Below are 117,083 nucleotides of genomic sequence, written 5' to 3'. Positions count from 1 at the left end.
AGGGCATACTCAAGAGATATTATAGAGATGAAGTTTGCAGGCCTTAGCAACAGATTGGATATAAGGGGTGAGAGATGGTGAGGGGTCAAGGATGTCTCCTAGGTTGGAAGCCTGAAGGACTAGGAGGATGATGTTGCCTCCTACCGTAATTAAGAAGGTAGGAGGGAAGCAGAACAGTTTAAGAGGAAAGATACTGAGTTCTGTTTTGGACATGTTAAATTTCAGACATCTACAGGATATCCAATTCAAGATATCTGAAAGGCAGTTGAAGACACAAGACTGGAGGTCAGCAGAGTTTGGGGTGGGAAAGCTAGATTTTAGGATTATCAGCATTAATTAAATTAATTGAGTCCATGAGAGCTGATGAGATCATAGTATAGAGGGAGAAGAGAAGAGGGTCTAGGATAGAACCCTAAGGGACCCCTATGGTTAGAGGTTGTGATCTGGAGGAGGATCCAGGAAAGAATACTGAGAAGGAGTAGTTAGATTGGTAAATGAAGAATCAGGAGAGAATGGTATCTGAAAACCTAGAGAATAGACTATCAAGGAGAGGGAGATCACCAGTGACAAAGGCTGTGGAGTAGTGAAGGAGACTAAGAATTGAGAAAAGGCCATTGAATTTTGCACATAAAAGATCATTGCTAGTTTTAGAGAGGGCAGTTTCAGTGGAATGATAAATTTGGAAGCCAGAATGTAAGGGATTAAGAAGATAGTGAGAGGAGAGGAAGCAGAGACATTTATAGTAGAGGGCCTTTTTGAAGGCCCTCTACTAGTGCTACAATGCCATACTCTACTGTAGCTACAAAATACAGAAGAGATAAAGACAGTAGTGACAGTGAAAGGGTCAAGGGAGAGTTTTTGAGGATGGGGAGAACAGGGAGAGATTAAAAATAAATGATAGAGCAGGGATGGCAGGGCAATCTGTTGGAGGACATGGAATGGAATGGCATTGCTAGAACAGGTAAAGGGTTAGTTAATCTTATTAGGGAGTAAAGCCACATAATCCTGTGAGAAGAGTGAAGGAAGAGATAGTGGCAGAAGGAATCTGAGGGATCACAGATGAGAAAGAGGGATGTCAGCTGAGAAGGTGGTGGAAGGGAGTGCCATGAGAGGTTTGAGGAGAGATGAAAAAGTTGAGAAGACCTGCCAAGGAGAGTAGGATAGTGAGTTGATAGGAGCCATGATAGGATTGCCTAGCAGCAGAGAAGGCCCAGTTGAGGTTGTATAACTTCATGACTGATTCAGAACAGTTGAATGATTTCCTCCACCTTCATTCTGCAGCACATGTGGAGGAGGTAAGGCAGTTCTTTGTGTGAATATTCCAAGGCAGAGACTTGGGTAGGACATAATCAGCAATATAAGAGGTCTAGAGATTCAAGAGTGGAAGACAGTATAGAGTTGAATTGGTTTAATAAGGGGTTAAGATGAGAGGTGGGGAAGAGAGTGGCTAGTTTAGGGGTGATGGTCCAGAAGAGAATTGAGGAGTTGAAGGACTGGAGGTAATGGTTTGGGAAAAGAGTAGAATTCTGTAATAAAAGGCAGTGGGAGAGGTGAAAAGAGGGAGAGGTGGTTGCATAAGAGGATTTTGGAATTGTTAAACTTGGAAGTGGTACATTGGTGACTGATGTCAAGATCAAGCATATGGCCATGCTTGTTTGTGTCTGAGGTGTGGTAGGTAGAGTGTGAAGTGAGTAGGTTGAGGAACTGAGTAGTTAGGGTGATGGAGGGAGAGTCAATATTTATGTTAAAGTCCTTTAGTAAGGCACGGGTTGAAGAGGAAAGAATAATTGTTAGCCATGTACCAACCTGACTGAGGAGGGTAGGAGAAGCTTTTCTTAAGCACCTATAAAGGGCCAGGCATTGCTCTAGGAGTAGGGGATGTAGAAAATGAAAAAGCCCATGTCCTGAAGAAACTTTAGTTATATTGGCAGAAAAAGCCAAGGTTGACACTAATTCTTTTAAAGAATAAAAAAATATGTACCTAGGGACCAGGTACACTGCAGGGTGAAGCCTGCTTGGCGATATCTCCACTACTACTAAGTCCTAACCTGTATCTTATCTCCTGTGTTAGGAATAAGTGTAAGAGACAATTTTAATCATGATGATTTAGTCTGAATTCCTATTTGTGCTGAAGGATTTCACTACTTGCTTCACTTTATAAATGGAAGATTTCCTTTGAGGCAGTTCTTTCTCCCTTCACAGAAAGTGAGTGATCACATGTGCCCAAATCTAGTACAGATAGGGTTTGGAAAGAGCTGGAATGGAATGGAAGGATTTGGATGTGGGCTGACAGACTTAAACTGTAATAATTGAATTGAGTACAAGATGTTGATTTTTTCTTGAAATTATCAACAACCTGATACATCTGTCTTGGACAAGAGATGTCAGTGAATGACCTTGATGTCTTTGAAGACAATTTACTATTCAATGAGCATTTTTTTAAATCTACTATGTTCCAGAATTTGTCCTAGGTGCTGGGGATACTAGGACAAAAATTAAAGACCCTTGCCCTGATAGAATTTGAACTTGCATTCTAATACCACACACACACACACGATATTATACTACATTGCATGATCTATCTATCTGATTTGTATATACAAAACATCAATAAAAAGCACGTGATGGGTGAAGGTTTTTAATAAGCAGGGAGGGAACTCAAAAGGCCTCATATATAGAAAGAAGTGGCATGTTATCTGAACTTTGAAGGAAAAGAGGGATTCTGAGCTGCAGAGTTGAGGAGGTAATCCATTCCAGGCATAGGAAATAGCCTGTACAAAGGCATTGAGGTGGGAAATAAAGTGTTATGGGTGAAAAACAACAAGAAGACAAATTTGATTGGACTACTGAATGCATGAAAGAGAATCCTACAAGAAAAGGCTACAAAGGTGGATTGTAGCCAGGTTATGAATGGCATTCAATGCAAAGAGAGGAGTGTTTGATCCCTAAGGTGCTGCAGAGCAGAGCCTCGCTGGAGTTGTTCATTAGACATGCGACTGACCTGAGCAGACATGGAATCTAGGATGATTTGTAAAGGTGAGTGGAGGAGGGATTGAAGAGGGGAGACACATGAGGCAGGGAGATCAGCTGGGAGCCTATTGCAATTGACCAGTTGAGAAAAGCTGAGGTTGTGTCAGTCAGTCAGTCAACAAGCACTTCCTATATGCCAAGGACTGTGCTGAGCATGGGGAATATAAATACAAGCAGAAAGAAAATTGGTCCCTGTCCTCCAAATGTTTACCTTCTAATGGGAGAAGACAGCACATAAAAAGGAAATTTAAAAGATATAAAGGTTGGGGGGAGGCTGGGTTGGGTTGGGTTGTCATAGGAGAGGAAGCTGAAGAGGAATCATCCATAGCTGACCTCAGTGCCTCCTTCAAAGTAGGTTCTGGGAGGACCCATTCAATCAGAAGGGGAGACTGCAGAGAGGAAGGGTACTTCCCAGGTAGGCATTCCAGGGCTGGAGTGAAACTTCAGGATGAAGGGTGAAGGCCAGTAGAGGAAATCCAGAGTGAAGAGAAGACGGGGCAGAGAGACAGTGAGGAGCGATAGATAGATAGATAGATAGATAGATAGATAGATAGATAGATAGATAGATAGTCAACGATCAACAAACATTCATCAAAGTACCAACTATGCTCCAGGCACTGGTTAAGTGCTTGGGATACAAAGTAAGGTAAAAGTCCCTGCTCTCAAGTACCTTACAGTCTAATTCCAGAAATAATGTACAAAAAACTATTTACAAGAAAACTTGATGATAATGAAGAGAGTAAAAGGCAATAACATGTAGGTGGATCGGGAATGGTTCTTAGCAGAAGATGGGATTTTAACTGGGACTTGAAGGAAGCCAGGAAAGCTGGAAGGTGGAGAAGAGGAGGGAGAGAGTTCTAGGCATAAGGGACAGCAAGTGAAAATGCCTGGAGTTGGGAGATGGAGTGTGTAGTCCAAAGACATCAAGGAGGCCAGTTTTACTGGATCAAGGTGGAGAGAGAGAGAGAGAGAGAGAGAGAGAGAGAGATTTATAAATTGCTTACTAAGTGTCAGGAGCTGCAAGCCAGCAAGCCAGTTCTTGCCTTCAATAAGCTTACATTCTTGTGAGAGAAGAGATCACATAAATAGTAGTTGGAAGAGGTGAGGAAGATATGGTTTAGAGTTGATAGCCCTCACCCCATTTAGAATAATGAAAAGGTGCATAAAATATATGGGGATAAATCTAAGACCACAACATTACCATATAGATTCAATTACAAAATTGCCCTTAAAGAAATTTTTAAAATGTCTGTAATAACTGGAAGGTTATTTGGTGCTTATGGCTAGGCAATGCCAATCCAATTAAAAAGATGATACTCCCAGAGTTAATTCACAAATTTGAAGCTACAGCAATTATATGAACAATCGGCTACTTTATAGATCTCTTTAAAAATGGCAAAAGAAATTTGGAGTCACAAAATATCTGGAATATCAAGAAAAATAATGCTAAAGGTTTCGAAGGAAGGAGGAATTCCATGTTTGGAACTCAAATTCTATCATAAAGCAGCAGTCATCATGTGTTTGGAATTAGTTTAAAATAGAGTCAATGGAACAGATCAAACAAGGGAGAGTTAGCAACAATAGATTTTCATATCCCATTTTGATAAACCTGAAAACATAAATTACTTAGGAATAAAATCACAATTTTATTAAAAAAAATCTTCCAGGATAACTACAACACAAGTAAAATTTAACAAAAAGGTAGACTGAGATATGTTCTCTCTGAGCAAGACAACATTTGTTAATAGTGATGTGTATAGCTGTCAATAAATGTGTCAATGACTTACCTCAGTCTATGTCAAAATGAAGATACAATTAATTTTTATAAGCATAGAACAAGGAACAGAACAGAAATCATATCATTGGTTACTGAACTGGCAATATCATGGGGTCAAGGGATCATGTTTGGTTACATAAAAGAAAGTGGGTTTACACACTCCTGGGATGAACAACACCTCTCTCTGTCACTGAGGAGAAGGGTTTTTTTTTGTTGTTGTTGTTTTTGAAAAATTTTTTAACTAGATTTTTTATTTTTAGTTTACACCACTTAGTTTTACATGTTCTTGAGTTTCAAATTTTCTTCCCTTCCCTCCCCTCCCTCCTCCCCCCCAAGGCAGCATGCACTCCGATATAGATTCTACATAGACTTTTGCATTAAACTTACTTACACAATAGTCAAGTTGCAAAGCATTATGACCAATAGAATGAATCATGAGATATAAGAAACAAAACCAAAAAAAAGAGAGCAAATAGATTGCCTCAATCTGCATTCAGACTCCATAGTTCTTTCTCTGGATATAGTTCGCTTTTTCCATCATGAGTCCTTTGGAGCTGTCTTTGAGCCTTGTATTGCAGAGGAGAGCAAAGTCTATCAAAGTTAGACATCACAGAATCAATATGTCTGTGGCTGTGTATAATGTTCTCCTGATTCTGCTCCTCTCACTCAGCATCAGATCATGTAGGTCTTTTCAGGTTATTATGAAGTCTGTATCTTCCCCATTTCTTATAGCACAATAGTATTTCATTACATTCCTATACCATAACATGTTCAGCCATTCCCCAATTGAGGGGCATCCCCTTAATTTCCACTTTTTTTGCCACCATGAAAAGAACAGCTATAAATATTTTTGTACATACAGGTCCCTTTCCCACTTGTGTGATCTCTTTGGGATATAGCCCTAGGAGTGGTATCACGGGGTTGAAGGGTATGCACATTTTTATAGCCCTTTGGGCAGAGTTCCAAGTTGCTCTCCAGAATGGCTGGATCTGTTTACAACTCGACCAACAATGCATTAATGTTCCAATTTCCCCACATCCTCTCCAGCATTTATCATTTTCCTGTTTTGTTATTTTAGCCAATCTGACAGGAGAGATGTGGTATCTAAGAGTTGTTTTGATTTGCATTTCTCTAATCAATAGTGATTTAGAGCATTTTTCATATGCCTATAGTTATCTTTAATTTCTTCCTCTGAAAACTGCCTGTTCATATCCTTTGACCATTTCTCAATTGGGAAATGACTTGTATTGCTATGAATTGGGCTCAGTTCCCTGTATATTTTAGATATGAGGCCTTTATCAGAGATATTGGTTGTAAAGATTTTCTCCCAATTTTCTACTTCCCTCCTAATCTTTGTTGCATTGCCTTTGTTTATACAAAAACTTTTCAGTTTAGCATAATCAAAATTATCCATTTTGCATTTTGTAATGTTCTCTATCTCTTGTTGGGTCATGAATTCTTTCCTTTCCCACAGATCTGATAGGTAAACTATTCCTTGCTCTCCCAAATTGCTTATAGTATCAGCCTTTATTCCTAAATCATGAACCCATTTTGACTTTATTTTGGAATATGGTGTAAGATATTGGTCTATGCCCCATTTCTGCCATACTAATTTCCAGTTTTCCCAGCAGTTTTTGTGAAATAGAGAATTTTTAGCCCAGAAGCTGGATTCTTTGGTTTTATCAAAGAGTAGACAGCTATAGTCATTGACTACTGCGTCTTGTGTCCCTAACATATTCCACTGATCTACCACTCTGTTTCTTAGCCTGTACCAGATACTTCTGAGGACTGTTGCTTTATAGTACAGTTTAATATCTGGTATGGCTAGGCTGCCTTCCACAGCATTTCTTTTCATTAGTTCCCATGATATTCTGGACCTCTTGTTCTTCCAGATGAATTTTGTTATTATTTTATCTGGCTCTGTAAAATAATTTTTGATAGATCGATTGGTATGGCACTGAATAAGTGAATTAATTTAGGTAAAATTGTCATTTTTATTACATTAGCTTGGCCTAAACATGAGCAACTGATGTTATTCCATTTAATTAGATCTGACTTTATTTGTGTGAGAAGTGCTTCATAATTGTGTTCATATAGGCCCTGGGTTTGTCTTGGCAGGTAAACTCCCAAATATTTTATAGTGTCTACAGTAACTTTAAATGGAATTTCTCTTTCTATCTCTTGCTGTTGGGCTTTGTCAGTAATATACAAGAATGCCGAGGATTTATGTGGGTTTATTTTATATCCTGCAACTTGCTAAAGATGTTTATTATTTCAAGTAGTTTTTCACTTGAATCTCTAGAATTCTCTAAGTAAATCATCATAACATCTGCAAAAAGTGATAATTTAGTTTCTTCTTTGCCTATTCTAATTTGTTCAACTTCTTTTTCTTCTCTTAATGCTAAAGATAACATTTCTAGTACCAAATTGAATAGTAGGGGTGATAATGGACATCCTTGTTTCACCCCTGATCTTATTGGGAATGCATCTAGCTTGTCCCCATTACATATAATGCTTGGGGATGGTTTTAGGTAGATGCTATTCATAATTTTAAGGAAGACTCCATTTATTCCTATGCTTTCTAATGTCTTTAATAGGAATGGGTGTTGTATTTTGTCAAAAGCTTTTTCTGCATCTATGGAGACATTCATATGGTTTCTGTTAGTCTTGTCATTTATATGATCAATTATGCTGATAGTTTTCCTAATACTGAACCAGCCTTGCATTCCTGGAATAAATCCTTCCTGGTCATAGTATATTATTCTCCTAATAAGTTGCTGCAATCTTTTTGCTAATATTTAATTTAAATTTTTTGCATCAATATTCATTAGGGAAATTGGTCTATAATTTTCTTTCTCTGTTTTGACTCTACCTGGTTTGGGTATTGGTACTATATTTGTGTCATAAAAAGAATTTGGTAGGACTCCTTCTTCACCTATTTTCCCAAATAGTCTATAAAGTAAGGGAATTAATTGTTCTTTAAATGTTTGGTAGAATTCACATGTAAAACCATCTGGTCCTGGAGACTTTTTCTGAGGGAGTTCATCGATGGTTTGCTCAATTTCCTTTTCTGAGATGGGGTTATTTAGGTATTTTACTTCCTGTTCTGTTAACCTGGGCAATTTATATTTTTGTAAATATTCATCCATTTCCCTGAGGTTATCAAATTTATGGGCATAAAATTGGGCAAAGTAATTCCTAATTATTGTTTTAATTTCCTCTTCATTGGAGGTGAATTCACCCTTTTCATTTTTGATACTGATAATTTGGTTTTCTTCTTTCTTCTTTTTAATCAAATTGACCAAGGGTTTATGAATTTTATTGGTTTTTTTCATAAAACCAGGTCTTAGTTTTATTTATTAATTTAATAGTTTTCTTGATTTCAATTTTATTAATCTCTCCTTTGATTTTCAGTATTTCTAATCTGGTATTTAATTGGGGATTTTCAATTTGTTCTTTTTCTAGTTTTTTCAGTTGCATGCCCATTTCACTTATCTCCTTTTTATCTATTTTATTCACATAAGCATTTAAAGATATAAAACTGCCCCTAAGAACTGCTTTTGCTACATCCCATAAGTTTTGGTATGTTGTCTCATTATTGCCATTCTCTTGAATGAAGTTATTAATTGTTTCTATGATTTGTTCTTTGGCCCACTCATTCTTTAGGATTAGATTATTTAGTTTCGAATTAATTTTTAGTTCATCTTTCCATGGTCCTTTATTACAAATAATTTTTATTGCGTCATGATCTGAGAAGGATGCATTGACAATTGCTGTCTTTCTACACTGGATTGTGAGGTTTTATGCCCTAGTAAATGGTCAGTTTTTGAGTATGTGTCAGGTACCACTGAGAAAAAATGTATATTACTTTTTTATCTCCATTCAGTTTCCTCCAGAGATCTGTTATATCTGCCTTTTCTAAAATTCTATTCACTTCCTTAACTTTTTTCTTATTTATTTTGATGTTAGATTTATCAAGTTCAGAGAGGGGGAGGTTGAGGTCTCCCTCTAGTATGGTTTTGCTGTCTATTTCTTCCTCTAACTCCCTTAACTCCTCCTCTAAGAATTTGCATGCTATACCACTTGGTGTATATATGTTAAGTAATGATATTGCTTCATTGTCTATGGTGCATTTGAGCAGGATATAGTGTCCTTCCTTATCTCTTTTAATTAGATCTATCTTTGCTTTTAATTTGTCTGAGATTAGGGTTGCTACTCCTGCTTTTTTTTACTTTACCTGAAGCACAATATATTCTACTCCACCCTTTTCCTTTTACCCTGTGTGTATCCCATTTTTTCAAATGTATTTCTTGTAAACAACATATTGTCGTATTGTGGTTTTTAATCCATTCTGCTATCTGCCTCCATTTTATGAGAGAGTTCATCCCATTCACATTCACAGTTATGATTACAAGCTGTGTCTTTTTGTCCATCCTGTTTCCCCCCATTTATGCTTTTATTTCTCCCTCCCCCCTTCAGCTCCTCAAAACAGTTTTGCTTTTGCCCTCTGCCTACCTCAACTTACCCTTCCTCTTTATTTTCCTCCCTTATCTTACCCTTTTCCCATTGCTACTTCTTCCCTCCCTTCTGACCAGTCCCCCCTTTTCTTTCCTCTGATTTCTATACTTTTCAGAGTATTTTATTCTCTTGAACCAAATCCAATGAGAGTAAAGCTCATATACTGCTCTTCTCCTTCCTGTCCTTCCCTCTACTACAATGTGTTTTTATGCCTCTTCATTTGATGTAATTTACCCTTTTCTACTACCTCCTTACCTCTTCTCCCAGAACCCTCCCTTTACATCTCTTAATTATGTTTTTTTATCATTTTATCAGTTATTTTATACTGACATTCACAGTCTATGTTTATCCCTTTCAGTTGTCATAATACTATACTATTCTCAAGATTGACATATATACATTTAACATATATAAAATTATATAATCCTATATAAAGATGTAAACAATTTACCCTTATTGATTAACAAGGTTCGTAAGAGTTTTTTCTGCCTGTTTACCTTTTTGAGTCTCTCTTGAGTTTTGTATTTGAAGATTAAATTTTCCATTGAGTTCTAGCCTTTTCATCAGGAAGGTCTGGAAATCCCTTATTTCATTGAATGTCCATCTCTTTGCCTGGAAAATTATGCTCAGTTTTGCTGGGTAGTTGATCCTTGGTTGTAGTCTAAGCTCCTTTGCTTTTCAGAATATTTTTGGTGAAGTTATGGGCCCAGTGGCATCTCAAGGTCTTTTTTTCTGGTTCCAAACCTGATTTTCAATGCAGAAGATATTCACAGTGTCAATATACATTTTATTGAAATAAATTCTACTTATTATATTACGTTTGGATGTTGGGGTTTTTTTGGCCATTTTGAAAAAAAAAATTTCATATTAGTCCTTTTGTATAAAAAGACTCAAAAAAGAAAAAAAACTAAAGAGAGTGAAAAATAGCATACTTCAGTATGTATTCAACCAATGTCAGTTCTTTTTCTGGAGACAAATAGTATGCTTCATCATTAGTCCTTTGGAATTGTCTTAGATCATTGTACTGCTGAGAATAGTTGTCATTCACAATTCTTCATTGTACAATATTGCTGTTACTATGTACAGCATTCTCCTGGTTCTGTTCACTTCAATATGTGTCAATTTATGAAAGTCTTTCCATATTTTTTCTGAAATCATCTTACTTGTCATTTCTTATAGCATAATAATATTCCATTACAGTCACATACCACAGCTTATTCAGGCATTCTCCTATCTCTCCCTAGACATTCCTGCAACTGACCCAAAAAATAAAACTTGAAATGCATCCCCTGAGTGTTTTGTGGTTTTCTAAGACCCTTCACAGATCTTCCTATAGGGACCTATTGCACCTCTGATATTAGAGCCCTGGGCCTAAAGCATGGGTGGGGAACCTGCAGCCTTGAGACCACATATGTCCTTCTAGGTCCCTGGGTGTGGCCTTTTGACATAGTCCAAGTTTTACAGAACAAATCCTTTTATTAAGGGGATTTGTTCTGTGAAGTTTGGATTCAGTCAAAGGGCCACACTTGAGGACCTAGAAGGCCACATGTGGCCTCGAGGATACAGGTTCCCCACCCCTGAAGAGAAAAAGAGCTGCATTCCAGTCTTCCCTTAGACACCCAACTAGTTTTGGGACCCTGGGCCATCCCTGGAACTTTCTAGGGCTCACTGTCCTCTGCTCTAAAAGGAAGAATGAAGACAGCCACTAGCTCAGCTGGTTGTAGTAAGGACCAAATGAGTTCACAATGCAAAATGCTTTGGCAGCCTTAGAGCAAATGCAACCTATTAGGCATGTCATGAGGCTTGGTCCATCCCTAAAATTCACTGGGCTACAAGGCCACTATCCATTCCAAACTTCCACAGCTGTGACATCCCTCTATTTCAATACCCCTTGGACTCTGACAGTCTCTTCTCCTGGGCACTTAAAATCCTGGATAAAATCTGTTCTCAGGCCTGGTATAAGGTCCCACCCTCTTGTGACTGGCTATGATTTGGAAACTTTGGAGTCTATGTATTTTCTTCTCAATTGACTGTTCATGTTCTTTTTTGTTCTTAATAGTGCTTTTTTCAATTAAATGTAAAGATAGTTTTCAATATTCATTTTTTAATTTTGAATTTCAAATTTTTCTCCCAACTTCCCCTTCCCCAAGGCAGCAAGAAATCTGATAAAGGTTATACATGTACAATGATGTTAAACTTATATCTGTGTTAGTCATGTTGTTAAAGAGGAGTCAGAATGAAAGGGGAAAACCACGAGAAAGAAAAAAACAAAAAAGTAAAGATAGTATGCTTCTATCTACATTCAGACTACATAGCTCTTTCACTGGATGTGGATAAAATTTTCCATCATAAGTCTTTTGTAATTGTATTAGATCACTGTACTGCTGAGAAGAGCTAAGACTTTCAGAGTTGAGCATCACACAATGATGCTGTTACTCTCTACAATGTTCTCCTGGTTCAACTCACTTCATTCACCATCAGTTCACATAAGTCTTTCCAGGTTTTTCTGAAATCTGCCTGCACTTAATTTCTCATAGCACAATAGTATTCCATTACATTCCTATACCACGAATTGTTCAGCCATTCCCCAACTGATAAGCATCCTCTCAAATTCCAATTCTTTGTCACCACAGAAAGAACTGCTATAAATATTTTTGTACATGTGGGTCCATTCCCATCTTTTATGATCTCTTTGGGATACAGACCTAGAAGCGGTATTGCTGGATCAAAGGGTATGCACATTTTATAGCCCCTTGGGAATAGTTCCAAATTGCTCTCCAGAATAGTTGGATCAGTTCACAACTCCACCAGCAATGCATTAGTGTTCCAATTTTCCCACATCTTCTCCAGTATTTAGCATTTTCGTTTTCTCTCACATTAACCAACTGATAGGTGTAAGGTGGTGCCTCAGAGTTGTTTTGATTTGCATTCCCCTAATCAATGGTGATTTAGAGCATTTTTTCATATAACTATAAATAGCTTTGATTTTTTTTTGAATTCTGTATTTTATTATTTGATATTTTTTTAGTTTTCAGCATTGATTTCCACAAGATTTTGAGATACAAATTTTCTCCCCATTTCTACCCTCTCCCCACCACTCCAAGATGGAATATATTCTGATTGTGCCATTCCCCAGTCAGCCCTCCCTTCTATGACCACACTCCCCCTCCCCCCCATCCCTTTTCCCCTTACTTTCTTGTAGGGCAAGATAGATTTATATGCCCCATTGCCTGTATATCTTATTTCCTAGTTGCATGCAAAAACAACTTTTTTGAGCATCTGCTTTTAAAACTTTAAGTTCCAAATTCTCTCCCCTCTTCCCCCCCCCCCAACTCTCCCTAAGAAGGCAAGCAATTCAACCTAGGCCACACGTGTATCATTATGCAGAACACTCCCATAAATAGTCATGTTATGAAAGACTAACTATATTTCCCTCCCTCCTATCCTGTCCCCCTTTATCCAATTTTCTCCTTTGACCCTGTCCCTTTTCAAAAGTGTTTGCTTTCGATTACTTCTTCCCCCATCTGCCCTCCCTTCTATCATCCCCCCTTTTTATCCCCCTCCACCTACTTTCCTGTGGGGTAAGATACCCAATTGAGTGTGTATGCTGTCTATGTATATGTATATTCCCTTCAACTACCCTAATACTGAGAAAGGTCTCGTGAATTACACACATCATCTTTCCATGTAGGAATGTAAACAAAACAGTTCAACTTTAGTAAATCCCTTATGATTTCTCTTTTGTGTTTACCTTTTCATGCTTCCCTTGATTCTTGTATTTGAAAGTCAAATTTTCTATTCAGCTCTGGTCTTTTTACTGAGAAAGCTTGAAAGTCCTCTATTTTATTGAAAATCCATAATTTGCCTTGGAGCATTATACTCAGTTTTGCTGGGTAGGTGATTCTTGGTTTTAATCCTAATTCCTTTGACCTCTGGAATATCATATTCCAAGCCCTTAGATCACTTAATGTGGAAGCTGCTAGATCTTGTGTTATCCTGACTATGTTTCCACAATATTCAAATTGTTTCTTTCTGGCTGCTTGCAGTATTTTCTCCTTGACCTGGGAGCTCTGGAATTGGGCAACAATATTCCCAGGAGTTTTCTTTTTGAGATCTTTTTCAAGAGGCGATCAGTGGATTCTTTCAATTTCTATTTTACCCTCTGGTTCTAGAATATCAGGGCAGTTCTCCTTGATAATTTCTTGAAAGATGATGTCTAGGCTCTTTTTTTTGATCATGGCTTTCAGGTAGTCCAATAATTTTTACCTTATCTTTCCTGGATCCATTCTCCAGGTCAGTGGTTTTTGCAATGAGATATTTCACATTGTCTTCCATTTTGTCATTCCTTTGGTTCTGTTTTATAATTTCTTGATATCTCATAAAGTCACTAGCTTCCACTTGTTCCAATCTAATTTTTAAGGTGGTATTTTCTTCAGAAGTCTTTTGGACCTCCTTTTCCATTTGACTAATTCTGCCTTTCAAGGCATTCTTCTCCTCATTGGCTTTTGGGAGCTCTTTTGCCATTTGAGTTAGTCTATTTTTAAGGTGTTATTTTCTTCAGTATTTTGGGGTCTCCTTTAGCAAGTCACTGACTTGTTTTTCATGATTTTATTCCATCACTCTCATTTCTCTTCCCAATTTTTCCTCTACTTCTCTTACTTGCTTTTCCAAATCCTTTTTGAGCTCTTCCATGGCCTGAGCCCAATTCATATTTTTCTTGGAGGCTTTTGATGTAGGCTCTTTGACTTTGTTGACTTCTTCTGGCTGCATAGTTTGATCTTCTTTGTCACCAAAAAAAAAAGATTCCAAAGTCTGAGTCTGAATCTGACTCCATTTTCACTGCCTGTTCATGTTCTCAGCCATCTACTTGGCCTTTGAGTTTTTCATCGGGGTGTGACTGCTTGCATAGTATAGAGTACTTTGTCCCAAGCTTTAGGGGCTGTGCTGTTGTTTTCAGAGCTACTTCTACATAGCAAACTATGCCACTGCAGCGCTCCTCCTCCCCCAAGAACCACCCACCCGTACCGTGACCCAGATCCAAGCAAGCTCTGCACTCCTGCTCTGATCTGCCACTTAATTCCTCCCACTGGCTGGAAGCAACTGGAGCTGGAGCTCTGGAAGCAGCCCCAGAACTGCACCACTTCCGTGCCCCCAGGGCTGGGGCCGGCTGTGCACTCCTTTCACTCCAATCCAGCAGTTTTTCCCACTAACCTGCTCTGTTGTCTTTGGCATTTGTGGGTTGAGAAGTCTGGTAACTGCCACAGCTCAATGATTCAGGGCCCTACTGACTGTTCTGCCTCTCTCCCGGTCTGATTGCTCCTGGCATGGTCCATGCTGGGCTGTGCTCTGCTCCACTCCCAGCTCTGTGCTATAGACCTTTCCCAGCCATCATCCAGGCTTTCCTGGGCTGGAGCCCTGCTTCCCTCTGCTATTTCATGGGTTATGCAGCTCTAGAATTTGTTCATAGTCATTTTTTACAGATGTTTGGAGGGACCTGGGGGAGAGTTTAAGCAAGTACCTGCATTCCAGCCACCCTCTTGGCTCCATGCTTATAGTTTTGATTTCTTCATCTGCAAACTGCTTGTTCATATCCTTTTACCATTTATCAACTGGGGAATGACTTGTACTCTTACAAATTTGACTCAGTTCTCTACATATTTGAGAAATGAGGCCTTTATCAGAAACACTAGCTGTACAAATAGTTTCCCAGATTTCTGGTTTCCTTCTAATCTTGGTTGCATTGGTTTTGTTTGTGCAAAAACTTTTTAATTTAATGTAATCAAAATAATCCATTTTGCATTTCATGATATTCTCTGTCTCTTTTGTTCCCAAATTCTTCTGTTCTCCATAGATCTGACAGGTACACTATTCCTTATTCTCCTAATTTGCTTATGGTATCACCCTTTATGTCTAAATCGTGTACTCCTTTTAACCTTATCTTAGTATAGGGTGTGAGATGTTGGTCTATCTCTAGTTTCTGCCATACTATTTTCTAGTTTTCCTAGCAGCTTTTTGTCAAACAGTGAATTCTTATCCCAGAAGCTGGAGTCCTTGGGTTTATCAGACAATAGATTACTACAGCCATTTACTACTACGTCTTGTGTACCTAACCTATCCCACTGATCAACAACTCTATTTTTTAGCCAGTACAAAATAGTTTTGATGATTGCCTACTTTATAATATAGTTGTAGATCAGTTATGGCTAGGCCACCTGCCTTTGCATTCTTTTTCATTAATTTACTTGGTATTCTTGACCTTTTGTTCTTCCATATGAGTTTTGTTAGTTTTTCTAGTTCTACAAAATAATTTTGGCAGTTTGGTATGGCACTGAATAAGTAAATTAATTTGGGTAGAATTGTCATCTTTATTATATTAGCTCAGCCTACCCATGAGCAACTGATATTTTTCAAATTGTTCAGATCTGATTTTATTTGGGTGAAAAGTGTTTTGTAATTGTATTCATATAATTCCTGGGTCTGTCTTGGCAGGAAGACTCCCCAATGTTTTATATTGTCTACAGTTATTTTAAATGAAATTTCTCTTTCTATCTCTTGCTGCTGGACTTTGTTGGTATTATATTGAAATGCTGATGGTTTGTGTGGGTTTATTTTATATCCTGAGAATTAACTGTTTATATGTCTTAGCAATGCAGTGGCTTACAAAGAGAAATGGCCGCCTTTTTCAAATCCTCTACAATTAACCCTTTAATGTTTTGAATAAAATAAATGTGAGGGAGGGGAGAAAAAGGCCCACTCTTCTGGGGGCACTTGGAACTGAGGTTGCTGCAGGGGTTTGGGGGAAAAGGTTCCTGGGGCTACAGCGGAGAGACTTAGGGAGAGCCTGCAGCTGCCACTGGGGCTGTAGAGGTGTCTGTTGGTACATAAGTGGCAGAGGAGGTGGCAGAGAATGAGTCAGTTGAAGAGGCTGATGCTGTTAACCTATTGGAGCATCTTTAACTGTGCTTGGGGTTGCCAAGGATGCTGCCAAGGCTGCGCATGGGGCTGCTGGGAGCTGTCAACTGACCATTTGGCACAGGTTCAAGCTCCAGGGCTGGGTGGGGAGGTGCTCAGAGCTTCAGGGTTGGTCAGAGCATTCACTGGCGCTGTGTTATTCTTGCTCCCTCTTAGTTAACAACGTACCTTGGACTTGACTTGTTTGTGCCACACCATCACCTGGACACATGGGCCCTTGTGTATCTTGGGCCTGTTGAAGGTCAGCACAGGCTCCCCTCCTAGCACAGGGGTAGGTTTGTGACCGGCGTACTTAGTTGCTTGCCACAGGCTGTTGGTTGGCGAGCAGCACCCGGGGTGCCTCCTTCACTGGGAGCTGCTACTTCCCATGCTCTTCCCAGTAGTGTGGTGGGGTTTGGCAAGGCACCTGCCTTTTGTGTAGGTGTGTGGTGGGGAAGAGGGCAGGGTGAAGTTGTCCCCTAAAAGCTTTGTTTTCTTGACACTTTATAGTCCAAAAACTTCATAATTTATGAAAAAGTATACACACACATATAAATACACAGACACACGCATTTTTTTTTCCCATAAAGGTAATATAATGGTGTAGAGAGTTATATTTTCCCCTTATCAAAATTAGGTAAGGTGATAAAGTTTCTTTCTAGTTATGTATTTATGATACTGCTCAATATTCCATAAGGTTTTATTTTTGGCCCATGTATATATATTATGCTGAAACTGTAATTTTCTTGGGACATGTGGTATCTTTGGTGTTAATCTATTTTTGATAAATGTTATGTGTTTATTGGATCCTTTGCCTCTGCACATCTTGTATTTGCCCTAAACGTATTAGAAAGCAGCTGAGTTCTATCTGCCAACTATAGTCTTTTTGGTATAAGGTACTTGAGTGACAGAAAGTGTAATGTTGTATACCCAGGACAGTTACTCTGAATGGCTCCCACACTGTTAAAAAATTGGTTTTTGTTCATTGTTTTAATGTTAAGAAAATAATTCTGTTAAAATTTCCCCCTGCTGTGAAACGGAAACTCAGTTTCAATGTTTCTCTACAAAAGTCTGGAGAACATTTCTGGAAACATCAGTACTCTGGATTAAAATCTTTTTGCAAAAGCAACAAGTCATTCACACAGTTACCTGAAGTTTTACAAAGTTCAAATTGTAATGTGCATCATCCATTGAAGTTATCTTACTATTCACTGTATAAATCTGTTGAGATGAGACACATTTTACTTTTCTGGGGGATAAAAGTAAGTATTTTCATTCTCATCAGCTAAAGAAAATGGAGAGGGGGAGATGATACCATCTCTCAGGGCCATAAGGGAATCAACAGCATTTCATGACCAAAACACAATGATTAATAAAGGTTTCAAGCTCTCTGTTCTCCTAAACCTCAAAGTTCCCTTACATAAAGGTCCCATCTTGACTCAGGAATTCTAGTACGTTCCTAGTTTGAATTCTCCCTTAAGTAGGAGTGTAATAAGAAAGTATCTGCAGGAGATGTTCAATTCACATGCTTCAGGATTGGTTCTCAGGTGCAGCTCTAGGAGCTCTGGGGTGAGGGTCTCAGCTCATTGTTGGTATAGACCTGGAACATGGGATCCAGTGGGAACTGAAACTCAGAGGGGTTGGTGGTTTGTCTGGTTACTAGGGGACTAATTGTTGTTTTGTTGCTATTGTTGAGTTGTGTGTATTCTATGTGACCCCATAGACTTTGTCCTTGGTGTTTTCTTGGCAAAGATAGTGGAGTGGTTTGGCTTTTCCTTTTCCAGCGTGTACCCATTTGACAGATAAAGAACTGAGGCAAATAAGGGTTAAATGAGTTGCCCAGGTCAGGCAGCTAGCAAGCTACAAAAAGAACAAATTAAAAATCCCCAATTAAGTGGATCAAAATCTTTCTGAGAGAATGAAGGTTGACCACAAGTAAGATTTAATTAGAGACAATGTGTCTTAGTTGGTAGAGCTCAATGTGAGGCAGGAAGATGGGTTCTAATGCTGCCTCTAACAGACTGGCTCCATATCCTTGGAAAAGTTGCTTAACCTCTTTGTGCCCTAGGCAACTCTCAAAGAGTTTAAGTGGCAGAGGAGAGGCTGACTCACATTTCTAAAATGGCTCCCTTTGATCTCTAAGATGAAGTCACAGGTTTCAACCAGAAAGGATGAGGTTTTAAAAGACAAGGCCATAGAGTTGATGGTAATTTTAAAAAATGTATTCATTGTTCTTATAACGATTTATAGTCTGTGCCTCTCACTTCACACACCCCGATCTAATTCAGGAAATAAAAATGAAATTATTTTTAAAGAAAGTAATTGTTTACTAAACAAATTCCCCCACTGGCCACATCTGAAATTGTATGTCTTTCTCTGCATTGTAATTTGGTCACCTCTCTCATAGGAGGAGGAGTGTTCTATCCTCTCTTGGTTTGCTGGCTTCTCATGACATTAATCAGTTTTAAAGTCTTGTGAAATAGTTATTTTTCTCTAGAATACTGTTCTCCCTAAGTAAATTATTTTCTTAGTTCTTCTGTTTACTTTGTTCCACATCAATCCTTAGATCCTTTCTAAGGTTCCTCAGAAATTGTTCATTTGATCATTTCTTAGGGCAAAATAACACTCAATGACCTTCATATCCCCCACTTTGTTTAGCTCTTCCCCAATAGGAGGATACCCCTGTAGGTTCCAATTCTGGTTACTATGAAAAGAGTTGCCATTAATGTTGTTGTACATATAGATCCTTTCCCTCATTCTTCGGTCTCCTGGGGGTATAGACCCAGTGGTGGTACGGGGGCGGGGGTCATCAAAGGGCAGGCACAAGTTAGTAATTTGAGGGGTATAAATTAAAATTGCTTTCCAGAATGGCTGGACCAATTCACAGCATTACCCACAGTACACTAGTGCCCCTGTTTTCCCACAGCCCCTCCAGCATTTGTCATTTTCCCCTTGTGTCATCTTTGCCAGTCTGATGTATATGAGGTGGGACCTCACAGTTGCTTTCATCTTTTCATATAGGGCTGTTGATAGCTTGGGGTTTTTTTTCTTTCAAAGCTACCTGTTCATCTGTTTGACTACTTATCTATTAGGAAACGGCTGCTGGTTGTACAAACCGGAATCAGTTCCTTATTTATGTTAGATGTGAGACCTTTTTCAGAAAACTTCCTGCAAAGTTGTTTTTTTTTTCTCCTTAGTTAACTGTTCCCTTCTACTTTTACCAATATTAGGTAAAATGTGCCAAATCATTTTTAATTTTATGTAACCATGATTATCCATTTTATGCTATTTATTGTTTGATTAATCATGAACTCTTCTCTCCATAGATATGAAAAGTAAGTTATTCATAACTCCTGGGGTTTTTTGCTTGTTTGTTTTTGGTTATGATCTGACCTTTTATTTCAGGGTCGTTTATCCATTTGGAGCTAACGTCAGTATACTATGTGAGGTGTGCACCTAAGTCCAATTTCTAACAAATTTTTGCCTAGTTTTCTCAACACTTTTTGGCAAATACTCTTCCCCCTGTACCTGTGGTCAATATTATGCCACTGTGATTGTTTTCGGTTGCATATTGTATCTCTAATAACTGTTTGACTGACTGGCCTCTCAATTTCTTCACCAGCACCAAGTCAGTTTAATGATTACCACTTTGTAGTACTTCAGATCTGGTACTGATAGACCCTCTTCTTGGCTACTTTGTTTTCATTACACTTCAGCTTCTTAACCTTTTGTTCTTCCGTATGAAAGTGGTTATCATTTTCCTAGCTCTGTAAAATATTCCTTTGGTAGTTTGGTACAGCCCTGAATAAGTAAATTAGTTTAGGTGATATTGTCAATTTTGTTTTTTTTACTGAACCTACTCATAAGCAATTACTGTTACTCCATTATGCTGCAATATTTTAAAATATATTTAAGATATTTTGAAAAATATTGCTATGTGGGATATCTCCTATGGAGATGGAAAGAAAAGAGATATTGGGAGAAATTTTTGTCATTAAGAAAAAGATATTCATGTAATTATATTTTTAAAAATGTTGGGCCCTATGCAGAGGCTAGATTGGTATTACTCACTGCAGTTCAGAAGTCTTGAGCCCAAGTGACCCACTAGCATTAACTTCCTCTGCAGCAAAGATTACAGGGGTGGTGAACCACAATGACTGGGCAAATTTATAAAATTATTTTAAGTGACAGTTGAATTGAGCAGGGGAATGTTGCAAAATGACTGATTTTTTAAAAAAAATTCTCAAGGATAAAGGAAAGAAATATTATGCTGTCGTTGAAATAATGATGGATGTGGACATGAGGTCTGAAGAAACATGGGTTCAAATCCCATCTCTGACACTTATCAGCTTGGAAACCAGGGGTATGTCACTGGACTTCTCTGAGCCTCAGTTTCCTCAGCTTAAAATAGAGATAATAATACACCCAGGGAGGTTGTGAGAGTCAGGTGAGTTATGCATGAGTAGCCCAGACCTGAAGCTGTTAGCCCAGCCCTCACTTACACTAGGGCAGGGCAGTTGCCAGGGGGTATCTGATTATATCTACCCTTCAGTGTACTAGACATAAACCTAAGGTCTTGGGGCACTGTCATGACTCATGAGCTTCCACTAGTGTGTTTTCCCCATGAACATCAGTTGATATCATTTACCCAACCTGACTTTCTTAATGTTCAGAAATGTGTAGTTAATGCAGTCATAGAATTGGCACAAAACTAACTCCAATCCCCAGAGTCACTTTCTAATCCACACCAAGTCCAGGAGAAAGTGGGCTCAAGAGTAGAGAACCCAGGTAACAAAGGGTTAACAACCAGTTCCTTGAAGTCCTTTTGCTGGATCCTCAAGATATTCTCCTTACTTAGGGTGGAGCTTTTCTGCTGGGTTCCTTGTAAAGCCTTCCTCTGCTTGTCCTCATGATGTGGAATCTGCCCTCTCCTCCTGATTGTTAATCCTGAAAGTTGGTTAAAGGAGGCAAACAAGCAAGGTGGTAGAAAAATCCATATTGTTTATTATTTTCCCTTAAAGCATGGTGGAGCTAGCTTACTTGTATGTACAAGGAGTCAGAGCATAAGTTCTGACTCTGAACAAAGAAATGAGAAAACTTATATACGTTATTTTTAGCAGACTCAGCAAGCCTGTGTTACCTTACTTTTATGATCCCCATGTATGTTTAACCATGATACAAGAAGAGGATTTTCCTTAATGGAATGGACAATAGCCAGGTTAGTTGACAAAGTGTCAACTGGAATTACAACCCAGGATCTCTGTGTTTAATTTGCCATTAACATTCCATAACATAGTATACGTCCATAAAATAGTAAGATAAGAAAAAGTCACATAATTCAAGATAGTTCCTCGGAGCTAAAGGTCTTATCCTTAATGGCCATGGGCTGAGTAAGGAATGCTCCATCTGGGCTTGTTGACATAAGATAGAGGCATTCTGAGTTTACTCAGAGAATAAAGAGACTGTTAGGACCAGGCTTTTCTTCTGGTTAATCAGTTCAGACTCTGAGTCTTATTGAAATTACAAAAATGATATAAAATGGTATAAAATGTTCCATATGATGCAGACACTCACTGGGACACTGCTAGGATATTGAGGAAAAGTCCAAATCCTCTGGCCCTATAGAGTTCCCAAGGTCCTATTTTGCTTAAGATGAGGAGGGAGAGGAGAGGAGACTGAGAAGATGTGCATCCTTAGCCCTTCCCCAAGTGATTCCTGCTAAAGGACTTGGCTGGAGGCTTCTACCAATGAACTTCTAGAAACTAAAATGCCCTAATTGCAGACTAGCTCTGAGTTTCTCAAACTTGCCTGAGACTTGACCACATTCCTCAACCAATCTGCACGGACTTCCTGTCACACTTAGTAAAAATTCCAGAGATGCTGCCCAGGTCTAGTTCTCATCAAGTTCACATTTCTGGATTTCTTATTCAATTTCCATGAACTCTTACCTGATGGAGGTAAGACTGTGGTAAGAAGGGAATGTAGAGGGTGGAGAAATTGATGGACTGACTTAATCCACACCTAATGTTACACATGGAGGGCTGCTTTCCTAGCCTTAAAGTGCTGGGTGATATCAGCTGGTATCCCAGAGTTGTAAGGGTTGGGAATCACCTGGCTCAGACAGACTTAGAAGGGAGGTAGGACATTTATCCTTAGACCATTTTACAGTTCAGAAGCTGGAGAGATGAAGTGACTTCTGAGGTGTGCTGGTAAACGTCTATCCACTGGCTCTTGGGATGGTGGGGGGGGGGACTATCAAACATGTTTAAGATTCTTCTTTGTTAATATTTCTACACCACTCTCTTAGGTCTAGACAATCAACAAAACAATAAAGGTAGCCCAGAATTTGAGCATTTCCTTGGAGTACTTGGGTGGCAGAGAAGCATGTAAGTGTGCGGTATGGATTTACGAATCCAAGAATTAAAACAGAGGCATCTCAAGGTGAAAGTAGAAAGGAAAATTTATTACGATCCCGTGGGAAAGGGCAACTCCAGGCACCTCTCAGTGTCAGAGCGTGCTGGACACAGAGAATTGGGGTGTTTATATAGGTCCCTAACCACAGTTCCCCCTTCCAACCTCCTTCCTCTCAGCTTGCAGATGTAAGCTTTGAGGGTACAATCTGGATGCGATAAATCTATCCCAGGGACAATGGCAAAGAACAAAGTTTTATTTGACAAGCAGGTGACAGACATAACCTTCCCATCATTCTTATCCCATTCTTCCATCAATCTGAAGTGATAAATCTATCTTAATGACAATGACAATGAACAAATGGTTTGGTTATCTGTGACAGGCAAAAGCCAGTTGTTGGTTACCTCATCTTCACATCTATGGCAAACTAGCCTTTCCCACCACCCTTGCTTCTGCAATAGATGCCTCCCATCACCCTTACATCTGTGACGGATATCCCCAGCACCCTTCCACCTTGTCTTCCATCATTCTTATACCTAACTGGTCTTGCATGTCTACATTGCACCTGGCTTTCCAGCTTTTCTTCCATTCTTCTCCCAAGCCAGGGGTCCCTTATCCTGGGGTCAATACACAGGAGGTGAGCATCCTGTGTTCTATCCTTACTCTCAGAGGATTTTATGGTTGCTGACTTATTCACCTCAACCCTTCTTTCTTTCAGGCCTCTCACCCTTAGGTAAATACACAGGATGTGTGCATCCTGTGTCCTATTCTTATCCTCGGGGGCCTTATGGTCACTAGCTTAGCTTATAGAAAGGAAAACATCTAAGTAGAGAAATGGCTTTACAGAAAGGAAAATATCTAAGTAGAGAAATGGGACTCACTATTCCACTTATTTCTATTTATTTGTCCTTTTTATGAGAGGTCTTCACTCGTTCCACACATAAGGATCACAGGGAAGAGGTTCTAAACTTTGATATCTTCCCAGGGAAGATGGCAAGGTGATGGCCTGCTTGTCTGCCTGGAGAGGAAAGGAAGCATGGCTTGGCATGGGGCTGGCTAAACACGGAGGGCTGGGTGACTTTGTGCTTATAAGTGAAATACTTATCACTTGAGTGACTTAACCCTTCCCCCATGGCCATCCCCAAACCCACTCCCTTTCCAGGTAGGTCGTTTCCCTTCTCTGGGCCTCTTTTCCTCCGACTGCGCAATGGGCTTCATAATACTTGCATTTTCCACTTTGGAATTAGGGTAAGAGTTCTTACAGGGCTCTTCTGAAGATCAAAAGGGGCATGTGAAAGGTCCTTTGTAATCCTTAAAGCACATAGTGATTTGTAGATTATTCCTTAATCTTAAAGATTCTCTTAGGAAATTCAAGCATATATTTGGCCTAGAGGCAGACTTATGGGCACCTAGCTAAGAGGTGATCATTGAGTCCTTGAATGAAATGCTGGATTCCATGTTTGCACCTTCTCCTGATTCAATTCTTTTAACCACAGCTGGTTTATGTATATTCTTTTTCATACTGTTCTCATTCTCTCTCTCTCTCTCTCTTTCTCTCTCTCTCTCTCTCTCTCTCTCTCTCTCTCTCTCTCTCTCTCTCTCTCTCTCTCCCTTTCCCCCTCTCCCTTTCCCCCTCTCCCTCTCCCTCTCCCCCCCCCCACATACACATATGTAAACATATGGATGTATGAGATTTGAGATATGTTTGTTATCTCCCATTAGACTGTAGTATCTAGGGATTTAGGTCTGTGCCCAGTTAGCTGCTCAGAGCAAAGAAAGAAGCCCCCTCCTCCTCTTGGCTGAAAGATTGTCATTGTACCAGCCTAATAAAGAGCTAGCTTCAGGGCCAGCAACTCAGGATAAGATTTCCTTGGTAACAGACAAGTCACCATGACAACCAGAGATAGGGCCCCACTGATACAGCTTTCAACAACACAATTCTTCCTCTGCAGGGCCTCACTCCTGAAGGGTGGGGCTGCAGCCTACAGCCCATATTGGGATCCTATCCTCCTCCAAAGACTTTATCAGCATTCCCCTGTCCTCCATTTCCACGGGACAAAGAAAAGAGAATTAGGATATGGTGAAACTGGGATGAATTGACACAGGAGGAGCACATTAATCCTTAAAGCACTCCTCCTCCACCAGCCTCCACATTCCCAGGAGGGAGGGATGTACCATCTGACCTGTGGCTTCCTGACTAAGGCCTATATTGACTTTTTCCTGCTGTAAAGACTTTGTGACATCTCTCTTCAATTAGCAGTAGGCATAGCTTCTGCACAGTCACTTCAGAAGGAAGAGGGTGGGAGGTGGGGATTGAAAGCATGTTATTTTCTGTGTGGGTCCAGTTGTAGGTTACAGAGCTCCAGATTGCAGAGACTCTGCTCAGGTTATACTCTAACCTTTCTCACTCTGAGCCTTCAGTGACCATAAAATGTGGTAGATATTAATTAAACCAAGACTTAGAAGGAACATGGTACTAATGAAGTACCTGGGGAGGAGGCCATGCTTGTTGCCTCCCCATCCTAGTGCTTATGACAGTGCCTGGTACCTAGTAGGTGTTTAATAAATGTTTATTGATTCAAGTCTAAAACCAGAGGTTTTTCCTCTGTGTAACAGTTAATGAGTGGAATTTGCAGGAAGAGAGGAGGAAAAGCATAGCTTGGTATGTGGCTGGCTAGAAAGAGTGGTCTAAATGAATTTGCGCTCACTCACCAAGGAGGGCACTTGGCAGTGATGTTTAGAGAGAAAGATTCCAAAACTGCAAAGACTAAGTCCCCAACAGCATGGTTTCTGGAGTTCAGGAGGGTAATGTCTGAGACAGGTGTGGAATGAAGCATTTATTAACTGTGTGACCTAACCTTAGCCCTATGGTTATCCTGAAACCAACATTCTTTCCAGGCAGGACATTTCCCTTCCCGTGCCTCTATTCCTTCATCTGGGCAATGAGCATCATAATACTTGTATTCTCTACCAAGAAATTTGGGTGAAAACCCTCCCGGTGCCTTGTGAAGATTGAATGTGGCATGTGAAAGGAGAATTGTAATCCTGAAAGCTCTTGTGATCTGCAGAACATTCCTTAACATTCAGAGAGTCTCTTGGAAAATTCAAGATTTTAGCAAGATTTCAGGACCATGGACAGACTTATGTGCACCTGGTTAGGAGGTGATCACTGAGTCTTGGAATGTAATGAGGGATGGCATGATTCTTCTTCCTCCTGGCTCAGTTCTTGTAGCCACAGCTGGTGAATATGTCTTCTTATACAGATTGTTCTGCAGCTAGCTTCTATATGAAACTATGTCTGGCTCAGCTTGTTTCCTACCCTCAATCTCTCTGCTCTCTGTGTCTGTTTCTCTCTGTCTTTCTCTCTCTGTCTCTGTTTCTCTCGTTCTCTGTCTCTCCATTTATGTATGTATGTATGTACGTATGTGTGTGTGTGTATATATGTATGTATGAATGTAGGAGTTTGTGGATATGTTCATTATCTCCTGTTATATTGTACTACCTCTGTGCTCATTTGGCTATTCAGAGCAAAGAGGGGAAGAACCCCCTTTCTCCTCTTTCCTGAGAGATCATCATAAGACAGGCCTAATGAAAAACTAACATGAGGGCCAGCAACTCAAGATACCAGATTTCCTTGGTAACAGACGAGTCACCAGGGCAACCAGTGATGAGCTCCAGCTAATACTGCTCTCATGGACACTTAGTTCTTCCTCTGAGGGGCCTCACAGCCTGAAGGGTGGGGCTGTTGCATAGAGCCCATATTGGGACATTATCCTCTTAGAAAGTCTTTGCCAGCATTCCCCCTCTCCCTTTCTGAAAAATTAAAGAGAATTCAGATATGGTCAAGTTGGGATGATTTCATGCAGGGGAAGGACATTAATCCTTAAATAATTCCCTCAACACTCCTCTCCCACCAGCCTCCATGTTCCCAGGTTTTACTCTAGAACCTCACTCCTCTGGGCTGACAATGACCAGGAAATATGGTAGGTGCTAATTCATCCAAGACACAGAAGAAAAGCAGGACTAAGCAAAAAATTGGGCAGGAGACCATGCTTGCTGCTTCCCAATTTCAATGCTCAGGACAGTGTCTGGCCCATAGTAGGTGCTTAAAAATGTTTATTGATTGATCGAAATCCAAAAGCAGAAATCTTTCCCCTTTATCACAGTGAATGAGTGGAATGAGATAGAGAGATCTAGTGATGTAGGTAAATGTAATTTCTGTGCCCCTCAAGTCATACTTCCCAGGCAGACACCTATTGTGCCAACATCAACAGTCAACCTTGTGGACCAACTTCACTGTTTCCTAAATCAGGACCCCTCTAGTGTCAAGGCATTTAGTATCTCAGAAAGTTAATAGATCACCAGCTGATTCTGATTTCTACCAACGTGTGGGAATGAATATGGGAACATCCCAGTGCAGGAGGAAGTCCTGGGATCTGTCTGAGCCTAGGGTTGTGAGGATGGGCTGCACTGACCACCTCTCCTTGCCATCCCAGCTTCCTGGCTCAGGCTAGTGGTATCTATTTTTGTAATGGATCCTCAGGGATGGAAATCCCAGAATCAAGAAATATATCTATTGAATGTTGTAATGAGGGATTGTTTTATCCACTGTATCTATATCTCCAGAGCCTAGAACAGTGCCTGGACTGAGGCAGGTGATAGATATGCCCTTGTTGACTGATTAGTTTGGATTGGAAAATATTACTCCAGTAGTTAGCATCCTAACTACCCTAAAGAGGTTGAGCCTTCTGGCCACTAGATAGCAGTGTGGCCTGGCCCAACAGAAACTGCTTAAGCTCCCAGGGGAGGCATGCCTAAATCCACTTTTGAAGGATGGAGTTCCATCTATGAATCACTTTCTTTTCTTTTCTTTTTTTCTATAGCCATGTTGATTTTTTAAAAAGCAAGAAAAATAAAATGAAAACATACTTCCATCTACACTCAGAGTTTTTTAGTTCTCTCTGGATGTGGAGAGCATTTCTCATCATGGGTGCTTTGAAATTGTCTTCTTCATTGTCTTGATTAGAAGTCACAACAAATCATCATTACAATATTGCTGTTACTATGTATGTTGTTCTCCTGGTTATGGAACCGTCCCACATGTTATTTTTTTTCTTCTTTTTAAAATTAATTTATTTATTTTTAGTTTTCAACATTCACTTTTATAAGATTTTTAGTTCTAAATTTTCTCCCCCTCCCCAAGACAGCATGCAATCTGATATAAGCTATTCATGCACAATCATATTAAACATATTTCCACATTAGTCATATTGTAAAGAAGAATTGGAACCAAAGGGAAAATTCATAGAAAAAAAGAGAGAAAACAGTGTGCTTCGATCTGCATTCAGACTCCATAGTTCTTTCTCTGGACATGAATAGCATTTTCCGTCATGAGTCTTTTGGAATTGTCTTAGATCATCGCATTGCTGAGAAGAGCTAAGTCTGTCCAAGTTGGTCATTGCTCCATGATGCTGTTACTGTTTACAGCCACGTATCATTTCTTATATATACACAATAGTATGCCATTACAATTATATACCACAACTTGTTCAGCCATCCCCTGAATTACCAATTCTTTGCCATCACAAAAAGAACTACTATAAATATTTTTGTACATATAGGTCTTTTCCCTTTTTCTTTGATCTCTTTGGGATGCAGACTTACATGAAGTAAAGTAAGCAGAACCAGGAGAACATAGTACACAGTAACAACAACATTGTACAATTTTCATCTATGATGGACTTAACTCTTCTCAGCAATACAGTGATCCAAGACGATTTCAAAAGTTTCACAGTGGAAAATTCTATGTACCTCCAAAGAAAGAACTGATGGAATCTGAATGCAGATAAAAGTCTAGTATTTTCAATTTTTTCTTGTTTTTTTCCCTTTTGTTGTTTCTTCTTTCATAGCCTGACTAGGATGGAAATATATTTTACATGGTTGCACATATATAACCTGTATCAAATTATTTTCTGTCTTAGGGAGGGGAGAGGGGAAAAAGGAAAGAATAAAATTTGGAAATCAAAATGTTATTTAAAAAACTGACTACGAAAAATTGTCTTTACATGTAATTAGAAAAAATAAAATACTATTAAAATAATATTTATATAAAATCAAGATAGACTTTATATAAATCTACCTCTTTATGTAACTATATATTTTGCTTGTTTTTGTTAATCATGTGGCTTTGTAATTTTTCTTAATATTGAACCAGATCAGCATTCCTAGTATAAAAGCGATCTGGTCACGGTAAATACTTTACAATATGCTCTGGTAGCTTCCTTGCCAATATTTTATTCAGCATTTTTATATTGATATTCATCAGAGAGAATGGCCTACTATATTCTTTCTTGGACTTTTCTTGCCCTGGTTTTCTGTACTTAAAGTCATATTTTTCTCACAGGAGTTTCTCTATTTTAAGAGATAATTTATGTTAAAAAATTGTATAATAATTTATGTGAAACTGAACTTAATTGTCCTTTTAAAATTTGCAAAAATTCACTTATAAACCCATTTCCTCCTTGGGTTCCTTCTGTACCTCCCCCAACCTTTGCAAATTCATTAATGGTTTGTTCAACTTCTTTTTTTTCTGTTAATTTGGGTACTTTATGTTTTGTAAATATTCATGCATTTATCAGTATTATTGGCATCAAATTGGGCAAAAGAGTTTCTATTTACTCTTTCCTTTCTTTCATCTGCCTCAGGTCTCTCTCCAATCCAATCCATCCTCCATTCAGTCACCAAAGTGATTATCCTAAAGCACAGGTCTGACTATACCACCACAGCCTTCCCTCCCCACCCATGCCCACACACACTCAGGAAGTCCAGTGACTCCCTATTGCCTTCAGGATCAAACACAAAATCCTCTCTTTGGCATTCAATGCCCTTCCTAATCTAGTCCCCTCCCACCTTCTCAGTCTCTTTACACTTACACATTTAATACTTTACACAGTCTCTTCCAAATACTCTTTTATCTAGTGACACTGGCTTCCTGGCTGTTCCCCCACCAAGACCCTCCATCTCTGACTCTGGGCATTTTCTCTGACCGTCCTCCCTGCCTGGAATGCTCTCCCCCTGCCCCCATTTCTGTTTCTTGGCTTCTCTGTCTTCCTTCAAGTCCCAGCTAAAATCCCATCTTTTACAGGAAGCTTTTCCCAACCCTTTGGAATTCTAATACCTTCCCTCTGTTCATTATTTCCTATTTATCCTGTAGGCAGCTCATTTGTACATATTTCTTTGCTTATTATCTCCTTTATTATGCTCCTTGAGGTCAGGGACTGTCTTTTGCCTCTTTTTCTATCCGAAATTATTAGCACAGTAACTGACACATAGTAGGCACTTATTAAATGTTAATTGACTGACTGATCTTCATCCCTTTTTTTTTCATTAAAAAAAAATCCTGGCAGTTTGGTTGTCCTTTAAAAAGCAATCAATAGCTGTTTGTTTTACTCAAATTTTATTCATTTCTTCTTTTATTTTCAGGATTTTTCTTTATGTGCAGTTGTGTTTTTTTCTCTATTTCTTTTACAGGTTTTTTTTTTTTCAGTTTTCTCTTTTAGTCATGAATATATTTGGAAAGATGAATTGTACATAAGGATTTCTTTGCCTGAATCCTGGGAGCTTCAGTATGTTGTCATTATATGAGTTTATTTGATATTTGATCTCTTCTTTTTCTGATTTATTCTATGTCCTTTCTCATTTCCAGCTCTGGCCCAGTGCCTAATACGTAGTAGAAGCTCACCAAATAGTGATTGACTGCATGACTAATTCGTTCTGCTGAGGCGGCACCCCCCCCCACCCGCCCAGTCTCACGACCTGCTTTCCATTGGCTGAATCAAGCCCCGCCTCCAGACGTGACATCACAGGTCTCCTCCTTTCTGCGGTTTTCACCTGGGCTGGGGTCTGTGGAAAGGGGCTGCCTGAAGCATCAGCTCCTTCCCATTCCCGTCCCCCGTTCCCGGGACTGCTTGATCGATCCCCCGTGGAAGTCCCCTGTGTGTGGGAGGTAAGTAAGACCCCGCGGCGCGTCCCTTTTACTCCCTCCCTTCCCTCCCCAGAACCCCCAGTGGGATGTAGATGTGTGAGCCCCCCACCCCCACCCCATGCCCCGCACCCCTAGACCTCGGTCCAGGGCCTTTTGGACGTCACCTATGGATGGATCCGGAGCTGGATGTGTCCAGGCTTCTGTCTGCCCGTGGGGAGGGATGGAGGTCCCCTGGGAACGCATCGGGTAATTTCCCACCGCTGCTCCACCTTGCCTGCCCCACCCCCACCCTCACCCCCCCCACACAACCCTCGCATCCTTTCTGTGGTGCGCAGTCAGAAGATGGGAACGGTGGGTGGTGGAGGGGAAAGAAGGGACAATCTACGAAATGCCTTTTATTTTGTGCCTTTTCATTTTCAGTCATTTTATTCATTCATTCATTATTATTCTGGACTCAACAAACGCCCTATCAAATAAACATTTCTATGTACATCATGCAACAGAAAAAGAGGATTATCCATGCACCTGTTGATTTCTGCCATTTATAGCTTAGTTTTTAAAAAATATATATATAAGAAATTCAATCTGTATTTTTCAAAGCTGCCGATTCTTCTTTCTGGCCTTCCTTCTGCTCTTCTCAGTTCAGTATTTTTTTTTACTTTGCCTTAGTGACTGTCTTTTGTTGTTGTGGTCGTTTTTCCTCTTCCCTGCCTCTGTCTCCTCTACCTCCCACACCCCACCTTATTTAAAAAAAAAAAAAGAAAAAAGAAAAGAAAAAATAGCCTTTGTAAAAAAATATGCGTATTCAAGCAAGATAAATGTCCACTTTGGCTGTGTCTGAAAATGTGTCTTATTCTGCATCTATATTCCTTAACCTGTCAGTGGGTCTCATGCGTCATCGTCAGTCTTCTAGGATCTTAATTGGTCATTGCATTGATCAGAGTTCTGAAGCCTTTCCAAAGGCAAAACCCACCTCTTTTAGGCTTGAAGAGCTAATATAGCTCTGTGAGGCCAACCTGGCATGGACCCCCCCCAACTTAAATATTTAAAAATGCATAAAAGTATGGTTCCTATATACGACATCTAACCAATTTAATTGGGCTGGGAAGAATAATTCTTTTTTTTAGTTTTTTTAAATTTATTTTTACAAGCATTTATTATAATTTCCTCCCAGTGGTGAGCCCCACCCCACCCCCACTACAACAAGGAAAATGATAAAACTCTCACAATAAATATGCATCTTCTAGCAAAACCAGTTCCTATCTTGACCATGTCCAAATACGCAGGTGTCATTCTGGATTTTCAGTGCACCACCTCTCTAGCAGGAGGTGGGTATCATGATTCACCTACAGTCCTGTGGACTGCATTAATTAGGGCTGTAAAACCTTTTAAATTTTTTTTTCCTCAAATGTTGTCATTGTGTAAGTTGTTCTAGTTGTGCTCACTTCAGTCTGCACCAGATCTTAAGAATTCTTCCCAATTTTCTCTGACACTGTCCATTTCTTATGGCACAAGAAAATATTATCCTGCCATTACATTCATAGACCACAATTATTATTAATTATAATTATATATCTACATATATAATTATAATTAATTCATAGACACCCCCTTAGTTTCCAGCTTTGGGGCTACTTCAAAAAGCCCTCCCATAAATACTTTTCTTTGTATGGGTCCTTTTCCTTTGCTCCCCATGTGGTCTAAGCCCAGTGGTGGTACAGTTGGGCCACAATTTAGTAACTGTGGGGGCACAATTATCACTTGTTTCCCAGTGTGTCTGGACCCATTTGCATCTCTACTAGCAATGCTTTCTGGTTGCCTATTTTCCTGCAGCCTCTGCAACATTCATCATTTTGTTCATTAATAGTCAATAGACATTTATTAAGCACCTACTATGTGCCATCCACTGCGCTAAGCACTAGGGATACAAATACCAAAAAGAAAGACAGTTCCTATCTCAAGGAATTTACAATTTGGGAGGAAGATAACACATACAAAAGAAAGCTGGGAAGTGTGTGTGTGTGTGTGTGTGTGTGTGTGTGTGTGTGTGTGTGTGTGTGTGTGGCTTCATTTTTCATCCTTGCCACCCAGGCTGATGGGTGGGAGGTGAAACCTCACAGTTGCTTTAATTCACATTTCTATAATTATTAGTAACTTAAAACATTTTATCCTGTGATTGTTAAGTGCTAGAATTTCTTCCTTTGAAGCCTACCTCTTCATAGCCTTTAGCCATTATCTATTAGTGAATGGCTCTTAGTCTTAGTCTGATAAATTTGAATCTATTCCATACACACACACATGCTAATATATACACACATATACATATGTATGTACACACATATATACATATATATTATATTGCCTTGAATAGATAAAATTGCTACAAATCATTCCCCATTAACCTATTTCCTTTCTAATTTTAGTAGTACAATATTTGTGCAAAAGCTTTTTTCAATTCTATACAACTAAAATTTTTCATTTTATTTTCTGTGATTGTCTGTATACCTTGTTTGCTCACAACCTCTTCCCTTATCTGTAGATGTGAAAGGTAATTTTTTCCCTCACTTCTCTAATTTCTCCTTAGCCTATAATGTATGCTATTGGCCATAGTGGATGACACCTCAACCTCTCTTTTTAAAATGCTACACTTCCACAGAGAAATTATTTGTCTGACAAGCTGTCCTGCTGCTGTGATAGCCTCATGTGGGAGCAGTTAGATGATATCACTAGAAAACTCCAACTGTTCTGCAGTTTCACAGGCATGAGTGGCCCCTCAATACATGATGTGCCCTGGCTATATATGTTTCCTATGTTTCTATTTAGGCAAGTGTCCTGGACACGTGTTCCATATGGGTGCCTCTCCTTGTATGTACCATGCGTGTGCCCACTCTTACAATGAAGTTGTGTATGTATGTATATCCTGCAGGTTAAAAATGTTTTATTGCTACTTTTTGAACTATGCCATTTTATTAAATGTCTTTTCTTTTGACTAAAATAACTAACTAAATAAATACAAAGTAAAATAAAATGAAATAAAATGCTAAACAATATGAACGATGTTGCCACATGGACAGGACTGTATTTTAGTGGGACAAAATGCATGTAATTACTGATAGAAAAAAAAAGAAGGTACGCCCCATTCGGTTCCAGGATTAAAAATCTCAGGATTCCTGTAATGACAGAGGAGGATACTTACCCACCTCAGAATCCCTAAGGGGTTCCACATCCTAAATTGATCCCATGATGCTATACTCACTGTAGCATCAGATTTGTACCTAGTGGACAGGGTGAATCTAGCACCCTGGTAGAAATTAGGTGAAGTGAATACCTTTATTTCACCTTGTGTCTCTTTTTGTTTTAAGAATGATGTAGTCCCTAAGAATACTCTCAACCTCTTGAATAGAACAATTGAAAAGAATGGGAAAAGATAATTATGCTTCCCTCAAACAGCCAGTCTGCCTGATGGATAATTGGTAATATACAGAAATCCTGAATATTTATCTTGGTTTGTTTTATATTATGCTACGCTACTGACGTTGGTCATTTTTTATTAGTTTCTTAGTAGATTTCTTAAGTAAACCATCATATCATCCAGATAAAGTGATTTTTTTTTCTTTGCCAATGCAATATTTCTTCAAAATTTGTAATGTCTTATTTCTATGCCTTGAGTTTGTAGAAAAGTACTGAATAGCAATGGTAATAATAAACATTTTTGTCTCACCCCCTTCTCATTGGAAAGGCTTCTAGCTAATCCCCATTAAAGATGTTGCTTGCTCTAAGTTTTAGATATACTTCTTATCATTTTCAGGAAATCTCCAGTTATTTCTATGCTTTTCAGTTTTTTGAAACAGGAATTGGTATTTTATTTTATCAAAATCTTTTTGTACATCTATTGAAATAATCATATGGTCTTTGTGAGTTTTGTTAATAATATGGTCAATTATGTTTATAGTTTTCCTAATATTAAACTAGAAATGCATTCCTGGCATAAATGCAGCCTGACCCTAGTATAATATTACTGTAGCCTCCTTGCTAATATTTTATTGAATTTTTTCTTATCAATAATCATTATTGAAATTGGTCAATAGTTTTCTTTCCCCTTTTGACTCTCTGTATTTAGTTACCAAGTTTTTGTCATAGAAGGGATTTCATAGGATCCCATCTTCGCCAAATTTTTTTTCAATTTATGTAGTATTGTAATTAATTGCTGTTTAAATGTTTGGGAAAATTCATTTTTGGGGTTTTTTTGGTGAATTAAAAATAATTTTAACATTCATTTTTTATTTTCAGTTCCAAATACTCCCTTCCTCCATCCTCTTTCCTACTTATTGAGAAGGCAAGCTATAGGAGTATGTCCATTATACATAACATATTTCCATATTAGTCATATTGCAAAATAAAAAGCAAGAAAAATAAAGAAAATTTTTAAAAATATGCTTTAATCTGTACTCAGAGTTGATCAGTTCTCTCTCTGGAAATGATTAAAAGTGATTTAGGGCATTTTTTTCATATGCCTATTGATAGCTTTGATTTCTTCTGAATACTACTTGTTCCTATCAGTTGTAGCAAGGTTTGTATTTTTATCAGTTTCACTCAGTTTCCTTATCGATTGATTTCACAGGTAAATTTTCCCATGCTCCCCTAATTTATCTAAATCCTTTACCCATTTTGATCTTATCATGGTATACAGTATGAGATGTTGGTCTCAGCCTAGTTTCTGCCAAATTGCCTTCCAATTTTCCCAGCACTTTTTGTCAGATGCCGAGTTTTTGCCCCCAAAGCTTAGATCTTTGGGTTGCTCAAACACTAGATTACTGTGGTCATTTACTACTATGTTTTGTTTACCTAATCTATCCTGCTGATCTACCACTCTATTTCTTAGCTAGTCCTAGATTGTTTTGATGATTCCTGCTTCGTAACATAGTTTGAAATCTGGTACATCTAGGCAGCCTCCCTTCCCATTTTTAATTGTTTTCTTTGATATTCTTGACCTCTTGTTCTTCCAGATGAATTTTGTTATTATTTTGTCTACTTCCATAAATTATTCTTTGGTGGTTTTACTGGTATGGCACTGAATAACTAAATTTAGGCAGAATTGTCATTTTTATCATATTGGCTTTGGATATCCACGGACAATTAATATTTTTCCAGTTGTTTAGATCTGTCTTTATTTATGTGAAAAGTGCTTTGTAGTTGTGTTCATATAGTTCCTGGGTTTGTCTTGCAGATAGACTTCCAAGTATTTTGTATTGAATTGTTATTTTAAATGGAAGTTCTCTTTCTAGCTCTTTCTGCTGTTTTATACGTGGAGGGGTGTTAAATATTGAAATGCTGATGATTTATTTGGGTTTATTTTATATTCTAAAACCTTGCTAAAGTTGTTCATAGTTTCAACTAGTTTTTGATTTGATTCTCTAGGGTTCTCTAAGTATACTATTATATCTTCTAAAAATAATTTTTGTTTTTTTATTGCCTACTATTAAATTTATTTTTCTTGTCTTATTGCTATAGCTAGCATTTCTAGTATAATATTTGATCATATTGGTGATAATGGATATCCTTGCTTCACCCCGATCTTATTGGGGAGTGTTCTACTTTTTTCTCTGTTAGAGATAATGCTTGCTCTAAGTTTTTGATAAATAATAAATTTTTAAAAAGGTTCCACATATTTCTATATTTTATAGTGCTTTTAAATAAGAATGAGTGTTGCATTTTGTCAAAAGCTGTTTCTGTATCTATTGATATAATCATATAATTTTTCTTATTGATGTGGTTATGCTTATAGTTTTCCCAATTTTAAATCAGCCCTACATTCCTGGTATAAATAACACCTCAGCTTAGTGTTTGATCTTTGTGATATATTACTGTAATCTCATTGCTAACATTTTGTTTAAAATTTTTTGCATCAGTAATCATTATGGAAATTAGTCTACAATCTTATTTCTCTGTTTTTGCTCCCCTTGGTTTAGGTATCATAGAAGAAATATAGTAGGATTCCTTTATTTTGTCAAATAGATAAATATTTGGTAGAATTCACTTGTAAATCCATTTGGCCCTGGAGATTTTTCTTAGGGAGCTAATTTGTTGTTTGTTCTATTTCTTTTTCTAAGTTATGGTTATTCAAGGGTTCTATTTCTTCTGTAAATCTAGGCACTTTATATTTTTTATAAATTTTCATCTATTTCACTTAGATTGTCAGTTTTCTTGGCATATAATTAGGCAAAACAGCTCCTAATACTTGCTTTAGTCTTCATTGGTGGTACAGTCACCATTTTCATTTTTGATACTGGTAATTTGGTTTTCTTTTATTTTTAATTAAATTAACCAATGCTTTATTAATTTTATAGTTTTTACATAAAATCATCTTTTAGTTTTATTTATTGGTTCAATGGTTTTTTTTACTTTCAATATTATTAATCTCACATTTGATTTTCAGGATTTTTATTTTGCTGTTTAATCAGAGAGAGTTCGGGTTTTTTTTGTTTTTGTTTTTGTTTTTTTAGTTGCATGCCCAATTCACTGATCTGCTCTTTTTCTCGTTTATTGATGTGTTTAGAGATATAAAATTTCCCCTAAGCACTGCTTTGGCTGCATGTCACAAATTTTGATGTGTTGTCTGATTGTTATCATTATCTTCTCCCTTCCCCCTCTCCCTCCCATGCAACTTTGCAAGGTATTTATTGGGCCAGAGAAAGCATATTGTAATCCGCAAACCTTTACACTATTTGTCTGCCAACCTCTTATCTCTTTCTTCCACAATGGTGACATTGATGCAAAATAAAGGAAAAAAGGACAAAAATAATGAGTACAACTAATCAACATATTGAAAAAGTTTGAAAATATATACAGTTTGTAACACCTGTGGACCTCCCTACTCTGCTAAAGGTTGGGTTATACGTAAATTCTAATACCTCAACACATTTGTTCTTTTATGTATGTATATACATATATATATATATATATATATATATATATATATATATATATATATATACATACACACACACACACATACACACACACACACACACACACACACACACACACACACATATATACATATACACACATATATATGCATGTGTGGTTGATCTTTTCATTTTCATTGTTGAAATCTTTGTGTATTGCTTTCTTCACTCTCCTTACTTGACTCTGCATTAGTTCATATAGATCTTTCCATAGTTCTCTGTATTCATGTTCATCCTTTCTTATAGCACAGTAATATTCCATTATATTCATGTGCCACAATTTACTTAGCCATTCTCTAAGTATCTAAAAATAACTCATGTGCAGGGAAACTCTTTTTCTGATCTTATTTCAATAAAATTTATTTCAATACAACTAATTTTCTGAATTTTCATCCAGGTATCTTTTCATTGGCATGTTTATCGTGACCTAGGTGCCTCAATAATGTTGGCATAACATTGGCAGAATAATCAATTTAAGTCTGGTTCCATTATCTGCACATGGTCTTGGCAGGAGGTAAGGAAGTATACAAGACTACCCCCTGAAACTGTGCTATGTTACAATTTAGCCTCCTTAGGAGAGTGCTGTGTTAGAATTTAACCCTCCATTACCCTTACAATCCCTCTTTTGATATTATTTTATAGTATGACACATTTAGAGAATTTAGATCTTTTCAAGAACTGTATTGGCTTATGATTGTACAGTTCTCAGTTCTCTTTATGTAACTAATATGTGTGGAGCAGCACTGTAACTAGAAAAGGTAATAAAATATGATAGAATGAATCAGAAACTTTAGAGCAATATTTACTTTCAGGAAATATCTCTTAAAATAAACCTTTTACTAACTCCCCAGTGTATTTCAGATACTGGATAGCATTAAGGCTTTAGGTAAACACTTGTGTGCAACATTCAGTTAATGTTCATTTAAAGCACAGGTTTCTAATTCTGTTGTGCTTAGTTTAGCTTTTTCCTTCATAATAGCTAACATAATAATAGGTAACATTTATATAGCACTTAGCATATGCCAAGTATGAGGAAGGGAGAGAAGGAAGAAAAGGGAGAAGGAGAAAAAGGGAGAGGAAGAGAAAAGGAAAGAAAGAAAAACAGACAGATTGGAGAAAGACAGAGAGGGGGAGGAGGGAGGGAGAGAAAGAGAGGGAAATGCAGAAGTATGGAGAGGAGGGGGGTGTGGACAGAAAAGGGGGACAAAGAAGGGGAAAGAGAGAAAGATGGAGCTGGAAAGAGAAAGCTAGAGACCTAAAGATGGAGAGAGAAAGAGAAGAAGGAGACATAGAAAAAATTGGAAAAATAAGAGAGAGAGGTGGAAAAGATAGGGGGTAGAGAAGGGTGGAGAGCAAGGTAGAGAGAGAAGTAAGGGAGGAGAGGGAGAGAGAGAGATGGATGGAGGAAGAGGGAAAGAGAAAGAGAATGGGAAGAAAGATTGATCAAATGATGGAGAGGGAGAGGGAGAGGATGAAAATGGAGTGAAATAGAGGAAGAGAGGAGAGAGAGAAAAGTATGTAAAGGGAATAAGATAATAAGATATGGGGAGAGAGGGAGAGGGAGTGAGAGGGAAATGCAGAAGGATGGAGAGGAAGGGGGTGTGGACAGAAAAGGGGAACAAAGAAGGGGAAAGAGAGAAAGATGGAGCTGGAAAGAGAAAGCTAGAGACCTAAAGATGGAGAGAGAAAGAGAAGAGAGGAACATAGAGAAAAATGGAAAAATACAAGAGAGAGATAGAAAAGATAGGGAGTAGAGAGGACTGGAGAGTAAGATAGAGAGAAGGAAGGGAGGAGATGAAGAAAGAGAGAGATGGATGGAGGAAGAGGGAAAGAGAAAGAGAGTGGGGAGAAAGATTGATAAAATGATGGAGAGGGACAAAATGGAAGGAAATAGGGGAAGAAAGGAGAGAGAGAAAATTATGTAAAGGGAATAAGATATGGGGGGAGAGAGGAAGGGGGGGGAGAGAGAGAGGAGAAGATAGGGAAACAGACAGAGGGACAGGGAAAAGGAGAGAGAAAGAAAGAGATGGCAGGGGAGGAGGAAACCAGAGAGATAGAAGAGAAAAACAGAGATGCAGAATGATAGAGAGCTAGAGCCAGACATTGAAAAGGATGGAGAGGCCACAATTAGAATCACACAAGACCTAGGAGTGGCAACACTAAAAGACCTCAGGTCTTGGAACACTATATATCAAAGAACAAAAGAACTGGGCTTTCAGCTGAAAATATCATATCCAGCAATGCTAAGCATAACCCTGAATGAAAAAATGATTAATTAATAAACTGTCAGACTTTGAGGACTTTGTTTTAAAAAAAAACTGAACCTAATAGAAGATTTGACATACAAGAGCCAAGAGAAATATAAGGTACGTACCAAAGACTAATTACAAGGGACTCAATAAGGACAGACTGTTTACCTTTTACGTATGTAAAATGTAAAACATATATCTAAGATTGTGATTAGCAATTGGGTGCTTCATAAGAAAGATTGTGGTAGACCTGAGTATGATATGACTTTAAAAAGTAAAACCATTTAGGTACAGCTAAAAAGAGTAATTATTTTATATGAATGAGGTACCCAATGCAAGGGAATTAGAGGGGGAGGAGGGCTGTTAGTTCTGGAAACCTACTTTCATTGGGAATGGGTTCAAGAGGGAACAATACCTACATATCTAGAAGAGTATAAAAGTCTTCTAAATTCAGGAAGAAATAAAATGTTAAAGGGATAGGGAGGGCAAAGCGGATAGGGGAAGGATCTGTAGAGGGGAAGGTGAGGGAATATGTCAAAGGAGGTTATAGAAGGGTGTTTAGGTTTAAGGGAATGGGAGGATAAGGGAGTGATCCTTGGAGGGGGACTAGGTTAATAATAGGAGGGCAAGGTAGAGGGTAGAAGTAAAGTAGAGGAGTTAGGACGGATTAATGGCAATGGCAGGACAAAGGAGGGATCCTTGGGAGGATAAGGGAGGGATCTTTAGAGGGGAGGGTGAGGGAATATGTCAAAGGAGGTTAGAGGGTGTTTAGGTTTAAGGGAATGGGAGGATAAGGGAGTGATCCTTGGAGGGGGACTAGGTTAATAATAGGAGGGCAAGGTAGAAGGTAGAAGTAAAGTAGAGGAGTTAGGACAGATAGTGTTGACCTAGAAGTTTGGTTAAAAGAGGCAACAGGCTAGATGGCATATATAAATTCATATTGCTTATTCCCTTAAAGCTAGCAGATATGTACATGGAGTCAGAACTTTAACTCTGATTGTCTGATAAAAAGAATGAGAAATCTTAAATACATTTTAGAATAATCCCAACTCAGGATGTCTATGTCACTCATAATTTATGATCTCCATATGTGTTTAACCAGAGCATGAGAAAGGAATTTTATTAATTGAATAGATTGTAAATACAATAAAATAAGAGAGTTGACAAAGTGTCAATTGAAATTACAATCCAGGATATTTGTGTTTCCTTTACTATCAACATGACATAACATAGTATATGTCAATAAAATATTAAGATAAGAAAAGTCCCATTATTGAAGGTGGTGGATGGTCAAGGCGTCTTGTCTTTGGTAGTCATTAACAGAAGAATGCTCTGGTCAGCTTCATCTGGCCTTGTAGTGTTGACACAGGAAGGGGCATTTTGAGTTCACTCAAAGAGCAAGGCATGTCTATAATGCCAGAGCATTGCAAAGCATTATGGTAGATTAAGCTCAGAGTGGCCTCCTCTGATTGGCCAATCCAGGTTTTAGGCCTTTCTCAGGTCTTGGGGGTTCAAAATGGTTTGGGGAGAGGTCTACAATAGGAAACAGATATGCACAAAGATCAGAAGTAGAATTTGTTAGGGAAAGTGTATGTCTATATATGTATATGTGTATGTATGAAGGAATACATAAGTATATGTGTATCTATAAAGACAGGTATTGAGGGAGATAGAGAATGAGGATGAAAGAGAGGAAGGAGAGAGAGGGCAAGGGATGGAGGGGGCAGAGAGAGACAGAGAGAAGGATGGAGAGAGAGGAAGATGGAGAGACAGAGAGAAAGATTGGGATAGAGTGAAAGTAATAGAAAGGACAAGAAAGAGAGAAGAGAAAGAGAGAAGGATGGAGAGGGAGAGAGGAGAGAGAGACAGGATGGAAATGGAGGTAGGGAGGGAAAGATATAACAAGAGAAAAAGAGGGAGAAGGAGAGAGAGTAACAGAAAGAAAAGAATGCAGGGAAAGAGCTAGGAGGAGGAGAGAGAAGAGAGATATAGAAAAAAATCAATCTCCCAATTATGAAAAGCTCACAAAAGAAGATACAGTTCTTAAAAGATATTTATACACCCTCTTCCTGAGGGTGGCAATAAACTCTGATTGGTTAACAATTAATGACAGAGAATGAATAGTACGATGAGAAATGAACCTATCATAATGGGGGGGGGATCTAACTTTGGTCAAGTCATTTACTTCCAAATCACCCCTAGCCCCAAGAAAATCTAGACAAAGGTTCTGTATTCCCCACCAAAAGCTGATGAGAACACAATGGGCAAGGAGTTTGACCTTAGATTAAATTCCTTCTAGGATTGAGTGGGGTAGCAATGCCTAGATTGAGGAGACTGTGAGTCCTATCCGCTACCATCAGTCCTGTCCTTCAGAGGTTGAGCCTTGAAATGAGGACTTTAGAAAAAGAAGAAAACTCTGGATCTCCCCAAATCATTGGTTACTAATAATCATTTCTCTCTCCTCTTATATCATTCTCTCTTTGCATTTCCCTCCTTGCCAGAATTCGTAACACAAAGGTGAGATTTTATCTTTTGAAAGCTTTGAAACTTTCAGCACAAAAGTTCATATTCTTTTCCTGCCTGTTCCTAAGACAATGTGGCTTTAAATTTTCCTGCAAGTGTCTAGAAAAGATAGTAGGTGAATCACAAAACCGTTGTGAAATTCTTTGTCATACATAGTAAGATGCCCCATAAGTAAAGTCAAAGAAGAATTTGATTCTTCAGCCAAGAAAAGCGGATAGATCCAGATAGATCAATTGCTGAAAAGAAATGTGGTCAGAGGTGCAGAAGTCCTAATAGTAGCAGGATTAGCAACAGCTGGAGTCCTTTTATTTACATTTTTAAATCTTTGACAAAGTGATAAACAAGTTGACTTTTTTTTATCAATTTTCCTTTTCTTACACATAAGATAAGGATATTACATGGGAGCTGTTCTTTTTTGATAACAATTTCTCTAAATCTCCTATTACTGGCTATATTCCTTTAATTTGAGCTTTGAACAAAGGATTTTGCTTCATTCATGGCTATGACTTATCTTTGTAATAACTGATTATAACTGGTTCATTTCCCTTTGTTAAGCCAGCATCATTACTAGAGTGGACTCACAATACAGAATCAATTAATTTCTTTTTATTCATGATGCTTTTCCAGGGTGGGGTGAAACTCTGCTTTCCTATATCCCCGTCCCAAACTAGAAGGCACATAGTGACCAAATCAGGTGAATTTTCTGTGGGAGTTCTAAAAACCCTTTCTGGGTGAAGAATATGATAATCGACAATTTATATACCAGATCTCTTCCCAAAAGATTAACTCAAAATAAGCATGATTTTCAATTGAATGTATGGTTCAGGGAGAGTGAGAGAGCTTTTTATTGTCTCTCCTCTTCTCTTTTCTTGATAGTTTTTTTTTCCATTTATTGGAGGCATAATACCCATCGCAAAGATACCAATAATCCATTTGCTTTGGATGCAGGGTTTCTAAAAATCCCCTTAGATAAACCGGTTTGCATTCTTCAAATGAACCCTCCTTTGGCCGCTGCAGATCTAGCCTTTCTCAAGCATAAACATTCCAGACATGACTGAGAGATATTAGCCCCTTGAAAGTGGGAGAGATCTCCCACATTTCTCCACCATTTGATCCAGTGCAGACCCAGGTGGGATCTCTTTAGAGTTCACACTGACCTTTTTTTCCAATATACAATACTTAGTTTCTAGTTTCTTCACAGCTTTATACTGACTGAGGCACTGGTCAGTATGCAGAGTCCCAGCAGGGAGACTTTTTAGAAAGTTAGAGTCTCTTACCTGCTAGAAGATGACTACAAATACCTACAGGGAGTTTGCCCAGTGCTCCTCCAGTGTCCTAGGATCCTGCCAACTACGCCAAATCTTTAAGCTGAAATGACCTATTTGGAAACAATCCTTGAAATAATAGAATTGATTGAAAAGAGGAAAATAGGAGCATCCAGAGTAAATGCATCTAGGCAGAAACTGAGAAGCTACAAGTGAAATCCACACCACTCTTTTTTATACGCATAACATAGTAGTAACTTCTATAGTTGTTTAAAAATACCTCAGGCGTAGTACACTTGTTTCTCAGAAGTTATTTTAATACAATTATTTTTCAGAATTTATTTCAATACAACTATTTTTCAAAACTGTCATCCCTTTATTTCTTCATTGGTAAGTTTATCATGACCTAGGAGCATTGATAGCATAGGCATAAAATTTCAGAATAATCTGTTCCAGGTTGGTACCAGTATGTGGACCTGTTCTTGGCAGAAGGTAGGGAATTATGGAAGACTACTTCATAAAATTATGCTACGTTACAATTTAACTTCTGGAGGATGGTGTTTTTTAACCCTCTGATGCTTATATTTGCTACTTTTCTAAAACTATTGTCTTCACTAGTGTCTACTGATTCCCTAAGACAGAGATGGGGAACCTTTGGCCTCGAGGCCACATGTGGTCCTCTAGGTCCTCGAGGGTGGCTCTTTGAATCCATTTGGAGGAAACTCCAAACATTTGAGGACCTAGAGGGCCACATGTACCCTGGAGGCCAAAGGTTCCCCACCCCTGCCCTAAGATGTGCCAATATACCATCATACCATCAGCAGAAGGATAGTTTGATCTCCTCTTTTTACATGTCTTTACCTTTTATTTTTTTCTCCTCTTATTGTTTTTTAACCTTTCTAGAACTATGTATCAAATAATAATGGGGAAAATGAGCATCCTTACTACCTTCCAGTCATTACAGCAAAGCTTATAGTGTATCCCCATTGTATGTGATATTTCCTTTTAACTTTAGATAGATACTTTTTAGGACATTAAAAAAATCCCTCTAACCCTATACATTGTATGGTATTAAATATCAATGGGTGTTGTAGTTTGTCAAAGACTTTGTCTGAAACTATCGAGGTAATCATTTGGTTTTGGATGTTTTTGTTTTTAATGTGATTATGTTGTGTTTTTTTTTCTAATGTTGAACCATCGTTGTTTTGCTGAAATAAAGCCAATTTGGTCATAATGAATGATTTCTTGGACTCATTGCTGTAGTTTGACAGGATTTTATTTAAAATTTTTGAATCAATATTCATTAATGAAATTGGTCTGTAGATGGCATGTGTTTTATTCTTCTCTGATTTATATACTGGGACCATATTTTTCTCATAAAAGGATTCTGGTGTAGGGTGCTTGCTTTCTCAATTTGTGAGAATAATTTGCTTAGTTTGGGTTCTAATTGTTCTTTGAAAGTTTGTGAGAATTCTCCTGTGAATCACTAAGGACCAAGGAGTTGTTTTACCACAACCACCCTTTGGTAATTCCTTTATAGCTAGCTTTATTTCAGAGATTTGATTATTTCAGATCTCTATTTGATCTTCTGATAGTTGAGTATTAAATACTTTTAAAGTATTCCTCTGTTTCTTTTTTCTTCTATTTTGTTATTCTGTAACTGTGCATGATAGGTTTTGATAATCTTTTAATTTCTTCTGATTTTGTTGTGATTTCCCCTGACTCTATCCTAATTTTTTGATTTGATGCATAAAAGTTAATTGATAAATGTAATGGTTTATTGATTTTTAATTAAATTTGTTTAATTTTATTAGCCTTTTCCAAGAACCAGTTTTTAGTTTCATTCATCATTTCTAAAGTTTTTTGGTTTACACTTTGTCTATTTCTCTTTCTGTTTTTAATATCTACTTATTTTGCTTCTTTTAGGTTTATTTGTTGGATTTTTAATTTTTTAAATGCATACTTGGTTTATTAACCCTCTCTTTTTCTATTTTGTGAAGTTATATATAGGGATTTTTTTCCTACCAGGACTGCTTTAGATGCATACTACAAATTTTCATATGTTGTTTTTAACATTATTATCTTTCACAGATTTGTTTCTACGATTTCTCCATCAGCGCTTGTTTAGAATTTCATGATTAAGTTTCCATTTGGCCCCCTGCTTTTGTTTCTACTTTCCTAAAGCAGTGACTATCTTTATTCCATATGGTCTGTCAATGATATATTCACTATTTCTGCATTTTTACATTTGTTTGCAATATCTCTATTCCCTGAGACATGGTCAGTTTTTATTAAAATTCCATATGGTCCTGAGAAATGTTTCAATTCTTTTGCAGTCTCATTTAAAAGATGTTATAGGTCTTTCTGCTCTGGTTTCCCCAGCAATTTGTTTAGCTCCTTATTTTATGTTTTGTTGATCTTTCTGTTAGACTCATAGAAAACTGGGAGAGCAACATTCAAGTATTCTGTCTCTGGTGTGATACTGTCTGTGTTTTCTCATAGCTCAGTTAGTTATGAATTTGGATGCTAAGGCAATTAAGCATATAACTGTATTATTTATTTTGATTTGGTGCCTACGGCTCCTTTAAGCAAAATATAGTTTCCTTGTTCATCCCTTTTTATTTTTGAATGTTTTTGTATTGACTGACAGCATGGTTGATAATCCTGTGTTTTTTGATTTATTTGATGCATAATAGATTAGTTTCCCATGACCCCATTTTTATTCTGTGTATGTCTTTTTTTAAAAAAAAAAAACATTGTTTCTTATTAGGCATAGAATGCAGAGGTTTGTTATCAAATCTATCATTCTTAAGTTATGATTTCCCCCTTCTACTGTAAACACAATATAATATCTCTTCAACTATTTTAACTTAAAATTTTTGAAAGACTAAAAACTACTTTTAAAGCCTTCCTTTAAAGGAGATTCAGAATTTTCAGCTCTTTCTATCTTGCCAGTTGCTGAGGTTTTTTTGGACTCCATCAACATCCCTATTGCCCCCAGGATAAACTCATCAGAGAGAGAGGAGAGAGTATTTGGAACTCAAAAATTAAAAAAAAAAACAAATGGTTGAAATTGTTTTTATGAGGAATTGGAAGGTAAAATAAAATATTATTTTAAAAAATACAAAAAAGATGGGAGGGGGTTAGATCAGGCCTGAACAAACTTCAGCACACCAAAGGATTTTGGACAGCCTGTGGAAAAATAAGAAAACATAGGTCTCCTGAAATCTTTTGGTATGCCGGCGAGTCCATAGGCTGCCACAGGTTGTATAGGCCTGGGTTAGACTATAAAAATTGCAATTAGTTTCACTCCAGTAACATCATGCTTCTTCCAGGATAAAATCAGGACCAGAAATCTCAGACCCCTGCAGATTTCATCAGCTTAGGTACTCAACAAATTTTAACCGCCCTAAGTTGCCTCTTTCTTTCTCAATTACTAATCAAAATTGAAGCAAAACAAACAAAAATAGAACTTCTTTCAAAGCCTCCATTCTTAGAGGGCTCAGAATTTCCAACTCTCTATGTCCTACTATGTATTTGCTCTGCTTGGTTTAGACTCAAGGAACATCTTGCTTCCTCAAAGATGAGGAAAATTAATATTATGATGTATTGTTTAATAACAATTACTACTATGTAATCCATCCTAGTCCCCATTTTGTCAAGCCCTCTGTCTCAAAAGAAACTTTTTCTCAGTCTGAACTTCAGGTGTAGCTGAATAATTGCTCCTGGGGCACTTGTTTCCTAACCTGGGACCTTGGCTTTTATTCACAGATAAACAAGAACCATCTTGAGCTGGGCCCCTCCTGGGGGGAAGAGAACAAATCTGGCGGTGGTGGACCATGATTTGGATGTTTCTGATTTTCTAGCCAAGATTACTAGAGGCATTTGATGCCCATCAAGCAATTATCATTCCTTAATTGCCAGAGAGAGGCATGATCAGCCACACCTGAAGGCCAACCCACTTTCCCCAGTTGCAGACTAGTTCTGTTAGCTGAGGATTACTCCAGTCTCCCACTGAAGAAGTAATAGCTAGGAGCTGAGATGACTCTTTACCCACTTCCTTATTAAAATGTTTACCATTCTGAATTGTCTTACCTTTGCCAGGGAAGGTCCAAATGATGTACTGTTAGGCCAATTGGAAGGAAAAAAAAGACCCTGTGGGCCCTCACTTGGGGTCTTTGGTCATTGAGAGAGGCCATTGACCCAATTTATTGGTTACTGCTAGCCTAACTAATAAATTGATCATGCTCTAGTCCTTGGCCTTTTGGCTGAGATGGCCAATGTAAGTAACAGTTTATGCCTTGCTGTTAATAAAATGTTAACTTGCTCTGGAGAAAACTATCTCAGCATGCCTTCGTTGAAATTTTCCTCACTATAGTTTTGCAGGCTTATCTGGGGTTTGGGAGTGAAGGCCTAGTCTCCCAATCTTCTTGGCAGAATCCCTTCCTTCTTTGGGCCCTTATGGAATTTTCCACAAAGGGAGAGTTTTCTGCTAAAGAATTGTCTCTGTGAACTGACTTTTTACCTGAAAGCCCAAGATCTTCTCCAGGCAAGGAGGTAAAAGTCCCATTGGGAATAATATTGTATTAAAAATTTCAACTTTGTGTGTACATTGGGAAATAATTAGCAATAAGACCTGGGTATATTCCCTGTGGACAATCCTTTGAAGGGAATGCTGTTCCCTTCAAGTTAACATCTTCCCAAATAGGATGAGGAAGATAATCTATCATGCCCTTGAAGGAATTTTGTAATTTGGGTTTTATCTACCTCCATCCCCCAAATCGGGGGTAATCAAAAGGTGCCCACCATTTTTGTCATTCTTACAAGCCTGAAGGATTGAGAAAAGTCCTATTATTCTACCCAAAATGTGGTATCACATTTTACCATCAGTGTCCTTCAAAGCTTGGAGAATTGAAGGGGCCTATTGAAATATTATCCTCTGGCCCCCTACCTGGGTTGGGGAATAACTACAAGGAAAACAAACTAATTTCTATCCTACTACTGGTATAAAAGAAATTATTCTTTATTTGTGTTATGAGTGTACATGTATGAGTGAGTATAAAGCAAGCTGCTTTTACCTCCTGATCTGATTGGCCTGAGGGATGTGGTAATAGCAGCATGCTTATTTTTGTTCTCATCAGGGGCATTCAGTGACACCACCTCTTGAATATATATATATGTGGGTGTACATATATATATACACATATATATATACATATATATATATACATATACATATATATAATGAGAGAGAGAGAGAGAGAGAGAGAGATGATCTCTATGTTTTAGCCCTGATATTCCACTCTATTAGCTTACAAAATGGGTCTCCAGACAAAGTACTGAACTCATTGGCAGACACACCTACACTTGGCAAGTATGACACGGTGAACCCAGTTGTAGAAAGCAAGGTTCAATGGGGAGTTCTGTGTCCTCCCAGGAGGTTTCATGTTATACCAAAAGCACTGATATATCCATCAGTTTTTCCTAAGCCATTAAGTGACCCTCAGTTCTGATACTAAAAAATACTGGTATCCAGTTTTTTGATGTATTGAACAGTCAGAAAAGGTTTCCAGCCAAGGACTCTTGAATCCTGATTAGGTTCATAAACTGAGCACCAGACCTATGGCAAGGCGGTCCAACTAACCTGAGTGATCTCTCAGGAGGGTTTCCTGGAATGATTAAAACCTTAGCAGAGCATTCTTTTTTTAATTTTTCAATTCAGTATTTTATTTTTCCCCAATTATATGTAAAAACAATTTTCAACTTTCCTTTTTAAAACTAAGTTCCACATTCTCTCCCCCACCCCCCTCATTGAGAAGGTGAAAAATTTGACATAGATCATACATGTGTAATCATGCAAAACATATTAGTCATGTTTAAAAGAGAACATAAGCCAAAATAAAAACCCAAGAAAAGTAAAATAAAAAAGTATGCTTCAATCTGTATTCAGACTCCATCAATCCTTTCTTCAGGGATGGACAGTATTTTTCAAGTCCTTCAGAGTTGTCTTGGGTCTTTGTATTCCTGAGAATAGCTAAGTCATTCACAGTTGATCATCTAACAGTATTGCTGCTACTATATACACTGTTCTCTTGGTTCTACTCCATTTCACTTTTCATCTTTCCAGGTTTTTCTGAGAGCATCTCACTCATTGTTTCTTATAGCACAATAGTATTCCATCACAATCATATATCACAAATTGTTCAGCCATTATCCAATTGATTGGCATCCCCTCAATTTCCAGTTCTTTACCAGCAGAAAAGGGTTGCTATGAATATTTGGGCATAGTTCCAAATTCCTCTGTGTAATGGTTGAATCAGTTTACAACTCCAGCAATAGTGTATTAGTGTCTCAATTTTCCCACATCCCCTCCAACATTTGTCATTTTCCTTTTCTGTCCCAATAGCCAATGTAATAGGTATGAGGTAGTACCTCAGAATACTTTTTGCATTTCTCCAATCAATAGTGATTTAGTGCATTTTTTTCATATAACTATAGATAGCTTTGATTACTTCATCTGAAAACTGACTTCATATTTTTTGATCATTTGTCAATCAGGGAATGGCTCTTATTTTTATAAATTTGATTCATTTCTCTATATATGAGAGACGAGGCCTTTATCAGAGAAACTTGCTTCAAAATTTTTTTTTCACAATTATGATTGCTAACTGTATTTCTCTCCTTCCTATTTCCCCAAGTTATCCTATACTCTCTCTCCTTTCACCATATCCCTCCTCAAATATGTTTTGCTGACTACTGCATCCTCTAATCCATCTTCTCTTCTATGAGTACCCCACCACCTCTTATACCCTTCCCGTCCTACTTTCCTGTAGGGTAAGATAGTTTACTATACCCAATTGAGTTTATATATTATTTCCTCTTTGAGCCAATTCCAACGAGACTAAGGTTCAACCATTCCCTGCCACCTCCTTCATCTTCGTCTCCAATATAAAAGCTCTTCCTTGCCTCTTTTATGTCAGATAATTTACCCCATTCTACCTCTCCCTTTTCCTTTCTCTCAGTGCATTCCTTTTTCTCATCCTTTAATTTTTTTTAGATATAATTCCATAATATTCAACTCACACCTGTGCCTTCTCTATATATATACTCCTTCTAACTGCCCTAATAATGAGAAAGTTATTATGCATTATAAGTATCATCTTTTCATGTAGGAATATAAACATTTTAACCTTATTAAGTCCCTTATGATTTCCCTTTCCTGTTTACCTTTTTATGCTTCTCTTGAATGTTGTATTTGGAAGTAGTTTTCTATTCAGCTCTGGTCTTTTCATCAGGAATGCTTGAAAGTGCTCTATTTCATTAATTTCCAGTTTTTCCCCAGAAAGATTATACTCAGTTTTGTTGGGTAGGTGATTCTTGGTTTTAACCCTAGCTCTTTTGCCCTCTGGAATATCATGTTGCAACCCCTACTATGCTTTAATGTAGAAGCTGCTAAATCTTGTGTCATCCTAACTGTAATTCCACAATACTTAAACCATTTCATTCTGGCTGCTCACAATATTTTCTCCTTGACTTGGGAGCTCTGGGATTTGGCTATAATATTCCTGGAAATTTTCATTTGGAATCTCTTTCAGGAGGTGATTGGTGGATTCTTTCCATTTCCATTTTGCCCTCTGGTTCTAGAATGTCAAGGCAGTTTTCCTTGATAATTTCTTGAAAGATGATGTCTAGGCTCTTTTTTTGATCATGGCTTTCAGGAAGTCCAATAATTTTTAAATGATCTCTCCTGGATCTGTTTTGCAGGTCAGTTCTTTTTCTAATGAGATAGTTTACTTTGGCTTCTATTTTTCATTCTTTTGCTTTTGTTTTTATTATTTCTTGCTGTCTCATAGAGTCATTGGTTTCCACTTGTTCCAATCTAATTTTTAAGGAATTATTTTCTTCAGTGAGGTTTTGAACCTACTTCTCTATTTGGCCAATTCTACTTTTTAAGGAGTATTTTTCTTCAGTGAATTTTTTTGCCTCTTTTACCATTTGGCCTAGTTTGTTTTTAAGGTATTATTTTTCTTCAATACTTTTTTGTGCCTCCTTTCCCAAGCTGTTGACTCATTTTTCATAATTTTCTTGCTTCACCCTCATTTCTCTTCCCAATTTTTCCCCTACCTCTCTTACTTGATTTTTAAAATCCTTTTGAGCTCTTCCATGGTTTGTGACCAATTCATTTTTTGAGGCTTTGGATTTTTGACTTTGCTGTCTCCTGAGTGTGTGTTTTGATCTTTCTTATCACCATAATAACTTTCTATAGTAAGAATTTTCTGTTGTTTTGCTCATTTTTCCAGCCTATCTCTTGACTTTTAAACTCTTTGCTAAAGTGAGTCTCTGCTTCCAGGGTGGAGGGTGCATTGTCCCAAGCTTCAGGGGGCTTTGTGCAGCTGTTTTCTGAGATCCTTCTAGGGACCTGTAAGTTTTCAGTTCTTCCAAGGTTGTATGATCTGAGGAGAGGTGTGTTTACTACTGTCCTGGCTTGTGCTCTGGTTTGTAAGCTACCACAAGGTCTCTTTTCTGCCCTGGAAATGTGAGGAGGGTGCCTGCTCCACTGTAGCCACAAGTTCTGGTGTGCTGGTGCTTCTTCTCACCCTGGGACTACAACCAAGGACTGTGACCCAGATGCCAGCATGGGCAAAGCAACAGAGGCCTGCCTCCAGTGCCAGCAAAGAGACCCCTGTAATCTCCTTGTGACCAGTTGTTCAACCCCATTACCATCTGTAGGCTGAGAGTTTTGGAAGTATCAGTTGCTGCTGCTGATTCAGTCACCCCCAAGGCCTGCTCCTGGTTGCTGCACTGGTGCAGCTGGCACTGGGCTGTGCTCCTTTCTCACCCCAGGTAGACAGGCCTTTCCTACCAACCTTCTAAGTTGTCATGGGCTGGAAAATTGTTTCACCCCAGCCTTTTGTGAGCTCCACTGCCCCAGAATTTGTTTTAGGGCATTATTTAAAGATCTTGGGAGGTATTTGGGGAGAGCTCAGGTGAGTTCTCTGCCTTTTCAGCTCCATTCATAGCCAGGGAATTCTTGAAGACTGTCTCCACAAATATCATGCTGAGATTGCAAATTGGGCCAGTAAAAAATATTTTTAACTTCTCCAACCAGAAGAGGTACTTTACCCAGTAGGGAGAAGTAAAATCCAGGGACTGCTACTGAAGCTTTAAGCTAACAGCTAGTGGGAAGATTTCACATTCAGTATCTTTGTGTATGTGTGAGTGTGTATATGTGTGTCTCAAAGATCTTCCTTCATCATATTTAAGAATTTTATATACTTATATATACATTTACATAAATACATACATACAGAGAGAAATAAAATGGTAGAATAAGCAAAAATAATGTTCTAAAGTTCTAAAGTTAACTCTTTTGAGGGGAAATTCCTTGAAGTATGGTATAAGGAAGAACTCCCAACTGAGGCAGGAGTAACAAAAAGAAACAATGAGGTTTTGTAATATCTGGTTTAAAACAGACAAAAATTTAGCTGGTGAATTAGAAAAATAAAGATAGTAAAAAACCAGTATGCTTTGATCTGCATTTAGTTTCCATCAGTTCTTTTTCTGGAGGTGGATAGCATTCCTATTCGCATTTAGTTTTCTCCAGAGGTCTATCATATTTAACTTTTCTAAAATTCTGTTCATCTTCTTTACTTCTTTCTTGTTTAATTTTTGGTTAGATTTATCAAATTCTGAGAGGGAAAAGTAAGTGGAGGGTAAGTCCTGGTATTTTTTGTTGACTGACTGAACAATCTTAATAAATAGAATGTGTGGGTATGAATTGAAAATACAAAATTTTAATTTGATGTCGTTGTTTTTGTCTATGTGTGTGTGTGTGTGTGTGTGTGTGTGTGTGTTCCCCATATGTAATAAAGTGTCCAAAGCTATCTTTATCTTCCTCACAAGGGGACTTCCTTGTGCCAAATATTATACCTATATGGTCCCAAAACCTGCAGGTATTTGGCAGGAAGTTTAAAATATCTGGAATCCTACTCAGATGTGCATTTTAAACATAATTTGAGATCTTTCAGCACTGTTAAAAGACACCTTGGAATGGTAATTGCCTTCTGTATAACAGAAATTTCTCTTTCTCTTTCTCCCCTTCCCTCCCTTTATGACTACATGTATCAGGTAGATAATAGAGAGGCAGAGGAGGAAAAATTTAGTGAAGCAAATATCATTTGGGATATGGTTGATAAAGGAAGTGTCAGGTCAGAATATGCAAGAAGTAAGACAGATGCAGTTTTAAAAGGGTAATAATTTCTTAGGCTCTATATATTTGTGTGTGATAGAAAACATGGCCCCTTTGGATATATACATGTGTGTGTATATATGTATATATATATATATAGAGAGAGAGAGAGAGAGAGAGCAAGGCAGACAAGAAGTAACATTTTGTACTGGTATTTGTGTTTTCCTATGTCTCTGTTTATGTGTCTCTCAGAATCTGTAATTGTGCTCATGGAGCTTAGAAGGAAAAATTTGCCAGCAAACCCATCTCTTGTATCTTGTTAGCTGTGCCCCCCACCCCCTTCTGCCAATGGCTGGTTTATTATTTTACAGCTAGATAAGAAAGTCGTTTCACTGATTATGGATAGAAAGATTTGGGGGCTGTGTCAACGAAAGTGTCAAGGGTTGCACTTTGGAATAGGACTGTCACTTAACCCTGTCCTGGCTCATGAAAAAGAAAAAAAAAGTTTTGTGCATACCAGGAAACAACCAAAAGGTTGTTGAGTCTGACTGAAACACCTAGTTAGATGTTTAGGGAATCATACAAGCTAAAGTTAAGTACTGATCAATTTAAAAGTAACTTTTTATATTAGTATGTTACCTTGAAATTGGAAATTTTGCTATAACTTATATGAGATTCCTACTCAGTTTTTTAGCAGATTATGTGTTTGAATCTTAATATTTGTCTTGCTTCTTACCATATAAGAGGAGCTTTTTTAAGAAAGCAACTTAAAAATGCTTTATGTTACTTTTTTGAGTTACATACAGGAACTTAATTGCTATTGGTAGAGACCATCTGTAAGTTTTTATGATTGCTAAGAATATTTTAATTGGTGCCTCCATCTTTTAAGGAATACCTGAATTATAACAAATCAAGAGAAATATTAATAGTGTGGCAGGTAAATTAATGAAAAAGGTCACTTGAGCTAAATTATACAACTGGGAAAGTAAGATTTTAATGTGTCATTGGGTTTATTTGACAACAATAATAATGTCAAAGGAAATACTCAGTGGAGTGAACATAGTTTGGAATCAGGTTGAAATGTAGGATCTGAGTAAAGGACAGTTGTATAGACTGAGTAATTGGTTTGGAAGATTTGGAAAGAGAAATAAAAGCAAGAGGAAAATGTGGAAGGTAGATAAGAAGGTTTGGGGACACATCCTGTCCCTGGACAGTTGCTCTGGGTGCCCTTGTGCCAATTTCAGAAGATTTAAGCATGTTGACAAGGTTTGAATATGTTGACAGAAAAGGGTTGAAAAAATTTTGGCTTTCTTTAATTAGGAAGGTTATATGAAGCTTCATGTGTTTATCTTATTGGGAACTATTGTAATAAAAAGTTGATATTTGATTTGGAAGTATATAGAGAAACAGTTATGAATGGCTAGGAGTAAATTGATAAGCAGTGTGTTCCTTCTGAGATTGTAGAACCCAGTTTTGGATTAAATTAAAATGTGTTCTTAAGTGTGATAATTGGGGTATGTTAAAACCTAACATCAGATTGCCACTTTAAGAATCTTTGGCAGTGGATTGGCAGGAAACAGTGCATCCCATAATATGAAATGCTTAGAATAAATAGCCCTTGTGTAAAATATACTACTACATAATTAAAATTAAGAATTGAGATTCATTACCATTTGGAAAATAAATCCAGGTGTAATTGGATTTATTCTGGTCTTATTTTAAGTGAAATGTATCTAATGATATGATGTTTATGAGGCATCAGAATTTATTATGCTATTTGGCATTAAGACAAATTGGGAAAAATGCATGGATCTGAAATTTGGTTAACTTGGGTGACCTTTAGTAAGTTACCTCACATGTATTTATCTCAGTTTACTAACCTGTAAGGGGATAATAATAGCACCCACCTCCCAGGGTTGTTGTGGGGATCACATGATTGTAAAGCACTTAACACAATGCCTGGTACAGGGCAAGCATTATATAAATATAAACTGATGTTATCATTTCTTTAATTAGGTGTAATTGTATCATACATGATAAATTTATACAGAGCTTAGATGTGATCAGGGTATGATACCAATGGTGATAAAATTATTTTCTGTGTAAGGTAATTTGAAAATGCATTTAACTCAATTGAGGTCACCTGATTGTTAATGGGTTTGTTTCAAGTCTCAAATACATACTGTTGTTTATGGCATTATGTTTCCAAATTTTCTTATATTGTGTAATTGGTGACATATCAATTATGTTGTTAGAAGAACAACTTTTCATAACTTGGATGTTATTAAAGTGTGAACTGAGCAACTAAAAGAAGGTGGAAAATACTGTTTGAAAACTGTTATGTTATCAGCTCTGCTAACCCTGCTTTATAGTGCTCTATAACTGTAATTTAGCAAACTGAACATTTCCTTCTTTCCCTATAGTTAAGAGAAAGTTATGGCTAAAGTATTTGGCTATCACTTCTGAAAGGTATAATATTGTTAACTAAATTATTTGGGATTATTGTCAAAATGTTAAAACCTATTAAGTATCTACATAGATATTTTAAAAGGAAAAATTGGTAATTGATTACTATGTGAGACATGGTACAAAGAAAAGACCTTGTAAACTTCCATTATTTTGTAAACTTGCCGGGTTGCTGGAAACCATCTGTGTGGGCAAGGTAATCAGCCCTGGGAAAAGAGTTTTGTTATGGGTTATGGAGTTCCTAAACAATAAAATTGGTTTACTCAGAATTTACAAGTTTGTGTATAATATAGAAGTAATTTCTAATGATTGATTCTTACACCAGGACGAGTCTAATCTCAAGGAGAAAAAAAGAAAAACAAGTGAATAATGTTAACTGAAATCTCTTATGTATGTGTGAGTCCTGGTTAACTTTTGTTGCTTATTGTAATTCCATGAGAGTAAAAATAACTGTATCTAGCCCTAAGCTGTGATTAGTGAAACTTGCCATTTGAGGTAATACCTTTGGGACTGTAACTGATACTGTTTTGAGTTGTGAATTCAGGTATAATTGGCTGACGGATCATTAAGTCAGTAATTGACTAACCATTCAAACGAAATGCCACAAGCTACTTAGAAGGAATGTGATCCTGAACTGTTATAGGTGGATGCCTGTATGTGGGAAAAAGTGGAGAGTATGAGCTTGGCATAGCCTAAGGTAGGATCCTTCTGGCTCATTTTCCCCGTTGTGTTCCTTTTAACAGAAATGTTTCCCACCTGGTCATTCCTTAGTCTGGCTGAGGTGGAATTGTTATTGTATGATTGGTTATCAACTCTGATTCTTACCTGAAGTCAAACAGAGTTAAGGATGCTTTAGCCTGCCATGTATGTGTTGAGTCATTAAGGACCAGTTTTGATGCTATTAGAATCATGTGCCTGCTTTTTTCTTTTATAGCAAATTTATATTATCAGAGCAAATGGTGAGTAAAAGGTCTGAGCACAATGCAAGTATGTAAGATCTTACTGTTTTCAGTCTAAATGTGTAGTCATGCCATATCCCAAACAACTAAATAACATTATACTTGGGCTTGTTGTCTGCCTCATAATACTTACATACTTACATGTGTAAAATTAAATCCCTGGAATAGCTCATTCTTTCTGAATGCTATGGGAATAATTAGACAAAGGTAAGAGAAGCTTATGAAACAAAGATCAAACACAATTTTAAATCATTATCTCATAGACTAAGGCTGGAACACATCTGAGCTACTATAATAAAATGCATGTGTGTAAGATCTGAGCTATTCAGCTCGAAATTGTAATCCTCCGTATATACTAAACAATTTAGTAAATGAGTATTTGGCCTAGTCATCTGCCTGTTACTAGATAGATATTTCTGTATAAAATAAGGTCCTTAAATCTTTCAAAATGATATAAGAATCATTGGATGTTAATATAACAGTTTATGGGACCAAGCTGTTATTCTAGTAATAATTAAAATGGAATCAGAAACATCTTTGGTTTGGTTTGAAGAAATGAATTTTATTGCAATCAGTTCTCTTAGAGGAAAATAACTTAGTAAATAAGTTGTGTTACACCAATGGAAATGTCAATTTTATTTAAGATTCTTAGTTATTATGGAAATAACACTTGTTGTTTCCTATAGTACAAGCATGTTTTATTATCAACAACTTCTTTGATATACACTGTTTTGAAACTGATTACTTTAAGTGTATCTACACAGCCCATCCAAAGTCTTTTGCTGCAATTGGAGTTAACTTGGTAACTTTTATGTAAATTCATTTGTATATCATAGGTCATCTTCTTATAAAAAGTGTTCTGTAATATATTTTTTAAAAAATGTGAGGAGTACATCCTTATCTGTCTCTTCTTCTACTAAGGAGGGAATTGAATAATTGAATTGAAGTGGAATTAAATTAAATTAAATTAAGTGGTATTTTAATTTGGACTTCTAAAATAATCAGCAATTTAGAAAATCTAAAGTAAAAAAACTTCAGTAAAAATGTTGAGAAAACAACAATATCAAATGAATATACATGTAATTTGGAAGGATTTAAAAGTTTTGCCTTCTGTGGTATCTAAAATATTTAGTTTGTATTGAATGTCTTACATATATCAATATAACAATAACTCTTTAGCTTGTTAACAATATTTATATTATGTATAGAGTTTAGATAAAGATAGAAACATCATGGGGTATTTATAACCTAAAATCTCTGGAGTTTCAGGTGAACTATGGGCTCCTAATTTGTGTTCCCCTTATAGTTCAGTTATTGGTTAGATCAGAATCGTGAGGGTGCAGCTGTTTTCCACAACATGTAGTAATTGTTAGAGAAGTAACCTTTGTGGCTAGTATGGAAATCTTGTATTGAGATCTGTTTGTGGAAGATTTTAACAGAAATATCTGAGGAGTCTTTACAAGTAACTTTAGAACCAGAAAGGAAGTCCACTGAAATTGGTTCCCCTGAGGACATGATGTTTTCCAGACTGCTCCAAGAAGATATTTTCCACACTGCTCCAAGGATCATACAACTACATGGGACACCTGAGATCCAAGATGAAATGAGTTTATTGAATGAATATTGGGAAGAGTTTTGCAGCAAGACTTAATGTTTGTTAATATTGATGTCTATTATTGTACCCATTTGGCTTTTATTTTCTGTATCTATACACTAAATTCTCTTAGTTTTCTTGATGTATGATTTTCCCCTCTGGATTAATCCCTAATCTTGAACATTCTTACTATGGCTTGTACTGTGCTTCATTTAAGGTTCTGCTTCTTATCTTACTTTGTAATTGGAACTATCCTCTTTCAGCTGTATCTATAAAAGTGCCCAAGATCTCTTGTTAGCTTTCTGTCTGTTGACCTTTATCCTTGTGAAATGTTTCTTTCTCTTCCCTTCAGAGACCCTTCCCAAGTAATATACATAGGAATGTTTTACCAAATACACTCTCTGTGGTCTTTTGACCAATGGTGGGGTGATAGAGGGAATGTTAAGGGATCCCCTGAACTTGTCTTTTTGAGTTGCCATATTTTCCAGAAACACTGGACCTGGAGTATGCAAGAGGCCCTGAACATGTCAAGGATGAAACCCCACTGACCTGACATGATTTGTTGTTTGCACCCCAAACTAGACTCCCTGTGTGTCCTTGGGAGTCAAAACAGGCACCAGTCAGTCTGCACCAGACTGAGAAACTTTCTGCAGCTGGGACCCTTGTCAATAAGCAGACCATCATATGCTAGACCATGGTCTAGGAGTTTTGAAGGGAAAATGCTGCTTTTGTCATTTTACTTATTCATGATTTTTCCTCCCCTATGGGAGGAAATTGGTCCTTTTCCCCTCCCCTATGACTACCCCTTTTCCCTGTAACTTAAATACCAAGGCTTGCTCTGCACTGTTAGGCACCTTGGTATGGGAGTCGCCACATGCACATGCCTTTCTCTTATAATTACTCCAGTTACAGCATGTCTCATGGACTTTTCATATTGCTTATGGTTAACACTGTACACAATATGCTGGTTATTTTTTTCTTCTGGTTCTGTTGAGATTTCACTTTCCTCATTTGTTATTTTCTTTATTTGATTTTCTCCTCTCTTCTTTTTAATCAGATTAGCTAAAGGTTCATCAAGTTCATCATTCTTTTCAAAGAACCAGCCTTTAGTGTTAGATATCATATCTTTGGAGTATTTTTGTTTTCAATTTATCTGTTTCTCCTCAATTTTTTAACATCACTGTGATGGTTATTTTAAGCTTCTTTATTTGTTGGCTTTCTAATTTTTTAAATGAATATTCAGTTCATTATTCCTCTTATCGTCTGTGTTGTTAATGTGTGTTTGTAAAGATATATGTATTTTTTCCTCCTTAGGACTGCTTTATCTGCATTCTGGAAATTGTTGTATATTGTTTCTTCATCATCATCTTCCTCATTTTTCCCCTTGTCATTTGTTCAAATAATTACTTGATTTAAAAAAAATTATTTTTTGAACTTCTCATTATTTAGGATTTCATTGTTAACTTGCCATTTGGTTCTCTGTCTTGTGTGTGTGTGCAGTCTGAACCAATTAGAATTTTTTTAAGTTATTGTCTGGGCAGAGAGGTGGGGGTAGTGAGCTGACAGCACCCTTTTGTCTCCCCTCTCTGCTCCCCAGTTTCCCACTCCAGAGCACACTGAACAAACGTCGCAGCCCCGGATCTTCAACTCACAAGTCCCTACTCTGCCGTGATGGCTACTAGCAGCCTTGCCCACAGCCCGCTGTACCGGGTCCTGGTCCGGGTGTCTGAGAGCTACCCTAGAATGGAGAGGAAGTTACAAAAGTATTTCCAGAACCCATGGAGGTCCGGGGGAGGCAAGTGCAAGGTCAAAATTGGTCCCCGCGAAGGCACTTTCTGGGTAGAATTTTATAAAAGACAAGCCAAGGAAGGTGTGATAGCAAAGAAAGATCATTCTGTGGCAGTCACTGATACAGCTCATGTGGATGTCTTCATAGAAGCAAATGAAGACCCAGGAGAGAACACTACTTTGGAGGTAAACCAGCTTTCCTCTCAGACTCAGTCACTCCCAAAGGGATCTCCAGGTGAGAAGAACCCAGATGCAGGAGGTACTGCTAGGTCCTCTAATTCCATCATTCAAAAGATATTTCTCTATGTGGAGGCCCAGCTGAACTTCAAGCTTTCTGAAGAGCAAAGGGAGAAAATTATTAACCTCTGCCCAAATCTCAGAATAGAGGGAGGCCATGATGGACCTGAGAAAGTGATTGGTGACTACGAAGATATTGAAAAAACTTATCAGTTCTTAAGTGACAGCATCCTGAAAAATAACAAGAAAGTGGCCATTTCCAACTCAGCCACAGCAAAAAAAATTGAGCAAGTTATGCCAAAAGACTGTAATAGTCCTACTCTTCCCTCAAACCCAAAAGACAGAACAGAAGAAGAGTCAGACCTTATCTCAGTTCCATCACATTTGTTTGAATATTTCAAATATTTCTTTCCTGAAACTCTGGACAGAATAGAAAGTGAGTATCAGGTACGAATCAAAAGTACCGTGTCATATCCTATGGGCAATGTGTGCTTAGACTTCGAGACAAGTAAGTCAAGGGACAGAAAAGCAGCTCAAGAAACTTTTATCAGAGCATTTCAGAGGGAAATACAGAATGTGACCCGTCAGGATATTCATTTCACAGATAATAAGCTGGCCCATGACGTCCAAAAAACACTGACTGAAATGTTTAAAGGCCTCCGTATTAAAGCTGAAGGAAAAGTCTTAATCCTCTGGGGAAACCCACAGGAAATCATAGGAGCTCAGCATTTCATTGAAGCAAACTTCTCCCGCAAACAACCTCTGGAAGCGATGGCCTCCCAAAACATGATGAAGAATGGAATTGAGGTTGATACTGCTCCCTTGCGTCTTCTGTGCCAAGAATTCAGAGAAATAGAGACAAAATATGACACTGTAATGGAATTGGTGAACAATCCCCAAACTCGGAAAACCCTCATTTTCTTTAAACCAAAAGACAAAGGCTTAGACCTCTCTGCACATGCTTATGAAGATTTCATTGATATCTTTCAGATGCTCTTACCTCAGATTGTCAAAGAGGTAGTGATGCTGAAACCATTAAACCAAGAGAGAAAGTATTGGCCTGAAAGGGCATTCTTTGAAGACTTTGAAAGAAAGCACCCCTATATAAACTTGGAGTGGAATGAACAAGAACTGATACTGACTGGTTTGGCCAGGTACCTTGTAGAAGCGGTGAAATATGTTAAGAGATATTTTGGTATTGAAGCTCCTGCTCCTCAGCCAAGACAAGGGCCACCTCCCTCTCTTGCGAATTGGAATAGAGACTCCAGGTCCCCCTTGGACAGAATTGGTGCTGATTTCAACATGGCTTTACCTCCCCTCAAGGGATTGCCTAACTGGTGGGACTTAGGAAAAGAGGAGAAAGAGGAAGAGGAGGAGGAATGTGTCATCTGTATGGAAAGCATTCAAAACAAAGAAGTCCTCCCAAAGTGCAAGCATGAGTTCTGTGGCCCTTGTATCAGAGAAGCCATGAAACATAAGCCAGTGTGCCCTGTGTGCCAGACTTCCTATGGTATTGTGAAAGGGAATCAGCCAGATGGAACAATGACAACCTCTTACAGAACATCTTCACTTCCGGGTTATAATTCCTGTGGCACTATTGTGATTCATTATGACATGCGGGGAGGCATCCAGACAGATGATCATCCCAACCCAGGAAAACGCTATGAAGGAACAAGACGGGTGGCATACTTGCCAAATAATGAAGAAGGACGGCAGGTTTTGCTTCTCCTCCGAAGAGCTTTTGACCAAAGGCTGATTTTCACAGTAGGACAGTCTCGAACATCAGGAGTCAAGGATGTGATCACTTGGAATGATATTCACCACAAAACTCTCCAATTCGGCGGGCCAGAAAACTTTGGTTACCCTGATCCCAGCTATCTGCAGCGAGTCAAGCTGGAGCTGAAGGCAAAAGGAATTGAGTAAGAGTGCTGAAAGCTTCAAGGATTCCTTGACAGCTGGGCTGGCAAAAGCTGTATGTGTGGAAAGGAATCAAAATGATCATTAAAATATATGTGTGTAGGCACCATTTAGAGAAAAATAAAAGAATTTGAGAAGAAATTAGTTTTCTTAGGGCTGAGTGGGATGAAATGTTATGTGCTAACCTGTCTTACTTTCGTGACTTTTTTTCTTCTTAGACAAACTGAGAGACTCATAGTAATGAAAAGTTGTTCTAGTGAGAACCCAAAGTGTATCTCTCAGTGCTTACCTGCCTGTCTCCATTTTGCTGTCACCAGAGATGCTGGAGTTAAAGAACTTTTCATTGTACCACCTGCACGAGGTGATGATTGACCCTCAAGTCCATTCACATTCTTTGTGGAAAGCTGTTGTTGGCTTCAGAACTTACCAGAGCTAGCTTACTTCTAACTGGAATGGCCACCAGGAACATTAAAAAGTTTGGAAGACATCTTGAAGAAGATTATGGTCTTCAAGTATTTACATGAGTCCTTCACTTCAGAAAGAAACTCTCCATCCTGGGGTTTTGGCAAATTTAATGTAAATTAAGGAGTGGGGAAAGATATTTCTGTCTTCAGTCAATTCCAGTGATTTCCAATCACTATCAGGAAGAAATAGAAAAAGCCTCTGTTTGGCATTCAAAGCCCTTCATAAACTTGCCACTCCCTTTACTTCCACAACATGTACTTTGTGATTCAGTGATACTAGCCTCCTTGGCGTTCCTTGTGCAAGAAACTCCATCTCTCCAGATTTGCATTTTCACTGGATGTCCACCATGCCTGGAATCCTTTTCCTCCACATTTCTGCTGACCAGCTTCCCTGACTTCTTTCAAGTCCTACCTAAAATTCCACCTTCTACGTGAAGCCTTTCCCAAACCCCCTTAATGCTAGTGCTTTTCCTGTGTGGATTATCTCCAATTTGTCCTGTATGTAGCTTGTTTGTACATAGTTGTTCGCATATTGTCTTCCCCATTAGACTATGAGCTACTTGAGAGCAGAGATTGTCTTTTGCCTTCTTTTGTGTCCCCAGCACTTAGCACAGTGCCTAGCATACAGTAGGCACTTAATAGATTGTTGACTGACTGGCTATGGGCAGGCTCATTGACCTGGGAATCAGAGTTTCCAGATGAACAGGCAAATGGCATTGGCTTGTGTGCTGCCCTGGTTCTCTACATTCTTAGCTCACCTTTTGGGGTGTACTTTGTGGTAATTGCTCTGTCTAGTCTTAGTGAGACCACATTCATATCCAAATATTTTCTGACTTTTAACTTTCACAAAATTGCCTTCTCAAGATGCTATTGATCTAGGTGCCCCCTCAAAAGCATAGTTCTAGGGCAACAGATGAGAGGCCCATTCGTCTCTGAATGAGTCCGCCTTTGGTATTTGTTATGAAAACTAAGCAGAAATATTCATTTGGAGCTGAAATATTGAATCCTGTCGCATTGCTTGGAGAAAGAAAGAGAACCTGTGATACAGAGAGGTTCTTTTCCCAGTTACAAACAGCTTGTTGGTGATAATACAACATCCCATTGCCCCAGTACAGAAGGCTAAGTGTTGTAGCTCAAATGATATCTAGTTGGTTCTTTAAATAATCAACTCATCTGCACCTGGCCCTATGCTTATGTTAAGGGAGACATGATTTAATGGCTGTGTCAGATGCTTCTAATAAAGTGAAAACTGTGTAATTATCAGAAAAAAGTTATTGTCTGTCAAGAATTTATTAACTATTCCTGTGTTTTGACATTTGTTTATAGTATCTCTGTGCCCTAAATTGACATGGTCAATTTTTGTAAAAGTTCCATTTGCTATTGTGAAATGTGTATTCTTTTGTAGCCCCATTTAGAAGATGCTAGAAGTCTTTCTGATCTAGTTTCTCTGGCAATTTGTTCAGTTCCTTATTGTCTTTATGTTTATATCTCTATTAAAATCATTACAAACTGAGAGAGAGATTGATGATTTAGTATGTAAACAAATTCATCTATACTTTTATCTTTTTATGAGGCACAAATCAGCAATTCCCTCATGTGAGCCAGGAGGATGCTTGAGTCTCAAGTGTGGAGAATTCAGGAGCCAAAATTATTCAGCACCCAAGCACAAGCTGAAGGCTGGGAAGGCATAATGAATTAAGGTGGACTTTTTGATGGAGTAAACAACTTTAAATTTTCCTGCTAATGTCTAGGAAAGATAGTAGGTGAATCACAGGGTGCTTAAATTTGGATAAACCTGATACACAGGTTAACATTATCTAATTTTCCTTCTTTTCTTACCAGTAAAATCGGGTACTGCATGGGCACTGCCTCTTTTTGGTAAGTCTTCATTTCTCTAAATATTCAAATATTGACTATAGTCCTTCAATTTGAACTTTAGACAGTGTATTGCTTAATGCATGGCCATGACGTATCCTTGGAATAACTGATTTTAAGGGGTTCAATTCCTTTTATTAAGCCAAAATCATTCCTAGGCCAGGCCCACAATACAGACTAAGTTTCCTTTATTTCAGAGTGCTTTTCCAGCATGGGGTGAAACTGCCACTTTCCTTTGTCCTCTTCCTGAACCTGAAGCCACATCAGCCTAAATCAGCCTTTTCCTACTCAAGTTCCAAAAACACCCCCACTGGGGTGCAGAATATGTACCGTAATTTATACAGATCTTCCCACCAGATCAACAGGCGAATCAAGTAATTGCAAAAAAGCATGATTTTTCAATTAAAGGTCCTATTTGAACAGAGGGTTTTGAGAGAGTGAGAAAGCTTTTACATGTCTTACCTCTTCTTCCATTTATTTCCATTTCTTCTGACTATACAAATCCTTCTTAAGTTTGTTGGAAGCATAATACCCACTTCAAAGATATGAGTAATACCTTTGCTCTGAATACAGTGTTACTCAAAATCCCATTGGGTTTGCTAACTTACCTAACTCAAATAAACCTTCCTCTAGGCGCTGCAAATCTGGCTTTTCATAATCTTCCACACTGGACAGAAAGATATCAAACCCTTGAGATAGAGACCTGCCATCAATGAACAAAGCTCACCATATTTCTCTACCATTTTGGCCAGTAGAGATCCAGAAAGGATCTTTTCAGAGCATGCTCTACCATTCTCCAGTTTACAATACCTTGTCTCCGATTTCTTCAAAGCTCTTTACTTCCTAAGACATTGGTTGGTGGAGTCCTGGGATGGATACTTATTAGAAAGTCAGGGTCACTCACCTGCTAGTAGGTAGCCATGAATACCCACAAGGAGTTCACTCACAACACTTTCAGTGCCTGAGAATCCTGACTAGTGAGCCAATTTTTCAGGTTGGAATGAACTTATGCGGAGACAATTCTTGAAATAAAATAAAATGTTTGAAAAGAAGAAAACAGTATCATCCAGAGTATATACATATAGGCAGTCTGCTATAAGTCAATCAACATTATATATCTACTCTAGGCCAAGCACTGTGCTAAGCAGTGAGGGTACAATAAGAGGCGGAAGATAATCCTTGCCCTCATGGAGCTTACAATCTAATGGGGGAGACAACATGCAAAACAAACACAAACTACAGAATAAATAGTAACTAATTAAGATTGAGGGCACTAGAATTAAGAGGGCAGGGAAAGTGTTCCTGTAAAAAATGGGAGTTTAGTTAATCCGTCAAGGAAGTTAGTAGGTAGAGTAGATGAAGTCCAGATAAGTTACAGGCATGAGGACCAGAGAAAATGCCCAAAATGGGGTGTCCTATTTGTGGAACATTTAGGTGATCAGAGTCACTGGATTGAAGGGTAATATATGAGGAGAATGAGAGAAGGTGAAGTCAATACTAGAAAGATTGACCAGGGAGGGTATCATCTAGAAGTAGCCAGTTTTCAGTAATACCTGTATATGGAAGGAGTGGGATAGAAAATGATTTAGCACGAAGGACAATTTTTGTGTATGGAACAGGTATTGTACAAGACACAGTGGAAGGGTTGAGTGGCGTGAGAGTTACTTACAGGTGAGAGGACTGAGGTGAAGGGGGAAAATAATTGGCTAGTAGGGGTGTGGAATGTGGTTTGGATGGTGATCTTCAGGGGTTCAGAATCACTGAAATGAGAGGGGTGTGACCAGGTATGAAAATATTCCTCACTGAGTGGAGGGTACCACTCCTCTTCCCAATGGATGCTGGAGATAAGGCTGGAGTAAGTACAATATAAGATGGAAATAATACATTCAGATGTTCATATGGGAAATCCTGCTCTCTAGTCCTCTTCCCTCTGAAGGGTGGAGATTAGGCAGGAAAAGGGTACAGCAAAAAGTGAAAGTCACACCTGTGCAACAAGAAACAGTCAGAAGTCCAATTCCCCACCAACTTTCCTCTTCCCTCAAGAGACAGGCACGGCAAGAAATGGAAGGCCTGATGTGAAAAGGTAGGTTGTTCCTGTTTGCCTCAGAGATTCTCCAGATCTTAGTTAAGAGATGGGGCTGGCAGTAGGAGGTAGAGGTTGCCTTGTGTTTGTACAGATGGAAGTTGTTGATTTGGGGCAGATGGAAGATTCCTGACCTAGCCTCTTGCCACATTCTTGCAGGGGTCCTGCTGTGCCCAGCAGGGGATGGAAGGCACAAGGCATGGGGTTAGAAGAACATTAGACTCCTTTTCTCAACTGAAGAAGCTGATGAAGAGTGGGTAGCAGGAGGTGGTAGACTCCCATGGAGAGGGAAGTCCTTTGGGGCAGATGAAGATGCCTGATCCCTTGCCACCTTCCCTCAAAGGACACAATGACCACTGTATTTAATTTTCCTCCAACTTGTTTTTCTTGTTTTTGTGCCTTTTCATTTCCTTCATTCCTGCATATATTGAATGTAAGAAGTAAAAATAAATCATTGCAAGTGGCAAAGGATGCCCAGGTCCGGGTTGGAGTCAAGGGTCAACCGTGGGTCAATTTCTCTTTTATTTTCCTGTGAGTCCCTTAAGGTTAATTTTATTCCTGCACTCTTTCATTCTTAGGAGCACTCCCAGGAAGAGTTTAGCAGTCTAACGCCTGTGCACAGATGTCCTGTCACAGCTGGCACCATTACAAAGTGAGTTTCCTTCAGGTTCTGCATCTTTTTGCCTGTGTGTCACTTAAAGTTAACATGATTTCTCCATTTGTGGGTCCTAGGATCATTCCAGTGAAGAGCTGTGCAATCTCCCTTTTCTGGACAAATTTCAATTTGAAAAGCTCACTTATTTCAGAAAGGTGAGTTTCCAGAATTGAATTTGCTTAAGAAATGTATAGAGGTTGGAAGTGGGAGCATCAGTCAGGGCAACCCTGGGCTGGTGCCTCCTGATGGGCCAATGAAATGGTTCCACTGCACTCCTGAGACATCTTTCTTTGCAAGTGCTCCTATGTACCTGTACCAGTAAAAAGAATAACTCACTTCTATAAAGAAAGCTCTACATTTTGGGTCACTTTTGAGCCTATGAGCAAACTGTAAGATTCGTAATTTTTTTATCCCAATGTTGCAGGGGAGAGACCAGAGAATAACAAAGGTTAAGTAACTTGGTTACCTTGAGAGGTCTGGTAAGTGGATGAGTTGGGAGGTAAAGTCCAGGCTTCCTGACCCTCCAGGTCAGGTCTTGACCACCAAGCGATTTCGAATGCTTCCTGTCATCTGTTGTTTTTTCTCCTCTGCCACATATGTATTCATTCTTACCATCCTACATTACCCTAAAAATTCAGGGTCCATAGAACTAGAACTATAGGCCTTTTCAGTGGCAGTTTCCTTGAAAGCCCCTCATCAGAGAAGTGAGGGAAGTGAGGCCCACGTGGTTTTCAAAATCCTAATCAGTAGACAGTGTCTAACATATACACTAGATCCCCTGCTGGGCCGACTCCAGAGGCAGCCTCCTGGACATTACCTTGAATGTGCATCTACCTTGGTCAGATTTTATTCTTCCTCGTCATTTCCCCTCTCTTGATTCCATCAAATGGAGGCCACAGGAAAATAAATTTCATATAGCTGGGATGTCACAGAGTTGGGATAATGTGCAGGGCCACCCATATGTTGAGTCTTGCCTTCTCCTTTCCTCTAAGCCCCAGAGGCTTCGCTTCATTTCTGGACTTCCCATTCCTAGGATTATATTAACCTGGAAGATTTCAGAAGTCACCCTCAGGTTCACTGTTGCAACCATCCCACTTCTCTTTGAAAAGGTGAGTCTCCTCAGTTCCTTTTTCTTTTGGGGAAAATGGATGATGATTCCCTTTGGAGGGGGGGAAATCCAGCCCAGCCTTCAAGCTCTGCCTTAAGGTGATGGACAAATGCCATCCTTGTACTCTAGACATACCAGGTATTTTCCTTTCTGTTCATGATTAATCACGATAACAAATGCAACAGAAACAACAATTATAATACCTCTAAATACAAAAACAGAAACAATCACCATGAATATATTTTGTGGAATGCGGCGTATTTATGCTATTTCCTTTGAGCCAACAACAGCACTCTGATTCCCCTTCTCTTGGTAGTGAAGCTAAGTGGGTTTTCAAAGGCCTAATTGCTATAATGTGTCTGACATATTCATCAGGTCCTCTGCTCAGCTAACTCTAGATGCTGGCCACTGGATACTGCCCTGAGTGTGCCTGTACCTCAGTCAGATTTGATTCTTTCTTGTCATTCCCATTCTCCTGGCTCCATCAAATGGAGTCAGCAAGACAATAAATTACAAGTGGTTGGGATGCGGGACAGCCTAGATGGTGTGTAGGGTTATCCATGTTGTCAGTCTTGCCATTTATGTTCCTCTAAACCCCTGAGGCCTCATATCATTTCTGTACATTTCCTTCCCAGGACGGAGATACCCTGAAAGATTTGAGAAGGGGCCCCCTCATCCACAAATGTCCTCAGGTAACCGTCCCTCTTCCCTTCTAAATGTACATGTAAGTCTCTTCAGTTCTTTCTTTTGAAAAAAATGGATGACATTTGCCCTTGGGCAAGGCATTGGGCCTTGCCTAAAGGGTCTGCCATAATATGCTGGACAGATTCCTTTCTTCCACTGCAGCCCTGCCAGATCTTTTCCATCAGGATTAATCACAATAACAACAGCAAAAAAAGGGCTATAATAATTTCAACTACCAAATCAGCAACAAGCACTACAAATATCATTGAAGGAGTACAGTGTGTGTATGTTATCTCCTTTGAGCCAACAGCAGACCTCCGATTCTGATGCTCTTTTTAGTCCAATTGACAGAGGAATTAACTGAAGCTAAGACATGGGAAGTTACTCAGGCCAGGAGGACACACCTCCTATGTGGCTGAGGTGGGATTGCTAGTCGGGCCTTCCTGGCTCCAAGTCAAGGCTCTAAGAGGTTTGGCCGTCTGCCATCGTTTTTGTTCCTGTGTTTCATTTCCTTTCACCATGCCATCATCCTTGGCTCGATTAGGTGTTTCACCTTCCCCAAGAACCCAGGTCTTGATCTGTTGACACTGAAATGATAGACAAGGCTGTGTATTTTTCCTCTCCCTTTTGTATTTCCCTGATGCCATTTCATTTTTCTTCATCTTATATATATATTCAAGGGTGGCAAAATTGGTGGACATTTCCAAGAGCAAAAATTCTTACAGGCTGGGATCAGATTCTGGGACCTCCCCACCATATTAGTTTCTCCTTGCACCTTCTCATTGCCTTAAGGTTGACTTTATTTTTCTGTTGATTGGTTCTAGGTTTATTCCCAGGAAGAGCGGAGGAACTTTCCCCTTATGGACAGATTTCATTTTGACAAGGTCACTGTTTCTTTTCAAAAGTGAGTTTCCAGATTTACATTTGTTTCAGAAATTTGAATAAGTTAGGTCTGGGGGATAAGTCAGTTTAGCCCCTAATGGACCTTTGAAATAGTTCCCCTGAAAACTCCTGATATATCTTTCCTTGGAAGTGGTCATGCACATTAGTAATAAGAAAAAGAAGCACTGGCTTTTATGTTTCAAGCTCTACATTTTGTGTGCCTGTTGAGCCTCAGAGAGAACTGTGAGACTGATGATTTTCTTGCTCTGATTTTGCAGGTCAAAGAGCTGAGAATGAATGAGGTCATGTGACTTGGCCTTCTTGACATGTCTGGTAAGTAGATGAGTTGAGATGTGAAGTCCAGGCTTCCTCTCCATGCAGGTCAGGATGTGGCCTCTTAGCAATCTGGGCCCTTTCTGTTCAACCATTCATTTTCTCTCCCTGCCACATATATGTCTATTCTTGCCATCCTTGGCATCCCTAAAAATGCAGAGTCCACATAGGTAGGACTACAAGCCTTTTCAGGGGCCATTTGCTTGAAAGCCCCTTTACAAACAAGTGAGGAGAGTAAGGTTCTCTAGTTTGCCAAGAGCTAATTGAAAGAATGTGAGTGGTATGTGCATTAGACCTTCTGCTTGGCAGAGCCCTGATGGAAGCCTCTGGACAGAGCCATTCCTCCATATTGATAAAAATTTCTTCTTCCTTGTAATTTCTATTCTCCTGGCTCTATCAAATGGAGTCAGCAGGACAAGAAACTGCAAATAGTTGGGATGCCAGACAGTTGGAAAATGTGCAGGGCTACCCACACAGTCAGTCTTTCCAACTCTTTTCCTCTTAGTCCCAGTCCATCTTGCCATTTCTTTTCCTCTAACCCCCAGTGGAACCACATCCTTCTGTACTTCTTATTTTTAGGATTTAGTAATATCCTGGAAGATTTGAGGAGTCACCCTCTTGTTTACAAGTTTCCTCATGGAAATATCCCTCTTCCTTTTGAAAGGTAAGTCTCTTCAGTTCCTTTGGGAGAAATGGATGAAGGTAGCCATTGGAAGTGGTGTTTGGCTTTGCTTAAATACTCTGCCATAATGTAATGGACAGATTCCATTGTTGTACTCCAGGCCTTCCGGGACTTTTCCTTTCTGTTCAAGGATTAATCACAAGAACAACAGCAACAAAAACCACAATTATATCTTCAGCTACAAAAACAGAAACAGCTGTAACAAATGTCATTTATGGAATACAGTGTATGCATGTTTTCTTCTCTGACCCAGCAGCAGACTTCTGATTTTGATGCTCTTTGTAGTCCAGTTGGCAGAAGAATTAAGTGATGCTAAAACATGAAATAGGACTTTGACAGGATGACACATCTCATAAGTGGCTTAGGCGGGATTCCTGATTGAGCTTTCATATTTCCATGTCCAAGTTTTAAAGACATTTTGCTGTTCACAATCACCTTTTTTATTTTTTTTTTATTTTTTTTTTTACAATCACTTTTTTAAAAAAAATTATTCATTTAATTTAGACTTTAAAAAAGTGTAAGTTCTGAATTCTCTCTTCCCACCTTTCTCCCTTTTATTGTGATTAAAAGAAATATGATAGAGAAAATACAATGCCAAAATGAATACAGACCTTGCATTTGGTAACTGTACAGTGCCTGTCCAGGTTGAGGAGCACTAAAGCTTGTGCCATAGCTTAGAAATTCTGTCTGTCCAGGTGTCTGTGATTGGGTGAATGCACCTTCTGTCTTAATGCCACAATGCACCTAAATCAGTTACTAATAGCTTATCTATTTGTTCAGATTCAAAAATTGGTAGAAACATAATAGCATACAAATAGCAAGGGATTAGTCACAAACCAACTAGTAGTATTTATACTGTTTTATTAAGAACAATAACGTGAATGTAAATTTATGAGGATATACTACATTCTATTTTAGATTTTTATGGCACATTAGGATTCCTTTACAATCATATATCACAACTTGTTCAGCCTTCCCAAGTTCATGAACATCCCCTCTATTTCCAATTCCTTGCCACCACAAAAAGAGCTGTTATAATTATTTTTGTACAAATATTTCTTTTTTCCTTTTTTTAAAATCTCTTTGGGATACAGACCTAGTAATGGTATTGAGATGTCAAAGGATATGCACAGTTTTAGCTCTCTAGAATGGTTGGATTAGTTCATAACTCCACCAAGAGTGCTTATTTAACTTATTTCCTTATGTCATTATTTTCCCACATCCCTTCTAATATTTGTCATTTCCCTTTTCTGTCATATTAGCCAATCTGATAGGTGTGAAGTGGTACTTTAGAGTTGTTTTGATTTGCATTTCCCTAATCAAAGTGATTTAAAACATTTCTTCATGTAAATATAGTCCTGCTTGTCTATCACTGTTAGGGAGGCCTTTTTACTGCTCTGTTAGGGTAAGCATCACCCATTCTGCAGCTTTTGCATTTCCTGCTATCCCTCAAGTACTAGGTCACCTACCACCTGTTAGCTAGCACCTAATGGCATTGGGGTGGAACTGAGACGCAATGTTCCATCCTCTTTTGCTGATGTGGACATATGTAAATTATCTTTATCTCATTATGAAAGTTATCCATAAAAGCTCACTCCATCTCTAGTGATCAGCCTGTCAATGTGTTTCTACCTTGATGTACTTTTAATAAACTCCTTTTAATATCTGGAGGAAAGCCTAAACAAAGAATTTTTCTTTTAACAAATGGAACACCACCAGGAACTTTTGAGGTTTTCACCCCTGGCTAACACTTTGGGTAGGCCTGCTCCACTGCTGGAGCCAGCAATCAGATACTGCCTGATAGGTGGCCCACTCCAGCAGTTAGGTAAGGCATGAAGTGGCAGAGAACTTAGATCCCCAGACTCATGACAGAAAATTGAGAAATAGGTTCCCAAATCAATTTTTTTTCATTTGTGCACAAAGAAAGGAAAACAGAAGGAAAGGCTGAAGGCTCACCAGGAAGGGGCAGGTAAATAAATGGCCTTGCCTGCATTTGCATGGGAATAGCAGGATTTATAAAAGGAGTGAGAGGAGTGAGCCTTCAGGTAACTCTGGAGTAGACAAGTTGTAGTAACTCAGGAAGCATCCTGCCATACATATATGTCCACCACTGAGCAATGAGGATAGGTAGGGACTGGGGAAATTATAGGGGAAAAGAAAAATATATTTTGGCAGGATGAAGGATGGGATCTTAGGTATTGTATTTAGTCAGGTGGGCATTCTAAATGTGATATGAAGATCTATAGGCTGGGCAAACCAGGGATTTTTCAGTGATGTTAAGAAAGGCTTTGAAACAGGAAATAGAAGAGGTAACTAGGTACTAGGTACCCCTTTTAAGAAGACTAAAATAGAACTTTCAAGGTTTTTAAACATGAGCATAATAAAGGACAATCTCTCTCCCTTTCTGACTGTGGCCAAGCTGGAGGGCAGAGAAGAGAAAGAGGACAAAAAATCAGGAAAGTGAAGATCAGTTTTGTAGACAGTCTGAGTTATGATGGGTAAGGGAAGTGTCTGGACATAATATGGAAGAAACAAGACAAATGCAGTAGTGATGGGCTTTAATCTAAGCTTAAAAGAAAAGAGGATGTAAAGTTTAACCAAATTAGGCACATAAGGGAATGGACAGGAAGTTAAGAAAAGTTATCTCTTTTTCACTGATAGTATGAATAGATGGCTTGAAAGTATAGGGATGTAGAAATTTGGAAAGAGAAGTGACGAAGGGTCTGATCTCAATCAGAGAAGAAGGATATGAGGAACTATATTTATTTATTCTTTATGATATGGAAAATATAGAAATTTATTTATAGCATTGAATTACTTGGGGATAGCAAAGCATTAGCAAGGTCTATTTTCATCCTTTTGTGAGGAGTATCCATTGATAATTTCATTATTGCATAACACAGATTATGTTTTGAATTTCTGTTTCAGAAAAGTTTCATGGATCCTAAAAGAGATGTGAAAATACAAAACTGTCGCTTTAAATCTTTGTCAGTAGACCAACTGAAAGTAACTGGCCCTATAATTTGAAGGGCTAGCAGTAAATGACCCTTGGATGAATTGGCATTTACATATTACCATTAGTGATTATAAGAACAGATTTGATTTGGTCCTGAAACTAAATCATAATGTGGTCACATTTGTAGTAAAATGTGTTTTACAATCAGGATAATTGTGGTAAATCAGCAGTTAATGAAAAAATGCATTTGTTATTTGGCATTAAGGCAAAAGAAAAAAAATTCTAGAAAATGCATTGCTCAGGAAAACCTAAGTGAAAAATTCCAATCTCAGCAATTAATCCAGTCTTAGAAATTCATTGACTGTGTGACTTTACCTCAGTTTACCTCAGTTTGGCGATCTATAAAGGGAAAGATGAAATAACTCACCTCCCTGAGTTGTTGTAAGGATCACGTGATTATAAAGTATTTAACACTGTGGCTGGCATATGGCAAGCACTATATAAATGCCAACTAACTATTGTTAAAATGATTATTTCTTTAATTAGATGCAATTTCTCCATACTTGATAACTTTATACCAGGTTTCAGATATGATCAGTGTAATAACCTAAAAGCCACAAAATGAAGATATTTCTGTGTAAAAGGATTCAAAGATGCATTCAAAAAAATTAATGTTATTTTGCATCCAGTCACGTGTACCTCCAAATTCTGTTATGTTTTAATAATCCATAATATTGTTTATGCTGTTACTGTTTTTCTAAACTTCCTTGTATTGTAGATCCTGGGAAACCACTGTATGAGACATGATGAAAATTTCTTTTGATCTGGTTACTGTGAAATTATTAAGTCATTAGTATTTATTGTCATAATGTAAAAACCTATCAAGTATTTAATTGGGTATATTAAAAGGGAAAATTGATAATTACTTATTGTATGGGAAAAGGTGCAAAGAAAAGACCTTGCAAAATCTGCATATTTATAAACTTCCAAAATTTCTTGAGACTATCTGCTTGGGCAAGGTCATAAAATCTGAGCCTTGTGAAACAGCTTGCTAGTGTTGTGAAATTCCTAAACAATGAACTGGTTTACTAAGAAAATGGGATCCCCTCTTCTACTCCTTGCTAAACTGGGGCATAAATGTTCAAGCTTGCTTATAATAAAGAGTGAGCTTCATTTAAGTTTATTTGCCAATCACTTGTATGATTATGGACTTGTACCTAGAATGGCACATATTGAAGTTACACCTTTAGGCAACATAGTCTCACAAAACTCCAGTCTTAAAGATCTATTCTTGCTTTAAGGGGTGAATATAAAATACCTTAAGAGATGGATATCTGTTAGCGTGGAGGTTGACAGCAAGTGACCAGTGTTTTTGAGTAAATTATATCATATATTCTCTGCCTCTGTGGAATTCCAGAGTGTAATTATTTTCTTGATTATGGTGACTGATTTTTATACCAGGATAAGTTTAAACTGAAAAAGAAGAGGAAAAAGAAAAGAAAGGAAAGGTTGTTGAGTAAATTTTTAAAGTCCTGGTAAATGTTTTATTATTGCAACACCATGAGAGATATAATAACAACTGTATTTTGCTGAAATTAGATGTAATAAATGAAACTTGCTATTTGAGGTAAAATCTTGTGGGATTGTAATCTGATGTTATCCTAAATTTGGATTTCAGGTGTGATTGTCTGCATTATTATGAAGCTAATAGTTCACCTTTCAAGGGGGATACCATATACTGCCCAAAGGGAGTGTAATCTGGAAACTACTGCCGGTGGATACTGGGGCCTGGGAAAGATTGAGGGAATGACCTTGGCATCACCTAAGGGAGGATTCTCTTGACTTAATTTCACCATTGTGCTATTCCTTTATGATTAGGTATGTTTTCAACCTGGTTAATCCTGAGCCTGACTTGGCTATTATACCCTGTGAATGAGGTGGAACATTGTTGTATAATTAGCTGGCCTTTAAACTTAACTATGACTTACCTGATATCAAACAGAGCTAAGGATGCTTTATCCTTATATCCCTTTCTTGAGTCATATTGTACCCTTAGGCTTAGGCCTAGAGGGCCAGTTTTGATGCTATTATACTTATGTCCCTCCTTCTTCCTCTCCTAGCAAATCTCTCTTATCAGGATAGGTAAACAGTAGAAGCTTGTCATTACAATACTAAATAAGTATCTTTTAAGCAAGTTCATTTGTGTACCTGTTGAACCTATGGATAAAAAGAATCTACTTACAGTGAGTGGTGGTAGCTATGTATTTATTGATTGGAAAAGGTCCTTAAAGTATCTCCTCCTACAGGAAGATTACCAAAAATGGAAAGTTTTGAGAAAGCAACAAGATCAGACAATTATATATACAGGCCCTGAACATGTTATAATAATAAGTTCTAAAAATTGGGTTCTGGATATTACATATGAAATTGCGTTGATAATTATAAAGAAAAAATACAATCAGTAATAACTGAGAGTTTCTGAAGTTTCAGGTGAATTATGGGTTCCTAATTTGATGTTCTCATAGCTCTATTGATAATAAGACCAGAATCCTAAGACTTGAGCAGGATTTTGACCACATGAATTAGTTATTGGAAAAAGCACACTTAATAGGTTATACTAAATTGTATTGAATCTGGTTACTGACAGATTTGAGTAAAATTACCTAGGAATCTCTGCAAGTGCCTTGGAATCAGAGAAGCAAACCCACTGGAAAGAGTCACTTCAGAGCTGCCCTGGGAATGAGACCTATTCTCCAATGTCCAAGGGAAGATGTTGCCAGGGACAAGACAAAAACATGGGACATCTGGGACTCAAGTTGAAATGTACTGATTAACTGAATATTGAGAGTTGGTTACAAGGAGAATTGATCCTATTTAACATTGATGATCATTCTTGTATTATTTTGGTCTTTTGTTTCATGGTATTTATATTTACTGAGTTTTCTTGGTGACCTTGCTAATGTGTAAATCTCCCTTCTAAAATTAGTACATGACGAGCCCTCTCAATGGCTTAACTTGCCTAAGTTGACATACAGAGCTTATTTAACAAGGTTTGTCTCCTTGGGAGATACATGAGATTATGATTCTATACCTAAGATTATTTGACTTTATGGCATTGATGGAAACATGGGATTATGATTTGTGATCCTCATGATGACAGTACACTTGTTTCCTGTTGTAAGTTTAAGTCCCCTAGCTTATAGCCACAGATGCTTGCTCAAAATGATGTGGCATGAGTAGCAGAGACCAGGATGATGCAGTTGAGGATAAAGGAGTGAGATGAAACCAGTTGTGCTGCTGTACCATATATATGGTTAGCACCAAATGGGAGAATTATTGAAAGTTATGCTGACTTGATGACATATTGTTCCCAGTCCTGCTTGTCAATCACTGTTGGGGGAGGCATCACCCTAACAGTTGCAGCTTTTGTATTGTTACCTGCTATCTTCACATATCAGGTCATCTACTAACTGTTAGCTTGCATGTACTGGCAGTTGGAGAGGAGCTGAGATGCAATGTCCCATCCCCTTTTGCTAATGCAGACCTATTAGAAATGTCTTTATCTTGTTGTGAAAGTTATCAACAAAAACTGTCTCCATCTTGAATCCCTGGCTGATGTCTTAGTGATCAACTTGTTAACATGTTACTTCCTAGATGCACTTTTAATAAACTGCTTTAAATTCTCTTTTTCCTGAGTTTTGTCTCATTACTTAGGATGAAAACCCAAACAAAGAATTTTCCTTTGAATAGGACACTGTCTTCTCTGTTACCTGCAAGAATTGGTATTGTTCTGAGAATGAAGTAAATTGGCAAAGTAGAATCCCCTGGGCTAGCTCTATAAGGCAGTTGTAGAAACTGCCTTGCAGGTAAAGACCAGATTGGATACCTCAAAAATTTTGATTCCATGAGGAATACAGAGAATAGAGAGAGACTAGCTAATTATAGGGTTCATGAACCAGAAAATGGAAGAGTAGATTAGAGAGAGAGAATAGATAAGAAAGTAAGAGAAATCTTCTCTGGAAATGGGGGTAAAGTAATGAATTAAAAAAAACTAATGAACATGACTAGTTAAAGGGGAAGTAAGGAAAGGGAAATTGACTTGACTAAGAGAAAAAGAGGGAAGGAATTAAATAATTAGATAAAAGTAGGAAAGAAATTTGAATTTACAATTTTTTAAAAAGGGAAAATAGTAACAAATAGGAGATGGGGTGAGGGGAAGATTTCCAGAGGGAATAGAGCCACCTTTAAACAAAATTAAGGTAAAGTACCTGAAGAGACATAGGACCATGTTTACAGCAGAAAAGGGGGGGATCTTAACTTGAAAAAAAACATCAAAGGTAAATGGAAAAAAGTATAAACCTAACTTTCATAACTTTAAATGTGAATGGATTAAACAATCCAATAAAACAAAAAACAAGGAGGGAGGGGAGAGATTGGATAAGAAAACAAAGCCTACAATCTCTGACTTACAAGAAAAAAAGTTTTAAAAACCAAGACATAAACACAAAATAAAATTGATGAGATGGGGAAAAATTTACTATACATTAAGTGAATCCAAAAAAACAAGTTGCAATCATGGTGTCTGACAGAGTCAAAACAGATTCAAAAATTTAAAAGGATACATAAGAATATTATTTTCAAAGGAGCCATAGACAAACTAATGTCAGTGATAAAATTATATGTTTCAGATACCTTAGCATACAAATTCACAAAACAAACATTAACTGAGCTACAAGGTCACATAGATGGTAACACAATAGTGACAGGAGACTTCAATATCCTCAGTTATGAATAAGTAACAGAAAGTAAACAAAATGGAAAACATAGAACTGAACAAATTGGTGGAGAATTTAGAGCTAAAAGACTATGATGTTTTCTAAATGGGACAACGATGATTGTGTCTATTTCTCAGCACCTCATAGTCCTTTTAGGAAAACTGACTGAATTTGGGCACAGAAACATTGGAAAGAAATGTAACAAGGGAGAAATAGTAAATATATACTTTACAGAAATTGCATAATGAATAATAATAGTCATTGGCTCAGGGACCACAAACAAAAGACAGAGAACTAAATGAAGACAACAGTGAAATTCCAAATAATGAGTGTCTCAGAGAACAAATAGAAACAATTAACTATATAAAAGAAAATTTTCTGAGTTAACATCTGCTTGAGCCCCCCATCTCCAAGGCAATATTGTAAGAACAAGCCTAGGAAGAAAGATTATACTTTTATGATGGCCTCCCTTCTCAAGTTCATAACTGAGAGATAAATTAGGTATTTCAAATAGTAATTATTTCAGCTATCCTTACTGATACCTCTTTGAATAATTCCTTTTGTGTGTGTGTGTCTGTCTGTCTGTCTATGTCTCTTTTTCTTTGTCAAAGCAAAGCAAAAGTACAAAAACAGTCACTTATTTCAACAAGCTTAAAATCTAAGAATGGAGATAAGTCTGTAATTAAATAGGTATATACATGATACATAGGCAATAGAAGAAATGAGAAGGCTCAATTAGATGGAATGAGCAAGGATCTGTAGAAGGTGAGATTTAATCTGAGGCTTGAAGAAAGCCATGGAAGTAAAGATGCAGAAGTGATAAGGATATTCCTGGCATTTTGGTACATATATATTATTGCCATAATATCAAAAACAGACATCCTTTCAATCTTTCTATATTACAAATATGTACCATAAAAATATTTATCCCTGTGCCAGGGGGAGACAATGTAGAGAAAGAAATAATAGAACAATATTCCTAATAAACATGGACACAACTTTAAAATATTTGTAAGTTAAAAGAACATATGTAAATGATTATGGTGACAAGGTTGTGTTTATGCCAGGAATGTAAGGTTACTTCAATATCAGGAAGACTATGAGGATAATAAATCATGTTAATCATATAAATAATTAAAGCCATCTGACAATGTCAACAGATGACAAAAAAGCTTGTGACAAAATTAAACATTCATTTTTATTACTCTATATAGCACAGTAATCAGATGACCTTATTTTCATATAGTCAACCATATCTATCTAAATCAAAGAGTAAAAATTATACAAAGTGGAAGATGTTAGAAATCTTTCCAAAAAAATATGTCTAAACTAAAGATGCCTATTATCATCATTACTATTTAACATAGTGCTAGAAAAGCTAACTGTTGCAATAAGAAAAGAAATAAAAATAGAAAAAAATGAGCATAGGCAAAGAGGAAAGAAAAGACTCACATTTTGTAGATTATGTGATGATTTACTCAGAAACCCCTAAAGAGTCAAACAAAAAATTAATTGAAATAATAAATTTAGCAAAGTTGTGAGATATAAAATAAATTCATCTAAGTCATTAGCATCCCTATATGTCACCAACAAAACCCAGTAGGAAGAACTAGAAAGAGAAACTGCATTCTAAATAATTCCAGGACATATAAAATATTTAGGAATGTAGCTTCCAAGATGCAACTGGGAACTCTATGAATCCAAGAATAAAACCTTCTTTGCAGAAATAAAAAGTCTTGAATAATGAGAGAAACATTAATTGCTAATGGGTGGGTTTATCTAATATAATTTACTTACTCAGTGCTATACCAAAGTATAAAAACCACTGCATAGAGCAAGAAAAATAATAACCAATTTCATATGAAGAAACAAAGGTCAAAAATCTCAAAGCTAACCATGGAAAGAATGTGACAAGGAAGGGGGTCTATTATTACTGTGCTACAACGTAGTGATCATTAAAATGACTTTTTACTGGTTAAGCATTTGAGAGGTTGGTCAGTGAAACAGATCAAATATACACTATACAGCAGAAAGTAATCACAGTAGCAAAGCGATTGATAAGCCTGAAACCCATAGTTACTGGGGAAAGGACTAAGTATGTGACAAAACCTTCTGGGAAAATTAGACACTAGTCTGTCAGAAATGTATGTATGGACCAATATTACATTAAACACCTTGATAAGCTCCAAATGGATACATGACCTAGTTATAAAAGATTATATCATAGCCAAATTAAAAAAAACTGGGAATAAAAAGTTTTCATTGATTTTTTTTTACTTTTAATTCCAAATTCTCTCATTCCTTCAGACCTCTCCCCCAATCACTGCGAAGGCAAGCAATATGATACCACTTATACATGTGAAGTGATGGAAATTAGATTTTCATATGAGGCGTGTTGCGCAAAAACAAATTAAGAAAAATAAAGTGGAAAAATATACTTCAATCTGCACTAGAGTTCCATCAGTTTTTGCTCTGAATGTGGATAGAATTTTTCATCATGAGTCCTTTGGAATTGTTGTGGATCATTTTATCCATCAGAGTAGCTAAGTCTTTTACAATTGATCATTGTTACAATATTGCTGTTACTGTGTAAAATGTTCACTTTGCATCATATAAGTCTTCACAGATCTTTCTGAAAGCATCTTGCTTGTTATTTCTTATGTATCCTATCACAATTATATACCACAACTTGTTCAGCCATTTCTCCTTCGATGGGCATCCCTTTCTGATAGGAATAGTAGTGTTTCATTTTCTCTCTTTAGCCTGCTGGTTTATCATTACATTAATCTGAGTTGTAAAGTCTTTTGAAATGGTTTTTCTCTAGAATATTGTTGTCACTAAATAAATTCTTCTCCTAGTTCTCCTGCTCACTTTGTTTCATACTGATTTTTAGAGGCTTTCCTCCTCAGGAACTATTCATTTCATTATTTCTTAGGGCAAAATAACACTCAATGACATTTATATCCCCCACTTTGTTTAGCCCTTGGCCAATAAGAGGACACCTCTTTAGGTTCCAATTTTTTGGAAAATCGGAGCTACCATAACTGTTGTAGATATGGCTTCTTTCCCTCTTTCTTTGGTCTCTTTGGGGTATTGGCCCAGTAGTGGTATAATGGGTTCAAAGGGCAGGCACGAGTTAGTAATTTGGGGAGTTTAAATTAAAATTGCTTTCCAGAATGCCTGGACGAATTCACAGCTTCACCCACAGTACCCTAGTGCTCCTGTTTTCCCACAGCCCCTCCAGCATTTGTCATTTTCCCCTTGTATCATTTTTGCCTTTCTGATGTATGTAAAGTGAAACCTGACAGTTGCTTTCATCTTTTCATATATGGCTGTTGATAGCTTGGGTTTTTTCCTTTCGAAGCTGCCTGCTCATCTTTTGACTACTTGTCAATTGGGAAATTGCTTTAGGTCTAACAAATTGAAATCTGTTCCTCATATGTATTGGATTGGAGACCTTTATCAGAGAAAATTCCTGTAAAATTGGTCTTTTTCTTGGTTAACATCTTTCTTCTAATTTCACCTGTATTACATAAAATGTGCTAAATATTTTTAAATTTCAGATAATCACAATTGTCCATTTTATGCAATGTGATCCCATTTATTGTTTCCCTCTCCATAGATCTGAGAAGCAATTTATTCCCAACTCCTGAATATTTGGTTATTATGTGATTTTTTATATCAAGGTCATTTATCCACTTGAAGCTTATGTTGGCTCCTCATTTGATCCTCACAACAACCATGGGAGGTATTATTATCCTCATTTTGACAGGTAAAGAAACTGAGGCAAACATGTGAGGTATGCATGTAAGTCATTTCTGACAAGTTGTTGTCTAGTTTTTTCAACACTTTTTGGCAAATATTCTTTGCCCTGTAACTGTGGTCAAACACTATGCAAGTATGATTGTTTCCTGCTGCATATTGTATCTCTAATCTCTGACTTAATCTCTGACTGGTCTCTCAATTTCCTCCCCAGCACCAAGTCATTTTAACAATTACTGCTTTCTTTATAATAGAGTTTGAGATCTAGTACTGATAGACCCCCATCTTTGCTATTTTGTTTTCACTATTACACTCGAGATTCTTTTGTTCTTCCACATGAAATAAGTTATTTTTCCTCGCTCTGTAAAATATTCTTTTCATAATTTGATTGGTACAACACTGAATAAGTAAATTAATGCAGGTATTATTGTCATTTTTGTTATAGTCACTGAACCTACACATGAGCAAATATGGCTATTGATGTATACTTTTCTTTCTCTGTGCTGTTTCTCCCTAATTTAGAGAGCAAGACTGTATCCTAGAAAGAAATTGGAAGGATGCCTTCTTTTCTTATTATTGCAAACTGCTTATATGATATTGAAATGCCTGGAATGTCCTTATTTTTGCCTCTTAGCTTTCCTGGCTTTCTCTATGGAAGAGAGAAAATTTTGCCTTCTTCAGGTTCCCCCAGCCACCATCTAATTAAAGCTTCTCCCCTAAAGTTATTTTCTTTCTCTAAGTATCATTTATATACCTCTTTGTTTACATACTCCTCGATTAGATTTTAAGCTCTTTGAGTACAGCGACAGTTTGTGTATATTGCCTATGAGAGAGAAAATTATTCTAAAAGATTGCAGTGAAGATAATTGAAACAGGGGCAGCTAGGTGGCACGGTGAGTAGAGCACCAGCCCTGGAGTCAGGAGGACCTGAGTTCAAATCCGGCCTCAGACACTTGACACATGTACTAGCTGTGTGATCTTGGGCAAGTCACTTAACCCCAATTGCCCTGCCTTCCCCCCCGGAAAAAAATATAAAAAAAGATAATTGAAACAATTACCCTATTCAAATTTATTTTATCCCTCAGATGTGAACTTTGGAAAGCAGGCCATCATGAAAATGTAACCCTGGTTCCCAGGTTCCCTCTCCTAAAAGTATTGCTATGGAAGACTCGAGCAGATCCTAATCCAGAATCAACAGACTTGATTGAACTTGCCTGTGGAGACTTCTGGGCAGCGAAATCCAGAAAAGAGTCATTTGTCTTACATCTTGGTACCAGTGTTAAAACCTGAAAGTTTGGTTAAAGGAGGCAAACAAGCTAGGTGATAGAAAAAAATTCATACTGCTTATTTATTTATTCATTCATTCATTCCCTTTAAACTTAGCAGATACATGCATGCATGGAGTCAGACCTGAATCTGACTGCCTGAACAAAGGAATGAGAAAACTTATATACATTATTTTTAGCAGACTCAGAAGTCTGTGTTACCTCACTTTTATGATCCCTGTGTATGTTTAACTATGATACAAGAAAAGGATTTTCCTTAATGGAATAGGTTTGTAAAGACAAGAGTGTTGACAAAGGTCAGTTAAAGTATATACCCGTAGAATACTAAGTGAGGTAGTCTCTCGGGATTAGGGTCTCATCTCTTAATGGTTAACAGGGGAAAGAATGTTCTTAGGTCAGCCGGATCTGGCCTTGTTGACAGAGAAAAGATATTCTGAGTTTACTCAGAGAACAAAGAGACTGTTAGGATCAGGCTTTTCTTCTGGTTAATCAGTTTAGGCTCTGTGTCTTATTGAAATTACAAAAATTATATAAAATGGTATAAAACGTTCCACACCAGGTATGAGGAAGTACCACTGGCAGGGTTGAACCAGCTCTGATTTCTACATACTGGCTCTCATATCCTTCTGGGATTCTGGTGGGATGCAGTGGTGGCCCCATGGGATTTAGAAATGATGGGACACTTGCTAATGTGCACCTACTGTGTTTTCTGCACTTTCTTAGAAGAGGAAGAGACAGGAGAGACAGAGGTCTGAAGCCCACAGATATAGTCAAAGAAGTATGTGTTCATATGAGCCATTTTCCTTCTAGTTAGGATCCTTTCTTTCTCCTCTGAATTGTTACATATATTCTATTTCCAAGTATAAGCAGAGAAAATCTATTACCCAGGGGCAGCTAGGTGGCGAAGTAGATACAGCACTGGTCCTGGAGTCAGGAGGATCTGAGTTCAAATCCAGCCTCAGACACTTAGTGCTTACTAGCTGTGTGACCCTGGGCAAGTCACTTAACCCCAATTGCCTCACAAAACAAAAAAATCTATTGCCCACCAAGTACTTTTCTGCTATGAGTAAAGGTGGTATGCTGTTTTAACAATCCGGCTAGCAGCTTCTGTGGGGGTGTAAAATCCACCCACAGCCAGCACCTAGCAAGCTGCAGGCATGCTGGGAAAGCACAGGTTCTTTTGATCTGCTTAACCAAGGAAAGCAAGGTGAAGGGGTTGACAAGCTTACTTTAATCCAGCATACAGACAGCACTCAGTTAGTTCAGGGGAGCATACAGACAGCATTCAATTAGTTCAGGGGAAAAAACCAGCACCCTGAACTTCAGAACAAATACAAACAAATTACAAGCATCAACAGACAGACCAAATACAGATTCATTCACTTACTTCAGGGGAAGAGACCAGCACCCTGAACCTCAGAACATTCATTTAGTTCAGGGGAAAAAATCAGCACCCTGAACTTCAGAATGAAATACAAACAAATTACAAATATCAACAGACAGACCCAATACAATTCATAGTTACCAACATCTAGGTTCAGCCCAGGAGCTCAGAACAAGGGCTGGCCCAGAGTCATATTCACCACCACTACTGCTCCAACCGAAAAGGGATCTTCAAGCTGTCTTCTCTCCTCTTATAGAGTTTTTGACATCATCAAGCGTCACCTGAATGACCAGAGCCGATTGGTTCTTGAGTTGGCCCCTCCTCTTGGGCCCTTGGAGGTTCACATCCACGTAGGTTAGGTTAACACCCAATAGGGCATGGCTCTGGAGTTAACACCTCCCCTTTGCCAGCCCCATGAATCGTCACAAAGAGGCAGACTTAAACCCAGTGGTCTAAAAGCCTCTGCTGTCCCAGACATGTAAACTAGGCCCTCCCTGGAGTCAGCCATACCTTGGGCCCCAAGGGCCCAGCACCTAGTAAGGCTTAATGAAATAAACTGAATTACTCAAAGAAAACAAAAGCCATTTTGCCTACCAACACATATGCATCCAGATTTTTGGAGCAAATGTTACTAATAAGAGTCTAAAAATAAGCTCAGAAAAATCAACAGCATTTCTATTTAATCATTTTAAACCTCAATAAATAAACAAAATTGGAAAAACATCCAGAATATCAATAGAAATTATGAAAAAAGTCAGGGATGAAGGAGGAATAAGAAACAAGGGAATTCGATAACCAACACATAAATTACTTAGGAAAGAACTCCTTGTTTGATAAAAACTGCTAGGAAAGTAGAAAGGAGTCTGCAAGAAATTAGGCTTAGACCAAGAATTTTTACCATCTCCATCTAGAAGTCCTAAATAGACATGTGACCTTAAGAGTGAAGATTATACAATAAAAAAATTACAAGGAAAGATCATATACTTTTCATAGCTATGGGTAGAAGCTGTCTTAACAAAATGAGGGATAGAGGCAATTATAAATGATAAAATAGATAACTTTGACTACATAAAACTGAAATGCTTCTGTACGAAAAAAAAGTCAATGCACTTCAGACTAGAAAAGAAGTGATCAAGTGGGGGAAAATCCTTGACATAATATTTCTCCAATAAGTGGATTTTTTGAGGATATGCAACTAACAGATATAAATACAGATAATACATATGTATATATGTAAAAACCAAAGGAAGTCTACTGATGAGAATTCCCAGTATAAACCAAAATATTCATTGTAGCAAAATCAAGTCATTCCCCACCAATTTCAGAATGGCTAAAGAAACTGGGATGTTCATATCGTGGAATATTACTATGTGGACAGAAACAATTAGGTTGATAATTACATAGAAATATAGAGAGATTTTCCGTATCAGATGAAATCTGAAGTAAAAACACAATGAAGAAAAGACCATAAAAAAGTGCCTCCAATAAAGTAAATGGAAAGAACAGCCACAAAACAATCAGAAGTGAATGATGCAAAACTATATAGTCCTGACATGTTTATCAGCTGGCTTTCTGGGGTGGGGGAGGATGTGGGAACTATGAAACATGCTTAAGTTTGATCTTCTTTATTAACATTTCTTACGTCTAGGCAATCAATAAAACAATAAAGGTAGCCCAGAGTTTTAGCATTTCCTCTGGGCACTTAGTTGGCAGAGAAGTATGTGAGGATCTCAGGGAAAAGGTCTTAAACTTTATCTGATATATTCTCAGGGAAGATAGCAAGGTGATGGCCTCCTTGTCTGCCTGGAGAGGAGGGGAAGCATGGCTTGGCATGGGGCTGGCTGAATGTAGTGGGCTGGGTGACTTTGTAAGCGAACCACTTTTAGGTTGTGTGACTCAGCCCTACCCCTAGGGCCATCCCCAAACCCACTCCCTTTCCAGGCAGTTCATTTCCCTTCTCTGGGCCTCTTTTCCTCCATCTGACCAATGGGCATCATAAGACTTACACTTTCCACTTTGGAATTAGGATGAGAGCTCTTACAGAGGTCTTGTGAAGACCAAAAGGGACACGTGAAAGGTCCTTTGTAATCCTTAAAGCACATAATGATCTTCTTTTAAAGACTGTTTTGCAATTAGCACCTCTCTCTCTCTCCCTCTCTCTCTCTCCCTCTCTCTCTCTCTCTCTCTCTCTCTCTCTCTCTCGGTCTCTCTGTATGTGTATATATGTGTACACATACATACAAGCATACATATATGTACACATACATACATATATACATACATATATATTTACATTTATGAGATTTGGGATATGTTTGTTATCTCCCATCAGATTGTAGCACCTAGGGATTTAGGTCTGTGCCTAGCTGGCTGTTCAGAACAAAGAGGGAAAGAAGCCCCCTTCTCCTCTTGGCTCAAGGATCTTCACGATACCTGCCTAATAAGGAGCTATTATCAGAGCTCACGACTCAGAATAAGATTTCCTTGGTAACAGACAAGTCACCATGACAACCAGAGGTAGGGCCCCTCTCATACAGCTTTCAACAACACAATTCTTCCTTTGTAGGGCCTCACTCTCGAAGGGTGGGGCTGCAGCCTAGAGCCCATATTGGGATCCTATACTCCTCCAAAGACTTTACCAGTATTCCCCTGTCCCCCATTTCCACGGGACAAAGAAAAAAGAATTGGGATATGGTAAAATTGGGATGAATTGACACAGGAGGAGCACATTAATCCTTAAAGCACTCCCTCAGCATTCCTCCTCCATCATCCTCCACATTCCCAGGAGGGAGGGATGTACCATCTAACCTGTAGCTTCCTGAATAAGGCCTATATTGGCTTTCTCCCTGCTGTAGAGACATTGTCACATCTCCCTTCAATTAGCAGTAGGCATAGCTTCTGCACAGTCACTTCAGAAGGAAGAGGGTGGGAGGTGGGCATTGAAAACCAGCTATTTTCTGTCTGGGGCCCATCCTACATTAGAGAGCCTCTGGATTACAGAGCCTCTTCTCAGTTTATTCTTCAAACCTTTCCTGCCCAGAGCATTCAATGACCATAAAATATGGTAGATGCTAATTCAACTAATACATAGAAGGGAAACAGTGTTAAGAGAGGACTTGGGTAGGAGGTCATACTTGCTGCCTCCCTATCCTGATGCTTAGGTGTTAATAAACGGTTATTTATTGGTTGATCGAAGTCCAAAAACAGAGGCCTTTCTCTGTCACAGTGAATGAGTGGAATTTACAGATAGAGAGAAAAAGCGTGGCTTGGTATGGGGCTGGCTAGATAGAGTGTTCTAAGTAAATTTGTGCTTCCTCACTAAGGAGGGTAGCTGAGGGTGATGGGTGGGAGGAAAGATTCCCAAACTGCAAGGATTAAGTCTCCAAAACCATTGTTTCTGGAGGTCAGGAGAGTGAGGGCTGAGACAAGTGTGGAATGAAGCAACTGCTACCTGTGTGACCTAACCTTAGCCCCATGGTTACCCTAAAACCAACATTCTTTCCAGGCAGGACATTTCCCCTCTCTGGGCATCTATTCCTTCATCTGGGCAATGAACATCATAATACTTATACACTTTACCTCAGAATTATGGCAAGAACACACCCAGGAGGCTTGTGAAATTTGAATGTGGCATACGATAGGTGAATTATAATCCTGAAAGCATTTGTGATCTGCAGAACGTTCCTCAACATATAGAGATTTTCTTGGAAAATTCAAGATTTCAGGCAAGATTTCAGGACCAAGTACAGACTTATGTACACCTGGTTAGGAGGTAATCACTGAGCCCTGGAATAGAATGATGGATGGCATGATTTTTCTTCCTCCTGACTCAATTCTTGTAGCCACCACAGGTTTACATGTCTTCTGATACATTTTGTTTTGCAGCTAGCTTCCACATTATACTATCTCTGGCTCAAATTGTCTCCCTCCCTCAATCTCTTTGTCTCTCTCTCTGTGTGTCTCTGTCTGTGTCTCTGTCTCTCTATACACATATACATATGTACATATGTATGTATTATGAGGCTTTTTGATGTGTCTCTTGTTGCATTGTACTCTTTAAGGATTTAAGTCTCTGTCTATTTGACTATTCAGAGAAAAGTGGGGAAGAACCCCTTTTCTCTTCTTTCCTGAGAGATCATCATAACACAGGCCTAATGAAAAGCTAACATGAGGGCCAGTAACTCAACAAATCAGATTTCCTTGGCAACAGACAAGTTACCATGGCAACCAGTGATGAGCTCTAGCTAATACTGCTTTCATGGACACTTAGTTCTTCCTCAGCAGGGCCTCACAGACTGAAGGGTGGGGCTGTTGCTAGAGCCCATATTGGGATCCTATCCTCTTAGAAAGTCTTTGCCAGCATCCCCCACCCCCTTTCTGAAAAAGAAAAGAGAATTCACATATGGTCAAATTGGGATGATTTGACACAGGGGAAGGACATTAATCCTTAAATAATGCCCTTAGCACTCCTTACCCTGCCCCCCACCAGCCTCCACATTCCCAGGAGGGAGGGATGTACCATCTGACCTGTGGCTTCCTGACTGAGGCCTGTGTTGACTTTCTACCTTCTGTAGAGATGTTGTCACGTCTCCCTTCAATTAGCAGTAGGCATAGCTTCTGCATAGTCACTTCAGAAGGAAGAAGGTGGGAGATGGGCATTGAAAACATGCTGCCTTCTATCTGGAGCCAGTCCTAGGTGGGGGAATCCCAGGATTGCAGAGACTGTTCAGGTTATATTCTAGAACCTCACTCCTCTGGGCTGACAATAACCAGGAAATATGGTAGGTGCTAATTCATCCAAGACACAGAAGAAAAGCAGGACTAAGCAAAAAATTAGGCAGGAGACCGTGCTTGTCGCTTCCCAATTTCAATGCTCAGGACAGTGTCTGGCCCATAGTAGGTGCTTAAAAATGTTTATTGATTGATTGAAATCCAAAAGCAGAAATCTTTCCCCTTTATCACAGTGAATGAGTGGAACGAGATAGAGAGATCTAGTGATGTAGGTAAATGAAATTTCTGTGCCCCTCAAGTCACACTTCCCAGGCAGACAACTATTGTGCCAACATCAACAGTCAACCTTGTGGACCAGCTTCACTGTTTCCTAAATCAGGACCCCTCTAGTGTCAAGGCATTTAGTTTCTCAGGAAGTTAATAGGTCACCAGCTGATTCTGATTTCTACCAAAATGTAGGAATGAATATGGGAATATTCCATTGCAGGAGGAAGACCTGGGCTCTGCCTGTGTCTAGACCTTTGAGAATGGGCTGGACTGAGCCATCCCCATTTACGGTCCCAGTTTCCTGGCTCAGACTAGTGGTATCCATTTCTGTACTGGCTCCCTCAGGGATGGAAATTGAAGAAGTTCTTAAGACATATATCTATTGGATGTTTTGATGAGGGATTGTTTTATGAACTGTATCTGTATCTCCAGTCTAGAACAGTGCCTGGACCAAGGCAGGTGATAGATAAATGTATGTTGACTGATTAGTTTGGATTGGATGACAATAACTATCCTAAGGAGGTTCTGGCCACTAGATGCCAGCGTGGCCTGACCCGGCAGTAACTGCTTAAGCTCCCTGTGGAAGCATGTCTAAATCCATTTTGGGGGATGGAGTTCCATCCATGAATCACTTTCTTTTGTTTCATTCTTTTTTCCTATAGCTATGTTGATTTAATCTACTGTTTGATAAACCCAAAGACTCCAGCTTCTGGCAAAAGAACTCAGTATTTAACAAAAACTACTGGGAAAACTGGAAAATAGTATGGCAGAAACTAGTCAAAGACCAACAGCTTACATGCTATACCAAGATAAAGTCAAAATGGGTACATGATTTAGATATAAAGACTGATACTACAAGCAAACTAGGAAAGCAAGGAATAGTTTACCAATCAGATCTATGGAGATGGGAAGAATTTATGACCAAAAAAGAGATAGAGAACATTATGAAATGCAAAATGGATGATTTTGATTACATTAAATTGAAAAGTTTTTGCACAAACAAAACCAACCAAAAGGGAAGAAGAAAGCTGGGAAACAATTTTTACAGTGAGTGTAAAGGCCTTATTTATATATATAGAGAACTGAGTTGAATTTATAAGAATACAAGATTCCCCAGTTGATAAATGGTCAAAGGACATGAACCGACAGTTTTAAGAGGAAGAAACTAAAGCTATCTATAATCATATGAGAAAATGCTCTAAATCACTAATGATTAGAGAAATGCAAATCAAAATGACTCAGAGATACCACATCACACCTAACAGATTGGCTAACACGACAACAGAAGAGGAAAATGGTAAATGTTGGAGAAGATGTGGGAAAATTGGAACACTAACACATTGTTGGTGGAGTTGTGAATTGATCCAACCATTCTGGAGAGCAATTTAGAATTATGCCCCAAGGGCTATAAAACTGTGCATGCTCTTTGACCCAAAAATACCATGCCTAGGTCTATATCCCAAAGTGATCAAAAAACAGGAAAAGGACCCACACATACAAAAATATTTATAGCAGCTCTTTTTGTGGTATCACAGAATCAGAAATTGAGGGGATGTCCATCAATTGCGGAATGGTTGAACAAGTTGTGGTATATGAATGTAATGGAATACTATTGTGCTATAAGAAATGATGAGTAGGCAGACTTAAGAAAAAAAAAACCTGGAAAGACTTATATGAACTGATGCAGAGGGAAATGAGCAAAACCAGGAGAACATTGTACACAGTAACAGCCACACTGTGCAATTACTGACCTTGACAGATTTAGTCCTTCTCAGCAATGAAAGATGTAAGACAGCCCTAAAAGACTAACAATGTTAAATGCTATCCACATCTAGAAAAAGAATTTTGGAGTCTGAATGCAGATGGAAACATACTATTTGATCTCCTTTTCTTTTCTTGTTTTGTTTCTCCTTCCTCATGGTTCTTCCCCTTAGTTCTAACTCTTCTTTACATCATGACTAATGTGAAAATATGTTTGATATGAATGTACAAGTAGAGCCTATATCAGATTGCATGCCAAGGTTTCTTCTTGGGGAGGGGGGCAGAGAAAGTGGGGGAGAAAGTCCAAAACTCAAAATCTTATGAAAGTGAATGTTAACACTAAAAATGAATTAATTATTTTTAAAAAAGAAATACAAAGTTCTTGAAAATAAAATTATGAAAAGACAAAAAAGCAACAAAAACAAAGTGGAAAACATTATGCTTCAATCTGCACTCAGAGCTTTTCAGTTCTCTCTAATGTGGATAGTATTTCTCATCATGACTCCTTTGAAATTGTCTTGATTAGAATAGCTAAGTCTTTCACAGTTAATCATCATTAAAATATTGCTGTCACTGTATATGTTGTTCTCCTGGTTCTGCTCATTTTACTTTGCATCAGGTCATATAAGTCTTCCCAGGTTTTTTCTGAAACCATCCCACATGTCATTTCTTATAGCACAGTAGTGTTCCATCACAATCACATACCATAAATTTTCAGTCATTCCTTAAAATTTATGGGCATTCCCTCAATTTCCAATTCTTTGCCATCACAAAAAAAATTGCTATATTTTTATACATTTAAGTCCTTTTCCTTTTTTTTGATCTCCTTGAGATACAGATCTACAGGTGATATTGCTAAGTCAAAGGGTATGCAGTTTTATAGCCCTTCGGCCATAGTTCCAAATTGTTCTCTTGAACACTTGGACCTGTTCATAGCTCCACCAACTGTGTATTAGTGTCTCTGTTTTTCCAAATCCCCTCCAGCATTTGTCATTTGCCTTTTCTATCATGTTATGCAATATGAAAGATATGAGGTGGTACCTCAGAGTTGTTTTTATTTTGATCATTTTATTTTGATAATTTGTCCTTCAGGCAAACGTAACATTAATCTGGAGAAAACCAGAGTCCCTTGAGGTGCTCCTGTTCTCTGGAAATGGGCCATCTTCTCATCGCACATATAGAGGGGCATGTCATGCTTTGCTCTACACAAGCAAGCTGCATATGGGGACCTATCCCTCCACTTCCTTACAAAAGAAGAAAGATATGGATGCCTGCCATTTTGAGATGGATATCCTATAGGCATCTCAAACTCTACATTTTCACAAGAGAAGTGATTATCTTTCCCCTCAAACACATGCCTCTTCTGAACTTCTCTATCCATTTTTTTTTCATTTTTTTAATTAAGATTTTTTTATTTTTAGTTTACAACATTCAGTTCTGCATGTTTTTGAGTTCCAGATTATCTCCCCTCCCTCCCCTCTGCCCCCGCAAGATGGCATTGAATATATCTTCTACATATACCTTCACATTAAACTTATTTACACAGTAGTCAAGTTGTAAAGAATGGAATGAATCATGAGAAAGAAAAAATAAAAACAAAAAAATAGAAAAAAAAAGAGAGCAAATAGTTTGCCTCAATCTGCATTCAGACTCCATAGTTCTTTCTCTGGATGTAGATAGCTCTTTCCATCATGGGTCCTTTGGAGTTGTCTTTGAACCTTGTATTACTGAGAAGAGCCAAGTCTATCAAAGTTAGTCATCACAGAAGCAATATATCTGTGGTTGTGTACAATGTTTTCCTGGTTCTGCTCCACTCACTCAGCATCATATCATGTAGGTCTTTCTAGGTTATTATGAAGTCCCTATCTTCCGCATTCCTTATAGCACAATAGTATTCCATTACATTGATATACCACAACTTGTTTAGCCATTCCCCAATTGATGGGCATCCCCTTGATTTCCAACTCTTTGATCCCACAAAAAGAACTGCTATATTTTTGTACATAGGGGTCCCTTTCCCACTTGTGTGATCTCTTTGGGATACAGCCCTAGAAGTGGTATTGCTGGGTAAAAGGGTATGCACATTTTTGTAGCCCTTGGAGCATAGTTCCAAATTGCTCTCTAGAATGGTTGGATCAGTTCACAACTCCACCAACAATGTAACAGTGTTCCAATTTTCCATCATCCTCTCCAACATTTGTCATTTTCCTGTTTTTTTGTGTTAGCCAATCTGACTGGAGAGATGTGGTACCTAAGAGTTGCTTTGATTTGCATTTCTATAATCAACAGTGATTTACAGCATTTTCATACACTTATAGATATCTTTAATTTCTTCCTCTGAAAACTGCCTGTTCATATCTTTTGACCATTTCTCAATTGGGGAATGATTTGTATTCCTATAAATTTGGCTCAGTTCCCTGTATATTTTAGAGATGAGGCCTTTATCAGAGACATTGTTTGTAAAGATTTTCTCCCAGTTTTCTACTTCCCTCCTAATCTTTGGTGCATTGGCTTTGTTTATACAAAAACTTTCAATTTAACGTAATCAAAATTATCCATTTGCATTACATAATGCTCTCTATCTCATCAATCTCTTGAATTCTTCCCTTTCCTATAAATCTGATAGGTAAACTATTCCTTGCTCTCCAAAATTGCTTGTAGTATTGGCTTTTATTCCTAAATCATGAACCCATTTTGACTTTATTTTGGTATACAGTGTAAGATATTGGTTTATGCCCAGTTTCTGCCCTACCATTTTCCGATTTTCCCAGCAGTTTTTGTGAAATAGAGAATTCTTAGCCCAGAAGCTGGATTCTTTGGTTTTATCAAAGAGTAGATGGCTATAGTCATTGACTACTGTGTCTTGTGTACCTAACCTATTGCAATGATCAACCACTCTGTTTCTTAGCCAGTACTAAGTAGTTTCGATGATTGCTACTTTATAGTACAGTTAAATATTTGGTATGGCTAGGCCACCTTCCCTAGCATTTCTTTTCATTCATTCCCTTGATATTCTGGACCTCTTGTTCTTCCAGATGAATTTTGTTATTATTTTATCCAGCTCTGTAAAATAATTTTTTGATAGTTTGATTGGTATGGCACTGAATAAGTGAATTAATTTAGGTAAAATTGTCATTTTTGTTATATTAGCTCGACCTAACCAGAAGCAACAGATATTTTTCCATTTACTTAGGTCTGACTTTATTCGCGTGAAAAGTGTTTCATAATTATGTTCATATAGGCCATGGGTTTGTCTTGGCAGATAGATTCCCAAATATTTTATAGTGTCTACAGTAACTTTCAATGGAATTTCTCTTTCTATCTCTTGCTGTTGGACAGTGTTAGTAGCATAGAGGAAGGACGAGGATTTATGTGGGTTTATTTTATATCCTGCAACCTTGCTAAAGTTGTTTATTATTTCAAGTAGTTTTTTACTTGATTCTCTAGGATTCTCTAAGTAAATCATTATATCATCTACAAAAAGTGATAATTTGGTTTCTTCTTTGCCTATTCTAATTCCTTCAATTTCTTTTTCTTCTCTTATTGCTATAGCTAACATTTCTAGCACCAAATTGAAAAATAGAGTTGATAATGGACATTCTTGTTTCACCTCTGATCTTATTGGGAATGCATCTAGATTATCTCCATTACATATAATGCTTGCTGATGGTTTTAGGTAGATTCTATGTATAATTTTAAGGAAGGCTCCATTTATTCCTATGTTTTCTAGTGTTTTTAATAGGAATGGGTGTTGTATTTTGTCAAAGGCTTTTTCTGCGTCTATTGAGATGATGATAGGGTTTCTGCTAGTTTTGTTGTTGATATGATCAATTATGCTGATAGTTTTCCTAATATTGAACCAGCCTGGCATTCCTGGAATAAATCCTACCTGGTTGTAGTGTATTATTCTTGTGATAAGTTGCTGCAATCTTTTTGCTAACATTTTATTTAAATTTTTTACATAAATATTCATTACGGAAATTGGTCTATAATTTTCTTTCTCTGTTATGACTCTTCCTGGTTTGGGTATTAGTACCATATTTGTGTCATAAAAAGAATTTGGTATGACTCCTTCACCTATTTTCACAAATAGTCTATGAAGTATTAGAATTAATTATTCTTTAAATGTTTGATAAAATTCACATGTAAAACCATTTGGCCCTGGAGACTTTTTCCTAAGAAGTTCATTGATGGCTTGCTCAATTTCCTTTTCTGAGATGGGGTTATTTAGGTATTTTACTTCCTGTTCTGTTAACCTGTGCAATTTATATTTTTGTAAACATTCATCCATTTCCCTAAGGTTGTCAAATTTATGGGCATGCAATTGGGCAAAATAATTCCTAATTATTTTTTTAAATTTCCTCTTCATTGGAGGTGAATTCTCCCTCTTAATTTTTGATACTGGTAATTTGGTTTTCTTCTTTTTTTAATCAAATTGACCAAGGATTTATTAATTTTATTGGGTTTTTTTTTAATAAAACCAGCTCTTAGTTTTATTTATTAATTTAATAGTTTTCTTGGTTTCAACTTTATTAATCTCCCCTTTGATTTTCAGTATTTCTAATTTGGTATTTAATTGGGGATTTTCAATTTGTTCTTTTTCTGGCTTTTTCAGTTGCATGCCCAATTCATTGATCTCCTCTTTTATCTATTTTATTCATGTAAGCATTTAGAGATGTAAAACTTCCCCTAAGAACTGCTTTTGCTCTGTCCCATAAGTTTTGGTATGTTGTCTCATTATTGTCATTCTCTTGAATGAAGTTATTATTGAATGAAGTTGTTTCTATGATTTGTTCTTTGGCCCACTCATTATATAGGATTAGATTATTTACTTTCCAATTAATTTTTAGTTTATTTTCCATGGTCCTTTATTACAAATAATTTTTATTGCATCATGCTCTGAAAAAGATGCTTTGAATACTTCTGCCTTTCTTCCCTTGATTGTGACATTTTTATGCCATAGTACATGGTCAGGTTTTGAGTATCTGCCATGTACTGCTCAGAAAAAAAGTATGTTCCTTTTTATCCCCATTCAGTTTTCTGAAGAGGTCTATCATATCTGCCTTTTCTAAAATTCTATTCACCTCCTTAACTTCTTTCTTGTTTATTTTGAGGTTAGATTTATCAAGTTCAGAGAGGGGGAGGTTGAGGTCCCCCATTATTATAGTTTTGCTTTCTATTTCTTCCTGTAACTCCCTTAACTTCTCCTCTAAGAATTTGCATGTTATACCACTTGTTATATATATGTTAAATAATGATATTGTTTCATTGTTTATGGTGCCTTTTAGCAGGATGTAGATCTATCTTTGTTTTTGCTTTGTCTGAGATTAGGATTGCTACCCCTGCTTTTTTTACTTTAGCTGAAGCAAAATATATTCTACTCCAGCCTTTTACCTTTACCCTGTGTTTATCCCTCTGTTTCAGATATGTTTCTTGTAAACAATATGTTGTAGGATTACTGTTCATTTTTGATATTGGTAATTTGGTTTTCTTCTTTTTTTAATCAAATTGACCAAAGGTTTATCAATTTTATCATTTTTTTTCATAAAACCAGCTCTTAGTTTTATTTATTAATTTAATAGTTTTTCTGATTTCAATCTCTCCTTTGATTTTCAGTATTTCTAATTTGGTATTTAATTGGAGATTTTCAATTTGCGAATTTCTTTATTCTTGCCAGGGATAGCATAACCCTTCAAGCCAGCCAGGACTGAAAACTCACAGTCATCCTCTAATAGGTCACCTGACAGTGTATGTTTCTTGGAACCAAGATTGCACCTCATTCTCTAGTCACCAGCTTTAAACTGTTCACTTTCCTTCTCTTTAAATTTCCAGTTCAGTTCAGTCCAGTCCAGTTTGCTTTTGACAATATGAACCTTATATTTTCTTTTGCTTTTTGACATCTTTTCACTGTGTTTTAATACTTGTCCCATGAAGTCACTGCTTTCTCTATCTCCTTCACCTTGAACATGTCCTTAGGCAAATCTCTTCCCTTCTCAGGGACCCAGTTTGCTCATATTTGAAGATAGGAAAATGGTATTTGCACTAATGATTTTACATAACTGTCTTGAAGCCAGAACTTTAGAAATGTGAAAGTGCTATGACAAAGGGAATTATTATAGGTATGGATGTGGTTGAACTAGACCCATGATTTCTTTTTTTTTAAATTAATTTATTTATTTAATATTTTTAGTTTTCAACATTGATTTCCACAAGATTTTGAGTTACAATTTTTTTCCCATTTCTACCCTCCCTCCCATTCCAAGATGGCATATATTATTAAATGCCCCTTTCTCCAATCTGCCCTCCTTTCTGTCACCCCACTCCCCCTGCCATCCCCTTTCCCCTTACTTTCTTGTAGGGAAAGATAGATTTCTATACCCCACTACCTGCATATCTTATTTCCCAGTTGCATGTAAAAACAACTATTTTGAGCATTTGTTTTTAGAACTTTGAGTTCCAAATTCTCTCCCTTTTCCCTCCCCACACACCCTCCTTGGGAGGGCAAGCAATTCAACATAGGCTACGTATGTATCACTATGCAAAACACTTCCATAGTACTCATGTTGTGAAATATTAACTATATTTCTTTCCATCCTATCCTCTCCCCCTTTACTCAGTTTTCTCCTTTGACCCTGTCCCTTTTCAAAAATGTTTGCTTTTGATTACCTCCTCCCCCAATCTGCCCTCCCTTCTATCATCCCCCCTCTCTGATCCCCTTCCCCCCTACTTTCCTATGGGGTAAGTTACCCCATTGAGTATATATGTTATTTCCTCCTTAAGTCAAATCCAATGAGAGGAAGATTCACTCATTCCCTTTCACCTGCCACCTCTTCCCTTCCAATAGAACTGCTTTTTCTTGCCACTTTTATGTGAGATAATTTACCCCATTCTATCTCTCCCTTTCTCCTCCCAATATATTCCTCTCTCACCCCTTAATTTTATATATATTCCCTTCAACTACCCTAATACTGAGAAAGGTCTCATGAGTTATAAATATCTTTCCATGTATGAATGTAAGCAAAATGGTTCAATTTTAGTAAGTCCCTTATGATTTCTCTCTGCTGTTTACCTTTTCATGCTCCTCTTGTTGCTTGTATTTGAAAGTCAAATTTTCTATTCAGCTCTGGTATTTTCATTGAGAAATCTTGAAAGTCCTCTATTTTATTGAAAATCCATATTTTGCCTTGAAGTATTATACTCAGTTTTGCTAGGTAGGCAATTCTTGGTTTTAATCCTAGCTCCTTTGACCTCCAGAATATCATATTCCAAGCCCTTCAGTCCCTTATTGTAGAAGCTGCCAGATCTTGTGTAATTCTGATTGTGTTTCCACAATACTAAAATTGTTTCTTTCTGGATGCTTGCAATATTTTCTCCTTGACCTGGGAACTCTGGAATTTGGTGACAATATTCCTAGGAGTTTTCTTTTGGGGATCTTTTTTAGGAGGCAATCAGTGGATTCTTTCGATTTCTATTTTACCCTCTGGTTCTAGAATATCAAGGCAGTTTTCCCTGATAATTTCTTGAAAGTGATGTCTAGACTCTTTTTTTGATCACGGCTTTCAGGTATTCCAATAATTTTTAAATTATCTCTCCTGCATCTATTCTCCAGGTCATTGGTTTTTCCAATGAGATATTTCACATTGTCTTCCATTTTTTCATTCTTTTGGTTTTGTTTTATAATTTCTTGATTTCTCATAAAATCACTAGCTTCCAGTTGCTCCAATCTAATTTTTAAGGTGGTATTTTCTTCGGTTGTCTTTTGGACCTCCTTTTCCTTTTTTGTTAATTCTGCCTTTTAAGGTATTCTTCTCCTCATTGGCTTTTTGGAGCTCTTTTGCCATTTGGGTTAGTCTATTTTTAAGATGTCATTTTCTTCAGTATTTTGGGGGTGTCCTTTAGCAAGTTGTTGACTTGTTTTTCATGATTTTCTTGCATCACTCTCATTTCTTTTCCCAATTTCTCCTCTACTTCTCTTACTTGCTTTTCCAAATCCTTCTTGAGCTCTTCTATGTCCTGAAACCAATTCATATTTTTTCTTGGAGGCTTTGGATGTAGGCTCTTTGACTTTGCTGACTTCTTCTGATTGTATGTTTTGATCTTCTTTGTCAGCAAAAAAAATTCTGTACTCTGAGTCTGAGTCATTTTTCACTGCCTGGTCATGTTCCAAGCCAACTACTTGACCCTTGGGCTTTTCGTCAGGGTATGACTGCTTGTAGAGTTAATAGTACTTTGTCCCAAGCTTTAGGGGCCTTGCACTGCTGTTTTCAGAGCTACTTCTACACAGCAAGCTCTGTCACACCTCCCTCAAGAACCACCACCCAGGACCATGACCCACATCCAAGCAAGGCAAAGCAAGAGAATCCTGTCTCTGCACCAGGAAAGCACTCCCTGCACTCCCACTCTGATCCACTGCTTGATTCCTCCCACTGGGTGGGCCTGGGGTTGGAAGAAGCCTCCTCTGGAGCTCTGGACGCAGCTGCAGGAGCTTCCTGTGGCTGCCATCACACTGCACCACCTCTGCTACCCCCAGCGCTGGGGCCAGACCATGCATTTCTCTTGCCCCGATCCAGCAGTTTTCCCACTGACTTGCTCAGCGGTCTTTGGTGTTTGTTGGTTGACAAGTCTGGTAACTGCTACACCTCAGTGATTCTGTGAGGCCTGTTCACCTGATCTCCTCTGCCCTGGTGTGGCCCACACTGGGCTGAGCTCTGCTACCAGCACAGTGCAATAGACACTTCTCAGAGACCATCCAGTCTATCTTAGGCTGGAGACTTGTTTCCCTTTGTTATTTTGTGGGTTCTGTAGTTCTAGAATTTGTTCAGAGTCATTTTACAGGCATTTGGAGTGAGTTGAGGGAGAGCTTCAGTGAGTCCCTGTTGTCCAGCCACCATCTTGGCTCTACCACCCACCCTCCCCAGACTTATGATTTCTACTAAGGCAGTTTGACTCCTGCTCTGAAACCTGGAGTCTTACAGAGATGTTTGAAGCACTGGGGTACGACCTATAACTTTTTTAATAGGAAGATTAGAAAAGAAAAGCAAAGATCCATTACAGAATAGAAAACATTAAGGCACTTTCATGAAGGGCTGCTTTGAGTTTTCTGTGTCCCTGAGGTTAGTGAGCTTTCCTTCAGGTACACAGTACAGGAGTGTTGATTGGCTACTTAGAAGGATCTCTGAATGACTGCCATGTGCAAAGCTTTGCCACATCCCATAGAAGGGCAATCTATGTTTGGTGATATGTGTGTAAACTTCTGCATTTACACAGTGTCTTCCTGGTGCCTGATGGGGAGGGGTAGAAGAGATGGAAAGTTCTCTGGCACACCTTGTGCCAGGGTTTAGCAAGCCCAAAAGGCTTCCAGGGAAGTGTATGTGATGAACTCGGTGTCTGAAGTCTGTGCACTAGTCTAGCAAATCTCAAGAAGATCGTCACCACAACCTTCGCAATCATGTTCCCCCTTGAGGGTCTGCAGAGGAATGGATTTCACGGTCAGAACATCTCTTTGGACACCACTGGCTAATCTGTGGAAGATTTTGATCTAAAGAGGTGGAGGTGAATACACCTTCACAGATAAAATACAGATCCTGGATGTATTTGGGTACAACTCAGGATTACAAAATGCCCTCCTAGGACCACTAACTTTTTTCTTCATAATAAGAATTTTCATCAGTGATACAAGACCTTTCAAAACTCTTAAAGAAGAGGCTGCATGGAAGTTCCAGAAAGAGCACTAGATGAAGAACCAGGATATCTGTGGTCTAGTGCACCCTCTGGCACCCACTACCTGTGGGACCTTTGACTGGTCCCTTCCCGTGTCAAGGTCAAACTATCTTTATCTTTCACAGGTTGATGGAGGTGTTTGATCCTCAAGGACTTTATCCAGCTCTGACATTCCAGGAATCTGATTAACCCATACTAGTAAATGTTTAACAGCTAGCTTTCCAAAAAAAAGTGTTCACGACATGCTTTTAAGTTTAATCTAAACTATTAACATTTTTCCATCACTTTCTGTAGTCTAGATAACATATAACATTATTTTTATTAATTGACATATAATAACCTAATAATATAATAACATATAAGTCTAGACAAGGAACATATAGTAATACATAAAATAAATTAAGTCTTGATTGCCAATTTCTGTGATGTAAATGCTTGCAATGAAAATTTCACAATTGGCTCTCTCCAGCTGGTATTATCTAGCTCCAGCACATCCCTGAACTGATTTCAATGACATTTGCCAAGATTTCCAAAAGAAAAGTAGCCCAACTGAAACATTTAAGCAGTTTCCTCCCCTTTATAAACATTTACATTTTATTTTGCTTTATTCTTAATTTCATATCCAGAAAAAAGGAATATTTCCATATACAAAATAGGACAGAAAAAAACCATTTGTATACTTTTGCCATACATACATATATGTATATATGTATATATATATATATACATGTATGTATAAATTCCTTCAATGTACCATTCAAGAGCAAGTGTCTTATTTGATTTGGTTTTTAATAAAAATCACTTGCAGAAAGGAAATAATGAGATTGTACTCAATGATCTCCAAGGTTTCTTCCAGCTTTGACATCCTAAAATTCTCATACCTGGCACCCCCTCCTCCCTCCATGCATTGCAGTTGGGGAAGGTTTCCCTCAGTTTGCTTGTGAAGGATTTCAGGCACCCAGGATGGGGAGGAGCTGTCTGACAGGGAGCCTAGAGGATTTTTGGGGGGATGCTGAGAGGCTGAGGAGGTGGATAACCTGGACTGAGAGCAGTAGTGAGCTTAGCAAAGGGGAACTGGGCTCTTGGGGCCTGAGCCAGCATAGGCACCTAGTGGTGTAATGGGAAGAGCCCCGGTCTGGAAGTCAAAGGACCTGGCTCCTACCTCATAGGCTAGGATGCCTGGGTGAGCTTGGGCAAATAAGGCTCCCTTCTTAGGCCTTCCCTTCTCCTCTATACAATGGGGGAGTGAAGGATGTTGTCCTAGGTGATCTCTGAGACCCCTTCCAGCTGTGAGGCCTATGGTCTCCACTCTCAACCCAGACTTTTGAAGTCAATTCAGGAAGTATTCACTAATCCCTACTGGGGGCTGACAGGGCTCTTGGTGCTTCCTGCTGGGAATAATATAAAGAAGATAGCATAGTCTTGGAGTGGGGGAAGGTGAGTGAGTTAGTGGGACATGACAGAGATGCAAAAAAGGGGAGAAAAAATAAACAAGAAAAGACCAAAAATTCAGAAGAGGGCATAGGAACAAAGTGAATGATTTGGTCATAACTCCTTTAATATACACTTTAAACCTATGTGAAACAGAAGTTTTGTGTGTCACATATGATCCTGTTTTTTCCTTCTTTGTGTTCTTGAGTTTGTGGATGCTGCTAAGCTCATAATCCAAACATAAAACACTGAATTGTTTTTAATTCCCTGCCTTTAATGACCTTAGACTATGGGTGTTGTAAGTGGGGGGTAGAAATGGAGTGGAGTGAGGACCAGGATGATCCAAGCTAAAACTCCAATGACTATGCAAATAAAATTACTCTAAGCTTCAAAGCCTATAGAAAAAATCAACTGCTATTAGCCTGTGGGATTAGCAAAGGGGAGATGCAGAGTGTCAAGGGAAATTTGAGGATTCCTCAGCTGCTCTGGGGCTTGAGGGAGAGAAGGGACTTCAGCCAATGCAGATGTGGGATAAAGGATGCCAAGCATGGGGGCCTGTGTGAGTAAAGGCATGGTGGTAAAGGCAAGGCCTAAAGAGACGGTGGTTGAACTCATGGCTTCTTGTCTCACATTAACTCCCTAAGTAAGACAGAAGGTAAGCCTATGGATCTTCGGGGCCATTACATTACCCCTAAACTTTTGAAAAGCTGAATATTGTGTCAAGGTTTTACACTTAGGAAAGAGATCATAGAGTATCAGGGCTGGGAATGTGCTTAGATCATAGAATATCAGAGCTGAGAGGGCCCTTAGGTCCTAGAACTTAGAGGGACAGAGATGTAAAGGACCTTGTAATAGTGGATGTCAGATTTGGGAGGGTCATAAGTCATAAAATGGCAGAGCTAGAATGAAACTTGGCCAAGCTTGCAGAGCTTGTGATGGGGATAGCAGCTTCTCTTTGTGGAGTGCACGAGCCTCCTGGAAGTGGAACTCAGACCAAGGACAAAGGCATACAACCTCAATGATCTATGAATCTTTATACCTAATTAATGCCACCCTGGAATGAGGCCCTCCCAGAGATTTTTAGTAATAAATGAATAAAATAAACATTAGCCATAGTAAAACTGACTTCTGCTAGATGGTTTGGCTCAGTAAGTCCCTGTAACAGACTAAAGATTTAAATCATGCAGTGGATGCAGAAAGGAAAGGCTACCCAGGAACATTGGTCAAGAGCTACCACTGGGTCCCAGGATTCTTGTCCCTGGGGTAAAATGCATGTTTGTTCAACGAATGTGGAGTGAGACATGGGTCTCACACCCTTTGGAGTATGAAAGGTCCAGATCAAGGCAGGTGGCCCACCTTTGTCATCCAACTCTTTCAATATAACCTCACTAGAGGCTGATTCAAATCTCTAGTTGCATGATGACTGGTCTGTCTCCAAGGATACTCTCAATCCCGAGCTACTGACCCTCCTGCCAATTCTTTACAAGGCTTGTGTTATGATCTCTAGGCCAAGCAGCAAAGGTGGGCTTCTTTCCCACTTTGCTCTGGACAGTCAGGTAGGCACAAACAATTACTTGGTGCTAAAAAATAACAGGAAATGTGTGTGTACACACATAGATGCTTCATAAACACTTCTACATATACTGAGAGAAATAGGCAAAGCTGGGGCTAGAGTCAAAGATAGATGAATATACAAACTAACTTCAGAAGCCTATGTCTAAGAACATATGTAAACCAGCTATGGCTACAAGACTTGAGGAAGGAGAAGTAACAACCATGCTAGTCATGATTCCAGCCAAAAATTCATGGGTCATCTCCTAGCCAGGTGCCAGTAAGTCTCTCCATAGCCTACATCCATGACTGAACTCTTAGCTTTCCCAAGATAGTGTCTGAACTGTTAATGACAATATTAATGTATGTTTGTAAGGATATACATCTACATACACAGATACATATGTGTGTGTGTGTGTTTCCTCCTTGGGACTACTTTATCTGCCTCCTGGAAATTGTCATATATTGTTGTTTCATCCTCATCTTCTTCATCATCGTTCTTTCAAATAATTACTTGTTTTTTTAAAAAAATCATTCTTTGAACTTCTCATTACTTAGGATTTCATTGTTAAGTTGCCATTTGATTGTGTATGTGCTGTCTGAACCAATTACTATTTTTATTAAGTTATGGTCTGGGCAGAGAAGTGGGGATGGTGAGCTGTTCTCCCTCTCTGCTCCTCAGTTTCCCCCTCCAGAGTATGGTGAACAAATGTCACAGCCCTGGCTCTTCAACTCATGAGATCCTACCCTGCCCTGATTACCACTGGCAGTGAGGCCCACAGCCCACTGTGCCAGGTCCTGGTCTGGGTGTCTGAGAGCTGCCTTAGAAAGGAGAGGAAGTTGCAAAAGTATTTCCAGAATCTGTGGAAGGTCAAAGGAGTAAGTGTAGGGTCAAAGCTGGTCCCTCAAAAGCACATTCTGGGTAGAGTTTTATAAAAGACAAGCCAAGGATGGTGTGTTTGCAAAGAGAGATCACTCTGTGGCCATCAGTGATACATCACATGAGAACATTTCCTGAGAAACAAATGAAGACCCAACAACCCTTTGGAGATAAGTTAGCTTTCCTCTCAGACTCAGTCACTTCAAAAGGAATTTTTAGATGAGAAGCACTCAGATGAAGGAGATGCTCTTGGCTCCTCTAATTTCTTCATTCATGTAAAGGCCCAGCTGAACTTCAAGCTTTCCAAAGAACAAAGGGAGAAAATTATTAACCTCTGCCCAAATCTCAAAATAGAGGGTGGCCATGATGGACCCGAGAAAGTGATTGGTGACTATGAAGATGTTGAAAAAATGTATTGATTCTTAAGTCAGAGGATGCTAGGAAATGACAAGAAAGAAGATTTTTCCCACTCAGCCTCAGCAGGAGAAATTGAGCAAATTATGTCAAATGACTGTGACAGTCCTATTATTCACTCAAACCCCAAACACAGAACAAAAGAAGAGTTGGACTTTATCTCAATTTCTTCATATTTGTAAGAATATTTTAAATATTTATTTGCTAAAACTATGGACCAAATAGAAAGTGAGCATCAAGTACATATCACAAGTACTTTGGCATATCCTATGAGCAATGTGTGTTTAGACTTCGAGACAGGTAATTCAGGGGACAAGAAAGTGGCTCAAGAAGCTTTTAACAGAGCATTTCAGAGGGAAATCCAGAATGGGACTCATCACGATGTTCATTTCACAGATAATAAGCTGGCCCATGATGTCCAAAAAACACTGACTGACATGTTTCAAAACCTCCATATTAAAGCTCAAGGAAAAGTCTTAATCCTCTGGGGAAAAAAGGATATTTCAGAAGCTAAACATTTCACTGAAGCAAACTTCTCCTGTGAACAATCTGCAAAAGTAATGGTTTCCTGAAACATGATGTAGAATGGAATTGAGGTTGACAGCACTCACTTGCATCTTCTGTGCCAAGAAATCATAGAAACAGAGAAAACATATGACATTGCAATGGAACTAAAGAACAACCCCCAAACCCAAAAAACCCTCATTGTATTTAAACCAAAAGACAAAATCTTAGACTTCTCTGTACATAATTATGAAGATTTCATTGATGTCTTTCAGATGTTCTTACCTCAGATTGTCAGAGGTAGTTAGCCTAAAACCATTTAAGAGAGTGTCAACCGGATGGAACCGACCTCTAACCTGTGGGTAGCCAGAGCCAAACAGAGTAGGGTAGAGACAGGAGAGTCAGGAATCAAACAGAAGTTTAATCTCAAAGTGAGGGAAATGGCTTGCAACCAAGAATACATGTGCTGAGACCCATCCCTAGTTGGGGCCCCAAGGCAGTGTTGGGAGATCTTAATACTTATATCAATGGCTGTGCAGTGAGCTGTAGCCCTGACAGTGACAAGTTTGATTCATAGCAGTGCTTCATGATCAGAAACAATTCTGGGATTTTGCTGTGGCTGAGATCATCCAGAAGGTGTGCACAGATTGTTGTTATGCCAAGCTCAGGGCATAGCTCGCTTGCTGGGCTTTAACTCTGGGAAACAGGGTATCTCCTTATATCTTGATGTTTCCCCCTTTTGTCCAAAGAGAGGGGATCTGAAAGAACCCCTATCCTTCTGGCCAATAAAGGAGAGGTGGTTATAAGCCAAGATGTCATGAGAAGCCAGTTGAACCAGGATGAGATGTTGCCCAGGAGGTTAGTTTCTTGAGGGGACCTATCAAGAAAGTGTGTCCCAGGTATCATTGCTAGTCATGGTTTCCTTGCAAGAAGAAAAGGGGGGCAAGAATGTAGTTATTATGTCATATATCATAACAGAGGAGGAAAACTCCCTTAGCTCTGTTTGATTCCAGGCATGAGTCATATCTGACAGCCAATCATGTAGTCACAAGGTATCAAAAACAAGGCCCAAGATTAATCAGATGGGAAAATTTCCTTTTCAGAAAGGAAATAGCACAATGGGGAAATAAAGTCAGGAGGATCCTACCTAGGCCTTGCCTAAGTCATCCCCCAAACTTTCCCCAGGCACAGACATCCACCTACAGCAGTTCCCATACAGCAGCACATGCCATTTTCTATTATTGGCTTCTTGAAAATTCAGACAACTATCCCTGTAATCAAGACTCATAACAATAGTAAATTACAGTCCCAGGAATTTTTACCTTAAATAGCAAAATTTCACTAATCACAACTGAGGGCTTGAATGTCTTTCCTAATGTTTTCATAACAGCTAACATTTCACTTATCCTTTACTTATAAATTAAAACTGCCCATATTCTGGGCTGCAGACATACAGTGTTAATATGTTGAAGTGACATCTTTAAACCACTCTATACACTTTCATAATAGCCAAGAATTTCAAATGAAAATTTGCTATCATATATCATTATTATCTGCTTTATAACAAAATGTACCTCATTAAATCTTAACAATTTTCAAATATCTGTTTTTATCACATCCTTTTAAAAGCCCAAGTCATGTGAACAGCATCCAAATTTTAAAAGTTTTTTTTGTACAACAGCATTTCTGTTACAATGATGTAAGGTTAATGGGGAATAAGATCTTCCCCACCCATCAATAGGCCTCATATGGAGCCTATTAAGGGAAGCTTGCTTGCCTATAGGAAGACTTACACACCTTTTGTTAATTTCTAGTTAGGCACTGAGCCTAAAGAGTATATATTCTGAGAGATGCACTTTTGCTTTGGGTGCTCACTAATAAGAAAGATGTTGTGATTCACTGGTTGAGACTCTGAGTGGCTGTATGTTCAGAGCTCCCCAACTCCTCAGAGGTAAAGGCTCTCTTGATTCAGTCGTGGATGTAAAGCTTTGATTCAAGCAGTAGAGCCCTATCTGTTGGTCTTTATTTCTCTTTGTATTTTTTCTATATAATTAAAGAAGGTCATTGACCCCATTTTAAGTTGATTTCCTTAGTAAAGCAGATCTAAGAATCTGTATTAGCAGCCATCCTAGGTATGCCAGTGTGGTTGCCGTTACAAATGCTCTCTCAAATTTCACAATATAAGAGAATTTAGAAATAAAATAATAGCACAAACAATAAACTTTACATTACATCAATTGCATTTCCAAATTATTACATATAAAAATCATTGATCTTATTACCTTTGACATTTTAAAACAACTTTGGAATTATCAGGTATAGAACAAGTACATTCAATTAAAGATACAATCATAATGTAGTGCTTAGCATATGCCAGTCACTGTGTTAGGCACTTTGCAATCATTATATTAGTTCCATCTCCACAACAATCCTGGGGGAGGATACCATTATATTCTTCCCTTTACAGATCAGGAAACTGGGGCAAACAGAGATAAGATAACTTGCCACAGCTAATAAATTTCTGCAACTGGAACAGAGAAGGGTGGGGTCACCAAGGGCAGAGGCTGGCTGCCCCTCCCCCCCCACCTCACATTGCCACAATAGACACTACCAGGGGCACCAGGACCTTCTCAGGCAGCAGCTGGGCATTACATACTTACATTTTTTCATATGACTGTAGTCCTGCTTGTAAGTCACTATTGGGGAGGCTCTTTTAATGAAGGCTCTGTTGCAGGAAGCTTCACCCAGTCTGCAGCTTTTGTATTTCCTACTATCCCTCCAGTACTAGGTCACCTACCACCTGTTAGCTAGTACCTAATGGCATTTGGGGAGGAGCTCAGATGCAATATCCCATCCCCTTTTGCTGATATGGACATACTGTCTTTATCTCATTATGAAAGTTATCAATAAAAGCTGGCTCCATCTATAGTGATCAGCCTGTCAATATGTTGCTACCTTGATGTACTTTTAATAAACTCTTTTTAATATCTGGGGAAAAGCCCAAACAAAGAATTTTCCTTTTAACAAACGGAACTCCATCAGGAGTTTTGTTTTGGATAAGAGAAATCCCACTGTTCTTGTTGCAGACATTGGGTTACCCACAGGAAAGATATCCCTTGTCAATCTTATCTGGTCTTTGAAGTTGCTGACACAGGAAAGGGCATTTTTTAGAGTAAAGCAAGGCAGTTTGGTTGATTAATTAAGGCTTTGGATCTTATTGGGGTTCAAATAATCTGAAAGGATTGTCAGGGGCAAGATGGACCTTATATACAGAAAGTCTGTGAGAAGGATCTAGGAGTGGCCAAGTCATCTGGGCTGACTGGGAGGTAACAGAGAAGGACCCAGAAGGGGCAAGTGCCCCAGGCAAACACGGGGACCTGGCCACATGGAAGGGATCTAGATGGAATCAAAGAGTGGTGATCTAGGGTGGGGCCAGGTACAGACAATGAAGGCCACAGTGAAAGGATTATTAGCTGGGGATGATTGAATTTTGTTTCCATAGAAATTATGTGAAATATGATTTGAAGTCATACTGGTGGCTAATGTAAGAGATAAAACTGCTTGTGGGGGGACAGTGGGGAGATGTTGGCCACCTGATAATCAGCATATCTAAAGGCAGACTCCTTTTCTTTTGTTCTGAGAAGGCCTTTTTCCTGTGTATCAAAAACTGTTGGAACAGATATGGCTCACCAAGGATGGGCCCCATTAACCCAAACACTGTCTTACTTAATTGGACTCTTTCTCATGGATATCCTGGGTTCAAATCTTCAACTCACAACTTTTGTCCATTCTCTTAACAAATGAGAATATTCCTTTCTCATGCTATCTGATGCAGACAAACTGGGAGGAAACTAAAAAACATTTATTAAATAAAGGATACAGTATAAGGATGAAAGGAGGAAGGGGTAATTGAAATATGGAAATGAGAAGATGTAAGCAGGGGTGTTTTCAGGAAAACCTGAGTCAAAAAATTTAGTCTCAGAAATATAATAACTGTGTGACTTCACCTCTATTCAATTTACCAATCTGTAAAAGGGAAAATGAAATAATAGCACCCACCTCCCAGGATTATTGAAAGGATCACATGATCGTAAAGTATTTAACAGAGTGGTTGGCATATGGCAAACACTATATAAATGTTAATTAACTATTGTTAATATTATTATCTCTTTAATTAAATGCAATTGCTCCATCTTTGATAACTTTATACCAGGTTTTAGATATGATCAGTGTAAAATTCTAAGAGAGATAAAATGAAGGGATTTCTATGTAAAAAGATTTAGAGATACATTCAAATAAATTAATGTTAGTTTGCATCCAGTTAAATTTGCCTCCAAATTCTTTTATGGTTCAAATATCCATAATATTGTTTCTGTCGTTATTGTGTTTATAAATTTCCTTACATTATGGAAACTGGGGAACCATTGTATGAGACATGCTGAAAATTTCTTTTGATTTAGCTACTGTGAAATTATTAAGTCATTAGTGTTTATTGTCATAATGTAAAAACCTATCAAGAATTTAACTGGGTATATTTTGAAAAGGAAAATTGCTAATTACTTACTCTTTGGGAAAAGATACTTGCTGTATGGGGAAAAAAGAAAAGACCTTGTAAAATCTCATTATTTGGAAACTTCCAAAATTTCTTGAGGCCATCTACTTGGGCAATGTAATAAAATCCTATCAGCTCTGTGAAAGAGTTTGCTTATGGTGTTAAATTCCTCAACAATGACCTGGTTTTCTAAGAAAATGGGATTCCCTCTTCTACTTCTTGCAAAAATAGGGGATAAATGTTCAAACCAGCTTACAATAAAGAGTGAGTTTTATCTGAGGTTACTCGCCTATCCCTTGTGCGGATTATGGAATTATGCCTGGAATAGTACATATTGAAGTTATACTTTCATCCACCTTAGTCTCACCCAACTCTAATCTTAAAGACTTATTCTTCCTTTAAGTGATGAATATGGAGTGCCTTAAGAGATGGATATCTGTTCATCTGGAGGTTGACAGCATTTTGCCAGTGTTTTTCTGGGTTTTTGAGTAATTACTATATCATATATTCACTGTCTCTGTGCAATTCCAGAATGTAATTATTTTCTTGATTTCTAATAAATGATTTTTACACCAGGATGAGTATAAACTGAAAAAGAAGAAGATAAAGAAAAATAAAGGATGTTGAATAAAATTTTAAAGGCCTGATAAGTGTTTTATTATTGCAACACCAAGATACAAATAAGAACAGCTGTACCTAGCCCTAAGCTGTGATTAATGAAACTTGCCATTTGAGGTAAAATCTCTTAAAACTGTAATCTGATATTATCCTAAGTTTGGATTTCACATATGATTGCATTGTCATGAGGCCATTCAAGGGGGATGTCATGTGCTGCCCAAAGGGAATGAAGTCTGGGAACTGCTACAGGTGGATGTAGAGGCCTGGGAAACATTTAGTAAATGACCTTGGCATGGCCTATGAGAGAATCTCTTGACTCAGTTTTCCCATGGTGCTATTCCTTTTTGAACAAGCATGTTTCCCACTGGGTTAATCTTGAGCCTGACTGGTTATAATACCCTCTATATAAGGTAGAACATTGTTGTATGATGAATATTCTTAAAACTTAACTATGACTCACCTGAAATCAAACAGAACTAAGGATGCTTTATACTGGTACGCTTAGGCTAAAGCCTGGATTACCAGTTTTGATACTGTTATGCTTTTGTCCTTTCTTCTTCCTCTCAAAGCAAATCTCTTTTATCAGGGTAGGTAAACAGTGGAAGTTTGTCATTACAATACTAAATAAATATCTTTTAAGCAAGTTCATTTGTGTACCTGTTGAACCTATGGATAAAAAAGCATCTACTTACAATGAGTAGTAGCTATGTATTCATTGATTGGAAAAGATCCTTAAAGTATCTTTTTCTCCTACAGGAAAATTACCAGGCATGGAAAATTTTGAGAAAGCAACAAGATCAGACAATTATATATACAGGCCTTGAATATGTTATAATAATAAGTTCTAAAAATTGGGTTCTGGACATTACATATAAAATTGCATTGATAATTATAAAGAAAAAAGATGCAATTAGTAATAACTGAGTTTATTAAGTTTCATGTGAATTATGGGTTCCTAATTTGATATTCTTGTAGCTCTATTGGGGTTATTTCAGGTTTTTTTTTTGTCAGGGCAATTGGGGTTAAGTGACTTGCCAAAGGTCACACAGCTAGTACATGTGTCAAGTGTCTGAGGCCAGATTTGAACTCAGGTCTTCCTGACTCCAGGGCCGGTGCTTTACTCACTGCACCACCTAGCTGCCCTGTAGTTCTGTTGTTAATAAGATTAGAATCATAAGACTTGAACAGGTTTTTCACCACATGAATTAGTTATTGGAAAATGCACAATTAAGAAGTTATATTAAATTGTATTGAGCCTGGTTACTGACAGATTTGAGTAGAATTCCTTGGGAATCTCTGCAAGTGCCTTGGAACCAGAGAAGCAAATTCACTGGAAAGAGGCCACTTCAGAGTTGCCCTCGGAATGAGGCCTGCTCCTGAATGTCCAAGGGAAAATGTTGTCAGGGACCAGACAACTACATGGGACATCTGGGACTCAAGATGAAATGTTGGGAGCGGGTTACAAGGGAAATTGATGTTATTTAACACTGATGATAATTATTGTATTACTTTGCTCTTTTGTTTTATGGTATTTATGTTTACTGAATTTTCTAGGTGGCCTTGCTTGTATGTAAATCTCCCCTCTAAAATTTTCATGTGGAGAGCCCTCTAAATGGCTCGATGTGTAACCTGCCTTAGTTTACATATAGAGCTTATTTAAGAAGGTTTGTCTTCTTGGGAGATACATGAGATTATAATTCCATACCTAAGATTATTTGACTTTATGGCATCGATGGAAATACGAGATTTTGATTTGTGATGCTCATAGCCACAGTACACTTGTTTCCTGTTGTATGTTTAAGTCCCCTAGCTTATAGCCACAGATACTTGCTCAAACTGTTATGGCATGATCAACGAAGAACAGGATGATGTAGCTGAGGATAAAGAAGTGAGATGAAACCAGTTGTGGTACTGTACCATATATATGGTTAGCACCAAATGGGGGAATTATAGAAAGTTATGCTGGGTCAGCGATTCGCCGTCCTCCTTGGCAGTCTCTGTTGGGGGAGGCATCACTCCAACAGTTGCAGCTTTTGTATTATCACCTGCTATCCCTTACATATCAGGTCCCCTACTACCTGTTACCCTTCATGTACTGGCAATTGGAGAAGAGCTGAGATGCAATGTCCCATCCCTTTTTGCTAATGCAGACCTATTTGAAATATCTTTATCTTGTTATGAAAGTTATCAACAAAAAATGGCTCCGTCTTGAATGCCTGGCTTATGCCTTGGTGATCAGCTAGTCAGCATGTTACTCCCTAGATGCACTTTTAATAAACTCCTTTTAATTATCTTTTTCCTGAGTTTTGCCTCATTAATTAGGGAGAAATCCCAAATGAAGAATTTTCCCTTGACACTGTCTTCTCTGTTACCTGCAGGAATTGGTATTGTTCTGAGAGTGAAACAAATTGAAAAAGGAGAATCCCCAGGGCAATCTCTACAAGGCAGAGGCAGAAAGTGCCTTGGGGAGGAGCCCAGATTGGATACATCAGGAATTTTTATTCCATAAGGAAAAAAAAGAATGGAGAGAGACTAAATAATTATAGGGTTCATGAACCAGAGAATGGAGAATTAGAATAGAGAGACAGTAGATAACAGAGTGAAAAGAATCCTCTCTGGAAAGAGGTGCAAAATAATGAATTAAAAAAAACTAATGAGCAGGAGTAATTGAAGGGGAAGACAGGAAAGGGGAATTGGCTTGAGTAAGAGGTGGAAAGGAGGACAAGAATTAAATAATTAGATAAAAGCAAGAAAGAAAATTGAATTTATAATTAAAAAAACAAAAGGAAAGGGGTAACAAATGGGACATGGGGTGAGAGAAAGATTGCCGGTGAGAACAGAGCCACCTTAAAAAAAAAGATTAAGCTAAAGTGACTAAAGACACATAAGACTCTACTACTTTAAGACTCTTTTCTCAGAAGAGAGAAAAAAAGTCTCAACTTGGGAAAAAAAAATCAGAGGTAAATGGAAAGAAAATATATACCTAACTGTTGTACCAGAAGCGAGCGAGACACACCACAGAGTATAAGTTTTAAGTGGAGAATTTATTAGCCGGCGGCCATCGGGGTACGGCACCACAAATCAATGGCAAATGTGTTGGGGTGATGGCTTGGCTTATATAGGATATGGGGGTACAGAGTAGGGGGGAAGAGGAACAAAGGTCCTGGCTGATCAAAAGATTCAGTCAGGTTATAGTACTAGTGGGATAATCTCATTTACATTCCTTGGTGGAGTCACAGAGTCCCAGGGATATCTCCCAGGAAGGGTCTGTCAAGTTATCTCTCAGTGGGATGGTCCTATCTATTGACATTCCAGGAAGGAGCCAAGGAGTCTCAGGGATATCTGCTAGACAGGATCTGCCAGGTTATCTCTCAGTGGGATGGTCCTATCTATTGACATTTCAGGAAGGAGCCATGGAGTCCCAGGGGGTTTGCTAAATACCAAAGATATCTGAATCCATTCTTTCTGGGGGGGCTTGTCAGTAGCTAGGGGTTACTCAGGGGTTCCTAATTTTCCTTGTATTACATAACTTTCATAGCTTCAAATGCGAATGGATTAAAAAAAATCCAATGAAACAAAAAAGGATAGATTAGATAAGGAAACAAGACCCCACAATCTGTGGCTTTTCAAATTTCAACACATTTGAAAAACAAAGACATACACAAAATGAAACTGATGGGATGGCAAAAAATTTACTATGCATCAGATGAATCTAAAAAAGCCAAAGTTGCATTCAAGGTGTCTGACAAAGCTAAAACAGATTCAAAATTTTAAAAGGATAAATAAGAATATAACATTATGTTGAAAGCAGCCATAGAGAAACTATTATCAGTAATAAAATTATTGGCTTCAGATTCCTTAGCATACAAATTCACAAAGCAAACATTAACTGAGCTATAAGACCACATAGATGGTAACACAATATCTTGAGTTATGGATAAGTAAACAAAATGGACAGAAGTGAACAAATTGCTAGAGAATTTAGAGCTAAAAGACTTACAATATTTTCTAAGTGGGATAACAAAGATTATATCTATTTCTCATCACCTCATAGTACTTTTAGAAAGACTGACCATGTATTTTGGATGCTAAAATATTGGAAAGAAATGTAAAAAGGCAGAAATGGTAAAGTTATCCTTTACAGAATTTCCATAATGCATTAAAAATAGTTATTGGGTCAGGGACCTCAAACAAAAAACAGTGGCCCAAATGAAGACTTAACAGTGAAATCCTAAATAATGAATGGGTCAAAGAACAAATCATAGAAGCAATTAACTATGTGAGAGAAAAACTTCTGAGTTAACATCTGGTTGAGCCTCCCATCTCCACAGCAATACTCTAAGGACAGGGAACCTAGGAAGAACGGTTATATTTTAATGATGGCCTCCCTTCTCAAGCTCATAACTGAGGGATAAATTAGGTATTACACATAGTAATTGTTTCAATTATCTTTACTGACACCCCTTTAAATACTTCTTTCTGTGTGTGTACATATGCATTGATCTCTTGTTCTTTATCTCTACCAGAGTAAACCTAAAGTACAAAAAACAGTCACTGTTTTCAAGGAGCTTAAAATCTAATAGTGGGATATCATGTAATTAAACAGGTAAATACATGATACATAGGGAATAGAAGAAAGGAGAAGGCTCAGTTAGATAGAATAAATGAGGATCTTTAGAAGATGAGATTTGATATAAGGCTTGATAAAAGCCAAGGAAGTAAAGATGCAGAAGTTATAAGGTCATTCCAGGCATTTTTATATTATATATGCTATTTGCCATAATATTAAAAACAGGCTTCCTTCTGATCTTCCTATGATACAAATACATATCGTAAAAATACGTATCTGTAAGCCAGAGGGTGATAATCTAAAGAAAGAAAACAACAGAACAATATTCC

At 38.1% G+C, this 117,083-nt stretch overlaps 1 protein-coding gene, 1 long non-coding RNA gene and 1 pseudogene across 2 annotated transcripts; all 3 read left to right on the top strand.

Moving 5' to 3' along the window:
• The first annotated feature begins 30,539 nt into the window (after positions 1 to 30,539).
• Positions 30,540 to 64,803, top strand: LOC118832957 (E3 ubiquitin-protein ligase DTX3L-like). Its single transcript, XM_036740358.1, has 2 exons — positions 30,540 to 30,692; positions 60,482 to 64,803. Exon 2 carries the CDS (start codon positions 60,556 to 60,558, stop codon positions 62,830 to 62,832), a length of 2,277 nt encoding a protein of 758 aa, XP_036596253.1. The 5' UTR covers positions 30,540 to 30,692; positions 60,482 to 60,555; the 3' UTR covers positions 62,833 to 64,803.
• A 2,454-nt stretch (positions 64,804 to 67,257) lies between these two features.
• Positions 67,258 to 78,237, top strand: LOC118832572. Its single transcript, XR_005009215.1, has 9 exons — positions 67,258 to 67,900; positions 67,981 to 68,058; positions 68,937 to 69,012; positions 69,647 to 69,703; positions 70,520 to 70,599; positions 70,856 to 70,910; positions 71,490 to 71,574; positions 76,227 to 76,426; positions 77,196 to 78,237. It is a non-coding gene; the product is annotated as an uncharacterized LOC118832572 (long non-coding RNA).
• A 27,714-nt stretch (positions 78,238 to 105,951) lies between these two features.
• LOC118832550 lies at positions 105,952 to 107,322 on the top strand (annotated as a pseudogene).
• The last annotated feature ends 9,761 nt before the right edge of the window (positions 107,323 to 117,083 follow it).

This window comes from Trichosurus vulpecula, chromosome X (assembly GCF_011100635.1).
Source record: "Trichosurus vulpecula isolate mTriVul1 chromosome X, mTriVul1.pri, whole genome shotgun sequence".
Lineage (NCBI taxonomy): Eukaryota > Metazoa > Chordata > Mammalia > Diprotodontia > Phalangeridae > Trichosurus > Trichosurus vulpecula.
Note: the sequence above shows the minus strand (reverse complement) of the source record. Positions and strands in the feature narration are given on the sequence as shown.

Bases quoted from the DNA above. Each gene is read 5' to 3' on its own strand.
- LOC118832957 (XM_036740358.1), top strand. From the start codon at position 60,556: ATGGCTACTAGCAGCCTTGCCCACAGCCCGCTGTACCGGGTCCTGGTC.